This window comes from Musa acuminata, chromosome BXJ2-1, assembly GCF_036884655.1.
Source record: "Musa acuminata AAA Group cultivar baxijiao chromosome BXJ2-1, Cavendish_Baxijiao_AAA, whole genome shotgun sequence".
Lineage (NCBI taxonomy): Eukaryota > Viridiplantae > Streptophyta > Magnoliopsida > Zingiberales > Musaceae > Musa > Musa acuminata.
In genome coordinates, this window is record NC_088338.1 from 3,215,850 (window position 1) to 3,331,912 (window position 116,063).

Consider the following 116,063-nt stretch of genomic DNA (forward strand, 5'->3'; position numbering starts at 1 on the left):
AATCACTTATAACCCTCAGCAGCACCATCGTATGTCACCATCGAAAATATAACTGAGATATTTAAATTATTTTTTTATTTATTATTTTTATGCTTTCATCGATAAAATCGATGATATTAGAATAAATAGAACTATATGTTTCACTTCTATAACTATATAATTATACATGGATATTTTAATATAATTTTTTTAATTTTAAAATTATGATGCTAAAAAGATTTAAGAGGTAATTTCGTCTCTTTCTCTCTTGATCTACTCCTCTCAGAGTGTTTCCTCTCTCTCTCTCTCTCTCTCTCTCTCTCTCTCTCTCTCTCTATATATATATATATATATATATATATATATATATATAGTTACCTGAGGTCGATATGGCCCCTGTCCAGTGACATGGGTATCTGCAAGTCGTGCGACGCGGCCGCGGTGGCGGAACCGGCGACCGTCAAGCTGGTGCTGCAGGACGGGCAGCTATAGGAGTTCGCGAGGCCCGCGAAGGTGTCCCACCTGCTGCAGCAGGACCCGACGTGCTTCGTGTGCGACTCCGACGACATGGAGTTCGACGGTTTCGTGCACGCCGTAAGCGCCGACGACGAGCTGCGGCCCGGGCAGCTCTACTTCCTCCTGCCGATCTCCATGCTGCAGCGGCCGCTCAGTAAGGAGGAGGTGGCGGCGCTTGCCGTCAGAGCCAGCGCCGCCCTCCTCGTAGCCCGGCGTGGTGCCCGGGAGAGGTGCGTGCCGCCGCTGGTGTTCCACCCGGCACTGCGCACCGTGGCCGCCGCCGTTGGCGCAAGCGGTAGTTGGCGGATGATGGGAGGAGGGAAGAAAAGAGTTAATTCAAAGGGGAAGCGACAAAGGTCGGGAGCTTGCGTCCGAGTTTTGTGTGTGTGTGTGTGTATATATATATATATATATATATATATATATATATATATATATATATAAAGGTTATTTCCTAATAGCTTGAATTTGTAGGATTATTTGTCATCTAATTGAACATATTTATAAAAAAAGAAAAAAAAACTTAAGTTTAATTAATATTTGTATATAGCCCTCGTTTTTTAGTTGACTTGTATAGTACATTTGGATTCACTCGTACATTAAATTATATATTAGGTTCTTTACTAACAGCTTTAGTTTCTTGAATTATTTATTGGTCTCTTAATCAAGAATATTTATCATAAAGGAATCTGAGTTTAAATTTATACGTTTCTCTTTATTTTGTATAATTGATTAATGTCAAGCCTAATACGACATATTTTGTAACATATCTTCTCGTGGATATCATGTCATCGATGAAACATCAATCCATAGTTATATGGACTCTCTCTCTCTCTCTCGCTCTCTCTCTCTCTCTCACACAAATTAACAACTCAAGCAAAATCTACATTGCTTCATATCACAATCCAGTAATGCTCAGGAGATGAAGGCAGATAGCCTGACACCCCCATCAAAGATGAGCAAAATGCATCATTTGTAAAGGACAGGAATAGTGTGACATGGTAAGTACATTCAACAGATTCCTCCCATTTTCTCTATCCTCAATCACATTTTTACTATTGTTCAAGCTAATAATTCTCTAAAAAACCCATGCATCCTTCTTCAAGGATTCTCTTGGCCTGGGTGAAATCAAAACCTAACCTTTTGGCACACAAAATGCAGGCTTGAGGAGAGGAAAACAATGGCTAAAAGGAAATACAAACATAAAGATTAGAACTACAACTTTACAATTTCCGTTCGTATTGCGAGTAGAGATTCCCGAAGCGTCTTAGCCACCACGGTCTCGTCTCACCGTAGCCCGTGCACTGCCCCTCCCCTTCCTCCTCGCTGCTGAAAAGGGTCTGGTCGGAGCAGTCAAGGCCTGCCCCACACGCTGCGTTGTAAGACCGGCATGCAGAGTGGCACACCCGAAGCCTATTGTCTCCATCCTTGTCGTCGCAACGTTGCATTGAGATCTGAGGCAAGAAAGAAGCAAATATTAGAACAGGTGCATGTCTTTTAACACACCTATGTGGCTGTTTAGTTGAAATATATCAGAGATCGATATTAAAGAGCAAAGTATGACACTAATTGCATCAAAATTTAAACCAAAGTGTTCATTTGAAATTGTAGTTTTGGTGATCACTTCTTATTTCTCATAGAAACAGTTCATATCTAACTCAACATTCAAGTAAAATCTGTTTATGAATCCAATGTTGGTTAAAATCCTTGTACCAAAGTGCTATAGAACTAACAGAAAGAATACCCATGAGAACTTTAAAGTCGATAGACATAAATAGCATACCCAGCAGGCAAGCCGCTTTGCTGCAGCTGCACAGTAGCCATTGTCAAGGATGCCAAACAACGTCCGCCCACCTGGTACTAATCGGTTGTAGTTAGGCATTACTACAGCTGCTTCAAGCTGCTGTAGTATGCTGGGTTCACTCGGTGCACAGTGCTGTCCAAGTAAATCCTGAGCTAGCACATCACCACAAATTGAGAGGCTAGCAAGCAACGATGAGCTGTTTTGACAAGCATAACCCGCATAGTCAGAACAACGGAACTCACAAACACCATTGTCGCAGACTCCTCCATGCAAACTACACTGCTCATCGCATATAGCTGCAAAATATAAATCAATATATCAGTTCTTACACTTTCTTTGTCTAAAAGCATGAGCAACCAACGCTAATGTAATTTGCATCACAAAATGTGCAAGAAGTACAGGTTCTAAACAGAATGGGGAACAGTACCAGTAGAGCAGTCAACACCTGTCCAACCAATTTGGCATTCACAGATACCGTTTGGATGGCATATGCCATGTCTGCTACAGTTTCCTGTACATGATCCTGCAAATGAAACATAATTTATAAACATGAAAAGTATGAACAAGAGCACTGAGCACCACAACCGAGTTGTAAATATTCAAAAGCAAAGAACCAGCTAGGTGGAAGAACATGATTTTATTGCCACCACAATATTTTATAATTAAAGGATCAGCAGGTACGTTATCAGGCAGCATAATACATTTAGATTTTACTTTGTATCTGGATAGGAAGTCCAAAAGGGCATATGACTTCAATTATTCGATGGATCACTCCGATGCATGATACTGTAATATATGATTCTCGAGCCTACATTCTCCACAGGACAGTAATGCCAATGGTACGATTGGCATTCGCCAAAAAAATTTGAAGGGATGAAAAAGCAATAGCCACATATTTTGAAGTATCTTAGGAAGCCCTTTTATAGTTTGAAAATGAGAACCAACAACAGAAAGCACATAAAATGCACACAATTTTTATCAGTCATTCTGGCTCCTCCAGCTTAATTAAGAATTCGAAAATTCACTCTTTGCTTAGAGTACATGAAAAATATCCTCTGGCTGACATGGATAACAATTATCTTCAAAGAAAAGGAGGTTGGATTTTGCAATGTGGATTGTGGCTTTTACAAAGAATGTAAAAAACATGGAGAGCGTCATCATTTGGTTGACATGGACGGAGTCAAAATGCAATAAACTATGCAATAGGTGTTGTAATCTTGTAAACTCACTTTTGCTGCAGTCATTGCCATGGAAGCTAAGAAAGCAACGGCACTTCCCATCAATGCAGTCACCATTGAAGCTACAAGAGCCAGGGCACTGGCCAGTGACAGACATAGGCACACTGCTGCACAACTCCTGATATGCTGGGCAGATCAGCTCACCTGCAACATCAAGGTCAATCATATTGATGAGTCTATGAAGCTCTCATATGACATGTTTTAGCACAATGAGAAACTCACCATGGAATCCACGAAACTGAACAGGACCACCAGCTTCCGGACACACTTTCCAGATACCATCCACGGCAACCTAGATGAATTAATCAGATCTACCACAGGTCATATGTGGGCATAAATCTACAGATATCATAAGCTGTATACATTTGTGAAGAAACCCATAAATCAAAGACCATTATAGGCTATACCCTGGTGCTAATAAAATAAAACAATAATGGGAACTGTTAGAGCCAGGTGCCATAAGAAATCAACTTATGCCATCCATGGAAATAACCATAACCATGCACTCAAAGTAGGGGTGTATGCCTTGTACACGAAATAAGAGACAAAAGGCTGGTAGCCAAAGCAAACTTCAAATAGCATGTAAAGAGAATTTTAGTTTCTTCAGGGATTGACAGATGGAATGAGCTTTCTAAGGGCTAGATGTTAAATTTCCAACAGAAATCTCAGCAGGTACTGATAGAGCTAAAGATACTTAAAGGTTTCAATAAGAGCAGAAATTTTATCGCAGAAAAGAAAAGAAAATTACATTACTCCAATGAGTTAGAAGAAATGACTACTATGATTTATCTTCAAGTTAAATAATGATTTCAATTTTGTCTGCATCAGACAGGAATTTCTGCAAAATTCAGAATAGTTTTTGCCTAGAGAAGCAAAATGGTTAAACATATGCATAACCAATTTGCATCGATCGGATCCATTATATTTACTGAAAAGGCTTTCTTCCAAATATTTAAGATAACATCAAATGCCAAAATATACTATAGTAAACCTCCTACTAACAACAAAGGCTAGATTGAGGTGCCAGACATATCAAGTTTATGTAGAGTGCAATAAGCTATTTTACATTCTCATCCACATATCTGGATAGTTGCAGTGCGATATGCTATCTTACAAAAAAATGTAGAAAGATAAACAGTAAGAATATGCAAAATAAAATAGTTCTCTACCTCTAATGTGTTGTTTCTACACCTATGTTGATAACATCCATTTCCCTGGGTCATAGAACCCCTAATAAAGCCTGTGCGCACCAATGATGAAGCCATACACCTGACAAGCTTGTAGCACATTAGAAGGTGATCAAGAAATAATTCAATTTTAGTATAAGTTCATCTTAGTGCTGGTATAAAATAAATAAATAAATTTCCCATTTTGTTTGACATTTTGTCATTAAGCCTCTTTCTTGTAAGCAAAGAATGTTATCCAATTAAAACAAATGTTAAAATTGATCATCTCACCTGGAGTTAATTCCTCGGGCCTCACCCAACATTCTGTCAGGTGATCGTGCACTTTTCGTGTCCGTGCATGAACCATCAGAATAAGCAACAAAATATGTACAATAGTCTGCCAATGATGATTGCCCACCTGCATTGACAAAGTAGTTTTTAACATCTATAACAAATAAATGCATCATATTGAAAATTTTCTAATTTAAACTATAAGAGCTACCAAAGGTACAAATTCCTTTACAATGTTAAAATGAAAACTAACTTCATTCAAAGAGGGCAAATTGGACCAAACTGCACTTCACATTGGAACAAATAACAGGGTTGTCATGTTGTAACTTCATTCAAAGTTACAGATTATGCATGATGTCCTTAGGATTAGTGGATTACAAGGGAATATGTTGATGGTTCTCTATACTAAAATTTTAACAAAACAAAATTCATCCAACACAAAAATCACATTGCCACACCAGACTTTCAACAATAAACAAAAGAGGAAAAAGGAAAGGACAGAATGATTAGACTTATAAATTTGAAAAACATTAGTATCAATACAAACACCAGTTTACTAAAATTAACTAAACAGCTTAGTTCAACTACTAAGAAGAACATCAACAACAAAAACAAAGAGAATCTTAGCTTGTGACACAACATACCTTGTCCTACACTTGCCAAGCTCAAGAAAAAATAATAATTTAATGAAAAATTATTATGATATGGTCAATCATTCTGATGATGGAACAACAAGAGGGCAACCAACACATAGGGCTCACATCATTCAAATCTAGAGAGGATAATACACAACATTACACCACCACATGCAGCAATGTTCATTTTGAAATTTTGAACCCAAGAATGAGGGAATCATAGAGAGTGAGAACTTCAACATCCAAAGCTGTTTTATCACAAACTAGGCAGGCTAATAATTTCACTTGTTTTTGCTAGTGAGATTGAACCACCATCAAATAGTTTGTCTTTTTTTCTCCTTTAAATTGTTCACTATTGTCAATCACATATATGTATCGTAAACCCACTTTGTGGATCCCCAATCTGGCTTGGCTAGGTCTCGCTCACTTCATTTTCCTATAGTACCTATTCAGCTTCATCCATCACGGGACTTCTTATGACTTTGTGGATTTGAAAATTCACTCAGTTATTTGCCTCGAAATTAAAAATAAAAAACAAACCAGAAAACTAGAAAAAGAGAGAAAAATGGTTCTGGCTCAAAAATGATATGCAGAATGGGGAACCTTTTTGGTGCCCCACCCTCTTAAAGACAAACTGAGACACAATGTGAGAGGTTTAAATACAATTTACAGTACCAATATGGATAATGCCTTGAACCACCTGAAGATGTTCAAAATGCCAAATGCAGCTGATCTTGGTAAAGTTTACCAATGAATGATAATGACCCATAAGTAGATAGAACAATTTTTTTACCATTTCTGACAGGTAATCATAATTTTTTTAGTACAAGTAGCTACAGGTTTTGCAATGGTTTTCAACTACTTCTTCAATACATAATGATTAAGGCCAAGATCCAGGTCACCGTGGAACAACTTTACTACAGTAAAAAAAGATGAACAGAAAACAGGAGATTAAAATTTCAATTAAAATTTCAATTTGAAATGCTAACTAGAATTGAGGCGTGCCTTTATTAGCCTGTGGAAAATATTGAGCCCATTGTGGCAAGTCCCCATTATAACTCACAATAGGGCAGTACCCTTCTGCCTCCCTGTTGTATGTACAACCTGACAACTGAGTAGTGTTGCAACGGTATGCCCCTTTCCAGTGATTGCAAGGAGACGTAACAAATTCCGTTCCTTGATTCCAACCCCAATCAAGGTGGTCTGCCATGCTATAATTAGCCTGGTACCATCCACTATCCTCTAATAAAGCCAAAGTCATTTTCGAAACTACAGATTTTGTATCCACAGATCCTGTCATGATTTCATTCATTAGAAGTCTTTTCTCCCAGTGAGAACCTGCCATAGATAGTACATCATTTAGAGATGACCAAATGGAATTCAATGGTGTATTTGATCAGGCATATTGGTTAAATACCACTTTTTTATGCAAAAGAAAGTACCTGATGTACCACGACCTCCTCCATCTTCCAACTCTAAGCCAGTAAAATTTTCAGAATATGCCTGACAAAAAGAATAATTATCAAGATCAAATGACAGCATGATCTTAATTTCCAGAACAATTAAACTAATTTGTATGCTCCAACAACCGAATGAAGAAAGAATCTCCTTGTTCCTATATGACTGGCTCCAACTTACCCCATAGTGATATCTAGCATGCATAACAACTCGGGGTAGGACCACACGTGTGACCATACGTCCAAGCTTCTCATCCATAAGTTGCATAGTAACCTGAAAACATGGGTGGTTAATTCAAGATGATGTTTATAATCAATAGTGACTTGTTCAAAGAGCTCAGAGTAAAAAAAGAAAGTACTAAAGACAGACTGCAAACAGATACCTGGCTACGCCTTCTTTTTCTCTCATCACGGAAGTGTGCGAAGGCATGAGGATCAAAACCTAAAACATGTATGACCTACAAAGCGAATTCCCATCAATTACCGAAGCATAGTTGAGAGACCTCATTACAAAAAGAAATTGGCCAACCTCATGTATCAAAGTAGCTGAAAGCAGGGCTTCTGCCTCTGCTGTTAAATGACGAGGAGCGACATTTACATGTCCTACAATTTTTGTAAGGTAAAGGTTAACTAGAATAGACATCAAAGTCAAAAAAAAAATCACATACAAAGTTTGCCAATAATTGGCAACAATTATTATATCTAAAACACCTGCAATTGCACGACCCCATTGATCCCGCTCACATGCAACTGCCCATGCAAGAGTGTTGCCAGTTGTGGGTCTAGCGGTTACCAACAGAACAAGGTCAGCATCAGCCACTCCATCTGCATGGTATAAAGGTACTGAAGCTAAAGTACATTAGAAGAAACTGAGCCGCATCCAGAACATCTAGAGAAGGTACCTTCAACATATTCATGGGGAAGTTGCACCCCACCATCCTGCCCACACGCAGAATATCCACTTAACCGCAAGTTTCCCTTAACAGGTTCAATGGCTAAAGCCCTTCTAAACCACTCTGCTGTTTGCCCAAGTGCCTGCTCAAGAATATTTGATGAACAAAACTTGTTAAAGAGAGCTCTCATAAATACAAGTGACTAATCAAACCATCATTGTTTAAATAAGCTGATTTTGGAATCTCAGTGAGTTTCTAAAGGAGAACAACGACTAATTTTAGTTAGGTTTCAGTAGGTCTCACCAGTTTTATTGATTCATTCAGTATAAGGAAGTTTCAAATTGAAGTGAACAAAAAACATCGAAATTTGATCAATCCAGTTTTAGAAAGTGCTTCCATTCCTTAAGATTTACTCTCACCCCTTTCTCTCCAAATTTCAGCTTTTTCTTCGAATGCACTCAATCATACCTTCCTATAGCTAGAAATATCCAATTCAAACTATTAAGCTTTAAAAATAATCTCACTACAAAATTAAAGCATTTGGTAGTTTTTTTGTCATTTAAATTAGTTTTTAGTGGACTGCCTCCCAAATTTCTCTCAGAAGTTGAACTGATGTAGCGTAAACATTATAATTTTAAAACAAATTCCATTTTGTTCACATATGAAACCTGGTTGAAATATCAACAATCTAATTCAATATGGCTTGTCAATACTACCTCCATGGCAGTCACCATGGCGATGAAAGATAACAGCATCTAGAATGCATACTAAGTACATAGTAGTAAAGATTTCCCTCAAAAGAATGATAAGAAAGAAGTCGGCACTATGTCATATTGTGACTTGACTGTTTTAAGAGGATGGCCCTTGGTGTTGCTCCTTTATAACCTGATGACCAGAATTGTCATGAAAACCAATGAGGACGTATTAAGTGTAACTAGTCTAAAGTCTAAACATAAATGATATGGGTATTAATTGTTAGCATACCATGCCTCCCATAGAGTTTAATATGTTTTATATTGGCTTAGTAAATTAATCGTTAGAATGCTTCTTGAATTTTTAGATTACAACGCAACCATTATTATAACAAAATTTCATCTGAAAGCCACAAGTCATTGGGACTATCTAAATGACTATATTAAACAACACAAGGTATTAGTTTATAATAGCACCTAATATTCTCTTCTAATTTTTCTGAGGTGTTTCCAAAATCTTCTAGGATAGGACTTGAAGCATAACAGTAAAAAATGAGACTTCACAGACCAAACTGAAACTGAATGGTTGAACACATCATTTGTACTTTATTCAAAACATCACTTATAAACCAACAAGTTGGGAAATCAAAACTAGGGTAAGAAGCAACAGGCAGATTTCTACACTAGTAACTCAAACTTTGCTCGTAAAATCTTGGTAAAAGAAAGACTATATGGTAGACACATAACATGAACATAAACGATTATAATCCATGTGAAGTTAATTCCATTGCAGCTGAAGCAGCAATAGCTAAAATGATACCTTCCGAAGACGTTGCTTTTTATCCTCTCCTGAAATATCTTCCAGGGTGCACTCATACCAACAATCGGCAAAAACTGGTCGATCTCCATGAGCATTGCACACAGGTGTTCTTGGTATTGATGTTGCAGGAGGTTCACCAAGCTGAAATATGAGCATAATAGAAGACCAATTCACAGTTACAGAATGCACGACTCCGAATGCATAGAGGGAGGAAATATCTACTTGCAACAAATTACCTTCACGAGATCTCCAACATTTTGACAATCTCTATCGGAAGTGTGCCCAACAGCATCATAATTTAGAAATATCCGTATAGGCTGCTTTGCATCAATTTGCAGTGGAAAAGCTGGAGACAATTCAAGCAAAGTTCTCCCTCCACGATGATGTGGCCTTGACAAACTAGACCCATGATAAACTTGAGGAGTGACGGAGTACTCTTTTCGGCCAGGGCGCCGCCTTTGATGGAGTATCTCATCATGGATGCACGAGTGCGTGAGATAAACATTTTTCTCCCCAGATTCAGTATTTTGCCAAAGCAGAGGCTTACTGTCTTGAGGTTTGGCACAAGTTGCTCCAAAACTCACAAAGAACAATGCAATCTACAAAGCAAAAGAATAAATATAATTGTCAAAGTCTGGCATTCGGCTCAAGTTCTACTGAAGGGGCTTGGGATAAGAAAAACAAATCACCACGCATTAAGTGTGTAAAAGGAACGGTAGCAAAGAGCACAAAAATTGCCTACCTAACTTAAAATAGCGATCAGTCCGACACTAAAAGATCATTCTAAGGGCTAAAATTTCGAGGAACTCATAGTAATAGAAGAAGCCTTGTTCTACACAGGACAACAACCACCGCAAAGCTCTGAACAAAGACTCATGAACATCGAGAACCCCCATACGCAGAAAGAAAGATACCAGAATAACTGGAAAGACCAATCACCTACCCCAAAACCACAACCAGAACAGGAATAGTAAACCCTAAACCACAACCAGCCTAGATTGGTCTACCCCCTTCCCCAGATCACAAGTAGACGCCACAATCCAATGCAAACTCAAACAACCAAACCCAAATCCGTCAAAGCCAACAAGTTCCATTCGATTCTTCCCACCCACGGCAAAAAGATGTCCTCCCCACCCCAAAAAAAAATCACAAGCCAGATCGAGTGGCAAAACCGCCCTACCTCAAGCGCGACGACCGCGAGAAGAACCGACACGGGAAATGCTGCCCCCAATGACACCGCACGAGGAAGCGAGGGCTTCACCTCCATATATCGACCCGAAGGCTGCGGGAGCCGCTTCCATCAACCCACCGGGGGACCGATCATCCGCACCACCAACCAGGCCGGGCCCTGCTTCCCCGCCTTCGCTGCCAGGAGCTCGCTTTCTCCGCCCGACGACGCCTCCCTACGCCTGCACAGTCGCCGGAATCGAGAGGTCCCGTCAAGTAGCCGTCCGCAGGCGGATCAGAGCGCCATTAGAAGTCGCGACGGTCGCCGAGAGTCGATGGGGGCCGAAGTGGAGATCTGCTGGGTCTCGTAATTCCCGGAAGTCGGAAGCAACGACGGAAGAAGGATCGGCGAACTCTAAGAGAGAGAGAGTGACGACGTAGCTCTGATATTTCTAAAGACAATAATAAAAGTAAAGATAATCCACTATATAACTAAACGTTACGTAAATGCTACTATTTTCTTGATTTATAACGAAAGTGCCATTACCCGCCTCGACGTATTCCTACTATATAAAAGCTAAAACGGTTTTACCAACGAAAGCATTGAAAGAACCTTTTTGCCCTTCACAATCATAAATAAGACATATATGTCACTTCAAATTAATTAATACATCCTAACAAATAATATCTCAACTATTTATTTATTGATCGATTACATGAATCCTTTTATAAATATCAAACTCTATTAAGGTTATATTACTATTTAAATTAAAAATGTTTTAATTTTTATTATGATCCTTCTAGATATATTTTCCTAAAAGTAATACATAGCATCTTCTAACAATGGTTTACTATTCAAGGTTAAATGTTCAAAAAAAATTATTTATTAATAAATATACACCTAAAATACTACTCTAGTGACATACTTAGCTCACTTAATAAATTTATGTCTATAATATTAGTATGGTTTAAAATTTTGTTAAATAAATTTTATATTTAAAATATTGGTGGTGGTAGTATAGTATACCCATTTATAGAATTAAAAATCTTATTCATTGCTATGATGACAATGTACTAAACTCATTAAGGGTTAAAGGTACATTGACCTTTGGTAAATTTTATATACAAAAAAATTAATTTGATGGTTGATGGACAAAATTTACTTATTTAAATGTTGGAAATCCAAAATGAATCTTGAACTATTGTAAGTGAATTCATTAAAATATATATTTTATATGAGGTATCAAATTTTTAATATTTGATAAGTGAGCTTGATACATCATCATCAATCTAGTATTTTAGACATGAAATATATTGGATGAGGTATCAAATTTGATAAGTGAATCTCATCTTCGCATCTCATGTTTATAAACAAAATAATGGATCATTTCACTATTCATAATTTACAGAAGATTTATTTTTATTTTTGAATTCAAATCTCTATCTTTAAAACATTAAATATCATATTAAGGCCAAGTAATGAAAAAGATTCTCTACTCAAATCTCTTATCTATTAGAAATTAATAAGTTACTCTAAGAATAAATATATGATAAAAATACATAAACAACTACACATAAAACCTCAAAATATATATATAATTAATCTTAAATACTCATGAAACATATATAAATACCAACAACTTAATATAAAATGATAATATATAAATTTATTATGAAACTTATATGTTAGAAAAATAATAATAATTTTTATTCAATAAATAAAATCATACATTAGTCACATGCAACACATCTCGATGATATACATAATAGTCAAATAACAAAGTTATATATCACATACTCTTTCAAGATGAAGAGTTTTACTTGGATGGAAAAACTCATATTACACTTCCAATATAGATGAAGTGGTGTTCTTCACCTATCAAAATGGGAATATATTCGTCTTAATAATTTATGGAAAAATTATCTAATTGCCATTGACAATTTACTAATCTCTAAAGGGAATCATCTTATTCGTCCTCTATTATCCTCCATAGGAATATAATCAATCATAATCATTCATTTATTAATATATGCATACATTAAGTAGTATATTAAAATATTATAAAGAATAATGCTTAATATATGATCTACTAGACTATATTCATTTGTGGCTCTGCATTATAATAGATCCGGAGCTCATTTCATAAGTTTTACTTCTAATATGGACCATTCAACGTAGTAACATATAATACATGATAATAATTATATTAATATCATCAATTTAATCTATAAAAAAAAGAAAAAAATTAATAATTATTTTTAAATAACTCACCCGGATGAAATTATTAATTTTATCAAATCATAAAAATGTGAGGCATCAATCTCTTAATAGTTCTTAATCATGAATCCTAATTGAATAGTTTTACCTAGCTACATGGGTTGATTTACTCAATCAACTTAACTCAAGTTAGATATTAATTTGACACAATTAAATTATATTTTAATATTTTCAAAAGTGCTTTAAAATATTATAAAATAATAATTAATCTCAAATTTATTTTTGTTCATAAATTAACTAATTAGATTCATGATTCTAAATTTAAAACTAATTAAATCATAAAAAAATTACACATAATTTTTTGAAACATAAATATGTCTAATTAAATAAATTATAACTATTATTAAATTAACTAATCATTCTAATATCATATTTAATGATCATTATTTATTAATCATAAAATTTTAAAATTTAAATATTATTATGCATCATATAAATTATAATAATTCTAATGTCAAAAAATTAAAATATGAATTAAAAACTGATAAAATAAATCCAACCTCTCCTCAAGATCCTCTCTTCATGGAATTTTTTCCTCAATCTTCTAGTCAGGCTCAACCAGGAATAAGAGAGGAGTCCTTTACAAAGAAAAAGATTGAACTCTCCCCTTTATATTTTAAAATTGCTTTATAATAAACTCTCAAAGATAGAATTATAATATTTATTTTTTATGGTTCACATATAAAAATAGAATTTTAATTATTTACCTTCTAAAAATCAAATCACTCATTAGAAAATAAATAAATTAATAATTTAGTTAATTTATAAATTTTTAAATTTATGGACATGATTAAAAAATCAATTTTAATCATTTTCTTAGCCATACTATAGATAAAAGGGAGTTAATAATTTAAATAAAATAATACAATATTTATGTTAAGAAAAAAAATCATGATTACAACTTTCCAAAAACACTGTGCAGATATATATATATATATATATATCTGCAAATTTTGTTTTTGTGCATCTTTCAACACCTTTTCATTTTTCATCTCCATCTTGGAGGATTTGGGCATGAGAATCTACGATTTGAAGAGTGAATAAAATAGCATGAAATAAATGTAAGATTCCTTGAGTTCCAAAGCAAGATGAATTAAATGAAGAATATCTCCACTCCAGAAAACTGATGTTTAAGCAACTCAAGCACATTTTAATTTAATACTCTTTTTTCAGTTCCATGACTCTTAGATACATTTATCATCTCAGAATTCCAATGTATAGCACCCAACTTGAGAGAGAGAGAGAGAGAGAGAGAGAGAGAGAGAGAGAAGATGAATTGATTGGAAAGAGACATTTTGATATAAATATTTTAGGGGAAGAAGAACTTCTAGTTGTTTGTGTGGCACAAGAAAGGAGTGGGTGGGGTTTGGTAGTATTGCTCCAAACTCATCCCTCTTTTTTCTCTTTACATGTCTTGAAATAATCATGTATTCATTGCCTAGTAGTGTTTCCAAGGTTAGTTGGATTATAGGTCATGTTGTCGAACAAATCTAACTTAAGGTCATGTATATTTGTTTTATTTTTAAGGCATGTTTGAGAGTAAAGAAGGTGCTTTTATAGATTCCAAGAAATCCCTTATATTATAGTCTTAAAGATAAATAACCAATGGAGAAGAATATTCAATACAAGTGTGAGGTGTGTAATGAGGGGAAATATTCCTCATCTGCAGATGCATTTAACTCATGACAATGCATATTAATGAACTGAGAACATTAAAAGAATGAAATGGCCTAGCAAGATGGTCATGAATCTCCCAGATTGATGACAAGGAAGTCATTAACCAGTCCTTTCTCCAACTATGCTTAAGAAGTCCTAATTTCTTCACCTAAAAACTAAAAAAGAAAAAAAGGGGGTAACACCAGTGGTTCTTCTTTCATTTATTTCTTCACCTAAAAGTCAGCACCAAACTTATGATTTCTTCCAGTTAATTTCCTATTGCTGGAAGTTATCTAAGTAAATCAAATTTTTTGCTTGGCTATGGAGTTTGTGAGATTTAAAAGCACTTGGTTGACTTATTGAAGAATGAGGACTAACTTTCCTTGAATTTGTACTTGCAACTAAAAATGTTCAATCCAAAATTCTGGTCTAAAATAGGAGTTAGGGTCAGTTATCAGAAATGAGAAAATGACAATTGTGATGCTATTTCTTTTGGATGCAAGTCCATTGAAGACAAGTGTATCCTTTTTTGTGAAGCTGATGCAGTGCTGCAGGGGATACAAACCAAAAGGCAGCTGGAAATAGAGCTTGTGTGTAAGTGGAGAATGACAATAGAATTTTGCAGGAAATTATTCAGTGGAAGAGCTCTCCACCTGAAACATTTTGACTGCTTCTCTTGAACACACATGTGGAGAAGCTAATCAATCTGTTAACCAGGTTTCTGGGAGGAGATTGTCCCTCTCAATTTATGGATGTATTGATTTTTGATGCCTCTGACATTTAGAGTTTGTGTTTCATTAAGTAATACAAGTTTCTTTTATTTGGAAAAAATAAAATATGGAGTTCAGATTTGAGTACCTGACCTTCTTGGAGATTAAAGGCTTCACATTTATTGCATAAGCTTTTTCTACAGAACATTGCATAAGGGTTTGACTATTTCAAGCCTTTGTAATTGCAAGAAACTGTGACAGGCATTAATGTCACATCCTCATCTTCAGGGACATGAGTTTCTCTACAAAATTCTCCACATGTACACATACACAATACAGAACTCTGTGAAGGGCATTGTAAGACTGCTGTAACACCCAAGTGACCTTTTTGTCAGCAACACCAACTTTGCCAATATGGATATATCGAAAGATGTCCCACTTCAGCTCTGAGATTGACAGAGGGCAGAGCAGATGAAAAATTAGGATGGTTCCAACTCAAGAAATCAGGCCACCTGAAGAAAATTTCAAGCAGAAAGCAGAGAGAATTGACACCTTTGGATCAGTCTGGTTGGTAGTAGCAGCAGGTGTTATACTTTTTTATTTTAGCAGTTGATGATGAAGGACCACACTATGGCCAAGGACAGTCCAAAAGTCATAGCCACCATGTTCTTCCAATAGAAATAACATGATGTATTACTCATTCAAATCCAGCATGATAGGAGATCACATGGTGGTGGAGGTCAATAATCTTTGTATAATAATATTACGTTTCCAAAGCCAGCATGAAAAATGACAGGTGAAGAAAATGACATGCTTTTATGAGGAGATGAACCTCCAACCCCATGCCTGCTTCCAGTCCAAGGTGGGATTTCTTTTGTGTGTTACTGAACATCACCATCACCTTACCATTTGCTTGATTGCAAAGGAAGACTTCCTCAACTTGCTGTTTAAAATTAACCCTCTGTGATCTTGTGGCAACTCCACAACTGGGTGAATAATCCTTGTATGTTGGTGTGATGTTTCCAAAGCCATGAAATATGATGACAAGTGAAGCAAATGACATTCTTTTACGGGGAGATGTTACTGCCACCACCAACCGGCTATTTGCTTGAATGCAAAGAAAGACCTCCCTCTTGCTTCTTTCATCTCTCTGTGATCTTGTATGATGACTAAGTGAAGAAAATGACATAGTATTAGAAGGTTATAAGCCCATGCCTCCTTCCAGTCCAAGCTGCTGCTTTTATCCCTCTGTGACATCATTGGCAACTCACACAACCGGGATGGGAAAGTAAGAGTGTTGAGAAGAGTTATGGCTTGGGTTCCAACTCCACTGTGCAGACATATAATGCTTGTTTTATGAGCAGCGCAATGAGTGGGGGGTGCATTGATGAGACTGCGTGATGCTGTTTCTTCTTCGCCAAGGATCCTCTTTGACGGAATAGGGTGAAGCCAAATGGATACATGTCCTTGGCCAGCTTTTGCCCTAATAATTCGCCACTGAGGAGGAAGACGGGGGCAGGTGAGCAACGGAAGTGGGAGCTACGACAGTTCCACTCTATAGGGCACCTTTTTATTCTTTTCTATTCCAAAATAAATATTCTAATTAAAGATAATTAAAATGATTAGAGAAGTCATCCCTGTCATCGGAGTGAATCAGAAAGACCAAACTTCCCTCTACAAAAGTTTTCATCCTTGATAGTTCTTCAGTAATCTACCAAACAGTGACTAGCCTTATTCTTCCATATGTATACACATTAAATTGTATTGTAAGATCTCAGAAGAATAATGTTTTCCAATTGAATTGGACAGCAATAATTAAAAGTGAGAACAAGACAGCTGAGAGTACCAAATGTCTTGCAGCAGATGATCCCAATGGAGAAGGGTCTGTGTCCATGAAATGACTCAGAAAAGCTGTAACACTCCTATGTTGTGAAGTATTAGTAGGTTACTCCAATGAAAGGATGATAAGCTGCAAAACTTTGACAGATAATTTTGGAGAGAATACAAATCACATTTGGAAAAATAAGGTTTTAACTAAATAATTTGGACATCAAATAATAAGCTCAGAATGATAACGTGCTGCAGCAATAAATAGCACAGCAACCCAACTCTTTCATGCGAACGAAGACCGGTCACTTGTATAGAGTAATGAATAATTGTAAATTTGCTATACAGAGAATTTGTGAGGCTATGTTGAGAATAGGTTTACATAATTTGACTACTAAAACAGATTAGTTTTTAGTAGATCCCCTGAAATCCGAGAAAGCAACCATTAGTAGAACTTCAATGTGTTGTTACCTTCATATTCTCTGCTACGAACCAAAGCCAAGCAAAGTGGGTGCCAATTGTAAGAGAGGCTCCAGTGTGCTTGGAGCAAACTTCCTTGCGAAAAGGTGACAGAGAGATGAAGGTTGGTTATTGTATGAACAATTTTGGCCCCCAAGGATTTTCTTGAGAAATGCTTCTGTTACATCGACCCCGCCGAAGGTTGCTGGGTGAGCACCACCTCTTGACCAGTCTACCCATGTAATGCTTCTGTTGGCCAAAAGATTGGCTGATTCTATGAAGAGCATCGTAGGGAAGTAATGTTCATCCACATAACAATGTGGCTTGCAGAACCTTTTGAATTTTGGATAGTAAGTAGCATCTTTGACTATGCTAAGAGCCAGTTTCCTATTCACCTCAAACCACTGAGATGCCTTACGCCATTGGTCGATGTTCACTTCTGGTGCCATGTTCGGGTTATATCTTCCCCTTCCATATGGACCTGGATCATCAATCAGCCCGACAAAGCTATACCTTGATCTTATCAAGTATTGGTAGGTGATGTTGAAATTTGATAATGGAATGCACGACTCAGACAACAGCACAAACCGTTCATTCGACAGATCAAGTAATGCATTTGCAAGGAGCCGTCTTTCAGCATCACACATACTCATCTGCCCCCACTCAGACACCTATGCATTAGATGTTTAAATCAATTGAGAGTCCAATAAAACCATTTGTCTAATGAATTAGATATAAATAAAAGACAATGCAATTCCCAGTATTTTAAAAGTTCATACTGGCAACATTATCACAAATGAGTAATTAACAAAATTGCTCCCACCATGTCATTTTGAGAAGACTAACCATAACAACATTCTATAAATTGATTACCCCATGATTCCTCGAGTCAAAAGATAAATAAACCAAACTAATTTATGACAAGAAAAGCATATTCTTAATCGAATCAATCTATGATATGAAAAAATACATCATGGTTGTCCTTGCACCAGAAAATAATTCTGGAGTGTTGCTTGATCAGGTTCTGGAGGCTTGTTGACCTCAATGTTGCAGAAATCTGATGCCGCTGTAAAGTATAACATGTATTTATTGGGAAGTGTTGTAACTCCTAGGCTAGTTATCCTACAGCTGAACCAAGCACTCTTTTTGGTCCAACCTATTCTAAACACTCATAAACTGATTATCATCTTCAAGAATCAACAGTATGTATTATATCTAAATAGGTCACTCAAAAGCATGGTTTTACAATACCAGTCATTGTTCGAATCAATCCCAGGATTTCTTGTCCAGACTAATTTGATTTTAGACCATACAACACTCAACCTTACCAAAAATTAAGAGTTAAATGCATTTGCACTAAATTCATCAAGCTCCTTTCATAAAAGTCGCCTATCATGATGTGATTGTGTCACGACCCGAGCTTATAAGCTAATTGGTCCATCAACTTCGTTTAACCTAAATCACGATCAAAATGTTTAAGCTGAAGTTGATAGTAGTACACTCATCATATCCTCATAAGTCAATCTTAATTTTACCTCTTCTGATGTAGGACTAATCGAGATGTTATAATTTTTCCCACTCAAGGACTTGTCGTCCTCGTCAAGGCCCAACGTAGCTCAGATCAAATCCTAACATTGTGCATGTAAAGCGTAGCCCAGTAGTGGCTCTACGTCATGACGAGTCCTCTAACTCCATCCACAGGTAGCCGTTTCATACTCGATCTCCCCACCATACCCAAACACTAGGTCAGCTCTAATATTAAATGTCACGACTCGGGCCTGATAAGCTAACTGGCCATCAACTTCCTTTGACCCAAACCACTGGCCAAAATGCTTAAGCTGAAGTTAATAATAGTACACTCATCAGACCCTTATACGCCAATCTTAATCTTGCTCACTTTCGATGTGAGACTAATCAGGGTGTTACAATTTCTCCTACTCAAGACCAAAATTGGCTTATAGAGGTCTGATAAATATACTACTATCAACTTCAGCTTAAGCATTTTAACCAATGGTCTAATTAGCCCACTAGGCCCAAGTCGTGACAATTGGGATTTAAGCATGGTGAGAGGGTTCAAGTAAGAAAGGGCTACTTATGGATGGAGTCAGAAGACTCGTCACGGTGTGATACCACTACTGGGCTATGCCTCATATGCACCATACTAGGGTTTGATCTGGGCTATGCAGGGACTTAACAAGAACTTCAAGCTCTTAAGTGGAGAAAACTGTAACGTAACACCCTGATTAGTCCCACATCAGAAGTGGAAAAGACTAAGATTGACTTATAAAAGTTTGATGAGTATACTACTAACAACTTCAGCTTAAGTATTTTGATTAGTGGTTTAGGTCAAATGAAGTTGATGGGCTAGTTAGCCCATTAAGCTTGGGTCATGACAGATTGTCTTTAGATCTCTGTTGTATCTCACACAATATATGAATCAACTTTTGTTCTATGAGGCATTTAGATCATCAGTCGAATATGCATATTAAGCAAAATAAAAGTACATTAAAGTTCACAATGGACCAACTTGAAAACTTATCAATTGCATCAATGTACATTACAATAGTAGTTTTGAATGCACAGAACAAGACAAGCAAGCCCAAGGCACCTTGATTGCATCAAGATAAAACCAATCCATCACAGTGCACCTCATTTGGACATAAGCACCAAGCATGAAAACTAAAATAATATTGATTAAACCTACACACGAATTTGTATATTGATTCCGATGCCAAATTCTAGAATTCCCTAACCTGCGGCAAGAAATGACTGGCAGCAACATGTGCTACTGTAGTGTTGTGCGCTGCTCTGTAGCTTGGGCCAAGTCCATGCTGGACCAAGGACAGTGATTTCAATAGGCGCTTGGGCGAGATGAGGCGAGGCCCAAGCGTCTCGCTTCATTTCCAGGCGGCACGCTTCAAAGAGGCACCGCCTGGGCGCTCGCTCGAGCCCAGGCGCCAGGCGCTTTGGGCGAGCGCCCGGGTTAAACCAAGCTACCGAACAATAATAATTGTTATTGTTTTGAATTTTGAGATTTTTTGTTAATGTGATATTGTGATTTTGTAAGATTTTTTCAATTTAATATCATATTTTTATTTAAATAATTATATTTATTAATTATATTATATATTTTTATATTTTAGCGCCTCGTTTCGCTCGGGCGAGCGCCTAGCACCTCGGGCGTATTTTGGACCTTGGCATTTTTTTAACGGCTAGCGCTTTTTAAATCACGGACCAGGGATCAGCAGGCTAAGACCAAGTTGGCATGGCATGATTGCAGGGATGTCTTCGCTCAAGCATGAACTGGCCTATCCTGACATATGGCTTGGCACATGGGCTGACCCATCCTGGCCTCACACTTAGTTTCCCCATCTTGCAATATCATCTAGCCCGTTACCATCTTCTTCTACTCCAATCTTCCCCTAATCCTGACTTCCTCCCTCCTCTGCAGCCCTTCCCTGTTCCTCCTTTCGATCTCCCTTTTCTCCAGAAGGGGAGATCATGACAGGCTCAATTTATGTTCCTCCGGAAGTTATCTGTAAGAGTCCTTAGTAATTGAGAAAAGAAGTCTATCACAAGTAAGATAGAGAAGGTGTGATATACTGCATATCGAATATCTACATTAGATTCTACAATAAACAAAATTTTCACCAATTTAATATCCCAAACATTACATTTTTTCCTATCTCCTCTGATACTTTTACTTTTCCTATCTTTGTTGCCATTGAGTCCTTCAGAAAATTCGATCAACAATAGGCTACTAACATGATCCAATTAAAATTAGCAACTTACAATAGAGTATGATACCACTCTTTTGGTAGCTGATGAAGCCACATGAACAAGGCCAGACCAACTGATTGCATACACTTCGAACGAAGGACGTTGATAGCCTGTGGCTAATCCTTCTTAACGTCTATCTAAGCAGTAACCTAACATAAGTACACCCTAAAATTAGTACAACCAACCCTGGATAACTTTTTATTAATTCAAGCGAAGAAGATAGCTATAAATTTAATATTTAAATTTGACAAGTTAGGATTCTCGGTTTCCATGGGAGAAGGAAGTTAATTTTGATTTAACATTATTCTTTACAAGACACTTTCTCATTTTTTTAACTGTCAATCCATAGATGCTCTGCAAAGCAAAGAATATTGACTTGTCATATAAATGGCACAAACTAATCCCAAGTATGACAGTGTCAGAAACATCCATTCTCAGAAAATCTGCATTAGCACAGGGTTGGATAAACCACATGGACAACTCGTCCTCGAGTAACATCTAACCCAAGGCAGCCTTGTGCGCGATATCTCTGCTAAAAGCCAACTGACTGAAAGCTGAGACACTCAAGCAAACTTAAGAAATGTCCATCAGACATTTTATTTAAGCTATTCCCAAGATGCAATTTTATAGATTTGGTACGTTATCAAGGACGATCCACAATACAAAGCAGCAAAAATGTTAAAAGCTTCAGTTTTTTGAGTGGGATGATGGATAGAATACCTTACTAGGGATCTGCCTCTTGAAGAAAACGGAGTCCGAAGTGAAGTTAATCTTGTAAGACGGATGCGTATGGACGTAGATCGAGTAACGGCCTTCGTTCCCTCTGAAGAACCTCTCCCAGAGAGGGGAGAGCGGGAGAGGCCCCCTGGTCAAGAACATGAACGCGACTTTGGGAACCCACTTGAACGGGTACTTCTTCACCAGCGGCACCCAGGACGCCCGCCAGAAGAGCTCTTCGTCGCTCATCGAGTGCATCAAATCGGACGGCGGCTGGATCCATCGCTCCAGGCCGGCCGGCTTCTCGACGCAGGGCCGGAAGGCAGCGACAACAGGGGCGGCGACCTGCAGCCGCGTCAGGTACATGCCGAAGACCGAGAATCCGACGCCTAGGGCGAGGAGAGGCAGCAGGACCTTAAGCAGGAGCCGCCGGGAGGCGCGGGGCTGGGCGGCCCTCGCCTGAGCCGACTCCTTCACGTCCTCGTACGAGGAAACCCTCAACTGCATCCTCGCGAGATCAGGGTTTCACCATCTACCAAGACTACAGACGCAAGAAGTCTCCTACTTGATCAGCAACGGGAGAGGACAAGATCCAGATAGGAAATGGAAATCCCGGGAGATTTGGTAGGAGATACCAGTCTGTTTGGGCGTTGCCAGGGATGCAAGGTGCGGAGTCTTCGCGAACGGGACGGCGCGGCGGCTGAGGTTGTGAGCCCAAACGTATCAAGTGAGGGCTGATATGGGGCTGGGCCGAGATAATGTGGGCCGGGCTAAAACCACGCCACACTAATTAAGATGGGATAGGCATTAATTAATCAAATTAATGCGCATAACACACATTAAATATTAAATACTGATATAACCATAGTTTTCAATCAATGAGGGCACAACACGTGGAATCTTATACTGCACCTATAGAAGACTATAAACTTATTCGATATGTCGCATCAATAAAATATTTAAATGATATATTCTTTCGTTGAATTATCTTATAAGATTAATTATATATAAAGTAATTTTTCATATATATATTTTTTTATTTAAAATAAATTGAATTAGTATTTATAGTTTTAATGACTATGAATATGTACTAATTCGATCGTTAAAAGAATTTTGTTGGATAAATCATCGATATAATCATTCACGTAAGTCACTCGCTAAGTCAAATTATCTTTGTTTCGTTTTGTTTCGAAAAATTATTTTATCAAGTTATCAATTTTGTTGGATTTTGTTTCGTTTCGTTTCGAAAAATATATATTTTCTTCGTGCGTCGGTAAAAAAAAATATTTTTTTTTGGAGAGAGAGACTATTTTTCTATTTCAATAATGTCTAATCTTTTTTTTTTTTGGAATAAACGGCCTGGATAGGACTGAGGTCTTCTATAGGTTCAAATCCTATTAGACGTAATTTATTTATCAATACATAAATGTATAACTCCTCAGGAATTTCAATTGTGCTTATATCCATCACTATAGGAATTGGGTTCGAGCTTTTCCCGAAAAGTTAGATAGGTTGGCGGTTGACCCCTACTTAAGGACTAACATAATTTACCAAAGTAATTTTATAAGGATAAGACGTTGCCACCAAGATAAAAAAAAAAAATATATCATACAAAAGAATTACCTTTTTACTATATTCTTTGTTTACTTGGATGTATATTGTTGGATATAGTTGATGCCTTGATGCATCTATCCAAAGGCATTGTGTCCACTAGAAGGTTCCAAATGGCCTTCAATCGATTGGTCGACTTGGATGTATCCTTGACTTGTATCACTGCAAAGCCCTTACACTGACTTTGGAAATGATTGACAAATAGAACCTTTGATCAATTCAAATAAGGATTCTTTGCTCCAAAAGAAGGTTGATTGTGACTCTGACCTTTATCCCTTGAGACACCAATTGCCCTTGGAAGAGATGAACTTGATACCACCATCCTAGTGATAGTTCGAAGTCCTTCATCACCATTTCACTTCTTAGATTGATCCCCATGCCGCCACTGAACTGAATGATACTTTTAAGGAGGATGTTACTCCTTATAGTTCTTAGGTCTTTTCCCTCGAGGTGCAATGTAGAGAGCACAAATGTATGTCATTTATGCACAATGAGTTTGTTTATCGAGGGCACAATAAAAAAAAAATAAATCCATTTATATATAATATATTTTTTTGTAAAAAAAATATATGTAAGGAGCTCGATGTATCAGTTTAGGATTATTAAACTTGTAAAACATTTGATATTGATGAGGGTGATAATTACGATAAGACTTGTGTGACGCCCGCTGACGCCCAGCACCCATGTCGGACTGACAATGCGTAGCTGACACGGGTCGTAACGCCAACCGAGGCGCATTAACGATCGCTCAGGCTCGATCCCGTACGTCACGCCAACAGTGATGTCAAACGTCATCAGAAGGTACGATCCTACCCCCTGCGAGTAGGCACATCAGGTAACACTGAACTCCCCTATAAAGATCCTTGTATTTTAAACGGGAAAAGGGGGGGACTTCCACGATCATCGTCTAACTTAACCATCAGAGGGGTCAGGTCGAGCACCCCGACTCGACCTGCGTGCAGGGACGAAGGCGAAGCGCCCCTCTCCGGGCGCGTCGGCAAGGAGCCCCTTCCCGAAGGAAACGACGACCCGTCATCCGGACCCAACTTGCGTGCAGGGACGAAGGCGAAGCACCCCTCTCCGAGCGCGTCGGCAAAGAGCCCCTTCCCGAAGGAAACGACGACCCGTCATCCGGACCCGAACCGAGCCGCGTCCGCCCTGAGGCCACGGCTAAGAAGTTGTTTACACCAACAGATGTATCTCAAAATATATATCTCATTTATAACTAATATGTCTATCTAGTGCAAAGAAGCTATGAATCACCTGGCATAATCCAAAGCAATCCTTTTGTATCTGATGTATTCGTGAAAGACTAAATATTTGAAGAGCTTGATGTATCAGAAAAATTATCTTTGTTCATAATATATCCTTCGTTTATGATATGAAAATAACTAAAGTATAATTTAGTCATCGTCCAATAAAATTGAGAACAAGTAAAAAAGAAATATATAGGTGATAATGATTAAAGATAATATTTAATCTAAAGATCTAAACATTAATTTTCAAATACTTAATCCTTGATCAGTGAGTAAGTATCATACATTATTATAGCATATATAGACCAATACTATTCAATACAAATTTATTATTAGAAACCACTTTCACTGTTAACTAAGGCATGCTAACACAATAATCATCATCTTTTAGTAAATTTTTGGTGACACAATCACTTCGATCTTTTTATTTTACTTACCTGATAACTGAATTAATTAATTTGATGAGTCTAAACTATGGCTTAAAGATATTTAAACCATAGTTAAAATTAGTGGATTCATTTAATTTTATAAATTAATCCATGCTTTTCCTATATCTGATATGAGAGGGTGTTGTATTTTTATCTTTCTTTTAGGAAATAATAATTGATTAACTAATTATGTAGTTAATTTATCTTAATAATTTGATTGCCACTAATATATGATATATTGGATTGAAATATCATAAAATGGTATTCCTAATATAAGATTTCAATGGAGTCATTCAAATTTATATTTTTATTAATCCTAATGGCATTATCTTGAACAAATTAACATCAATTTAGTCATCATATAATAAATTTGATTCTTTCTTGTATCATTAATTTAAAAGTTAATTATATATTATTTTTTGTAATTAACTATTTTTAGTATCTCGATCTTTATATTTTAAAAAGTTACATTGAATATTTAATCCGTTGCTCCGATAAAATCCTTTTCTCTTGATTTTTAATCTTATAAAATTATTTTTATAATCTTATATAAGAATCTTAATATTTTATTTTTTTAATATAATTTTTAAAATATAAAGATCAAAATATTAAAAATAATTAATTATAAGAGATAATGTATAATTAGAAGAAGCCTTTGGACCGATACCTTTCATGGGCTTCCATCTAAGCCCATAAAGGACCGCCCAGCTTACTTTATTCGGCTATGTAAGCCATATCTCTAACCATCCCGCAGCATTTGCATGATGACTGAATGCGATGCGGTGGGGGTCTTCGAAACCGAACCCCGTCGGCGCTGCAAATTGACCGCTTTGTTCCCATTGGAAGCAACACCATCAACACGGACGACGACGAAGAAGAATAACCACCGCCATGTCATGGCTGGCGAGGTCTCTGGCCGACTCCCTCATCCCCGATCACCGCAGCGATAGCGGAGCCGACGAGATCGCTGCCCGGGCTGCAACGGCCGAGTCCAGACCCCTCGGATCGGATGACGGAAGCGGCGAGGAGGAGGTCGATCCGAGCCGTGGCGTCAAGGAGGACCTCTCCGAGCTCTCCAAAACCCTAGCCCGCCAATTCTGGGGCGTTGCCTCCTTCCTCGCCCCTCCTTCCCAATCCTCCGACGGCGATTCCGGCCGCCGCCACGATCCCCCGCCCCCCAGCGACAACGGCCAGGCGGAGGCCTCCGATTCCGCAGCGATGACTGGGATCCGGTACGATTTCGCGGAGATCGGTGGGAGATTCAGGTCTGGGTTCTCCAAGATTTCTGGCAATATGGGCGTCTCGGAGATATCCAAGATTGCCTCCAATTTTCTTCCGCTTCAAGCCGAAGAAGAGGACGAAGAGGAGGAGCAGGAGGAGGAAGAAGACGATGATAGCTTTAGTGGCGGCGCTATTGGCATCACGGAAGAGGTCATGGCGTTTGTCCGGAACATCTCGATGCATCCGGAGACATGGTTGGATTTCCCACTGCTATCAGATGACGAAGATTCTGATGGTAATCTGTCTTCTTCTGTTCACATTGATCTGATGTAGATATCTTCCGTTGTCTATTTGCCTAATACAAATAGGTTAGGAGGCATGGTAACTTCACTATATTGTTTGCTAAATTGATGTTAGTTGCATAATACTCATTCTCCTTTTTTTAGGTTTAATCCACGAGTAAATTGTTGGTGGAATGATGGAATGCCTGCAGTACTTCAATAATGATTACTCCTCAGAATTGATTTTTGGTCAATTTTGATACTTAATTATGATGGAATGCCTGCAGTACTTCAGTAAAGCTTCCTTGGAAGTTTATCTTCCACAGAGTTAGGTTGGCGTGACATGGTTTTTGTTGCTATGCAGCTACATAATGTTTTCGGGAACTTGTCAGCAGTGTTAGTTTTGCTAAAAGGAGCTGTGTCCCTAGTCCATAGTTCTGAAGGCCAGTGTTGCCAGTCCATGTTCTACTAAATATCACTACTTCCACTCTTATTGGAATCAGAGCAATTTATTTGCTAGATTGCCATGCTGCCTGACCTTAAGTAAAGACATGCTACATATTTGTGTAAATTTTATAAGGTGATTTATTGTCAAAATTAGGACAAAATTATCAGATTATGTGTTGGGTGGTTGATTACTAATTTTATATAATGGATATACTTTAGGAGAAACATGGCATCAGAGGAAATTGAGGGGACCTTCTCTATCTCTAATGGCAACAATTTAATTGTTGTTGTTGAATTTGTAATACAAATATAGTCACAAGGGAAAACAAAATCAGGTTCCCCTGTCATCCTTTTGAGCATTGTTTCATGGTGTTGAATGTTGTGTGCAGCTCAAAGTTGAGAAGGTACCACGTTGATTTAGATAAAATTTCATGATTAACTCTAAACCTGATGTTAATCGTTTGAATCTGTAACAAGTTCTAATTCAAGAACTCGACCGATGAGGGACTATCATAAATCCATTAGTGGTTGGTTTATAGGAAAGTGTATCTTTGTGTTTCATTGATTTGTATGAAGATTTAACCTTTTCTGTTTGCAATTTTAGTATTAAAATGAAATCCTGACAAGGGACAAGATAACTTGAGAATGCCCCAAAATAATAAATCCTTTGTTTTGTTTCTCCAAAGAACAAACCTTGAGTTTTCAGCGAGAGGCAAAGTTCAAATCTGAATCTGCCTCGAAGATGGAAGTTATCGATTTGTTGTGAAGATCATGTTGTTTTATAAAGGATTTATAAACCCAACCTGAGTTAGTCTGAAATATTGTGGTTCGTGGTGGTATTGTTTTCTGGAACAGATGGTACCTGATCATTGGTCTTGGAACATCTCGGATATGGAACACTGTTCAATTGTTGCTATTAGACTTCATAATACTATTTAAATTCTTATTTGTTCCAACAATGAGATCTTTCCTATCTTACAGATAACTGATAGATTATCACTATTTGTATATCTTACAGATATCTGATAATTTATCACTATCTTTCCTATCTTACAGATAACTGATAGATTATCACTATTTGTGTATCTTGCAGATTCATTTGTGTGCCAACTACTGTATCCATTTTATTGCTGAAACAGGGAGAAGTTTTTTTATGGTTGCTTCTCTTGATATATTTAAGCATGGATGCCTGACATATTTTAACTAGGTTCAAGAATTTTATTAATAGATTTTGTTTTCAATTTTTGTCTGTTCTTCAGAGTGCTGGATGTTTGTAGCTTATTTAAATACTTCTGTTTTCTTTTAACAACCGCTTCTTTCTTCTTTCATCTTTTAGATTTTGAAATGTCTGATGCGCAATTAGAACATGCACTGACCGTTGAACGCCTTTCGCCAAGATTGATTGCTTTAAGAATTGAACTTTGTCCAACCCACATGAGCGAAGGGTACTTTTGGAAAACCTATTTTGTGCTTTTGCATCCTAGACTCAATAAGCATGATGCCGAACTTCTCTCAACACCCCAGGTAGGTTGCTTATTCTTAACAAGATATTCTCTGGTATCTGAAATGCTTTGACTAATTTCTCTTTAGATATGACATATTGCTTGAAATTTCTTAATGAGAAAGCACCTTGACATATAAACTTCACTGGAAATGAGAAAATGGACTGTTCTGAAAGAAGTTTTAAAAGTCATTAATTTGGTGGAAAATCAATACTTACAATCATATAACATGGTGATGGCTATATAGACTTGGTTATAAATCTTAATAAAGGGTAGCACCATTATGTGCGGTTAACTGTTTTGGGTGAAGTAACAAGCTTTTAGTACTTGAGCTTCACATTCTATGCTTAAGCTGATGGACATTAGGAAATGATGGCTACAGTAATAATGCTGGTGATATTGAAAAAGACCATGTGATCAAGGGGCTTGATGAAAGCCTAGTGGACATGGCAAATAAAAAGGAAGAAGAGAAAAAGGGTAAAAAAAAGTTAATTTTTAGCTGACTCAGATAACCAGTTCAGATATGATTTGATGGTCAGCTTTAGACTTAGCCATGGTGATATCTTTGGTTTTCAGCCACCCAGTGTTATAGAACTAAGATCATTTCCGAATTTCTAACAGCCAACTCGAGCTTATTTTCTTTGTCTCTTAGAATTTTAATCTTTAATATTGATCTAATTACTTTTAGAAATGTTTTGATAAAACAAATTCACATATTCCAGAAAATCTGGATGCATTTCTTTCAATTCAAAATTGTCCTGTGTCACTTATTGACATGCTTCCAACATATCATATAAGAAGATGCTATATGCTTCTGATTAGAATATAGCATATGATAGGTTTTTCTGATAGGATGAAAGGCAAGAAAATTGATTCCAAGTGGTCTAGTATACTTTTATTTTAATTGGCATCTCAAAACATAGTATCTAGTGTTTTCAATGTCATGCATACCGTAAATTAAGATAACTGATAAGAGGAGTCTTCATTTTTTAAAATTTTGGATCTCATAAAATCTTATCTGAAACACATCTAGATCTCTGTATCTAAAGGCACATCTAAAATCTTTTTTTTCATTCTTTTAAAAAATGGCTCATTTGAAGATTATCCATATCTGCAGGTCGTGGAAGCCAGAGCCTTGTTGCTACAGAAACTGCAGAATCAGAATAAATCAGATTCACAGAGGCTAGTTGATGTCTACAGGAAGTCGGAGGAAACCTCATTTCCACCTTTAAAGCAGGTCACAGCATCGACAGATGCTTATGAAACCTCATCAACTGAGAGTCAGCAAATCATTTACACTGAGAAGTACCCAGTTCAAGTAGCACATATAGAATTCATTGACAAATCCATTGTCGAAGAAGGGCCACCAACATCACGCCTTGTGGAACTCAGCATTGTGTCTAACGCATCCATCGAAAGGTCGGATGATGATGATGATGACGACTGGCTGAAAGATGAAACAGGAGATATTGATTGTTCAGGGAGTCTCACCATTGCTATGTACAACGAGGACGTGTCTTTTAGTGATCTTGAGGAAGATGAACCTGATGCACCTAAAGCTCTGAAATGATTGTTCAGATGATCCCATAGTTTTGACGTCACATGTATGGTATTGTTTTCTTCAGATTATGAACTGCTGCTTATCGAATGGGAAACACCTTTGTGTATTATTCTTTTTCATTGGTAACTTGCTGTCTTGTATATATTGCCCACTGTTTAGATTGTTTTATTTGTAGATTCTGAATACCTCTCATCCTGTTTCGTTAGATGTGCTTTGTTATTAGAAGCAAAAGATTCTCTTGTGCCCTGTACATGCTTATGTTGTGATCAACCTGACTCAATTTCTATATGTAGTGCATCGTACAATGCAATCCTAACCTCTGGTTGTCGCTCTCCTTTCACAATTGAAGTCATCCGATATCATCAACTGAAACGTTAAAATTATTTTTATTTTTTATTTTATATTTTTATTAATAAAATCGAATAAATAAAATATAGTTAGAAATTTAAATTTCATAATTTTAAAAAAATTAATATAATTTTTTAAATCTAAAAAATCGAAATGCTAAGGAGGTCCATCAAACATACTTTGCCATTTTATTACAAGAGGTGATTGACGGTCCTTAGTGTGTCCACTATCCACAAGTTAGTAACTCACAACTTTGTAATTTCAACTGAAACTTAGATTGATTCACTCATCATGTCGAATAACGTTATCAGTCAAGCTCCACTGCGATCCTTTAAAATCTGTGCAGTGCTGATAGTTTTCATGGCTTATATTTGTGCTTAGAAAATACTTTCGTTTTTCATTACTAAATTGTCTCAAGTAAATAACAGAGAGCGAGGCGCGTTCACAGAGGTTCCGGGTGCAGCAGCTTTTGCCACGTGTGTAAGTTCATAGCCGTTAAGTAACCCCTTTCCGTTACTGGAAAGATTTGCTGTGTGTCTTCGTCTCCACCACCACAAAGCTGACAGCGGGCCGCGTGTGGTGCTCTCCGAATTAGGGCTTCTCCTTCTCCTCCACTTCATCCTCGAGGTGATCAGTTATGGCGATCCTCTCGCCCCGATCGCTCGCGTTGTCTCTGCCTCGCTTATCGCCCCGCTCCTCGCCGCCGTTGCGGAAGCCCTCCGTCTCTTTGACCGATCTCTCCGCTCCGTCCCTCCCCCGTCGCCTGCCGCTTGCGGTCCGCCGAGCTGCATCAGCGAATCCCTCTCCCTTGGCCGCCGCCGATGCGAGCACCTGGGAGGTTCTTGGCGGCGTCAGTGTCTTGGCGGCGTCCACCGGTGAGCCCGTGTTGTTTAAGGATCTGTGGGACCAAAACGAGGTGTGAGGTTGCTTCTGTTCTTTCTCTAATCTTATAGCAAATACGCAAAATTGATTGCTTGTTGCTCCTTCTAAATCGGGTAACCTGTTGTGGTTGAGCTCCTTTTTATATAAATCGGTAAGAATTAATTCCTCTTGGGGTAGTGTCAGGGTGAAGTCCGACCCTGCTTCTCGCAAAATTTGTACCTTTTTCTCGAAATCTATGTAAATTATGTTCCGAATTTTAAGCTTCATGCCATAGACACTCAGTATCTGCCAATAGAGCATCTCTAAGGGAAATAGAGCAACTAGCTTCTTGTGGGTACTAATCGTCGTATAATCTATCAAGGAGATCTGTTGTTGGATTCATTATTGGTTGGGGTCGTGATTTAGTGGATAGTATTTCTATAAAACTAAAAATCCTCTCCTGTTCTACTGTTCTCCTTAAGCATAAACTACTACACATCATATCCTGACTAATATCAAGATGAGATTAGAGGATATGCTTGTTCAGAGCTTCTTGTCTGAGCAGAATATTTAAATCATTTAAAATTCTAGAGTGGATATTGTGTTACAAGGTTTTAGCAATGAGTCTGTTTGTGACTAATGTTCTTGATTTTTAATTATGTGTATAAAACTTTCAAAGAGTTTTTCACCACAGTCTACTGAAATTTGTTAGATTTTTTTTGTTGTTGTGTCTTTTGTAAGAAATAAATATTGGTTCTAAGTTTGAGACTGTGTAAAACTTAATGTGAAGAAAAGAAAAGTCTAGGTTTCAAGTTTTGACAAGCATTTCTCTTGTGTCATCCCTGAATAATAGGAATTTTCTTTTTGTCTTATCAGGGAGTAGCTGTGGTTGCACTTTTAAGGCATTTTGGATGTATTTGCTGGTAAGAGAGAATCCTTTGAAGTCAACTAGTTGTAGGACACACAATTGGCTGATAATATATCTTCTTTCCTCTCTTCATCAATTAGTTGGGAACTTGCTTCAGTTTTGAAAGACTCAATGCCAAGATTTGATTCGGCTGGAATTAAGCTAATTGCAGTTGGTGTTGGTACTCCTGACAGAGCTCGCATTCTTGCTGAACGGGTGATGATCTTACTGGTTTTGTATTTCTTTTTTAACAAATAGAATTTAATAAAGCATGGATTCTTTACTTGCATAAATATAATTACATGAATTGTCATGAAAGTGAAATCCTAGTTGTTGATTTCAGTTTGGTTGAAGTTACATTATTACTCATTGTCTATTCTTATAAATTAGACAGGTTTTCAACTAAATCTCCAGTTCTTGTTCAACATGCTGCAATTTTACTGCCGTCTAGTGACTCTAATCTAGTCTCAGTTACAAGCCTTGTTCAGAAGTTGAGTTGTTGGAAACATTTAATAAGTTTAGCAAGGAAGTGAAGTTACTAAATTTAGTTCTTTTCCCTTTGATTGGAAAGCACTTTGGAATTGGTGAAATGGTTTTCTTGTTTTAGGGAACTTTCATCAACTGTGCAGTCAATGTTGGTAATTATTGGGAAAACTAAATAAATTATAGACATAACTTGTATGTTGGGGAAGTTGCTTATGCGGCATGAAATACTTATATGCATCATCAATTACATTCAACATTCAAGAAACATGGTGCTTTTATCTTAAGTTCCTCAAAGTTCACATCCTAGTTTGCTTTTTGATGTGTTCTGTAAAATAAATCTAATTGTTATTGTTAATAAAATTGTTATGCCATCTTTAACCACTAAATTATGCTAATTTTGTTGTTCGACAGCTGCCCTTTCCCCTGGATTGCCTATATGCGGACCCAGATAGGAAGGTAATGGACCATGTGACATGTTCCTGTTTCACTTGCAATTCGCGAGAATAAATTCTCTTGATTTTATGTTTCCAGGCTTATGAAGTCTTGGGCTTGTATTACGGTTTGGGCCGCACTTTTTTCAATCCTGCCAGTGTATGTTCCTTGTTTGTTCTACATTAGTTAAAATTGGGTATCTGTCTACTTGAGTGAAGCTGCTAATTCTTTCGTCGTTATTCAACAGGCCAAGGTGTTTTCAAGATGGGATTCTATCAAAAAGGCAGGCAAGAACTATACCATTGCAGCCACTCCGGATGATAAGGCCAGTGTCCTGCAGCAGGTTGTTCCTTTCTTCACTTACTCTATCCAGAGCTCAGATCACTTGCATCTGGACTTTCTTACAATATTTTATCTTCTTTCAGGGTGGTATGCTTGTATTCAGAGGGAAGCAGTTGTTGTATGCAAGAAAAGATGAAGGGACGGGTGATCATGCACCTTTAGATGAAATCTTTGACATATGCTGCAGAGTCCCAGTTGCATAAACTTGGACAACTATCATGCGTAATTAACTTAAATAGGTGAGTTCTATCATGAGCTCTATTTTAAACTTGTTTCAAGGTTAAGTCGGTATCTTCTCATAGATTGCTGATAATGCCTTTATGCATCTTGTTTTAAATTGCACTTTTTAAGCTGTTACCAATTCCATTGGATTATAAGTAGTTTTTTAGCCAACACATTATACATGTTCTTTAATTTCAGCTACTGTATCTGGCCATGTAAATTTGTTTGTGTTCATATGATAATTCAATACTTTCCTTTTCTAGAATATTATCAATCTACAATTTAATATATGTTGTTAAAACATTTACTTCAACATTCAACATTCCCTTTTTAACCTTCTCATCTTTGATTACCCCAAACTTGATTGATTATGTAAGGTAAAGCAGTAACCTGGTGATAAAGTTATGAGAAGATGCTAATACTGTCAAGACTTGCTCTTTTCTACCACCAACAAGTTATTACACTTTATATTATACAAGGTAGATCCGTTCATCTTTCTCCTGCAATTCTCTCTTTTGATAAAGTTAAATATTCAAGATCTTCCAACGAGGCTTAAAGTTTTGTCTTGTATGTTCCATGCAGTTGCTCAAGTTTGTGTTGCAGAGGTGGCGATCTCGGACCTGTCCTGTTCGCTATGCTCAATAAGGTAATTATTATGGCATGTATTCATCAAGTGAAAATTAATTTAATAAGATAGTATATGTGTTTTAGTTGTGTTTTCAATTTCTCATCGACACAAATACAGATAAAATCTCGTGTTTATCATCTTAACACTTGCCTACTGAATCTATCATGTAAGTCACCCTCACCAACATTCTTCTCTTGTGTGATTTGCTTTCAGAGGTCTTTTTTATATGTTTGCTTGTGCAATGGATTGATGGCATAGAACTCTATAAATGATGGAGTATTCTGACCTTTAGAATCATGATCTTAAATTTATTTAATATCTAATAAATTCATTTTTAATAGAAAATAAAGATATTAGAAGCATGAAAAGGTCATAACGTAACATGGTGTGTTCCCAACAACTCATAACATGTTGTCATAACATAAAATGCTACTTCCTCAATTATTCTTAGTTTATATTAATGTAATTATGTATAATTTGTTATATTAATTTGAAAATCATGTGTAATATTATAGACTGTCGATCTCAAATAATTAGGATTTTCGACTTTTCTTGTTGTCCTCGTCGTCGTCCTCATCCTCTAATAATATAGATTAAGATAGGCCTGATGAAGACATGACATGAAGTAATTGTGATCACATATTAGTTCGGCAATGCAGACTTACATGTGTATGATAACACAGGGACTATGCAATCTAGTTTAATCTATCAAATTAATGTGTCATTTATCTCACCCCCAAAGCCCTTCGTCCCCGGGAGCCTTTTCTCAGTTGTGTTTGGTTTGTTGATCGATCAAATTAATGTGTCATTCATCCCACCCCCAAAGCCTTTCGTCCCCTGCGACCACCGAGCCTCCTCACTGGTGTTCTACTCTTGGTCAGTTCCGTCTCTTTCTCCTGAGGCGGTGGTGGTGGTGGTGGTGGTTTCCATCGCCAGCCTTCCGAGTCTGCTCCTGTTACGTATGCAAGCATCTAAGATGGCAGTGGTAAGAGTGGACGCGACGCAAGAGCGGAGCAGCCGTAGAAAAAATGTGCCATCTGTGTGTCCTTGTTGTTATAGTGGGGCGGTCACCCACCTACGATTAGGACACTTTCCACTCCCAACTTAACACCCCCGCCAGAAGACGAAACACAAGTGACGATACCACTTGATTGTTTGTGGTATCAGAGAAGGGAGAAAAAGAGACGTTTACAGTGGTAGTTATAAGAGTTGAAAGCAGTGGAATGGCCGAATGTGTTTTGAGTTTGACATGTTAGGCTCATTTCTGAACAAGACGTGTCACTATAGTTCATCGAACTTGTCAAGATTACGTCTGCTCATCGATCAAGAATTCACCGCATCTGATGTTTATTTGGTACTAACATAACTATTATGTTTCGATGGATTTGATTTAGGATCTACGTTTCATCCTACAATTGGTGCAGAAATATTCGCTATACCAAGGAACGAACAACATCATATCTTTGCAGTGACAAGGTGTCTTCGATTTGGCCAAATCCATCACCATCTAACGTTTAGATATGGATCAGAATCCAGGTCGGAGTTGGGTCCTCGTTGGGTAAGATGATACCTTCAACAAAGATCCCCTCCTCTCTCTCCCTCGACCTCTCTCCCGCAAACGTCTCATTTTTGTCTCTTCCCACTCCATTGCTTCTTCTTGCTTTGCTCTAATGGCGCCGCCGTCGCCTCCGCTTTGGTGGGTGGGGATTCTCCTTCTTGTCGAGCTCCTCCTGCTTCCCCGGGGCCTCGCAAAGAACGACGACGAGGCGTGCCTCTCCGACCTCCGGCGGTCCCTGACGGACCCTAGCGGCAGTCTCCGGAACTGGACCCGGGCCAACTTCGCCGCCCCCTGCAACGGCTTCACCTCCTACCTCCACGGCGTCACCTGCAACAACGGGCGGATCTACAAGCTCTCCCTCGCCGGCCTCGCCCTCGGCGGCGCCATCTCCCCCTACGTCTCCAACTGCACCAACCTCCAGTCCCTCGACCTCTCCTCCAACCAGCTCGCCGGCCCCATCCCGCCGGAGCTCTCCGCCCTCCTCAACCTCGCCGTCCTCAACCTCTCCTCCAACCGCCTCAGCGGCCCCATCCCTCCGCAGCTCGCTCTCTGCGCCTACCTCAACGTCATCGACCTCCACTCCAACCTTCTCTCCGGCCCCATCCCCGACCAGCTTGGCCTCCTCGTCCGCCTCTCCACCTTCGACGTCTCCTACAACCGCCTCGAGGGCCCCATCCCTGTCCTGCTCGCCAACCGGTCGGGCATCTCGCCGGGGCTGCCGCGGTTCAACGCCAGCTCCTTCATCGGCAACCGGGACCTTTACGGGTATCCCCTGCCGCCCATAAAGGGGAGGGGTCTCTCGGTGCTCGCCATTGTCGGGATTGGTCTCGGGAGCGGGCTTCTCAGCTTGGTGCTCAGTTTCACCGCGGTTTGCATCTGGCTTCGGGTCACGGAGCAGGCAGCCATGATGGCCGCTGACGAGGGGAAGATCTCCCATCTCATGCCCGAGTACTGATTAATTCGTCTTCTTCGGGCCTCTTCCGCCATGAATTCAGCATCAAAGACCCATCTTGTAACTCTTCTCATTCTTCTAGGAGTAAAGTTTGATCCTTTTTCTCCTCTTCTTCTTTTTCTTCCCTTCTCTTTTGATTTTGCTTAACCGTTTGATAGGGAAGATGTATACCAAAGTGACCAAGAAACTAATTCACCACTGTTCTGTTCACTTCTGTTCCTTGTTTGATCCATAGATCCTCTGAATTGTTTCAAGCTTTGTGAAGCAAGACAGGATTTTTCCGACAAATAAACGTAATCTACACCTTCTTATAAGTTAATTTGTTTTGGAGTGCGTCAACAGTTCGATGGATGGAGAGGACACTCCGAATAGATCTTTTTCTGGTTCTGCTCAATCTCAATCTTGTGAGCTGGGAGGCTGCAGAGAAAATGGATCTGAGCTAATCTGTGAGGCATCAGGATTAGCCATAACAAAGCCTGAGGTCTTGTGTCCTTAGCAGCTAAGTATCCTGTCTTGGCCTCATTACATATTTATATCTCCAAAAATCCTACCTCCATTCTTTATGGTTCTCTTCTTTGTCTGTGGAGTAAAGACGCGTTTGTAATTGGATCTTTCAGGCTAAACTGCTCAAGTTGTAATATTAAACCATATGTTTGTCTGAGACAAGTTTAGCTGTAATAAATGCTGACCCACTTTAAAGGCCTAACATGAGTACCATGAACTTGGCGCAGCTGCATCTCACAAAGCCAAGCCAGACAACACTGCAACAGCTGAGCATCATGGCATGAGCTCCACCATCTCTGTGAGGTATGGAAATGAAGGGGAAAGGGGACCATGAGTGGGTGGCAGAATTGCGGTTCATGTCTCGTGATCTTCCATCTTTGTCAGAAGCAACGACTGTGCCCAAATCTGGTTCTGCAACCAGCAGCCTTTGGACTCGCACAGTTACGCATTGGGATGAGCAGAGATTTCAAACGCAAGATAATGAATGCTGTCTCTCAGATTGTTGTTCCAATATATAACGAATGTTGTTTGACCCCACTAAATATATAGGAGTAGAAGCATATATTTATATCCAATTATTACTTATGTAAATTAGGATAGAATGAGATAGAGAAATGAAGTGTGAAGTTAGAGAAAGAAGAGTCCCAGCAGATCTCTCTGTTCATCATGTCTTTGTTGTGGTGGCTGCATGCCTAAAGCAAATTTTGCTCCTCGAGTTGCAAGGGATTGGAGCGAAGAGGCCATTCCAAAAGGCTTGGGACGAGGGGAGAGAGGAAACATGAAGTGCGCATCCACATGGAAGCTCGATGGATCATAGGAGGAGAAATGATGGTTGTCTGTGGTTTCTTCTATCATTACCAGGACTGTATACTCATCATCCTCCCACAGTATCAGCACCAAATTCTTGTGGGTTCTGTTGGACTCTGCTACAGGTTTTTCGGTGGATAGAGATATTTAGACGGCGTGTATAGGAAAAATTGTTAAGTAAAAAAATTTAAATAGAAGATAATTAAAAGGTATTTACTGAATGAAAATAAAATTTAATTATTTTTAGTATTTTTTTTGAGTTTATATATTTTAAAAATTATAAAATAATAATAATAATAATAATAAATATTCTTATTATTATAAATCTCAATTATTTGGAGTTGACCACATAAATCTTTTGTCATTGAGATTTTAAAAATTATATACTTAATTAAGTTTATAATAATAATAATAATAATAATAATAATAATAATAATAATAATAATATTATTATTATTATTATTATTATTATTATTATTATTATTATTTCCCTTCTGCCCTGTTGTCATGCAAGCAACATATGTTAAATACTTGGAGAAGAGAAGAGTGCAGATGATCGCCACCTCTTGTTGTTGCAGAAGGCTTGTGCTCATCAGGATAACGTCGCGTCCGCAAGTTACACTTCGCGCCCGCCGCCAGCCGCGCCATGATCGCCGTTTCCGCCCCGTCGAGTAGAGTCCGCCAGGAGACCGCCGACCTCTTCGTCGGATTCGTATGGCCGTTTGCGGCCGCTCGTATGGTCGCCAAGGCCTTCGAGGTGCTCGATGAAATGCCCGAGAACGGCTGTGAGCCCGACGAACACTCCGTTCCCGCTAATGTTAACCACCTCACATATGTCCTCTACAGCTGGTGCAATCTGGGGAAAGCTCATGGACGCAAAATTTGTATTCTTGCCGATGAAAGGTGTCATATTTTTGCCTGATGTCGTTTTTAACACTTTGCTCGATGATTTTGCTGCTCCAAGGAAGATGGAGGATGGACATGGGCTCCTAAAAGAGATGCAGCAGAAGGGATGTGAACCTCATGCAGTTTTGTACACCGCTCTGATCCAGGCACTCTGTTCAAGGGAGAGAATGGACTAGGTTATGCAGGTGTTTCTGGAAATGAAGCATAATGTATCGCAGCTGATGCCATGACATACACGCCATTCTCATTAGTGGGTCTTGTAAGTCAGGGAAGACTCCTAGAGGGCATGAGTTCCTCGATGTAATGATGAAAGCAAGGATTGAGGCCAGACTCATGTGCTTACTTTTACATGTTAGCTGGTCACGTGATGAAGGAACAATTGGAGGAGTCGTTGGAGCTCATGAGTACGATATCCAAAGCTGGCTGTCTAATATTGGGGAGCTTCAACGGTCACTATATGGAATGAGATGGAAGGCTTAGTCTGAAACATGTTTGGATGTGCTCGATGCTTGGCTAATGACCCAGCCTGATACATTTGAAAGCTCATGAAGGGTTTGAATAAGCCGGATGACTGGCAAATTGCAGCTTAAATATTGGAGAAGATGAGGAAGATGGCATAGGAGAGGCACAGTGCTTTCAAAATGTATGAAAGGTGAAGGGTGACAGACCATAGTGAAGGCAAAAACAAAGGCCAGGACAAAGAGGAAGAGAAAGAAGGAAAAGTGCCATAGACGACAATGTTGCCTCCATCAGGGTTGGGATCCTTCTAATTAATTTGATGCTCATCCTGAAGGATCCTATACGACTTAATGTGAGACTTGTCCAAAATGTAGCAGTTTTGTGATCCCATTTTACTCATCTGACCACTTTCTTTTTCTTGCGGATTTGTGATGCTAGCTTCTCTTTTGACCCTCCACAATGATCCTTCTAGTTCCATTCCCATTGCCTCTTTCTTCGTGACAAGTTCAATACAATTCTCTACCTCATCTCTTCCACCATCACCAGAGCATGGTTCTTGTGGTCTTTCCTCAGAACAAGTACACCATGACTGAGTTCAGGTTTCTCTTCAAAAACTGTCGGTGGCTTTATTACACTTCAAGTTTGCATTGTCGTTGCCAACCATGTGTTGTGGGTCATGAGTTCTTACTTTGAATAAACAATGAGATCCTCCAATGTGAAAATACCATATCATTTTTTGGTTTTGATTTGTCCAAGTGATAGTTCAGCTTTACATCTGATTTTGGCGTATCTCATTAGATGGTTTTGGTCACTTTGATGGAAGGCATTGGTTACTTGGAAGCCGGGTTTAATGCAAAAGAGCTTCTCAAAGGAGTTCCGTTTTGCATATTATTGTTTTCCAAACCAGGTGAGCAAATGGAATAGCTACAACTAAAGGACGATATTCTCAGGTAGCATTCTTGGTGAATGAGCACTACGAGGATTATGATTTTGGTCATGCTTACATCCACAACCTCTTCATCCCTATAAATTTGTTGATCCTCCAGCATGGTTGCCCACGAGTGAGAAACTGAGCACTTCTGAAAAGTATTAGGGATGATTTCACAGGATTTTGGTAGCTTGTCATTCTTTCCCATAATACCTGCTTAGTGGAGCACTTTCTACATTGCATACTAACAGAAATTATTTATCTAATGCATATTTGTGATATTATTCTTGTCCAAAATTATGTTGGTTTAGATTATATGCAGTTTACTGCACTTAGAGACAGGTTTCTGAGACCTCAGTCAAGGACTAATTATATACCAATCAAATAGATCCTGTGTGATTTATGTGTTTGATTCTGGATAGGATAAAGAGTTTATCTTGATTTGAATCACTTAAGAAGAAAATTAAAATATTAATTTATAAAATTATTGATTAGTAATCAATCTATTTGAGTTAGAATTAGATTCAAGTCTAGTCAAATTAGATCCGATTGATTGGGTATTGCATTATGTATCACACCACTCATGAGCACAACATTGGGCTCTTAGTGAGTGATGATTTATGAATATGGTGTTTTGCTTGATTTATCTTTGAGGCAAAGACAAAAAGGGAAGGGGCAAGGTGGAAATCAGTGCTGTGATACATGTCAAACATCATGAGTGGCCTCACCATTTATGTGTCATGCTGTCACGGACAAACTTCGAAACAAGGTGTTTGATGTAATGCTTATATATGTCCGTGTCTTTTGGCATGTTCATGCCTTGTACAACATGTAGAGGGGCGGCCGAAGGCTTGATAGTCCCATTTTAGTTGGGTTGGTGGCTTCTTTAGGCTTGTAAATAAAGGTTGTGTCATGTGGACACGCTCGAGAGCTTCTCGGTCTGTAATGGACCATTTTACCCTTTGTTGTGCCACTGTTCAGAGCTTGTAAAGTCTGTTTGTAATTTGCATTGTCTATGAAGTGTTTTTCGGAGATGTTTGCTTGTGGATCCCGTTTGAGGCGTTTTCTCTAGCCAGTTCTCTCTTTTGTTGGTCCTAAGGGACGATGGGAGGCTTCGGGGAGGCTGACCTTTGCGGACGGACACGCAAGGGTGCCGCACGCCTTAGGCAAAATCAGCTAAGGTCTTGACATTTGGTATCAGAGCGGGACAAGCACTCATAGAAACACTTAGCATGCAAACGTGGGGGACCTAGCGGGGCTGCGTTGAGGGCAGTCAGCACACGCGCGACCGTTTGGGGGAAAACGGGCATGGAGATGTAGGGAAAAGGAGTCGCTCGGAGGAGCGGGCATCTAACATTGGCATTCAGAGGAATGACCAACCCTTCGCGCAAGAGGCACCACGAGAACAGGCAAGCTTGGAAGAATTTGGAGCGCACAAAGGTTGGGATGGCTGAGTTTGAGCTACGGCTCAACGTTGACAACTATACTTGATGGTGCTCTAGGCAAGCGAGGCGCTTGGCAAGAATGAGACCATGCAAGGTGGAATGAGTTGCTCAACGACCAAAAGAGTTATGCAAAGCTCACAGAGGTGAGGGGAATTACTAACTCGAAGAATTTGGTACTCATGCATGGGCTTGTATGCGGACGATGGAATGTTCGTGGCCATCCCAAGGCGACCGAAATTTGGCGCCATGGAGCATTGAAACTTTCTCTTCGGCATGTGAAGGATACGTCCGTAGGAGGCTGAAGTGTGCAATGAGTTCAGCATGTTGCTAGGCCTTGAGGGGCGCAGTGGGGGCTATATTGACGGGGAGTCGCAATCTAGCAAGTGCGTTTGCAGGAGGCAGAACAATGCACAGTTTGTCCAGCAGATCGGAGTAGTCCAAGGGGATGGTGGTCTCCGAAACGAAGAGAGATGTTGCTCCAAAGGGGACAGTTATCCAGGAGGGATAAGTCCCGGCTCTCTAGAGGGAGAATCATGTGCGACGGACTGCACATGTTGAGGAGGAGTACCTCAACAAACAACAACTCCATGAAGCTCGATGGACTGAGCAAGCGGCGAGGAGTCGTCGCATGATCTCGCTTGAGATAATGCATTGGTGGATGCATTGCGAGATCAAGTGGGGGAGCGACCCAAAGCAACTCAAATGGAGACACACTTGAAGTCGATATGGAGATCAGACTCAAGGAAGGGCTGACCCGTGGAATGGTGGACGCAAGGGCCACCATCGACTCAATGCAAACACGAGGTGCGGAGCAACTTGGGTGTTACTTGGCGAAGTACTCAAGCCGCTTGAAGGGAGCCAGCATAGAAGTTGGAACATGGAGCAGAGGCACAGTGCTTTCCCTAGACAGAGGTCAAGGACATGAACTCTTACAGATGCAGGAGTATAATCATGTTGTTCCATGGGTCCTTCATTCTGACGGAGCGGACTCATCTTGCATGGTGCCAAAGACGAAGGGAGCTTTGGGGCACATGCACCTTATCTCGGAGGAGCATTTGATGGAGGAACTAAGGCGACTCAATTTGCGGAGGCGAAGTTGGGTTCAGAAGGCCTTAGCACGGGGCAAGAGGACGCGGAGGCGGGTACTCTTGAAGAATATGCCACAGTGTTGTCATTCAAGTTGCCATGAGGGAAGCGGTGCGCAGCGGAGATTGTGCTGGTAGGGGCAGAGGCCCAGGATCCAGACAATGGTGCACAAATTACAGTGAAGTCGGGGGACTTCGGGAGCTACTAGGCGACGAACTGTCCTAGAGCGGTGCTTCATCTAGGTGTGACCCAGGAGTGGGTGGATGAAGGTCGATTGCCAAAGGAGCGAACAAAACCGAAGGTGGAAGAGATCCTGCGATGTATTGGCAGAGGCCACACATGGAGGGTTCACAATTCGAGTTTATTCCACAAGGATCAGAATGCAATGGAGATGTCACCAGGAGGCGACATGGTGCAGCGGATCGTGGTGGAACAGTTCGTGGCAATGCGACACACACGACAGAGTCCCGTAAGGGATGAGATCATATGGAGGTATGATCGGGAGCTACTGGGAGCTCCGCTTTGGTGAACAACACGACGGCAAGAAGGGCTATGGATTCAAGGAGTGAAGGCCATGGTACCGCAGAGGCGGGTCTTCCGTGCGTGCATCGAATTTTGCATCGGATGAAAACCTTGGTCATCAGCATATGGGGGCTGTGTTCCACCAAGGGAAAAGTTCGAATGCAAGTACCAGTGAGTCCCATGGGAGGGACTTGATCATGCAGAGGTATGAAACAGCTGGAGAGTTGGACTGCTCCAGAGCTCATATTCGCTTAAGGGAGCCCGACAAGTCAGAGGACAAGGTCGAGTAAACGGACGTTGCTACCAAGGAAGCTAGGGAGAACAGAATCGGTGCAGACCCTATAATGCGATGGCAGAGGCCATGCATGGGAGTTGCAGTCTGTCTTTCCATCGACCAAAGGAGAGCTGCTTGGAGAACACAGAGGTGTTGAAGCAGGGGGTCGAAAAGGGCGAGGAAGCGACGACGAGTCCAGAGGGACTTAGCTACCCAAAATCAAGCAATCAGTGAGAATGGAGGTGGACTCAGAGGAGTGTCACGAAGGCATATCTACTGATTGTGAAGAAAAGGGATGTAGATGCGAGGCGACGGATAGTAGTGCCATGGGCATGGCAGCGCCATGGTACCACAGAGGCTGGACTTCCGTGAAAGTCATTGATCCCTTGCTCTCATGGAGGGAGAGCGCTTGGTCGTGAAAGGGGCCGAGGAGGTGGAGCATGCAGAGGCAATCTCCAAGTACCGAGAGAAAGCTGAAGGGCAGAGGCCGAGGAACTTCGTTAGACCGGTGTCAACAAGTTTCTCATCAAGACAGTCGTAAGTGAAGGACTTCGGGTCATGCAAGAGTGCACGACCAAGGAACGAAGCAAGTAGTACGTGGTGTTGTACCTTTGCTACTCAGTGGAGTAGGCGGCAGGGTTGATGGAGAAGACGGTACAATCCCAGAGGCGACCTCATCTATCAGAGAATTACTCCAAGTTGGGGTGAAAACTTCCTGCATTCCAGAAGTTCAATGGCATTGAGAAGGTGAATCACAGTAGCTAACTCAACGCAAGGAGTGCAAACACTTCAAGTGCTTCAGAAGTGTGAGAAAAGAGCAGGCGAAAGCCAGTAACCAGCTCGATGCATGAAGTACAACCTCGAGGAGGCGGGCGAAGTCAAGTAACCTTTGCCTTCTCAACTCTTAAGAGAATGGGTGAAACCGAGTACCCCAGTTCTCTTATCTATCCAGCAGAGGAGCTCTGCACAAGTTCAAAGACCCTTCGAAGATAATGGAAGACAATAGTTGTCAAATCCTCACCAACGGTGATCAGTGCTACTGAGAGTAGATTGTCCGCTTCATTTCCCAACGAAATGCCAATCGAAAGCGGAAGTGATGCGAACCTACTTGGATGTGACAACTAACTGAAAGAAGAGTCAATGAGCAGATTCTGTGGAGGAAGGACCCAAAACTTCAGAAGTTTGCGAGATGATGCTCGTTAAAGCTCCAACAAGCATCCACCCAGTTCAAGCAGCATGTGAAATTTGAGAGACTGGCGCAGTAAGGATGGTCTTTTCCTTCATCTGGGAGATCCGCAGGAATCAATGAGGATCAACACAACTCAGCCAACCCCACACCAGAGTCAGTCATTGGCGAGTTGAAGCAGCATGGCGGATCAAAGGTTCGACTACTCAGAAACAGCAGCGGAGAGCAGTTGGGAGCCAGGAGGCGCATTGCAGCTGGAGCAGAAGATTGAAGACTCAGCAAAGGCGAAGAGTTGCAGTGTTCACAAAGGCTTCGACGAGGACGTCGAAGGGATAAGTGGGGGAGAATGTCACGGACAAACTTCGAAACAAGGTGTTTGATGTAATGCTTATATATGTCCGTGTCTTTTAGCATGTTCATGCCTTGTACAGCATATAGAGGGGCAGCCGAAGGCTTGATAGTCCCATTTTAGTTGGGTTGGTGGCCTCTTTAGGCTTGTAAATAAAGGTTGTGTCATGTGGACACGCTCGAGAGCTTCTCGGTCTGTAATGGACCATTTTACCCTTTGTTGTGCCACTGTTCAGAGCTTGTAAAGTCTGTTTGTAATTTGCATTGTCTATGAAGTATTTTTCGGAGATGTTTGCTTATGGATCCCGTTTGAGGCGTTTTCTCTAGCCCGTTCTCTCTTTTGTTGGTCCTAAGGGACGATGGGAGGCTTCGGGGAGGTTGACCTTTGCGGACGGACACGCAAGGGTGCCGCACGCCTTAGGCAAAATCAACTAAGGTCGTGACAATGCTGCCAGCTTGCTATGCTGTGCAAATTCTGTTATGAGTGCTTTAAGATCATGCCATGAGGGATGCTCGATGGAAGGCCTGTAAAAACAAGTGAATAGTGGGAAATAAGGGCAGTAGCACAGGTCAAAAGGAGAAAGAGATTGAGAGGAAAACAATGTTATCCTCTCAGTAAGGAACTGGCAACGTGCAAATATGTGTTGCTTTTAAAGAGATCTTATGGTTTGCTGTATATCTTTAACTTATTCAATTTATCCATGTTTATAGTTCAATTGAAGAGAGAGTTAAGGGTTTGGACTCTTGGATAGGTTCCTCTTTGGTAAAGCAAATCTGCAATGGAAGTTGCAATAACATGATATTTTCATTGGCTTTTCTCTGTGCCTTCTGATCATCTTCAATCCTGGCTACTATCTTGGATCTAGTTCACAGATGAATCTTCGCAAACTCAATTTCTTTGTGAAGGAACTCATCATTTATTTCATGAATGTATAAAACCATGATCTGTCGAGAACATGTATTGGCTTCCAAAGATTGCACCAGTGAGGGTTAGGTTCTTGTGGGCACACGAGGATGTCAATTCAGCGCACTGGCTTGTGTAGCCTGTAGTGGGCACCCATGAGTTTTCAGACTCTGAATCAAGTCAGGTATGTGACTCAAAATGCTGAATAAACCTCTATCAGACATTTCAATTGGAGTATAATTTTTTCAATACCTATCTCATTGATGGTTTGGAATTTCTGATGTCGTCTCTTTTTAGCCAATGAGTTGGATTGGGCACATCATGATATATGATATAAATCAAGATTTTTTTCTGTTCTATTAAACAAGTTAACTGGGAGGAAAAACTAAATCATGGATGCACTTTGATTTAGTTTTCAGGATTATCATTCTTTGTAATGAGAGAAACTTGCTGGATTCTCGTGTTCAGTTAAATGTAATTTGTTTGACTTTATGCAACCATGCATCTGTTTAATATGGATACTGCTTTGCAGTTGTATCCAATCAGTAGCTACATTACCTTATATCATTTGATGTCAAGCTTTCTGGCAATAAATTAGTAACAATCACTTCCATCTAAGTTGTTGTTAAGTTTGCCTCTGCTTTCAGTTCAAGTGGATGCCTTGTTCAAATTAATAGATGCCTTGATGTGTGAGATTTATTCATTATTACATGCATTTATATCCATAACCAAACAGACTGCTTCTTGATCTTCTTTCACATGATAGATTCACTTGAATTCTCTGCATATCTCTGCTGTGTGATTAAGTAATTGGTGATTAGAAAGGACCCAATTTATTGCCATGGCTTGAATCATGCTCATTTTGGTCACAAAATAATAATTCTACCATTTCCCAAGTTCTCTCTCTTATTATTACATGTGTTTCCGCAACAAATTTAACAATACAATCAATTTGTTTGTTTCATATCAAATCATGGCAGGTCACATTGGATCCATCAGAAAAATACTTGTGTTGAGAAATTTGATCCGTTATTTTGGATTTGTTGATCTTTAAACATCCAAACATCTTCTTCCTGCACCTGCCGGCAAATGTTCTTCATGTCGAACAAGTTGGAACTTGGCCAGGCCTCTGAGGTACGGTACCGCAACACAATTTTGATTGATGGCTTAAGTAATGCTTGAATTGTGTTTCAGGTTTAGTCTCAAAGTAAATTTTTCAGGAGTAGAATTAGTTTACTAATATTTATTTGGACTTTACTATTTTGAAGTATATCAAGTTAATGAGTCAATTATTTCATTGGCTGAATTATGACAAATTATATCTACTGATAGATAGATGAGACCAAGACACATCTTTGCATATAATCACTATTGGATTAGATCTCATATTACATTTGCATATTATGCTATTGGATTAGATCTCATGTACACCATAGTATGAGTTACAGACTCATCATAGTATGAGTTCACCATCGAACTAAGGCTTCACTTGTCATGTGCACCGACTTGATTCTAGACCTTGATGAGGTCTATATCCATATGTCATCTTGGTACCTTGCCAACAATATATTACTGATATCTCTGCATCATGTCGCCAGGCAGACAGAGCTAATACTTGCTTGACATATAATAATTAATGTCAACTGCCTTGTAAACAATATAGAGGAGAGAAAGAAAGAAACTAAAACCATGAGCATTAGCCTTTCTGGCTCTGAGTTAATGCAGAAAAGGACCGCAGACCAATAGGATGCCGTGTGGGGGAGCCAATGGCTACTGCTCAAGGCTGGTCACTTGGACTCACCTGGAGCTAGTCGAGGAACCAAAGGCCACAGGAAGTTGCCCGGGAAGAGCACTCTGATGGGTGATGCTTAGAAGAGTCAGACCCATCAGCTTCCGGACTTCATCACCATGATTATTGTATTGGTTATCCAGGCTATCCGCACCCACCTCCGACAACACCAGTCTCCTCAACCTCTCTGCTTGACCACGCCATGGAGCACCGGACGAACACGGCCGGCCCATGTGTCGGCGCGAGCAGAGATGGGTGCTAACTCGGGTGGGTCTCATGTGCTTCACATCATCTGTGCAGGACAAAACCACAGAGAGATCGATCGCTGCATAGATTAATATATGTATGATCGACCTCATGCACACGGTTGGCTTCGATTGTGTGTCCTTGGTGACTGACTTCGCTGTATCCTCCGGGCTTGAAAGGGAGTGGGTGAGTCAAGTGTTCATCCTTCTCTGTGCTGGGTGTTGGTCTTTCTTCCGACGCCAGGGTCCCAATAGATTCTGTCGGCAGCTTTATATTATCCACACTGATTCCGCAATTCTCCGCATGTCGCAAACGATGTGGCATTAAGTTTATGCAAAGATTTCGCTATAAATAGCTGCTACTCTTCCAGATTCGGATCATCATCGCAGCTCTCTCCCTTCTTTGCAATCTCTCTCTTGTGTTCTGTAGGTATAACTTCTCTTGATCTCTTCTTGGCATACCACGATGGAGCAGAAGCTGCTGTCGAGAAAGGCTGCATGCAACAGCCACGGGCAGGACTCGTCCTACTTCTTGGGGTGGCAGGAGTTCGAGAAGAACCCCTACGATCCAATCGCCAACACAGGAGGGATCATTCAGATGGGTCTTGCAGAAAACCAGGTTGGTTCTCCCCTCTCATAGCTTCTCCTCATTCGTCATTCCTGAAACCCTAGTGTTTGATTGATCCCTTACCGTCTTGTTCATCGTGCATGCCTGCAGCTCTCATTCGATCTCATCGAGTCATGGCTTGAAGACCACCCTGACCTCACCGGATTCAAGAAAGATGGTGGTTTGGTGTTCCGGCAGCTTGCTCTGTTCCAGGACTATCATGGCTTGCCAGCTTTCAAGAATGTAAGCCCATATTATAGCCTCAGCTAATCGATCCAGGGGAAGATTCGCATCCATTCTTGATGTCTCTACTGACCTCTGCAACACATACATTTGCAGGCATTGGCTAGATATATGGGAGAAGTCAGAGGAAACAAAGTAAGTTTCGAGCCCAGCAAGCTCGTCCTCACGGCTGGTGCCACTTCTGCCAACGAGACTCTCATGTTCTGTCTTGCCGACCCTGGAGAAGCGTTCCTTCTCCCAACTCCGTACTATCCAGGGTACTGCACTGACCTCGTCGATACCTGAGTTATGTTGTTGGGTCGCCGTGGTGACACTCCTTTGGATGCGCGTGTGACAGGTTCGACAGGGACCTCAAATGGCGAACCGGCGTGGAGATCGTTCCCATCCACTGCTCGAGCTCGAATGGCTTCCGAATCACCCGAGCGGCACTGGAGGAGGCACTCCGACGTGCGCAGAAGCGTAGACTGAGAGTGAAAGGAGTGCTGGTGACCAACCCGTCCAACCCACTGGGGACGACGCTGACCCGACAAGAACTGGACACCCTCGTCGACTTCGCCGTCGCCAATGACATCCACCTCATCAGCGACGAGATCTACTCCGGCACCACCTTCGGCTCGCCGGGGTTCGTCAGCATCGCCGAGGCCACCAAGGGCAGGGACGACGTCTCCCATCGCATTCACATCGTGTGCAGTCTCTCCAAGGATCTCGGCCTCCCTGGCTTCCGCGTCGGCGCAATCTATTCGGACAACGAGGCCGTCGTGTCCGCCGCCACCAAGATGTCGAGCTTCGGGCTGATCTCTTCGCAGACGCAGTACCTCCTGGCGGCGCTGCTATCGGACAAGGAATTCACCGAGAAGTACGTCCGCGAGAGCCAGAAGCGGCTCAAAGAACGCCACGACATGCTCGTGGAAGGGCTCCGGCGAATCGGGATCGGTTGCTTGGAGGGCAACGCAGGGTTGTTCTGCTGGGTGGACATGAGGCACCTGCTGAGGTCGAACACCTTCGAAGGGGAGATGGAGCTGTGGAAGAAGATCGTGTATCGAGTAGGACTCAACATCTCGCCGGGTTCTTCCTGCCACTGCGACGAACCAGGGTGGTTTCGCGTCTGCTTCGCCAACATGTCCGAGGACACCCTGGAGCTCGCCATGAGGCGGCTCGAGAGCTTCGTGGATTCCTGCCATCGGCGCCGCCCAAGACGGCAATTCTTGGCCAAATGGGTGCTCGGCTCAGCCTCATCGTCTGCCGATCGCAAGTCCGAGCGATAACGCCTGCTAAGCTGCCAATGACTGCATGCATGATTACTCCTACTACGATTCTTTAAATTCGTTCATCGATCATACTACATTATTTTGTTTTTCTTGATTCTTTTTTCCTTGAAGCCCTCGATCTGCTTGGGTTTTAAGGTGACCGATGTTTCATTCATTGCTACTATTCCTTTGTTTTTTAGTTCGCAATAATGTATCGTACTACTACTATTCATTGGATACGATTCGATGTAATACTCAATGGAAAGAAATAAGTACAGAAAACATAGAATGGATCATGATTTATGTCCACCTGTTTTCTTGAAATAAATATTCCTCATGAAAAGATCCATTAGATCATTTAAATCAATTTAGGTCACTTATACATCATCATGAATGATATCTTATACATCAAATCATAAGGCTATAATCCAAAATCAGCATGACAAAGTGGACTTGAATGGGATGTAAACTTAACCAGATGTTGACATTGTGAGTAAACAAAGAGCTAACTTGAACCTATGTTGAATATGACAACCATTAATTAATCTTAATGCTATAAAAAATTGCTGTGCAAGTTAGTCCGGACAATATCAACTTCTTTGTCCATGAAAAGGATGGGGAAGAAAAGGAGGCATTGATGAGATGAGGTCATCTGGTAGAATCATGTTTACCTCAGTTCTTATCTCTGCTTTTCCAAACTCATTTTGTCTGTAATGTGATGAGGAAAAAACTATTTCTTACAGTAAATAATTAGATGTGGTTTCAGGAAAAGATAAAATAAAAAATATATTTAAATTAATATAAACTTATATGTAATATTTCGATTTAGTCTTACATCCAAAATGAAAGAAAACTGGAATAAACATATATGGATCGGACAGGTCTGCTATCATCAAATATTATCTTGGATGAGCCTATTAATTAGCTCCATCTCAGTACTTGGGTAGTGAGCACTCTGTTGGCAGCTGACCATGGAATCTCTTGGGGTCTTGGCAGTAGTCATAGATGAGGTGGTACTTCCTCGCCCATTTCAGCAGCCTCCTCTGCCGCCCTGTGAGGCTCCGCAGCCTTGGCTTGTTCCACCAGTTGCTGTTGCTCCCTGCCCTGCAAAACCTGGGGTTGCCCTTCCAAACGCAGGCGTCGATCTTGTAGTCCCCCAGCGTGGCCACGAAGGGCCCCTTGGACCAATCCACCTTGTCCTCCCCTCCCCGTGTCGCCCAGCTGTCGCCGTTCCACAGGCTCGCCTTGAGAGTCATCGGCTGCCATCTTGGGAAGGCCACACCCTCGTCTGCGTGGTTCCTGTAAACCCTAACTGGCACCCAGTCCACCATCAGCCTGCACGAAAGCCAACACCACCTCAAGCTTAATCATCAGCTACCACTGCCATGCATGCATGTCGCTATGCTTTGGCTTACACGATCTGGTACAGGTTCCAGAAGATGGAGTAGGTGTGGAAGTCTTTGGTGGGATCGAACCACAGATAGATCCTCTCCTCCCGGTTACCCGACCCGTCGGCGTAGATATTTGTCTGCAGAATGTAAGGTTGCCCGGTCACGTTTCCGAGGAACTCGAAGTCGATCTCGTCCCTGTTAGGTCGATCAGAAGTGAGCTGCAAGGCCGGCAAACAGTCACAGACCAGTTCATCATGCACGCAGAAAGACACAACAGGGAGGGATAACGGACGTAGTAGGCGAGCACTGTGCCAGCCGAGTACCCAGGTATCAGCTTGATCCTCATGTCGATCTCGCCGAACAAGAACATGTTGTTGGATGCAAAGGATGATCCTGCGACAAACTCCAAGCAAATTTATGTTAGAATATGGACCCTCCGTTCGACTCGCATGGACTAATTGGTCTATCAATTTTATTTGATCTAAAATCATTGATCAAAATATTTAAACTGAAATTGATAGTAATATACTCATTAGATCCTTATAAGTTAATCTTAATCTTATTCATATTCGATGTGAGACTAATCAGAATGTTTCGTACTTTCTCCTATATAACGACAAGACAGTTGATTTCTTATGTTCGATCGGTAATACCTTTGAATAATTCCTACGATGTAGGAAGTGGGGGAGAAGGGTTGATCTTACGATGTCGGATATAAGTGACCCGATAATATATATTTTATTTTCGATCTATGATATTTTAGATTTTAATCCTTGCTAATTGTATTTTTATATGATAGTTTAATCTAATAATTTAGGATTTCTAAGGTAGTTTGAAGAAGGTGATGGCTGCGTACCCGATTCCTGGTCCAGCATGAGGGTCCTTGAATGGCCATCGGCCGAGGTGTTGACATGGCTGGGAGACCAGGTGATGTGGAAATCTGTGTTGAAGTCCCCGGTGGAGACGACGGAGGCAAGTCCAAACCTGACAATGGAGATGGATAAAAGGCTGATTAATAGAGTGGCTTTGTTGCAGACGCAATAAACCATGGTGGCGTAGGCTTCTTGTGGATTGCAGGCTGTGAGAGAAAGAAGAGGAGCTCGATCGATATATAGTTCGTAGAATATGAGAGAGAGCGAGCGAGAGAGAGAGAGAGACAGAGAGAGAGAGAGTGGTTTCGATGTGAAGTAAGAATGGCTTGAGAGAAAAGCAAAGAGGACGTCTCCCCACAAACAGTAGGCATCTGAAAGCCTATGAGCATTCTCTAATACTACTCGATCAGTCTTTTTAAGGTGCATTAATATTGATTAATAAATCTTGTGAATAGATAAAGATTAAAGAAAACGATTGAAGGACAAACATTTCTCTTTCTCGACCTGTTTGAGAGGACAACTCGGAACTTTTGTGCTACTTCAACTATAGATTCTTTTCTTCCATCGCTTGTTTGGCCAGCCATGAAACTGATATCAAGATCTTGCGCTTTATGGTATTCCATGTAAAGTGATATCAAGATCTTACGCTTTATGGTATTTCCAGCATTTTTATGCTATTTGTTAGTGATAGTGATTATGTAGGTGGTGTAGATTAGTTCGATTAGATTCCCCTTTTTATAGTGAGTTAACTAAGAAATATTCGACGATATAGGTGAAATATTTTTTGTATGATGTTTTTGAAACATTTTTAGATCATTATTTTGAATTGATATCCAAGGGTCCTAACTGTTGATCGGCACCTATCTTCTCACGATTGACGTCGTATTGTTATTGACAAAGTTAAAAATAGGATGTTGGAAATAATACTTGTGTATGTTCATATTTTTTTTGTTTTGTTCATATTTTACATATCATGTAGAGAGCTTATAGTAGGCTTGATAGTCTCATTTTAGTTAGCTTTTATAGTTATTATAAGTTATGTATAGTCATCACATAAAAGTAAAACTATTTTAAAATAGACCATCTAAGTAATCATTTTGAGAGTTTTTTAGCTTTGTAAAATGTTGTAGAGTGTCAACCAACCCAACACCTAGAAGCTACCCTTGTGGCAAATGATCGGATAGGGATTTAGGATAGTGTTTAGGGCTGATTTACTGTCTTGTTCTACATTATAATGTGGGCACTTGTGAGAATTTTTAGTTATGATAGACCACCTTGGGCCTTTCGTCGTATGACCATTCAGAGCTTGCGAAATTTATGTTTGTAATTTACATTATCTATTAAGTGTTAATTAAAATGACTAATTGTGATATCTCGAGTTAAACGCTTATTCTAATTCGCATTCTATTTTGTAGGTCTTTAAGGGACCATAAGAGTTTTTAGGGAACTTGACCCTTTGTAGACAGATATACAAGAGTATCGCACAATTTAAGTAAAATCAACTAAGTATAGTATTAGAGCAAGGTAAGACAGTTAAAAATATTTGGCATGCAAACGTATGGTACCTAGCATGATTACATTGAAGGCAGCAAGCACGCGTGAGTATAAGGGAGAAATTGACATAGAAATATAGGGAACAGAGTCACTCAAAAAAGCAAGCATCCAAGATTAGTATTTAGATAAATGGTAAACCTTTACGTAAGAAAAACCACGAGGACAAGCAAGTTAGGAAGAACGTATAGCACACAAATGTTGAGATTGATGAGTTTGAGCTATGGCTTGACAATGGTAATCAAATTTGACGATGCTCAAGACAAACGGTGTGCTTCGCAAAGGATGAGATCGTATAAGAAGGGATGGGTTGCTTGATGACTAAAAGAGTTATGCAAAGCTCACAGAGGTAAAGGGAATTACTAACTCAAATAATTTTATACTTATGCAAGGGATTATTTGTGGACTCTGTGACCATCCCAAGGTGACCAAAATTTGATGTTATAGAGCATTGAAACTTTCTATTCGGCATGAGAAGGATATGTTCATAGGAGACTGAAGTGTATAGCAAGTTTAGTATATTGCTAGGAAAGTTCAATATGTCACTAGACCTTGAGGGGCACAATAGGGGCTGTATTGGCGAAGAGTCATAGTAGTCACGATAGGGGTTGTATTGCTAGGAAAGTTAAATAATAATAAGAAGATGAATCATAGTAGTTAACTCAATGCAAGGAGTGCAAACACTTTAGGTACTTTGGAAGTGTGAATAAAAACCAGTTGAAAGTTACCGAGAGTGATTATCTACTTTATTTCTCAACAGAATATTAATAAAAAATGAAAATGATATGAACCTACTTGGAGGTGACAACTAAGTAGAAGAGGAATCAATGAGTAAATTTTATAGAGAAAAGACCTCAAAAACTTCAAAGTCAACGAGACAATATTCATTAAAGCTTCAATATGCATCTACCTAGTTTAAGCAACATGAGACATTTGAGGGACTGAGACACAACAAAAAAGGCCTTTTCCTTCATTTAAAGGAATCACAAGAACCAACAAAAATTAGCATAACTCAATCAACCCCACATTAGAGTAAGAGTCATTCGAGTTGAAGTAGCATAGTGGATTTAAGTTCGACTACTCAACAACAGCAATTGAGAGCAATTAGGAGCCAAGAGGTGCATTGCAATTAGAGTAGAAGATTAAAGATTCAGTAACGATGAGAAGATGCAGTGTCCACAAAGGCTTTGACAAAAGGTCGAAGGAATAAATAAGAGAGAATGTCACATACAAAGCTGTAAACAAGATATTCGATGTAATGCTCGTGTATATCTGTGTCTTTCAATTTTATTTATGCTTTGCACAATATGTAGAGGGCTTATCATAGGCTTGGTAACCCCATTTTAGTTGGCTTTTGTAGCTATTTCAAGCTTATAAATACAAGTTATGTGCAATCGTTGTATAGAGGCCAAATTGCCCAAAAAAATAAGTCATCCAAGCAATCATTTTAGAGGTTTTCTAACTTCATAGAGCGGTATGGAGTGTCAATCAACACAACACCCAGGAGCTACTCAGGTGGTATATGGTTAGATGAGCCTTTAGGTAGTGTTTAGGATTAGTTCACTACATTGTTCCTCGATAGTATTATATGAGCACTTGCGGAGAGTTTTGACCATAGTAGACCATCTTGGATTCTTTGTAGTACAACTGTTCAGAGTTTACAAAGTCTATATTTATAATTTATATTATCTATCGAGTGTCTGCTGAAATGATTGCTTGTGAGATCCTGAGTCAAATACTTTCTTAAATCAATCTTCTTTTTGTAGATCCTTAAGGGACCATAAAATATTTTGGAGAGATTGACCCTTTGTAAATAGACATGTAAAAATATCGTATGACTTAGGTAAAACTAAGTTCATAACAATATATCAAGAAATATTTTACATAGCTAATAATTTATTAATTATAACATGGAGATATCATCCGATGTCACCGGTGCCAACTATAAACTCTCGAATCTCTTATAGAGTCTACGTTGGATATAAAGTTTAATTTAATTCTTTTTCTAACCGGGAGACTGCCCAAGGAAAGAGATCGTAAGTCTCCTCTTGTTTCTACTGCTTGGAGAGCTGTTATTGCCATCGTTCTTTGGATGATCTGGAAAGGCAGCAATAAGGGGCTGTTTAGACACTTAAATCTACATAGATTTGTGTTGTTTCTAATTCCAATTCGATCTCTGTCCTCAACTGTTTGACATGTAAATCCGCATAGGTTTACCCTAATCAATTCAAAGACCCATAGGCATGCATTAGATGATTACCTCTAGCTTGATAAATCTGCATAGGTTTACCCTAATCAATTCAAAAACTCATAGGCATGCCATGACAGTATTTAACCACGGGAGATATTCATTCACCTCAATAATCAGATCATACATACATTAAAAATGAAGGAAGTAAAAGATGTAGCCCACACAAATCATTGTTGTGCTGCTAAGAATGTTGGCAAGTGTCACTAAACATGACTTATGCAAACCAAACTGTGATCATTCCCAAGCATTACCAATTAGCATTTACATACTGGCAAAATTTGCACCAACCTAAACCATATTATTTACGCTGCTGCATCCTGATTTCCACTCTTTGCCTTCTCTTGTTCCTGCATGATCATACCAAGCAATGTGTCAGCTGATTCTACTGAAACTGTTTTTGCCATGCCATCTGGAGTTGAGAATGTTTTAGAGCTCCTTTCTTGTTCCTCTGGTCCGTTGGTAGTCTTGGATTTCTCGGATTCGTTTGTCTGCCCATACTCAAAGCTGGATTTTTCCCATATGTTTCCTGTCTCAGTTGTAGCATTTTGGCCTTGAACTGAATGCAACCAGTTGGTAGCTCCATTCACCTCTTTCGGGTCAGCCTGAGTAAGATCACTTTTGTTGTGTGATACTGATGCAGATTTTGTGGTTGTTAAATTCATCTGATTATTCGAACTCGGTCTCAGTTCTGCTTGATCATCGATGGCACTTGCAGTTGTTAGAACAGGGTGCTGCCCGATGTGAGTACTGGGTTCCTCATCTCTCGTCGTATTTTCTTGAAACCTGTTCTCAGGTGTAGGAATTCTGACCTCTGATTCTAAAGGCCAAGTCTGATTTACATTTAGACTAGCATCTGGATTGTTTGCTTCAGAAAAATCCAGCTGTTCTGAAGCACCTGAATCAGAGCCTTCTAAATCTCGTTCAAGTGATTCACTAGCCTCATTTTTAGCCTCTTCATCCTTTTTCTTTACACTCTCCATAAGATTCTCATCCAAATTTCTGATACCAACATCTTCAGATTCGGTAACATGATCTACAGAGCTGGAGACAACATCATCTTTGAGACTTCCTTTTTCTGCCGCATGAGAAGCCACTTGGTTTTCTACTTCAGGGGTAGTGGGGACTACCTCACTGGACGCATCATCCCCTGTGAAACTCTTTTCTCGAGCCTTATGAGATGCATCTTCATACGTTTGGTTATCAACAACCCTTGGCTCTTCGATTCGACCATTTGTTTCATCTCCATTTCCAACTTGTTTGTGCTTCAATTCTTGAGTTATGTCTTCATCTCCATCTTTTGTACCACCCTCGATCTTGGTCTGAGTTACAGCATCAGAACTGCCCGTGAAAGGCAGCTCCTTCCTGTGAAAATTAGCATTGCTCTCTGGGTGTCTCATGTATGAGACCTTCGAGCCCCTCTCATCGTATCCCTTCTTCTTATCATGAGAATGCTTGATCTGGTAGAGAATCCAGGCACAAACAACGACCAGCAGGCACACTTGAAGAGCATTTTTCATGGTGAACCCTTTGGATCTCTGGTTCCTACTTGTTACCTGCCTCAACATGGTGATCCTCGTATAAAAAAGCTAGTATCTTCCTCAGGGATTAACAATTGTCAATCCAATGTAGCCTTAAACTTCTTTTGCAAAAGAACTAGTAGCTTCGATGCCTGTCCATAAAGAAGAAGACATTTCAAAGAATCTCAAGATCAATAACACCACATCTATAATAATGAAAAGGGAGGTTGAATGATTAAAGGATGAGAAAGCAGATGCTCTTGTTAGGATTTGACCCTTGCTTTTGGAAAAAAAAAAAAGAAGAAGAAAGAAAACAACTGATGATATTGCTAATATCATCTCAACATGGTTGGAGAAGGAAGGAATAATCAATATTAACCTAGACATATTCCTGCCTCAAAAAAGAAAGAAGATATGCTTTCAGGCAGGGACTGTGAAGTTTTCATAGCCAAGAAGTTGGCAAGATTATTAGTACAAGACAATGGGCTGCAAGTAGAAGAACCTGTTTCTACACCATTCACATTCCAAAATAAAATAAAATCTAAGGGCTGAGCATCAACTTATCAACAAAATTTTGAAACCTACGCAGAGAGCAAAACTGGAAACATACCTGAGGAAGCAGTGATCTCCTCCCTTTTTGCTAATGTTGAAGGAACAGTGAGAAGAGCAGGAAGAAAGAGGACAGGAGGGATTTAATGAGAACTTATCAAGTCCATAATTGGGGAAGCTACATTCAAACAAGAAACTGTGCAGGAAGCCTGTCCTATTACCCACATTACTACAGATATGATCTGAAGAAGGAAGATAGAAAAGGAATTCTCTTTTTTTTTTTTTTTGGTGGGGTGGAGTGTGGGGTGTTGGAAAAGGAAATCTAATTCAGATAAAACAATCTACATCTCATTCTAGTGCTAGCTAGCAAGAAATATGATTGAGATACGGATACCCTGCACTCTGGTTGCCAGCTCATAAGGTAGACAACCTTTTAATAGCATCATTTAAGCAGAGATAATCATAATTTATTTTCATTTTAAAAAGATATTAGGTTAAACAAATAGCCGCCACCAACTATTGACTGTGTGATTTTTAAATGAATATTCATCTATAAAACAAAAACCAATTTTTTAATAGGATTATATGATGATTCTAAATAAAATGGATTGTATCCTTAGGTTATCTTTCTAACATAATTTTCTTTAGGAAAATAGTACCTCCAGAGGATGCCAAATTAACATCAAAGAGGAGGGACAGAAAGCAAAAGGACAACCCTGTGAGTAATGAGAGGGATGCGACAGGCTACCTCTCGTTTGGGTGACGGGCGTTCAAGCTTTGGCGGAGACAGATTAGAGATGGGAGGTGGAACAACGGGAAATAAACCAAAACCAGTTGAGAAAAATTTACCGAGTCACCAGAGAAGTAGGAAGGATAATACATCAATTTCTTCCCCATCGATATCGATAGTTGTTGGCCGTCGCTTGTGCGGTTGGATCATCCCGTCCCAACGCCCATCGCTCAGTGCGGAGTTACATCGAGCACCTTACGGTCGAACACTCGAGCCATCACGCCTTCCATTCGCGACTCGGTGATCCATCTCCTCACACGACAACAACCACGTGTGAGATGGCGTTTTGAGAGCTATGGAATAGGAGAGACGCGGGTCCCACGTGGGTCCCGCCGCCTACTTCCGACGCGTAGCCGCAGCGCGAGCCTCAATTACAGGACTAAACTCCGGTACCCGATCTTCCTATACCCGCCGTCCATGGCAGCTTTATGCCCTCCATGGACGGTCGATCGTTTAGTTTGCACGCGCTGTACATCGCTTGAGGAGTACGATTATTATTGCTGTGTTCGCGGTCACCGTCACCACCGGCGGTGTCCTCTCCTCGCCTCCTCCCTCCTCTCTTGTCCCTCTCCTATCTCAAATCCCCGTGCCCCAAACTTCCCTTTTTGTGTGCCCTAAACTAGCGAGTATGGCCACTTTCCAACTCGCGAGATCCGGCTTCTCGCCGGCGCTCCGCCTCTCGCCGCCCGCCCTGCGGCGGCCCTCGGGTCTGCTTGGCCCCGTCCGCATCCGCTGCCGCCTCCCGGAGGACAATGGCGGCGAACCCGACGGTAGATGCCCGCCTTCTTGAACTCGATTCGTTATGGTTTTCTCGTTTCTTGATTCTTCGTGTGGTTCTCGTGCGGGTTAGGTTCAGGGTGGGAGGAGCCGCCGTAGTCGCTGTTCATGAAGGAGCTGAGGCGGCGGGGGATGACCCCGACGTCCCTATTGGAGGACAGCGAAAGGGGGGCGCTTGGAAGGGGCCAGAGGGAGATGGAAGCCAAGGAAGATAGCGGCAACGGCGGCGGTGGCCGCAGGGAGCGGGGGAGCAGGAACGGGGTGGCCTCGGTGGAGCTCGAGAAGGGGATGACGAGGCCGAGGGAGCGGTTCATGTCGGTGAACAGCGAGGGATTCGAGATCGGTATCCGTCGTCACCTCTTCCTCTGCTCTGCAAATTCAAATTGCATTGTCATCAAACTGTTGCTATTTGATCATTCTCTTGCAATCACCAGCTTTCACTTTGATCACTCTTTTGGATTCAGTGAGGATCGATCACAGATTACCGAGGGTGCAGTGTTGGAATCCCGAGGGACATGTAGAGAAGAAGCCTATAAATAAGCGTTATCCTTAAATTGAGCAAAATCCTTGGCCGAGTTGCTCTACAGAATTAGCAAGATGTGCAATCATGGATTCATCACTTGTATTTGAAGAAAAAAGACTACTGCACATTAAAGAGTGTTCCTGCAAGTCCATCTGATGCCATGATCACTAAAATCATTGAACAAGAAAGATTACTATGTTCTTGAGTTGCTAAGCCACTTACTCCTCTCTTGATCATTGAGAATCCTTTACTTATGGATTCAACTCTTCAACATCAGGAGAAGGGTGAATCAGTGAAAGGCAGCTAACTGTATAATTAAACATCTACAATAAGTTTTTGTATCAAAAGATGCATCGAGGTGAAGTATTTATATATACTAGCAGGAACGCTCGCTCTAGTTACTCTAGTTATGGTTGAATGACTGATGGAACACTTGAGATCTAAGGAGGTAATCTAACATGCAGAATCCTCAGGCATGTGGACAATCTTGACATCAAGTTATCAAAGACTGCTGTTATGATGACAACATACAAGCATTCATGCTCTGCTAATCCATGTCTTTCCTATCTTATCGTTATCTCTCTCTCTCTCTCTCTCTCTCTCTCTCTCTCTCTCTTATAAAGGGTTTACTTCCACGGGCAAAACTGCTCCTCACAATTGGTGGAACATTCTTTCTGGGGTTTTGGCCTTTGATCCTGGTTACTGCTGGTGTTTTCGCAGCTCTGCATACAGTAAGCTTCAACTTTCCCCTGCTCTCCACTGGTTTATGACTTAGAAGAAGGCCAAGTAAAATGGAAATTGTGTCTCTTTTTTCTCTTTTGTGGCATCATAAACAACATTTGCCACATTGCTTTACCTGCAACCAAGATTCCGAGTGAATGAGCTTTTGATAAGTGTCTTCTAACTTGTGCGTTTTATTGGCATGCTTTTCAGTGTTTTGGCCCGAGTTTTGTGCATGATGCAAGCAAGTTGGCAGCTTCACCGCCTCCATATATCGATCCGTATTCATTCCTCGAAGATGAGAGACTGCCGCACGCAGCAAACTAAGTGATCCGATGTTGAAGTCGCATGCCAAAAACGAGTTTGTCTGCTATGCCTGTAAACTTGTACTCAATATCTTGCCATGGCAATTCGTAGTATGCTGCCTATATATACCCCGAGCATATGTTGAGATAAAATCGCATTTAGCATTTCTATAGAACAATTCGGCAGCAACGGGCACAAAAAAGGATTTTTTTTTTTTTCTTGTGACAAATAAAACATGTGATTTATGTGGGCCTCTCCTACATGAACAAAATTCTTTGGCGTGAAAACATAAATTTATAAGGTCCCACCGAGATTTGAACTCGGGTTACTGGATTCAGAGTCCAATGTCCTGACCACTAGACCATGGGACCAAGATACTACTTAAAGAGTTGTTAAAATTATTTATTTCTTGAAGATAACTGTCATAACAGGCGTTTTACTAGAGAGAAGTAGCATCCGAGTTACCAGGGAAATACGTAGACAACGGGAAACAAGTAACAAAAGCCTAGGACTCATCATGTGGCTTGGTTGGGAGCCTTCTCCTTTTCCTTCACCCCGCTCCCCTGCGCCTTGTCGTATTCTTTTTTTATTTTTTTAAGACAGAAAAAAGAGAATCAAGTGACACTTTCTTTTTTGAGGATGAGAAATCTATGATTTAGTTCAGGGAAAAAACAAACATACCGGGATGAGTTATATCCGAAGGATTTCGGCCGTAGATGCCTCCAAAACCTTCCCAGTCTGAGCGCGTCGCGTACGCTTCCCCAAAGGAGTGACTCATCGCATCCCTGCCATACAATACGGCCCTCTTTACACCTCAATAACAAAGGAAACCAAAGTTATGGGACTCGTGTTTTATACGATCACCCTTGATAGGTGTTATCGGAATCAGTATGCTGCTCTTCGTCTTCGTCCATCTTCCTCTCCTTCTTCTCAGGTGTCGCGCCAGAGACGAAGCAGACTGCGCCGCCTCTACGTCCCACGGGGGTCAGGAGTGCGATTGGGCTGGGATTCAGGCGAATTACTCCCGCTACGCTGTGGCCTAAACGGAGCATGATGTCAACCTGCCCTCCCATGTCCTTTCACTTCGATCTTTCCCGTTCTCAGAACCCACCAATTTTGTTCGCTGCCGTCTTTAAATGGATCAACCGAGTGGAGGAAGGACCCTCAAAGGAGAGAACACGTGGAACTTTTTCACAAACCTCGTGCCACATGTTGGACACGAGGCTCGCCTGGTGGGGATTTGCCTTCCACGCTTCCCTGGGCTTTGTCGCGCTCTCGTCCAGTTTACAACCATAAGACCATGTGTATCGTGAACCCGGGCATCATAATTGATTTGTAATAACACATCAAAGCAATAATGGACTTCCGCGGTATGTTTGTACTTTAAACTCCACTTCTTCAACGTCTGGACTTCCCCCGTCTCGTTCTAAAAGAAGATCGTAGAGGAGACGTTCTCGTATCAATAGACCCGCCATGGCTGAAGCTCCTGCTTAGCTGGATAGTCTCGAAAGAACTAACGAGCTGCAGGTGGTCCAAGCTTAATCCTTTCCCATAAAACTCTGTTTCACAAGTTTAATTTAGTACGTTCACATAAAAAAGACGTGAAGAGATCACACAATCCTCAAAATATGTAAGCAATAAAAGAACTAATTGTCGAAAACCATTTTAATCAGAAAATTTTCTGTTCAGACCTCAATACAAAGATTAAAAAAACATACGGCCGCTGACAAACATGAAAGGATCTCGGTGGGCTCGAACCACCAACCTCTCAAGGCATTCAAAAGTACCCGATATTCACTTTCAAATGAATTGAGCGCTCTTGCCATTTTGAGCTTAAAGACCCAACAAGACAACCCGCTGCGAGCCTCACCTACGGATTTTTATCCACCGGTTGAATAGAAATTATTTTTCTATTCCGAGAAAAATAATTTCACTTTCACCCCTTCCTCCGATTCACAAAATGACTTCCGACGAACTTGCTCATAATCAAATGCAAGAAGAGAAGAATTTAAGTGCAGCTAAACAGCGATTCTTGATTTCATTCTACTTAGACACCAACTTTTTTATCATCAAAATTATAGAACACATTAAATAAAGAGTATATCTGTCGGTTACTTTGAAAACAATCTAATCATACATTTACATTCATAAGAAGTATCTTCCTACTGCTTCAAAACAAGCAGATACCATCATGAACTAATGCATAAAGAATTCACGACAAAAATAGAACTACTTTGGTCTCAAACTAAATTGGTGAAAGCCATCAGTTCATACCAGTCAAATTAAATTATATTAACAGTTAACACCAGTCGATCTCCAGTATCTTCCGGAGAAAGCCATCAAATGACTTGGTCCGGCTTAAAAAGTCAAATTAGCAGAATGGACGTTCATACAATTGTGACTCCATTTCGCCATTATAACAACATTGCACATACAAATCAGAAGACACATCAAAATAAGACCAAATAAAACAACAGCTTCATAAAAAAACGACACCAAAACTTAACTATCAATAAAGCAACTGAAAAACAATCTCATGACAACAATACCTAACCCTCAACAAAGGATATAACAATTAGTAGACATTTCAACCCAGATAAGATTAAAAAGAGTTCATGGTGGTGACCTTTTTCACCACATCAAATTGGCTATAAAAAGTGAAAGATAAACGAAGATCATGTTTGCAACAATTCAAGATCATCCACATATTCCTATTCAATGTAACATAAGTCAATGTTGAGAGTTACGTCTGTGCACAGTGGTATATAACTCCCATGGAAGTAAAATCCAAAACACCTAAAAAATTTAGATTAACCACAAAGCAAATAACGGCGTAAGAGAAAGAGCAACTGGAGAGTAAGAGCAAGGAATCAAGAAACGTCCCATGAGATCACCACCAGAAGCACACAGGGAACCTCTGATAGCCCAATGTATCCATACGGCTAGTTCCTCCGATGATTAATAACAGCTGGTCACCAAATTCCTTGGAACACGTCAAGCTCCATGGATCTGAAATAAGCTTCTTTTTCCTCATACATGCTCCGTAAATGGAAGAAATCTCCAGCTCCTGCAACACAAGAGGCCCAATACAAAAGTACATTGATGTATGGTCATGTTCTTCTGAAAACGAAGATTATTGTCTCTGCTGCAGGTCATTCAAAATCCAGATGACCTAAATCTCAAGTACCAGTGATATTGAAACTACTTCGAAAACAAGAACAGAAAAACGAAATTTCAATTCTCAAACCATAACAACCAGCAATTGGCGATTGACCCTCATCGACTATTCAGGGTTGACGATCTTATACTGAAACGAATACATGAGGATGCAACAATATGGAACCTTACATGGTCCAGTCACAATGTATGAAAGTGTAAATAAGATGCAGCACGATCTTAGTGACACTGACCATTGAAGTAGTCTCGACATATCAAATTACCATTGCATGTGTCTACAAATTTGGCTGGAAGCTAATCGCAAAAGGAGAAGGAATGTTGTAATTAAATAAATAATAGAATAACTTAATGTGCTAATCATTAAAGCAGTTGTTTTAAAGTAACTGAGTATGCTCAATCTCTCTGGAAAGAGCTGCATAATGTGTCAATGACTGTTTTAAATGCATGACAGTATCTATGGAAACCCAAAAACAAAATAGACCTCATCACTCCGAAAATGATTTCGTACCAACCCAAATAATGAAGTCTTAAGATATTTAGTGGGGCAACATAACGCTATGCGGATGCAAATATGCAGGGGCAAAAAGGAACCAATGACGCAACACCACAAAGTGGAGGAGAACCCAGGGATAAATAACAATACCCCGTGCGATCTCCCCACAAGCACACCCAAAAAAATAAAATTTTATTAAGGATAGGTGACCTGCCATGCGAGCGCACCCAACATGGCAAAGGCCCATATAACAAAGTTCAGTTCCAAATTACCTTCCCTCAATCAATACCCGCTTGTTCCCAGCCACAGGGAATATCATAATTTTACACCTTTAATACGAATTTGCAATCGGAGAACATAGTCTGACAATCATAAACCGCCCCATGGTTCGAGTTCCTCTGTACTTAAAAAGAGACGTACGATCAACAAAATCCATGGAACACGAACAGTCATCTACCGAACTCCTGATCCAAGAAACATGATCATAGGCGCCTGAGAAAGAATCTAAGGTAACCTGCAATACGATCCCAAATAGGAAAAAAAAAAGACAATCATAATAAATAGTTCGAAGGATCAGAACAATCATTAAATTGAAAGAAAACAATTTCCGACAGTGAATATTTGTAATGAAACAAGAAGATGCAAATAAACTGATGAAACTGATAATACTGAAAGAAACCATGTTGGATCTCATGATAACGAAACAAGCCAAAAGATGAATGAACTATGAAAAGGCACATGTTAGATATATATATATAAAACAAACCAAAGTTGACCGAGAAATAGCTAGGATCCGTAGATCTAGGCGACGTGATCGTCTGGTGGATGAAACTCTATCATACGTTTTCAGCCATGGAACTGTTTAACAAGCAGAAAAGAAATCATCCCCTTCCCTGCATACAAGAGTTATGACACGAAATATCAACCTCACATAGAGGATCCGCGCCTCAGATCGATGATCGATGCTTTTGTTGCAGCATACCCATCCAAGTGACAGCAATATAGGAGGAAAGAAATTCACTAACGAATCGACGAGAAACCAGGAGAATCTCAAGGAAAAGCAGATCGGATGAGAGAAATAGTATGCGGATCTGATAAAAAGAACCAAAATACAAGACAGAACAAGGGAAGACCTAATCGATACCATCAGGAACACCACGAACTCGAAGATCTGCCAGAAGAAAACAGGTAAAACCGGAACGCAGCTTCGCCATGGGAGATCAGCGCGGCCTGCAGAGATGGTGGAGAACGACAACAAACCCTAAGCCAGGTACCTTCACCATGATAAGAACAGCGCCGACTGCAGCGACGGCGTAAAACGACATCAAACCCTGAGCCACGTGGTTTCGCCATGGCAGAGCTCCGCCGATTGAAGGGTCGGCAGACACCAACCACAAACCCTGAGACGGAAGAACGCCGCTGGCGGGGGTTCGGATATATAGAGACCGCGGGCAGGAGACCAACGGCTCGATGAACGTGGTGCCATGGGAACGGACTAGATGCATCCACGCGTACTCATATTATTGGCTCTGACAGCAAGGCGGTTCTCGGCTGCGTTGCGTTCACGACAGGACCGACTTCATTGCGTGACCACACGGAACAACAACGAAAACTAACTGCACCAGCTTACATTTCACCCGAAATCATACCCGTGTGATGACGGGTGATTCAAGTAGGTCCCACTAAAGAGTCGTTCAACAGTGCCTATGCCTTCCATTGAAGTCAGTTCGCCGAAACCCGAGATTGAACGCCTTTTTAACTTGGAAGAATAAAATTACGCATGCTTGCCATCTAATTTCAACCAAATCATCAAAGCAGGGAAACGTTCGTTGGGTTTGAGTCGATTTATTTATTGCTTTGATTCGGGTTGTATGAAAGTGAAACTTTAATTGACAGATGCATCACATGAAAGAGGGATATATAATCTCGTCAAGCTTTTTTTTGTCATAAGAAGTATAACATAATTGTGCTTCGTTTGACTATATCTCTATAACATTTGCTCAATTAATTTTATCGTAAAATATCTTTCGAATAAGACGCTAATGTGTAAAAAAGATGTTCTATGAACTCTAATCACATTCCATTGTCGTCTAGTCCGGTTAGGATACCTGGCTTTCACCCAGGCGACCCGGGTTCAAATCCCGGCAATGGAACATGTTTTTATTCAATAGATAAATTATAACTGTATATATTTATTTTGAACGTTATTAATTTAATTATCTCGCTACTCATATATATTATATGTTCGAATCCAATTAATTGCAAGAAACGTGTTGGTCACATGTCAATATCCCGGCTTTTATTCATAAATGTTGCTAATTCATTTTATTTAATGAGAAAAGAATTTATGTAATTGCTTTACAATGTTATATTGTTGGCTTTTACTTTCTTCAGTGAGTTGTTCATCCAATTTGCAGATCATTATCTTGGTTTCTTAATTCACGTGCATTGCACGTGTCAAATGGCTAGTTATAATTAGTGGAGCTGCAGGACCCAAGCTACTGAGCGCACGCAGCTCTCGCTCCGGCAATCACGGGAAATTACGTCACCCGTGAGATGAAGGACGGCGACGATCTGCTCCCTTCATTTGAGGCCACCGGCGGAGTCGCCTCCGCGATCAGGGTCTCCTCCGCCGCGGACGCTGGCCTCTTCGGTAAGGGCCGCTACAAGTTCTGGGCACTTACGGCCATCCTCCTCCTCGCCTTCTGGTCCATGGTCACCGGCACCGTCACCCTCCGGTGGTCCGCCGGCGACCTCAACCGCCTCGACCGCGACCTCAACGCCCCCATCCACTCCGATCTCGACGCTCTAGTTCGTCCCTGATCTGTCCGGATCTTTGATCTCTTCCTTGAACGTTCTCCTCTTTGACCCTTGGGGTTGCTCGGCAGGAGATGGAGGAGAGGGAGAAGGTGGTGAGGCATATGTGGGACGTGTACGCCCACAACCACCGGATCCGGCTGCCGAGGTTCTGGCAGGAGGCGTTCGAGGCAGCCTACGAGGAGCTCGCCGGAGACGATCCCGCCGCCAGGGACGGCGCCATCGCCGAGATCGCTCGAATGTCGGTGCGGATGGTCGATCTGGAGGACCCTACCCGAAATACCAAGGTAGATACGGGGCAGACCTAGGGTTCCTACCTCTCACCTCTATAGTTCATTTCTCCCCTCTTTCGTGAAATTTCATTAGCAACATGTTTCAAGGACGCTAAAAAGGTTAAATTGTGGTAAATTTAAAGGAATTAGGCTAATCTTTCTCCTCCATCAGCAATAATCATCTTTCTTCTGTCGATTTTTCCTAAAGATTAACTGTCGGTGGCAAGATTAGGTTGACCTGTAGCTGAGGTCTGAAAAGTTTTCGTCTCTTTTTGCTTCTTTCTTTGATTATTGGCCATGGGGCAAAGATTGGATGTAATCCGGGTAGGAAGAACTTAATATTAGTTTTGGACTTGGTATAATATACAGTTCTAATGCTGATACAGACATGAGATGATAAGGTTTGTTGTCTTTATATTGAGGGACACCATGATCTATTAGTGCTTACTTTACTCTCATAGGTTATGTTAATTGTTGATAGGTTAGTGATGTTGCTTTGATCTGGTGGCAACTTGTAAAGGTTTAATTTTTTTTGTCGAGTCCAGTCATTTGCTCTCAATTCCTAGTTACTTTTTTCTCCATTCTTGGAGTGCAAACCAGTAGAAATTTATGAGTTTGATGGTTCTTCTACATATCCTATCATGTGATTTATTACCATTTGCCCAATGGTTGAGTGGATTATTTCTCAATTGTGAAGCAGCTGCTTGTTTGGGTTGTTTGATATGATTCCTTTTTGATAATCTTTTCCTGTATGCTTACTGGAAGACTTGCATTCTTCCAGGCTGCTGAAACAAATAGGAATCAAGGGGTTGGAGGTGCTGAGCTTTCTATGAGGTCGACATCGTTGCCGTCCGTAGAAGCTCGATGATGATCCTACTGCATGTAGCAAACAACAATCTCTAATGACAATTGTTGCTTTGTCAACAACACATGTAAGCAAACTCTCCCAATATTGTTCCTTGCTTTCCAGTAAAAGCTTAGTTTTTTCCCGTCATTTTGTCATAGTGGTTCATGCTCAAGGCAAGGTTTACAAGACATCAAAACTTTGTGCCGGTACTAACTAAGCATTATGTTTACTTTTAACTCCTTTTCGTGGTTAGTTTAGCTGCAACTGCTTTGTTCGGAAAAAAAAATTGTCGTGGTACCATTATATCAATGCTTCCATTAATATTTAAAATCCATTGGATGTGAGAGATATTGATGGAAGATGTGTGTCCGGTATCGATAATAATGTCTCAGTTCAGGACTTGTTCTCTTTATCATTAGGTTAATTTTACTGAATATATTGTCTCCGTAGTTCAACATTTTATAGAATTCTCAATTTGGTATTTCAGAACTCTTCCCATCTCAGGCATTAAGATGTCCTTTTTTATATCATATTCTTTCTTTTCTTTCCTGTTGACGACAAGATTTGTTACAATCGGTAAAGAAAACATGTATAAGATTTGTATCTCCCTGTAAATAATTATGTGTATAAATTCCGACACACATCACCTTGACCTACCATTCCATTAGCTACAAACGGCATGTAATTTAAGCGTTCCTATTTCAGTGGTACAGAGGAGCTGAGTTTGTTATTTGAACTGAGACTATATAATGCATGATGTGCCCCATTGGTGCAGGCCTACTACAATCTTCAACAGCTGCTTGCCCAAGATACAATATTGAAAAGCTTCCAGCTTCTCATCCTTTTGTCTCATCTGTTCTGCCAATGGTTTTGAAGCCATTGTTGTGATTGTTTGAAGTCATCCTCAGGTATTTCTAAAACGAAAGACTTTACTTACAGAATAATGAAATGAGATCAAACAAACCACCATTCTCTTCCATCATGCTTTTACCTCATTATTTGGAATTGTTACTCTTGATATCGTTGAGAATCACTTGAAAGAGAAGTATGTCAACTTCTCTTCAAATGCATCTCCATTAATGTGGTGGCTTTACGGATCCAAAGTTCCATCTTTCTGAGTGGTCTTGTGCTGCTTGTTCTTTTCTTCTGCTCCTCAAACTATGGAGGATGATGCTGAGACAACCTTGTCGTCGGCCTTTCCGTCTTGGGTCAATCTTTCGCTTCTCCTTCTCCTGTGGAAGACAGACATGTCGTCATTGACATGAGATAAAGAGTAAATACATGAGATAAAGAGTTAATACATGGGTAAGGGATGTCTATTTCCACATGTCGTCATTCTCATGTGGAAATAGACATCCCTTACCTATAATTGGTGTAAAATTTTCTGCTTCCTTCTTGGATAGATGGCAGAAGGAAAGGGAGGTAACTTAATTGTTATGATAAATATTGAATATTTGATGTGTCGGTGATTCAGAGCTGATGAACTCATCACAAGCTTTGGTGTTGGAGAGTAGTCAAGTTCAATTGAGTTCGTTCAAAATTATGATAGGGATATGTTCGATAAAGATTTTTTTGATATTTAAATTAATAATTAAATTCTACGGATTCGAAAGGTTGAGAATAGTATAAGAGAAAGCCTGGGTCAAGTATCGATATGGTTGAGAATAGTATTAGAGAAATGATCAAATAAAAACTGAGGTCGGGTGAGAGTATCGATATGGTGAGGTCGGGTGAGGTCGGGTGAGAGTATCGATATGGTCCTTCCGATGCTTAATTCAGTAGCCAACAAAGGTAAAGTAATTTTAATAAATAGTAATTGACCTTGGGTTTTTTTCGCTTGGTGGGTTTTTTATAGTCGGTTTAACTAGAGAGAATATTCTGGGTGGAATACCCGCTCGGTAACTGTCCCTTGTCCTTCTCGTGCTGATTGGGTTGTCATGTGCCGAGCTCTTATTAGAGCAAATATTTTTCTTACGACACATCGAGGGGGGACAAGTCAGTCATCGGTTGAAGTAATTCGGTCGAGACCTTCACTTTGAATGGTGAAGAAGGGTGGACAGCTCGGTCGTTTGGTGGTGGAGTAGCTCAGTCAATCTGTTTTGCTTCGGATAATAGAGGGTGGATAGCTCGGTCATTAGGTGGTGTAACTCAGCGGGATGGCAAAGGTTGGATAGCTCGATCATCAAGAGGTAGAGTAGCTTGTTGGGTCAACCATTGTGCCCTTGTGATCGATGGTCATGGATGGCACAAGGTCACAACTACTCGAGCAACCCAAAGTCACGAATCATAATGCCCGTAGAATCAAGGTGGGGACCCACATCAATCAGTATTGATCGAGTCAAGCATCAAGGTGACCACCGGGCACAAGATTTGCCCACCTTGGAGACAGTCATCCTGTCTCGGTCAAGCCCTCTCTGCAAGATGATGAGCATCTTGGACTGCATGTTGCCACCCACGACGGTGAAGTGGTTGTAGAGGAAGGACTCGAGGCGGTTCTAGGGGCGTTGAAGGCTGGTGCCATGGAGGAAGCCAAGTGCAAACTGGGCATGCAGGAGGCCAGTGGAGGTCGCAGCCTTGATCCTGACCAACAGCACTTTCCACAGGAGTAGGGAGTCTCGCCTCTCGAGTTGCATGTCCAGGTGCCATGTGGTTCAAAGACGGAGAAGTCGACGAAAGAGAGAGGAGAGGAGAGGAGAGGAGGCAGACTTGATGATGGGAAGCCATGAGTCGTGGGGCCACTAGGGGACCCACGTCAGGCGATGGTTCTATTGTGGGACAACCGGGGAACCTATGTTGAGCGATGGGTCTGTCGTCAATTCTCCCTCAGTCACGATGATTTCACCATGCTCGATAGGGTGTCATCTTCTTTGCCCTATCTGAAACGGGAATGCTCGAGTCCCTCGTTGGGCAATGTGTCGGTCACCGATCTAGCATGCTATCGATCTGTAGCGGGGATCCTATGAGGCCCCCATTGGGCGATAGGTCGATCATCGATCTAGCCATTGTCGATCTACAATGGGGATGCTACGAGGCCCTCTTCGTCGCCCAATCTGCCTTAGACACGCCGAGATGCCATATCGGACAGTGAAAACTTGCCGTCGTTTGCCTTGGACATGCCAAGATGCCAACGTCGGGAAAGAATTTAATCCACTCGTATCAGACATTGGTAGTCATCTATGCCCGACCCGTTGTAGTGGGGCCGAGGGACCCACATTAAGCTATATAAACTTATCTCGAGTCATGGGACCCATTATTGGGCGATGAGATCCCATCTCGTCCGAGTTGCCACTGTATCTCCTGATCTGCCCATATTGGGTGGATTACTTTGCTGGATTGTTCGGCCACAAAAACTCGTGATCTGCTCACATTGGACAGATCTGTTGGATCGATCAATCACAAAACTCCTGATCTGCTCACATCGAGTGAATTGGTTTGTTGGACCGATTTGCCCACATTGGGTAACTAATGGCTATGGGTTAGCCATTTTGCCCACATCAGGCAGCCTATTGTGGGTCGACTAATCTACTGACCTTATGTAGAATCTTATCTGAATGTTGACCTACCTACAACAAGCAAGTTGACTTCATGTTAGAGACGCTTGTGTCCGCAAAGGATGTCTCGATCATTGAGATGCATTTAGTTTGTGGAGGAGGACACATCGAATGCTCTCACCCACAAAGGATACATTGCGTATTAAAGATACGTATGTCCGTGAAAAATATTGTATTATCGGGATGCTTTTGTCTATAGAAGACACATCAAATGTTTCTTATACTTTCATTATGAAAGATGCATCAAGAATTAAAGACACTTGTCCATGAAGGACATGTTGACCTTCGGGAAACTTTTTATCTGTGGAGGATACATCACACGTCGAAGACACTTATCTCCGATACGTTGAACATTGGGATGCTTTAAGCCATTTTGGTTGTGTTATTATCAAAGGGAGCATCTCGGGCCATTTCAATTGTATTATCATTGAAAGGAGTGCTTCAAGCTGTATCGATCATGCTCTCATTATAGAGAACGCTTTAAGCTGTGTCAATCGCACTATCATCGTAGAGAGCGTTCTAGGCCATGTTAGGCATGCTATCATCATAGTGAGCACCTCGAGTTGTCTTGGTTACACTATTATCATGGAAAGTGCTTCAAACCATGTCGATTGTGCTATTGCATGGAGAGTACCTCGAGTTATGTTACCACGCTATTGTTATAGAGAGCACTTTCGGTCATGTTAATCATATCGATGTCATAGAGAGCACTTCGGGCTATGCCAGCCATGCTGTCGTTGTAGAGAGTGCTTTGAGTCATGTTGACGTTGTAGAGAACACCTTGGGCCATGTCAGTTATACTATTATCATAGAGAGCACTTCAGTCTGTGTTGACTATGTTGATGTTGTAGAGGGTACTTTGGGTTATGTTAGTCGTGTTGTCATCATATAGAGCATTATAAGTTATGTCGATCGTGTTGTCATCATAGAGAGCACTTTGGGTCATGTTGATCACATTATCATCGTAGAGAGTGCTTCGGGCCATGTCAGACACGTTGTCATCGTAGAGTGCATTTTAGATCGTGACGACCATATTGTCATCGTAGAGAGCATTTTAGGCCATGTTAGTAATAGTGTCATGGTAGAGAGCATTTAAGGCCACAGGTTGCACTGTTCTTATAAAGAATGTTTTGAGCCATGTCAATCACATTATCACGAGTAGAGTCGAGAGACCCACATTAGGCGATGGGATCCCGTCTGATCCAAGTTGCCATTGTATCTCTCGATTTGCCCAACCAACCAACTACTAGATCTCCTAATAGGCCCACATCAGGTAGGTAATCTACCCACATCGAGTGGATTACTTTGATAGATTGATCAGTCATAAATAATCATGATCTACCCACATCAGATAGATTTGCTAGATGGATTAGTCACGAAACTCCTGATCTACCTATATTCAGTGAATTAGTTTGTTGGGTCAATCTACCCATTTCGAGTAGCCTAGCTCTGGATTGGTCAATTTGCTCACATCAGGCAGCCTACTATGGGTTGACTGATCTACCCACCTCGGGCAAAATCTTATCCGAATGTTGTCCTACCTATATCGGGCAAGTTGGCTCATGTTAGAGATGCTTGTCTTTGTAAAGGATGTGTCGATCGTTGGTATGCTTTTAGTTTGTAGAGGACGCATTGGATACTCTCACCCACAGAGGACACATCATATATTAAAGATGCCTATGTCCTGAAAGATGCATTACCAATGGGATGTCTTTTGTCTATGGAGGACATATCAGACATTTCATATGCTTTCATTCGCAAAGGATGCATCGAGCATTAAAGACATATGTCAACGAAAAACACATCGATCGTCAGGATGCTTTTTATCTATGGAGGATACATCGCATGTCAAAGACATTTATATCCACGAATAATGCATCGAACGTTGGGATGCTTTGGGTCACTTTACCTGTGTTATCGTTGAAGGGAGCACCTCAGGCCATTTCAACCACATTATCATTAAAAGGAGTGTTTTGGGTCGTATTGATCGTGATGTTGTCATAGCTTTGAGTCATGTTGGTTGTACTATCATCGTGGAGAGTGCTTTTGGGTCATGTCAGTCATGCTATCATCATAATGAGCACCTCGGGTCATAGTGATCATGCTATTATCATGGAAAGCACTTTAAACTATGTTAGTCATGCTATTACATGGAGAGCACTTTGGGCTATGTTGTCGTGCTGCCACTATAGAGAGTGCTTTGAGTCATGGTTATCATGTTGACATCGTAGACCGTCTTGGGTCATGTCGGTTGTATTGTTATTATAAAGAGCACTTCAAGCTATGTTAATTGTATTGATGTCATGGATAGTACTTCAGGTCATGTCAATCATATTGTCATCATAGAGAACATCACGGGTCATGTCGATCGTGTTGTCATCGTGGAGAGAACTTTGAGTCGTGTCGGCCATGTTATCATCGTAGAGAGCGTTTTGGGTCATGTCGACTGCACTATTCTCATGGGGAGCACTTCGAGCCATGTCAATCATACTATCATTGTAGAGAACACTTTGGGTCATTTCAATTGTGCGATTTTATAGAGTGCATCAGGTCGTGTCGACCATGCTATGAGTCAAGGGCAATGATATTCTTACAACATGGGCCCTCCCAAAATGATAATGTGAATATCAATGATGCTTGGATCAGGCTCACTCGATTCGAACTCGAGTGCACAAAAAGTTCGATATGACCAAGGGAAAGGCTTAGATGCTTACTCAGGGGCTGATATGAACTTAGACGCACATTCTGCGATCGACATGCACGAAGATCAAGGTCGAGTATAATCCTCGACATGATCTCTTCGACACTCAGGTCATTAACCGAAAAAGGTAAAATAATTTTAGTAAACAATAACTCATCTTGATTTCTATGATCTGATAAATTTTTATTGTTAATTTAACGTAGAATATTTACTTAACAATTATCCTATTATCCTCATAATGATTGGGCTGCCATGTGTCGGGCTCTGAATATTTTTCCAATCAGGTAAATAACGATTAAAAAAAAAAACCACATCATCACCCGGTTTTCAATGAAAAAGGCCGGCCTTCTTCCATCCTCCACATGCGAACAGTCTAGAAATGAAAGAGGAAAAGAAGGTCAAGAAAGCAATCAAGAGAGCGATGCATCGGATCCGACTCTTCTGCGAAAAGCAAACGAGCCATGGACGCACGCTGAAGCAGTGAATCGAGTCCATAAACAAAAGCAAGGAATGGTGGACATGTCGCACGCACCATCTCGTGATCTTTCCGGTCCACATTTGCATTTACGGTGATCATGTGGTGCTTCGATAGCAGCAGCAGCCCGCCCTTCGCACCATTATGGTGATCGTGTGTGTGGTGGTGCTTCGATAGCAACATCAAGCCTTTGCGCTCATGGTGGAAGGCTTCAGCCTATTCCGTGCTGCTGCTGTTGTGAGCATTTCGAAGTCTGCCTCCCATCATGTAACATGTTGGATTCTCATCCTCTTCCCAATCGGTAGTTTGACTCTACCTGTAATTTGAAAGATCATGTTACAAGATGGTGGAAAACAAGTGATAATATCAAATTTTAACATCAATTTGATTCAAACTCATTGCATTTTTCTTGAGTCATCAGCAAGAGAGGGATCATTTACGAAGACGAAAAATATCTGCAGCTCATGTCCCACTGTCCCTTTTCTAGCTTTGGTTTGTTTGAGCACAAAAGATGTTCATATCTCGATAAAACCTTCCCATATCAAGCTAATATATATCCATAGACATTTAAAACTCTAAATGTTTGTTTAGTAAGTTATGAATAGAAACATACCTAAAATGACCATTTTATATAACATAATTTTTATACAATGTTTGATGAAAAAATATTCTCTTTAAATAATCTACCGATGCCCAATAAGCATTGAACAAAACATGTCTCACAAACTTTTTTGTCATTTCCGAAGTTGACATAACATGCCCAATAAGCGTTAAACGAATTTTGTATATCAAGTACCGATTGATAAAAAATGATAACCGTATCAACAAGAAAGAAAGCTCGATCCCAGTTTTTTATATGTTGTTGGTGGATTGAATAAGCCAAGAAACCAATTAACACCAAGGCCAAGACACGATCTACATGTTGGAAAGAGATCGCTAAAGCAAAGGCACAGTTGGAAAATCATAAGAGACAATCTCACATAACAGAAGAAGAATTCATCGACCAATGCCTATGTTAACAAGGTGATCAGTGTCAAGGATGATAAGCATGTCATACGACAAAGCCTGATGAGATGAGATTCTAATACTTCCGCTTACGTATCTTAAAGATCGCTGACCTGATAACATCATCATCCGTCTTGAGCCTCGACTCGAGAAGAGCCATGGATTCAGGTTTGGTGAAATAGGTCAAGAGAAGGTATATGCCATCCAAGTATGTGTTGCTCTCCCCTGCCTTGTTCTTTTTCTTTATGCTGTATGCAAGTGGGATCACTCCTCGGTTAAACACTTCCACATACAACCCACCACCTGCGACGAGCAACTGCAGCATGTACCATGATAGAAATTAGCTTAATAACAAAGATCACGTGATGCTAATAGAAAAATCACATGGTTTCGTCATGTTATCATAACTTAGGCAAGCATGCAATGAAGATGACAATCATTTAATAAAAAAAATCCAATTTCAACAGAGACAACCTGAACTTCTCTTAAAACAGGGTTTTATTGAACTCCTCCCTCGAACGTATTTGCAGTTATGTCTAACCAAATAGTCACAGATCAACACATACCAAGACCAGCAATACAAAACAAGTGAGATGGGCGACATGAGTGCAGAATCAACCACAAAATGTTTTCTTGAATAATAAAGGACTGATAAGATACGTGCAGATGACGCAGAGTGGTTGAGACTCCTGGTTTGTTCTTGTTATAAATAGGACCAAGTAGCAAGAAGATGAAATGATGATAATTAGAACCAAGTAACATTAGAAAAGCTTTATACCTCCGGTCAGCACATAAAAGAAATAAAATCAGTTATAAATATGATCAGCTGGTAGGATTAGTGATCTTGTTTACAGTCAAGGATGAAAAATAGGCAGCAGGTGTACCCATAGGCGAAGCAATTGATCTTGTTTAGCATGTCAACCATAACAAAATTCTGAATTGGAAGGATTCCATTATATTGTTTCACTGTTTTGGACTGTTCCAGAAAACTATTATTTTACCATGGAACACTTTCGAAAACAAGAAACTCACTTTTATACATGAGCTTAAATGTGAGAAAAAACAGTGTGTGGTGAAATGTAGTCTGTGTAGCTTCCACCACCTTCCAGAAAGGCTTTGTAATGCTGGCAAATGAATAATAATATTTTCATTTCGTAGGTCTTTTCTCAAGGTTTATTTATACAAGCAAAACAATGTGTATCTGAGGAATATATACGGAAAGTTATCTTGAAAAGAAAAGGACAAAGCAGGTCCTACAGTGAAAGGAAAAACACCTTTTTGGAAACTAAATCTATTGTCTGTTGCTTCTCCTTCCCGAAATATTTTACTGAACAAACAAGTAATTAGGATCCATAACATAAAGACATGACAGAGACGAAATATACCAGAGAAATGTGCCTTTCTATTACTTGAGCTTAAAAAGAACAAGAAAAACCCCAAAGAATAGTTAAGCATGCTTTTTTGTCTATCTTAGCATAAACACCATGTTCACACCTAGGCAAATTTTTTGTAACAATGAACTCGAGGATTCTCAATGTGCTCCAAATGTAGATTTCAAAGGATGGCAGCTAAAATGACAATTTACATGAAAGGGAATGCATTTTATTCAACAACTTATTTTCTCTGATTCTGCAATTGGATATTGGGAGGATCTTTAAAAATGAGTATGCCAAGATGATTAGTTCCTGTGTTTTACCTTATTAAGATCATAGATCGATTTCACACTAAAGTGAAATGTGATGGTCTAGCAAAGGGCACTTTCCTAGAGACACTTATGGCTAAAATGATTATCCTTAATATGTGACAGCACAACCTTTTGTTATAGGACAATAACATGAAGAGTTAAAAGTGATAATGTTTTCTTGATTCCTTAGAACTATCAATGGTTATGAAGGCCAAGAAGAAGGATCTGGAAAAGTATAATCATACGGGTAGTGAAGTTACCAACATGTTGGATATGTTTTACATAAGACCACACACTGGATTGTGAACTGATGTGCACCAAGAAAGCCTATGCTTCCAACAGTCAAATCCACCTTTCATGTGCATGATATCGTATTATATAGCATTTATACATAACACCATCCAGAGCTAACCTATCTGCTCAGTGCAAAATAGATCGACAGGATCTTTCCACGTGCTCACTTTAGCTTTCATGTGATCAGTTATGCACACAATTATTTAATTTTCTAAAGGTAGATAAGAAGACAGATGCTTTAGCAGGGCTCAGCTGAGCTTAATTCTCAAGGGATGTCAACATTTTGTATCTTGTTTAACATATAGCACAAAGCATTTGATAAGTGGTCATTCTCTATTACAACTACAAGGGTTTTTAATACCATTCCGTACCGCCCGATACGCCAGTTGATCGGCACACGGACCGCCCGCTACCGGGCAGTATCAGCCTGGCTGCGGTGAGGCGAGACGAGGAAGAAGAGGGCGTTCGAAGAAGAGGGAGAAGTGTTGAGAAAGAGTATCGCGAAGTCACCGATGCATCGTCATCAGCGTCTCGATGAACCTGAGCCTGTCGAACCTCGACGCGAACTCGTCTTCCACGCCCTTTCTCGATCCCGATCTAACGTCGAGGAAGCGGGAGAGCTAAAGTTGGACAACGGGGCCGATGTCCCTAAACAAGTCTCTGATCTACTGCTCAGTGACTGAGTAGGGCATCCAGCTCACCACCACCTTGTTGGGATCATACAACTCGCCGCCGCCCGGCACCACCTCCTCGTCCACCTGTTCTTCGGCATCTCGCTACAATGGGTTTTCTTCTCGTCCTTGTTCAGTGTCCTCCACGGGCGCGACCACTAGCTGCCCCCACTTATCCTTCTTCTTCTTCTTCTTCTTCTTGTGTCTTCGCTTCTTCGCTGCAGCGCCCACTGCCATCGTTCCCTCGACACCGCAGCTCTTCGCTCCCTCTTCTACAACTATTGATAGGGTTTGGCCCAATATATAAAGGCTAGCGCAAAGCACACAAATGTGGCCTTAATGGAAATTTTATATTGCTGCAGTTTTTATATTTAATATAGCTTGGTACTAAAATTAATTTTTATAATTTTTTTAAGCGTACCGCTCTGACACGGACTTAGCTGGTTTTGCCTAAGTCGTGCGGCACCCTTGCGTGTCCGTCCGCAAAGATCAACCTCCCCGAAGACTCTCATTGTCCCTTAGGACTAACAAAAGAGAGAACGGGCAAGAGAGAACGCCTCAATCGGGATCCACAAGCAAACATCTCCGAAAAACACTTCATAGACAATGCAAATTACAAACAGACTTTACAAGCTCTGAACAGTGGCACAACAAAGGGTAAAATGGTCCATTACAGACCGAAAAGCTCTCTCACGTGTCCACATGACACAACCTTTATTTACAAGCCTAAAGAGGCCATCAACCCAACTAAAATGGGACTTATAAGCCTTCGGCTGCCCCTCTACACGCTGTACAAGGCATGAACATGCCAACAGACACAGACAGATATAAGCATTACATCAAACATCCTGTTTCAAAGTTTGTCCGTGACATTCTCCCCCACTTATCCCTTCGACGTCCTCGTCGAAGCCTTTGTGAACACTGCAACTCTTCGCCTTTGCTGAGTCTTCAATCTTCCGCTCCAGCTGCAATGCGCCTCCTGGCTCCCAGCTGCTCTCCGCTGCTGTTTTTGAGTAGTCGAACCTTTGATCCGCCATGCTGCTTCAACTCGCCAATGACTCTGACTCTGGTGTGGGGTTGGCTGAGTTGTGTTGATCCACGTTGATTCCTGCGGATCCACCAAATGAAGGAAAAGACCATCCTTACTGCGCCAGTTTCTCAAAATTTCCACATGCTGCTTGAACTGGGTGGATGCTTGTTGGAGCTTTAACGAGCATCGCCTCGCAAACTTCTGAAGTTTTGGGTCCTTCCTCCACAAAATCTGCTCATTGACTCTTCTTTCAGTTAGTTGTCGCATCCAAGTAGGTTCGCATCACTTCCGCTTTCGATTGGCATTTCGTTGGGAAATGACGCGGACAATCTACTCTCAGTAGCACTGATCACCGTTGGTGAGGATTTGACAACTATCGTCTTCCATTATCTTCAAAGGGTCTTTGAACTTGTGCAGAGCTCCTCTGCTGGATAGATAAGAGAACTGGGGTACTCGGTTTCGCCCATTCTCTTAAGAGTTGAGAAGACAAAGGTTACTTGACTTCGCCCGCCTCCTCGAGGTTGTACTTCATGCATCGAGCTGGTTACTGGCCTTCGCCTGCTCTTTGCTCACACTTCTGAAGCACTTGAAGTGTTTGCACTCCTTGCATTGAGTTAGTTACTGTGATTCACCTTCTCAAAGCCATTGAACTTCTGGAATGCAGGAAGTTTCCATCCCAACTTAGAGTAATTCTCTGATAGATGAGGTCGCCTCTGGGATTGTACCGTCTTCTCCATCAACCCTGCCGCCTACTCCACTGAGTAGCGAAGGTACAGCACCGCGTACTGCCTGCTTCGTTCCTTGGTCGTGCACTCTTGCATGACCCGAAGTCCTTCACTTATGGCTATCTTGATGAGAAACTTGTTGACACCGGTCTTACGAAGTTTCTTGGCCTCTGCCCTTCAGCCTTGTCTCGGTACTTGGAGATTGCCTCTGCATGCTCCACCTCCTCGGCCCCTTTCACGACCAAACGCTCTCCCTCGTGAGAGCAAGGGATCAATGACTTTCACGGAAGTCCCGCCTCTGCGGTACCATGGCGCTGCCATGCCCATGGCCCTACTATCCGTCTCTTCGCATCTGCATCCCTTTTCTTCACGATCAGTAGATATGTTTCCGCGGCACTCCTCTGAGTCCACCTCCATTCTAACTGATGCTTGATTTTGGGTAGCTAAGTCCCTCTGGACTCGTCGTCGCTTCCTCGCCCCTTTCGACCCCCTGCTTCAACACCTCTGTGTTCTCCAAGCAGTCTGTTTGGTCGATGGAAAGACAGACTGCAACTCCCATGCATGGCCTCTGCCATCGCGTTGTAGGGTTTGCACCAATTCTGTTCTCCTTAGCTTCCTTGGTAGCAACGTTCGCTTACTCGACCTTGTCCTCTGACTTGTCGGGCTCCCTTAAGCGAATATGAGCTCTAGAGCAGTCCAACTCTCCAGCTGCTTCGATCATACCTCTGCATGATCAAGTCCCTCCCATGGAACTCACTGGTACTTGCATTCGAACTTTTCCCTTGGTGGAACCCAGCCCCCATATGCTGATGACCAAGGTTATCATCCGATGCAAAATTCGGTGCACGCCCGGAAGACCCGCCTCCGCGGTACCATGGCCTTCACTCCTTGAATCCATAGCCCTTCTTGCCGTCGTGTTGTTCACCAAAGCGGAGCTCCCAATAGCTCCCGATCATACCTCCATATGATCTCATCCCTCACGGGACTGTCGTGTGTATTGCATTGCCACGAACTGTTCCACCACGATCCGCTGCACCATGTCGCCTCCTGGTGACATCTCCATTGCATTCTGATCCTTGTGGAATAAACTCGAATTGTGAACCCTCCATGTGTGTGGCCTCTGCCAATACATCGCAGGGACTCCTCCACCTTTGATTTTGTTCGCTCCTTTGGCAATCGACCTTCATCCACCCACTCTTGGGTCACACCTAGATGAAGCACCGCTCTAGGACAGTCCGTCGCCTAGTAGCTCTCGAAGTCCACCGACTTCACTGTAATTTGTGCACCATTGTCTGGATCCTGGGCCTCTGCCCCTACCAGCACAATCTCCGCTGCGCACCGCTTCCTTCATAGCAACTCGAATAGCAACACTGTGGCATATTCTTCAAGAGTGCCCGCCTCTGCGTCCTCTTGCCCCGTGCTAAGGCCTTCTGTACCCAACTTAGCCTCCGCAAATTGAGTCGCCTTAGTTCCTCCTTCAAATGCTTCTCCGAGATAACGTGCATGTGCCCCGAAGCTCCCTTCGTCTTTGGCACCATGCATGATGAGTCCGCTCCGTCAGAATGAAGGACCCATGGAACAACATGATCCTACTATTGCCTCTGCAAGAGTTCATGTCCTTGACCTCTGTCTAAGATAAGCACTGTGCCTCTGCTCCACGTTCCAACTTCTATGCTGGCTCCCTTCATGCGGCTTGGGAACTTCGCCAAGTTACACTCAAGTTGCTCCGCTCCTCGCTTCTGCATTGAGCTGATGGTGGCCCTCGTGCCCACCATTCCACGGGTCAGCCCTCCCTTGAGTCCGATCTCCACATCAACTCCAAGTGCGCCTTCATTTGTGTTGCTCCCCCACTTGATCTCGCAATGCATCCACCAATGCATTCTCTCAAGCGAGATCATGCGACGACTCCTCGCCGCTTGCTCAGTCCATCGAGCTTCGTGGAGTTGTTGTTTATTGAGGTACTCCTCCTCAACATGTGAAGTCCGTCTCACATGATTCTCCCTCTGGAGAGCTGAGACTTATCCCTCCTGGATAACTGTCCCATTGGAGCAACATCCCCTTGGACTACTCCGATCTGCTGAGCAAACTGTGCATTGTTCTGCCTCTTGCAAACGCACTTGCTAGATTGCGACTCCCCGTCAATACAGCCCCCGCTGCACCCCTCAAGGCCTAGCAACATGCTGAACTCATTGCGCACTTCAGCCTCCTACGGACGTATCCTTCACATGCCGAAGAGAAAGTTTCAATGCTCCATGGCGCCGAGTCTCGGTCGCCTTGGGATGGCCACGAACATTCCATCGTCCGCATACAAGCCCATGCATGAGTACCAAATTCTTCGAGTTAGCAATTCCCCTCACCTCTGTGAGCTTTGCATAACTCTTTTGGTCGTTGAGCAACTCATTCTACCTTGCATGGTCTCATTCTTGCCAAGCGTCTCGCTTGCCTAGAGCACCATCAAGTATAGTTGTCAACGTTGAGCCGTAGCTCAAACTCAGCCATCCCAACCTTTGTGTGCTCCAAATTCTTCCAAGCTTGTCTGTTCTCGTGGTGCCTCTTGCGCGAAGGGTTGGCCATTCCTCTGAATGCCAATCTCAGATGCCCGCTCCTATGAGCGACTCTTTTCCCTACATCTCCATGCCCGTTTTCCCTCAAACGGTCGCGCGTGTGCTGACTGCCCTCAACGCAGCCCCGCTAGGTCCCCCACGTTTGCATGTTAAGTGTTTCTATGAGTGCTTGTCCCGCTCTGATACCATATGACACGGACTTAGCTGGTTTTGCCTAAGTCGTGCGGCACCCTTGCGTGTCCGTCCGCAAAGATCAGCCTCCCCGAAGACTCCCATTGTCCCTTAGGACCAACAAAAGAGAGAACGGGCAAGAGAGAACGCCTCAATCGGGATCCACAAGCAAACATCTCCGAAAAACACTTCATAGACAATGCAAATTACAAACAGACTTTACAAGCTCTGAACAGTGGCACAACAAAGGGTAAAATGGTCCATTACAGATCGAAAAGCTCTCTCACGTGTCCACATGACACAACCTTTATTTACAAGCCTAAAGAGGCCATCAACCCAACTAAAATGGGACTTATAAGCCTTCGGCTGCCCCTCTACACGCTGTACAAGGCATGAACATGCCAACAGACACGGACAGATATAAGCATTACATCAAACATCCTGTTTCAAAGTTTGTCCGTGACAGCTCGGTATGCCGTATCATATCATACCGAGCAAAGCTTGGTACACTAGTACACCGGTGCTGTACCATACAGTATGGTACAGTATGGTACAACTACAATTTCCATCAAAAGCATATTCTCCTTATGCTTTCTGCATTTAGTCTCTGTTCATAACTTTAGTTGCCTCCCTGCAAATTCAATCCACTCTATGAACAATTAGAATCAACCAAAAATTATGGTTGAATAGTATTTGTTAAAGACCTCAAACCTTGGTCCTCTATCTAGCTTTTCAAAAATTGCCAACATAGCTATACTACCACACCAACAACTTTTTCCATGGAAACACTTTTTCCTCGTGCTTTATGCACTTATTCACTGTTCATTACTTTTTCATTAGTCTAATGTACTTCCTGCAAATGCAATCCATTATACGAACAATTAAAATCAACCAAAACTTACTGTTAAATGATATCTTCCTAAAAAGCAAAACTCAAATGTTGGCACATCTAGCGAGCTTGTCGAAGATTGTCAATCTAAAACATTGAAATTTCTTCGTTCGAGTTCTGGTGTTAACATAAATTAGCATTTTACTCTATTCCACTTTATCAACGGCAAATGATGACAGAATACAAATCAAAAGGAAATGGTATCAATTAATAAAGAATAATTAGCATTTCCACGAATTCGAGAACGAAAAGGAAAAAAAGGGAAGAAAAGAATGATCACCTCTTCGTATCGTTGAATAAGGGCAAGGCGTTCGTCCTCGGTCATGTCGGGGCGCAGCACGGCCATGGTCTCATACCGGCGAAGACCCGGAGGGCATTGCGGCTCCTCCTTGTCCCCAAGAGGAGCAGCGGCGGAGAACGCCGAGGGGCCACCACCCTCCTCATCCCCTCCTCCCTCGAAAAAAGAACCCAAGAAATCCAGCGTCAGCGCTCGAATCGAGAGCGTCCGCCGGGAGATCCGGGCCCTGGGAGATGGCTGGAAGGATCGGCATGCGGAGATCGCAAAGGAGGAGAGGAACCCTAGAGAAGGAAGAGGAAGACGGAGTTTAGCCGGCGATGGAGAGAGCGCGAGAGACGAGGCTAAAGAAGCCATGGGAGTGGAAGAAGCGGAGCGGACGAGAGAGAGGAGGGAGTCGCTTAACACCGAAGTCTTTGATGGGCCTAAACGTTCTCTAAAATGCTGATCCGGCCCAAATGTGGATTGGGTTTCACTCTCCTGAACCGGATTATGGATCCAAATTAGTGTTGGGTCATTAAGACTGGATTCAAGTGTTTAACGTTAGTGATTAAAGGACAAACTCTTTTTCTTTCTTTTTCTTCATTATCATACAACTAAATAGCATTTGATAAAGATGAGATAAGCTTCGAAGACTATAGAATTATGTCATGTTTTGAATAGGTTATATGACATTATTGCGATACTAAGATGATAAAGGAAATATTTATCTCAATCATGATCTAACACGTGGTGGCTCAATCACCATGAGAAAAGGGACAGTGATTAGTTATTGAGCCATGTAGACATCAATCCAACATAAAATATCTCGTATCATAGAATATTTTTTCGATTTAAATCCATTGGGTTAGTTAATGTTTATATGAAACCCTTACTTTTATATTATGATTTATATTTATACTCTATTAACATTATGATTTATATACCTAAAAAATTTATATTGAGATCCATATAGTTTTGAAAATAAAATAAATGATCTCATTTGTCCTAACATCATTAAATAAAAAATATAATATTTTTTTATCCATCACTTTCGTGTTGATTCTCACGTTGTGTTTTTCATCAATATAACAGATAATAGTAGAACAAATGAGATTATTTATTTCACTTTGAGAACTATACGAATCCTAATTTAATTTTCTTAAGTATAGAAATCACAACGATTTAAATATATAAAGTAATATATAATTAGTCCAAACTTTCTATTTTGAAACTAACTAAAGCGTCAAAAAGATTATATCGAAAACCTCACCTAACCTCGGTTTTCATGGATTGATCACCGAAGAGCATCCTAACGATCGAGCATTTGGGACTCTCTTTGACCCCATCAGATTATTTTACGTCCGTAAATATGAACTTAGAGGGACTGATCTTGTCGTGATTGACATCCACCATATCACCACAGCAGCAAAAGTCGACCACAGTGGCGGCGACTTGGACTTCCATGTCTGTCAACTTTTTCTTCCACCTCTTGTATTTTTGCCGAAGGATTGAATCTCGTTAACACAACGAAATAATTAGCTCGTCTCTCTGGAGATAGACAGCGGTGCATCTCCTTTTCTGATTCACGCTTTGTTCCCCGCAATGGAACAGCTTCGTGACTCATACAACTAAAGCCATCAAAGGCGAGGGAGGACTAATTCTACACTCACTCCATTTTTCGTGTGTGAATTGATCCACATCTGCAATCAATAATTTCACGTCACCTTCCTTCATTCTTCCAGCCTCGTGTCTTCTTTAACTTGCTTGCCATCTTCCATCCTTTTGTTTTATCTGAAGCATTCCGGATGACAAGGATGTTTCCTATGCTCTTCTTCCTTCTTCTTCTTCTTCTTCTCCTCCTCGTCACCCAGGAAGCAATCAACGCATAACATATAAGAAGAAACATGATCAGCTGGTTTCCACCATCACGACGTTGAACCTGAAAAGATCACGACCTCAAATGCTCTCTCGTGAATCACGTTTGTTCTTCCTTTTGAAACGTGTGTAACCTTGGGGAACTCTGCAAGCTTCATGGATGGTGTGTATCTTATCTCTCCTTTTATCTTGCAAGCTTTTGCCTTGGTTTGGATTCGGTTCATTCTGTCAGTAACAAGATAATGATCAACATACTACATACTAGAAGACCTTACTTAATAGCAGAAGCTGTGCTCGGTCTCTTACTCCTCTTGTTGACGCTTTCAACTTGTGTTAATCTTCTCAACAACGTTGCACACATGGCATGGCATGGCGCTCAAAGTCAATGCCAAGTCTAAAAAGTAAGAGATGCTAATATCCTGTGGTTGAAAAACTTGAAAGACATCTTCCAAGTGAATAATTATTTTCTGACTTGTCATTTTCCTTGAGATCTCTTAGATTGTGGTTTGACAAATGTTTCCTCTTACTTACTATATTCCATCATTTATCTGATTTTTTATGTTTTATTTTTTCATTATCTTTTCTCTAGCAAATCTTGCTAGATTTTCTTTCATTAATAATCTTTATTTGCCATATTTTCAAAACCCTCAATCTATATATGTCAACTAGTTTGATAAAGATTTAATTAAATCTCATCTTTATTAGACCAGCTCATGAGGTAGGAAGCTTTTTTCTTTGAATTATAGAAGATAGGTTAATTGAAAGGAGTTGCTTCATAAAACCCTATTTCAACTCCTGATTTGTTTTCGATCGATTACGACCATTCTGCAGTATTGCATGTTGCATTTGACTTGCACCTAAAATATTCTGACAACAATTTAAGTCTTAAATGACTGCTTACCAATCTGAATGCATCTAAAACGTCTCTGATTCTTTTTCTGTCCAATAAAAACACAATATATAGAATAGGTCAACTCAAGAATCTTTTAAGGTATTGACTCCTGATGGAAAGAAACATTATGTGGTTTCCTACGTGCCACCATGCGACACACCACATATGTCGCGTTAAACTCATGTTTCCGGTCAACTCAGCGTTGCATTGACATTGAAGCATTCCAAACATCAAGCGACGGCACGGATCACGATGCAAATCTCCGCCTTGATTGATTTCACTCTTTCTGCCAAGAAATTTAATATTGGAGCACGAAAATTATTTATAGGATTGATTAAGAATATATTTATATATATATATATCCCCCGATCCTATTTGGATGCTGGTACCCATGTTCATAATCACAAAATAATTAGATCATGGAATGCATCGATTGAAATAGAATAGATTCCAGTATCCTTCCATCAACATTACTCTGCCTAACTGGTAAGTATAACGTGAAGAATTAATGCCTGTTTTGAAACTTGCCGATGATTCATTGTTGCCTAACTGATATATATATATATATATATATATATATATATATATATATATATATATATATATATATATATATATATATATATATATATATATATATATATATATATCAATGCCGACGGAACGGAGACGGAGAGGTGATGAGTACGTGACTTGCCATCCACTCCAACGCCGCCTACGGTCAACCGGGATGACGCTTGCGTTACGCCTGTCGTCACGTGGCCCCCTAACCCTCTCACGTGTCTCTGATGACTGCGATAGATTGGACGGTCCAGATACAGCCTCGCCTCGGCGGGCTGTGGCTCTACGAGGTGGGAGCACGGATTTCACGTGAAAGAAGGCAAAGCATCTCGTGATTCGTGCCGCCGATGATTCCGCCGTCCGATCTCTAGTACAAAAAAACAACGCAGAATTAGTGGGAGGCCAGTGGTGCGTTGTACCCATTCGGTGCACCATCTGTGGCCACGGGTCCCACCAGACGACCCGTGATACTTGCGGGTGCCGGACGGGTAGGACGACGGCCTCAGACGAATAACTTGTTTCACGTGGTCAAGGGAGAGGAAAAGATGAACACGACATCGCTTTCAGCGTACAAAACAGTGCAGAGTGATCGGTTCCACGTATGCGTAGATGGATGTGTGTTCAGAGACGGATGTGTTGACGCCAACATCTGTTGAAGAAGGACGAGTCCTTGGCTTACCTCACCCGGCAAAATTGGCATGTGATTCCAAGTTGAGCTGGCTTATTAGATCGGCTCCATTAGAGTGCACCAAACCAACACATGTCGTCTAGTCTTCCTGCCCACCTTGATGTCGACCGCAGGTCCTTCTGTTTAGTTTCTACCCCCACCACGTTACTCATCTGTCGGTCCACGCTCCACTGGACCCAACTCTTTCCTTGTAACGATCATTCTCTAGCCGGTGAGTTGGCTTCGGCTCGGCGCGGCTCGGCTTCGGTGATCCACGTTTATATAACCTCTGGGGGACAAACTTGCATCACGAATCGCAAGGTAACGGGCTTGACCACGTGTACTTTAACGAGTCCGCCCCCTGGGGGGTCCCTGTATTCGCCTTCCGAAGAGGGTAGGGCTCGTTTCCCCATCACATCTACCTCTTTCCTCTCTCCCCATCTTCGTCGTGACTCCACTTGCAGGCTCCCCTCTTTTGCTTTCGGTGATTGGAATCGGAGAGTTGCGGGATGAATCCCTTGTTGGTAGTTGTGTTCGCACGATCTCAATTGCGGTGTTGAGGACGCAGCCTGGATGAGGAATGGTGCATGAGATCTTGCGAGATTTCTGAATCCGTGGGAGTGGGCGCGAGTTGAGTTGCAGGGGATTGGCACGGGGATGGGCTCGTTTTGGTCCGACGAGGACCGGCAGGTGGCGGTGGCTGTGCTTGGCCACCAGGCCTTCGACTACCTCAACGCTCTGCATACGTCCTTGTCCGATGGCCACCTCACCGCCGTTGGGGGCGGGGACGCCGACCTCCAGACGAAGCTCCAGGACCTCGTCGAGGGCACTTCCTCATCCTGCTCTTCCGTCTCCGCCTGGGCCTACGCCATCTTCTGGCAGATCTCCCGGTCCGGGTCCGGTGACCTTGTCCTCGGCTGGGGCGATGGCCACTGCCGCGAACTCAGTGACGGAGAGGAGGAGGGCGGCATCCAGCGCCTCCCCCTCGACGGCGCCAACCAGAAGATGCGGAAGCGGGTGCTCGAGAAGCTCCACACGTTCGCCGGCGGCTCCGCCGACGAGAACTATGCGCTCCGGCTCGACCGCATCACCGACGCGGAGATGTACTTCCTGGCGTCCATGTACTTCTCGTTCCCCAAAGGGGAGGATGCCCCGGGGAAGGCGCTTGCGTCGGGAAAGCACATATGGATCTCGGAGGCGGGGCTGAACTCGCCGGTGTGCTCCAGTTACTGCGTCCGGACGTTTCTTGCGAGGTCGGCGGGGTTCCGGACGATCCTCTTCGTGCCGTTCGACACCGGAGTGCTTGAACTGGGTTCGATGGATCCGGTGCCGGAGAGCTTCGAAGCGCTGCACACGATTAGGTCGGTGTTCGGTCAAGGCCGTAATAAGGCGGCGGCGGCGCTGGCGGCCGGGGAGAAGATTGGTGAGAACCACGGCGCTGTTTCGGCTTCCCGTTTCGGGGTCGGCGGCCACGTCGCGGAGTATCCAAAGATCTTTGGGAGGGACTTGCGCCTTGGGCACGCTCAGCTCAACGAGAGGGCCAGGGCTTTGATCGTGAAGCCGGAACAGAGGCCATCGGAGTTGATCACGAAGCATGGAGATCACCATCAAAATATCCCGCCCACCAATGGTGCGACGGTGCTCCAATGGAATCAGAGTCGCATCGCGACCTCTCACCAGCAGAAGGTTGGCAATGGCGCACCACCACATGGTCGGCATATTAGCGGGGTTGTCGGTCAAGACCTCCTCCGGAAGAACCAATCCCAGCCTCAGAAGCCGCCGCCGCCTGCGCCGCAACCGCGTCGCCAGCAACCGATGCCGCATCCGCTGCCACAGTCGGGGCAAATCGATTTCAGCACAGGGGAGGCTAATTCTGCTTCTGTTGGCGTCTCGGTCGGTCGTTTGGGAGCGGTGGACACGGAGCTCTCGGATGTCGAAGCCCCATGCAAAGAGGATAAACCAGGCACGATGGAGGAGCGGAAGCCAAGGAAGAGGGGCCGGAAGCCCGCAAACGGACGGGAAGAGCCTCTCAACCATGTGGAAGCCGAGCGCCAGAGGAGGGAGAAGCTCAACCAGAGGTTCTACGCCCTACGCTCGGTGGTGCCCAATATCTCCAAGATGGACAAGGCCTCCCTGCTCGGCGATGCCATATCCTACATCACCGAGCTCCAGAACAAGCTCAAGGAGATGGAGGCGGAGAGGGAGATGTGGGGCGACCCGTCATTCATGGACCGCAAGCGCCGGGCTTACATGCATCCTGAGATCGATGTCGAGGCAGCACAGGACGAGGTTATCGTTCGCATGAGCTGCCCGCTCGACGTGCACCCCGTCTCCAAAGTCATCCAAGCTCTCAAGGACCTGCAGATCGATGTGGTGGACTCGAAGGTTGCTGCAAACAGCGACAGTGTCCTGCACACGTTTGTAGTGAAATCGCCGGGCGCAGAGCAGCCCACCAAGGAGAAGCTAATTGCCGCTCTTACGCAGGAGTTGAACGCCACATAACCGCCGACAGCCACAGTGGAAGACGTTGCAGCAATGGAACATTGTGGATGTTTATACTTGTACCAGTATTCAACAAAGCTATAATCTGTAAGCGCACTCACCATATTTGCCAAGAGTTGCATAAGCTAGTAATCAAGCATAGCCATCTTTAACTTGCATTCATCGATCTCTTCTTTTCCTCCCCCAGTCATAGTCAGTCAGATCACATCTTCGATTGCTTGACTCCTTATGTTCTCTAGCCGCCGCTTGCAGCAGTTCTAAAGAGGAGTTGAACTTGGTATCCTCCATGACCTTTCTATGTCTGCGGAAGAACAGCTCTGAAGTAAAATTTTATTGACCTATATGGATACACTCCTCTACTTGTTGTGGCCTCGGTCTTCTTCTTGGCTGTTGCAAATCGAGCTTTTTAGGATTTTAAAATCTCTATCCAAGTTCATTTAATTTTCGAATTACACTGAATTATTTTCTGATGCCTGCAGCAGCCTTCTTGGAGTAGGTGTTTGATTTACTGCAAGACAGATGGAATAGAGCTTCACACTTTTGGTTGAAACTTTGTTCCATCATCTATCTATGCAAAACCCTGATGTCAAATTGGCATTCTATTCCTGTGACTTTATATTTTATGCCAAGGGATCTAGCTGCAATGCTGATGGAAAAGGAGTGCCCAAGTATCTTATCAAGAAAAAGCAGTGGATAATATAGGCCTGTTAAATTTCTGCATGGTGTCCATGGTTGTGGCCTTCTTTTCAGAGGTAACTTCTGGTGCTAGATGATGATTCTTGAGAAAGAGAATATATTCACTTGGTATTGGTGGATATGTTGGTGACACTCGACCACTTTAGAACAATTAAAAAAAGGTAACACAAACTTTTGTTTCAGGTTCAGAATCATTAAAAAGGAAAACACCTGGCTAATCTTTGACGATGCAGGTTTTCTGAGCTGAATATGATGCTACCATCTCATTAGAAGGCTGGTTATTGATTCCATTTGAGAACAAAATTTCCTCTGTTCTGGATATTTATATTTTATGTTTTCTACTGAAGCCTTATGCACTAATTCCTTGTTTTTTTTTGCTTCACAATGGATTTTTTCATGTGATTCAGAACTTTGATGCTGTTTTTAGTGGATAGCTTTTGGTGGCTGATCCTTATCTATGTTGTTAAAAAGCAGCTGCCCATGTTTTTCTTGTGTCACAGCATCACTTGCTTTTTGTTGAGGTTTTGTTTGTTGTGAATTGGGTTTGGCTGTGATCATGACATTGGACCAATGCTTGCACTGCTCGAAGTCATATGTGGCTTCCTTTTGATGTCAGATTAAGTTGAGGATTTGCACCAATGACACTTCAGATGCAAAAATATCTTTTAGTCATCATGAACTTGTGGAATTCATTCAATATGCATTGTTTTTTCTGGATTCCATTTCAATTGATATGTTTGGCATGTGACAATAGAACAGGACAGACAAGCTTCTTGGTGGCCCACTGTGTTTTCATCATGTTGACTGTGTGGATGAGCCTGGGCCTCCCAGCCTAGCTTCTAATACAACATAAGAAGCACATGGTTCCTGTTTCTTTGCCATTCCAGGAGTGCTGCTGTTTCAGGGCAACAAGAAGCTGTGGGTATGAGATCATTTACTTGGCTCATCTTTTCTTTCACATGCAAATAGAAATAATAATCTTTTGTGGTCTCCAAACATATATGTGAGCTAACATAGAACTGATGGGATAGCAGAACTTTGGCATAATTGGGTACTCGATTTGCAAGAAAGAGAAACCCTTTAACATGAAAGAAGGATTAAGCGGGTACTCCCAGTTTGGTGGTATAGCTGTATATTTGGGTCACTTTTTATAGATCAAGTATCTGAATTCTCATTGTGACATGTTGTGTTTTCATTGTCCTTTTCCCTTTCTCAGATTGAGTTTGCTGCATCTGTGTGGTCCTTCAAAATCATAAAAGTATCTTCTAATGCTTTGATAGGTTTGCGGTTGATCGATGACCCACGTTTCCTGTATTGAAACGACAAGAACAGACACTACGCTTGATCTTATCCCCAAGGCTTTATGACATCATCAGCATCTCTGAATCGGACAGTACAGACCTCTGTGGTGAATGTAAACAAGCAGAAAGGTAGGTATTATTAAGCATGGAACGAATCAGAAGAATTAAATGGAGATGATGAATATTAGATGAACATATGAATTATCCTTTCATGATTTTTGTACTTGATTTTCTCAATTTTAGTTTCTCATGTATGTATACTTATAACACATTGAAATTTTAATCAACATTAACAGTGTTGAAAATTATTACTACTCTTCCTACTTATCTCTTTTCATTTGATTTGAATTTAATGAATGAGAAATAATATGCTTTGTTAAATTAAAAGGAATATTTGAGGCTACTAAATATTTATTTTTTTTCACTCACTGTAACCATGATAAAATATTTTAATAAATATATAGGATGATTTTTCTATTAAAAATATTCATATTTTAGGTATTTCTCAAAATATATTTTTTATTTTTTCTCAAACAATACTTTTTAATTTAAAAATACTCAAAATACCCCTCAAAAGTATTTTTTGGTCAACTTTTTATCATTGTGAATGATGTCATATTGTATCTTTTAGATTGTCATTGCTTATAGACTATTACAATGTAATGTTTTTAGTCTCATCGTTAGTTCAGTTGAGATTAGAAGTCATTTATAATATTTTTAAATAGATTTTATAGTGTTTTTACTGTGGTAGTCAAAACATTATAACAGACTAAAATAAATATATTTCGGTATTTTTTAAAATTAAATATATTATTTTAAAAAATAAAATAAGAGATACTGATTAACAAATATCCAGAATATAATTTTTTAAACAAAAAATCGCCCATATATATATATATATATATATATATTCTATGAAGAATTAGGAAAGCAAAAGGCAACTGTCAAAGCCTTCAATCGTGGGCCAATTAATACATGGAAATAAATCAGATTGGACCGGATCGGATCGGTCAAAATTGGCAGCAGATCCTTTGACCGGAAGCCTTATTCAGCAAAATCAACCATATAGTATACATAAGCAACTAATAACCATGATTCTAGTACTTGTTGCATTAACTTATATCTATTCCTGTTACAACAATCTCATATAAAATTAATCACTCTTCTTGGAAAATACTTAAATATTTAAGATTATATTTATATATATTTTTGGATGTAATTGATATAGTTGAAAGTCCAGTATTGGTTTCTTTCTACAAGCTATGAAAACTCTACCATAGCAAGTTATTGAATGCATACTATAAATATCTAATGCTACATTTGTTGATCACAAGATGAAATCATTTATTATTATAGTTACAGTTCAGTGGTAAACCAATCTATTCCTATGACTATTACTCATATGGTAAAATTATTTATTACTGTAGAATAAAACAGTCTTTTACTTTGATTATTTTTATATAAAAAATATTTACCATGTGATTTTTTTTTTTTTGAATGCTTACGTCACAGAGTCTAATGTTTCCTCCGTAAAGAAAACAAGCGGAAGATTCAATGAGCATCTTCCACAAGCGGCAACAATCGAACCTTCCGCCCCATCGACGTTGTGGAGCCCACCATTAATTGGTCACCACCCGCCCATCGGACCTCGTTGACCCGGAATCCACTGCCCCAATAGTCGTCGCCCGTACCTTCCTCAACTCTTCGACGAGCCCGCCAAACACGATGGGGAAGAACGCGTCACTTCCACTCCCAATCTTGCAATGGATTTGTATCCGTCGGATCCTGATCCGACGGCTTATTCGCGTCGCGTAGATAAGAACACGGTTGGTCTCTTCATTCCCAGGAATACCCCGTCCAACAACAAGAAGACGCGCCTCCCCTTTTGTGCGTCGAGGGACAGTTACGTCACACCGAATAGAAATCGGAGGAAGATTTGCTCGTCCGGTATTATCTTCCCCTATCGGGCACGCGACGGGTGAGGTCGTCAGAGCGAGGGAGGTTGCATCCGATCGCCCCTCCACGTTGCGACAGATCGATTAGGTTTTCGATCCGTATCGGCCTGCCGGATAATCCTCGATCTCTGCGCCAAATCGAATTCGGCGGGTGGAGGATGCACGCCAAGTCGAAGATCTCGGAGCTGCTCCCCAGGAGCTTCAAGCCGGTGAAATGGTGAGCTCCGCATGTGGATCCTTGGTTGAAGCGCTATTGTTGTTTGGTTTCTCTGATCTTGGATATTCGGCTGACGATGGGGATTGATCGGTTTCGTTTTGTTATGGTTTGGATCGGGCGGCAGCAAGACGTCGCTGAAGCTCGCGGTGTCTCGGATGAAGCTGCTCAAGAACAAGAGGGAGGCCTCGGTGAGGCAGATGCGGCGGGATTTGGCTCAGCTCCTCGAGAGCGGCCAGGAACAAACCGCTCGGATTCGGGTTCGATTTTGTTTACTTTTTGCCTAATTTACGCTGGTATAGAAACAAAATAGCAGATATATTAATATTTGAGAAAAACAATCAAGAGCCTTGATCGAATTGTATGTATTTTGTTGTTACTTTTTTAAAGCATATATCACGATGACGACGACAACAACAAAACCGTAAATTCTAAATCATTTTTCATTGTAAGATTGACTTCTAAAGGCGAGAATAAAATTTTAAGTTCTTTTGATTTAATTTAATGTTTTCTGTCATGCTGGATAAATGACATATCATTATAATTGACAACGAATGGAGTCACCAAATTGGTTCTAGTAGTTTAACTAAAGAAAAGAAATAGGTTAATTAGCCCAAATGTCTGAAATGCTTAACGAAGCCCCTTCAAATCAATTTGATCTGAATGAGTAATCAGCTCATTTTCTTATATTGTGCAAAAAGAAAAACCTGTCTCAAATACTTCTATGTGGTTTGCTTTGAAATTCGGTGCTTGATCAAATACCAATCATATCCAAATCCATCTTGTATTGAAGCCAGCCTTTGTTATCTTCAGAAGTGTCCAGTTTTTCACACTGGATGTCAACCTTGCATATTATGCTTGTATTACATTCTTATCTTTGGTTTATTTGTGAGTGTGCTGTTCTGAGTGCCAAGTTATTTAAGCAGCTGTTTGATTAACTGGTTTAGTATGAATTTACTGTCTTTGAACATGTAGTCTCCATGGTCATATAGTAACTGGTAAAATATTAGCATGCTTTAAACATAGAGATAGATACATCAAATCATCATCTTATGTTCTGTATCTGAACTGGTTACTGTTTTGATACCTGTCTATTGGACAGTAGTAAATGGTAATATGCTAATTAACTGGACTTTTGTATCTCACATGTAGCAGGTTCTAATAACTATGCTATGCTTGTCTATTATTATATGTATAAATGGTGCTTAGCAAAGCGTAAACTGGTAACTCTTAGATCAGTGTTCATGAGTTCTAAATTGAATGTCGTTGATGCTGATACCAGTAATATCACTCATTGATATTGGAATATTGAGCTACATTTAAGTTCTCTGATAAAAACTCAATAGTTTTGCCATAATTTCTACATTTGAACATTTGTTTAATGTTTTGCTTGCAGGTAGAACATGTTATCAGGGAAGAGAAAACTATGTCAGCATATGATCTCATTCAGATATACTGTGAACTTATCGAATCACGTTTGCCTATAATTGAGTCACAAAAGTATGTAACTTAGCATCTACATCGCTTTGCTTTTCATTCTATACATTCTTAATTCGTGTCTCTCCTCACCAACCTCTTAACTTATCTTCTTTTGTTCTTTCCACGCCCTTTTTAGCCCCTCCAGAGAAGGAAAAAAACTACATGTTTGTGTTTATATCTATCTCTTCATGTAGATGTTTGATTGTCATATAAGATTAAATAATTCATTGGACATATTTTTCTTGTTATTAAATAAATTAAAAGGCAGTGTTGTGTTTTTTTTATAAATGAAAGGCCTTAGGAAAAGTTTCTCCTCCTAATTGCATGATCACCTACTACACAAAAATGTAACGAGCTTTGTGATAACCAGCATCTGCTTCCTACTGTTGCCATTATTTCCTGTGTACTTTCAGTGGCTACGTACATGTTGATCTTGATTTTCCCTTCTTTTCTTCCTGCTTCCCACCTGAAACTTTCTGGTTGGAACAAAGGCTGCTTTCATCTTGGAGACTTGTTCTGTTTTTCTTTGTTTTTTAAGGATTTGACCTTGCAAAACAGATGGACTATATTGGACACTGAATACATCTCTAGATCACATAATCATTAACTATTGTTATCTCATTCTTCTTAAGAAAACACTTTTGTTATGTTGAACCATACTTTTATCTTTTTTGGAATGATTGTGGCAAAGACGGAAAGGTTAAGTGTCAATGTTTTTACCAACCAAGCTAGCTGACATCTTTTAGATACTAACAAGATTATGAAATATTTGGCATTCCAACCCTAGCTGGTCTTTTCCAATATGAGTATGCCAGGATAATATGACTGATTTGAGATCTTTTTAAAAGTGATGTTCCAGCGAAATTCTGCTGCCTCAACTTATAAGTTCCTGTTGTAAATTGCTTAACCATTGATCGTTAACTGAGCAGAATTTTGATCAACAGGCATGTAATCAATGTCTCAAACATCATATTAATGACATGAAATTACAGTTTTTGGTTCCAAAATGAAATCTGAATGGATATAATCCATCGTGGTACGATAAATATTAGTGCCTTTGCCACTTTTTCAGGGAGTCCAATTCTCTGTTATTTTCTTTTATCAGTTATATGGGTGCAGATATTGTCCTTCACTTTTCACTTAAGATGATGTGATCAGGATTTTTTAATGTAATTTTTGTTTTGTCCATGAGATCATTCCTAGCATTGTTCAAATGTTGCAAGACTCTCTTCTTGTAGGAACTGCCCCATAGATCTGAAGGAAGCAATATCTAGTGTGATATTTGCATCCCCAAGATGTGCAGACATTCCAGAACTTATGGATATTCGCAAACAATTTCAAGCAAAGTACGGTAAAGATTTCGTTACTGCTGCTATTGAAGTTCGACCAGAATGTGGAGTTAGCCGCATGGTGAGTTCCTGTAGTGTCTGTCCTCTGCCGATATGGAATAGCATAATGAAATGAACTTTCCTTGTTTGTTATTGCTTCCTTTTCTTTGTGACCCATGTGACTTGCTTCTTACTGTCGCCTTTTAATCTCCTATGGTTTAGATGGTTGAGAAATTGTCAGCAAAAGCTCCTGATGTTCAGTTTAAAATCAAAGTCTTGAATGAAGTTGCTAAAGAACATGATGTCAAATGGGATTCAAAAGCATTTGAAGAGCAAGTCCAGAAGCCTAAAGATGACCTTCTGGTAATCAGATGACATCAAATATTATTGTGTGGCTATAAGCCCCAGGATGCAGTTATGTCTAAAGCTTATTGAATTTGGATTTGAGCAGGATGGCCCATCCTCTTTCATTGCCGCTGAGAAGATGACAATCAAATCCTCTGATGTCAAGCCATTATCCGTTAATAGTTGGGACAATGAATCAACCATCAAGGTGTCTCACAGTAGAAAGGCGAGCGAACCAAAAGGTGGTGTTATATGTTAACTAGTGTAAAAATTGGATAGCACTTTGTACGATGAACTTTCTTATTATACGAATTTTATTAATTATCTTATCATGTTCTGTTTCCCTTTTGATCTAATAAACAGAGACTATGCCTGATCTGCAAGAGGTCAAATCAGCATATGTGAAGGGGGAGAGTGCTTCGGTGCATCGCTCAAATTGGAAAATGGAATTTAAGGATGCAACTTCTGCTGCTGAGGCAGCTGCTGAATCTGCTGAAAGGGCTAGCATGGCAGCTAGAGCTGCTGCTGAACTAGCAAGTCGCGGGAGTATTTCTCGACAACCTTCTAGTGGATCATATAAGTCATCTGCACATGTCATCAAAAGTGAAGGGCCTGGGTCAGGAAAAAGTTCATATCTAGGGAGTAATTACATTGTAGGCGGATCAGTAACCGAGGAGGATGATAAAAGTCAAAGGATTCAGGTTGTGAAACCAAAGGTGCAAACTCCGCAGAAAGATGGCATGCTACGAACCAGCACATTTACTGAAGATAAAACCTTAAACAGTAATCATATAGCTGGAGATGATTTAGTGTCAAAAAAGTCTCAATTTAGTGGTTCATCATTCAGAGATGTGGTGTCAGAAATTGATAGTCGAGAATCTAATGCCAAGTCATATGATAATTCTGAGAAAAGCTTCTCTGATCCAGAATCTGAATCTAAGAATTTAAAGAATGATGAAAATGAGAATTATGATCCAAGACACAACATATTAGCTTCTTCTGTTTATTCTAGTAACTTTGATGATTATACAACTACGGATGACCACGAGAATAACACCAGAGGTGATATTTCTGATGTAGTTTATGACAACTATGATTATGATACTGATGATCACTCCTTCCTTAAGAGGCACAGTGAAGAAAATATGTTGGATTCATTTTTTCAACATCCAAGAGAAGAATCTTCTAGTTTCTCGTTGAACATGGACTCTTTTAGCAATAAGGAACACACTAGTGGATCTCTAAATAATGAAAGCAGATCACAGCTGCATTCTTGGAGAGAATCTGATAGAACCGATTATTCAGAATCAACCAGAAAGGCTAACCTCCAGTCAGATTCCGATGACTATCTACCTCCAAAGTTTGACTCCCCAAAATATGACTCTGAAGGTCCTGGTTCTGAGAGTGAAGATGAGTTAGAGAAATCGAAGCATGTGACAGATATGAGACCAAACAGTTTTCTGCACACTGACACCAGCTCCGGGAAAGGCTCAATAACATCACAGCCTGGTAATAGAACATATCTCATGGATGATACCGTGGAAGTTGATGAAGGTAACGGGAGTTCTCCACCAGCTGTCCTTCCTAGTGCCGAGAAATTTGAAGTGGAACCCAGCCCTAATGAGGAAAGTTGGAGATCTGGCCTTAGTGTGCATAAAAACCAGCAAACACAAAGAGATAGTAGATCTCCTAACTATAATCATATAGGAACAGAAGAAGAGCTGGATGAAAGATACGGAAGTGGGGTCTTGAACTTTGGAAGATTAACTGGTGGATTGAGAAATAAAGGTTACACTCGTACACCCTATTTAAGAAACACCAGTACTGATGCTTCGCCCAGGTTGAAAACAAATTCAGATGATATTTCTCTCACGAATGAGGAAGAAATTTCTTTTGGTACGTCCAGGTTCTCAAGTATTGAAGTTACAAATGAAGAAAAACCTAGTAAAGATGTACATGCAAATGCTTTCAGGCCTAAGATGAGAGCTTCAAAAGCTAATATGGACACAGATCTTGAAGATGGAGGACAAGTTGCAAATTATGATGTTGGGCATAAAGGATCAATGTCTGGAGGTTCATTAACCTCTTTGAACAGAACAATAGATGATACATCTGAAGATTTTGAAGATCCAGTTCATGAGTCATATGGCCGACTACAACAAAGGAAAGAGTACAGGGAATCGATCTTAAGATCCTCATACGTAAACCCAAGTGTAGATAGCAAGGAAGAGCAAATTTCTACTGCTGGGAATAGACAGCGGAGAGACAGTAGCATTTCAACTCCTAAAAGCCAGAAGTTGAATATTGTCACTTCCGTGGAGAAGTCAACTGTAAACCACCCAAACAAGACACTGCAGAGCTCTGAAGTTCTGGATCAGGGACTCGATAATCAGAAATCACGTGTCAAAGCATACACTGAGACAAGCTCCAGAATGCCAATCAATTACTCTAGCATAGATGACAATGAGGCAGAGGAACTAGCACCACGAACCACTTATGTGCGAGGAGGCAGTAATGATGTTAAGCTTTCTCGAAGAACAAGGCCTACATCACCAGTTGTTAAAGAAGATAAAGTTCCTAGAACCTCTGACCAGTCTGCTACGAGCATGGTAAAGGAATCCAAGTCTTCTCGGCTAAGTTCTGCAACTGAATCTTTTTCTGGCACAACAAAGCACACCAGAGATTTGGATCACAGAGAGAATTCCAAGCCTCGGCTACCGCACTCATCGGCTGAAGAAACTTCTCAAAACACTTACTGGCCGAATCATCTACAGGTAAGAGAAATCCAAACGTATCACAAGATGAGCGGAGACAGTCTTCTGTTAAAGAAAACAATGAGAAACCTACGTCATCAAGCTCAAGCGAGAAGCCAACTTCACGGGAAAGTTCTTTCAAGAATGCTTCTCATGTTCATCCGAAACTTCCTGATTATGATTCTATAGCTGCTCATTTTCAGTCGCTTCGAGCCAACGTACGCCAAAAGTAGTTAAAACTGTTCTTTTTTGTTCCTCTTTTTGATTGCACATACATATAGTGTTGTGAAAAATAAGTAGGCAGTTCATGCTACTGGTGATATGGTGCAGTGGTTTATTGACTACAAGTTTATTTGATTGTTTTCTATATCTGTCGTTTATTAAGATTCTGTAAGTTACCAAACAAAAGTGATGTAATTAATATATGAGAGGGATAGGACTGGGTTCGATGTTCTATGACGCGGCACCTCTTCATTGTTTGGTTGCAGTATGAAACTTCCATAGTCTCTGGAATGGACCTGTCATTTTCTTTCAAGGATGCTGTCCGTACCTTCCATACATGTCATATTCATGCATCTTTTACTTGGTAATTCAAGCGGTCCTTTTCGTACCACTATTTTACCGTGCACTAATCTCACCCTTATTATTCTATAGGCAGAACAAGCATACACCACCATATAACTGTTGGTATCTGAAGCATGCATGTCTGCTCCTACTTTCCATTTGTTCTTCTCTTCGTCAAATAGGGAAAGATGAGATTAGTAAATGTTTGAAGGTAACTAACTATATGGTTAATCTATAATTAGTCCGATCTCGAGTATACGGCTCCCCTAAATGCATCCTTCCCATTCGTTGAATCTTGGCATCACTGGCTCTTCATCGAGATAGTAGTCGTGCATTCACCATTGCAACTCCATCTTTGCTTCTTCTCTATCAATCGACCTCTTCCTCTCTGTCGCTACGATCGTTCGTTGCCCTCGCTTCCCCTCTGCTCTCCATCTGCTAGCCCTATGTCATCCTCCTCATCCCTCCTGTCCCCCAACTTCGCTCACTTTTCCATTGTCTCCCTTGCTGTCATGTCCCTTAGCATCACTCTAATAGTAGGAGAGCCTGTAGCAAGGCTGCTCCTATTGTGATGGTGGAGAAGCGACTATCAATTCGATGGAGAGCCGGTGGTGTCGAGATCCGACAACATGGCTCCATTGATGGACGGACAAGGGGAGGGCGACGAACGAGGGCACAATCGACAGTTGAGGGCAAAGGTGATAGGACCTCACGGCGGAGATGGCGATCGATAGGGTAGAGATCAAAGGTACATCGTCTTTTAGAAAATACAGAGTATTATGGGGAAAAACAAAAAAAGTAAAAGAGATGCTCGAGGGAAGAAGTGAAAACTGTTTTCGTTTCGCCGTTTTGGTTTCTGTTCGCAGTCATCTGAATACGAATTTATTCGATCTTCGTGTTTGTTTCCATCCATTAAAAATAAACTCATCTGTTTGGTTGTTTTTAGTTTTTCCTTTATTTACCCCGCAATCTATGATCGTTTTGTTTAGTATGGTTTTGAATCGTGTGCAAAGGATATGGATACAGATTGCGCTTCACATAATATATTTTTTTCCGTTCATCATTTTGATACCCATACTTTTGTAGTTAGCTATCTTTTACCATTTCGATACTCATATTTTAAAAAGTTATATTTATATTCTTCTAATTATGAAAATAAAATATCTTAGTCTATTTATCCTAATGATGTCGATTTTTTTAACGGAAACATGGAAACAAAAGTCAAAAAGATAATTTTAACGTTCCGGTTGATGATGACGGTGTCGGTGATGGCGAACGATAGTGTCGCTGGAGGCTAAAGGTGACTATTGTGGATGAAAGAACAATAGCGAGAGATGTGAGGATCAGTTTACATCTATGTCGACACCGACGTAGTTGTTGAATGGCTTTTTCATCGCTCTGTATCTGCGTCGGCGTCAACGCTAATGCAAAATGATTCTCACCTCTCATCGTTACTTTTCTCATCCATAACAATCACTCGTGATCCCCAATGTCGTTCATCATCATCGACTGAAAAATTAAAATTATATTTATTTTCATATTTTTGTTAATAAAATGGACAACATAGGGATATCAATATAATATTTTAGTTGTTGTTCAATCCGATTATATCCAAACATTTCTTAGTTATGCAAAATATTTTAATGTATGATGATGCATCATTGATTTCAAATATAGTGTTGCAGCTTCTTCCTCGCATGTTTCAACATCCCATTTTGGCCTAGTTTTATTCTTTTAGGGGCAACTCAGTGCTTTCCAACGAAGAAGAGAGAGCCTGCCACAATTGCACCATGAGACACTCGGAGGCGGCTGGCTGTTGTCTTCCTGTGATTCGCTTCTTCTCGGGCTACCACCTCTCAACTCTCGCCAACATTTTTTTTGTGCTGGAGGCGCCTCAGTAGCCTGCCCTTCTTCTCGAGGCTCTCTCTACAGCATGAACAAAGATCACCGAAACCAATTAAACATGCCACCACAAGGCGACTCCACAGTCCAATTCACGATCTTACATGAAACAAATGAACAGAATGCAAAGACGAGACTTTGTAGTAAAAGTCTGCCAATTTGAATCAAGAAAGAGACAGCAGATTGATTCCTGAGGATTTTAGGGGCTGCAATGGTTACACTATGAGCAAAAGAGTTGCATCAAAACATCCTTGTATGAGCTTCAGAAAAAGAGACCTACTTGCATTGACTTGCCACTAGTAAGTACAAAACAATGTTTACAGAAGATTACCAGTAATATTTAGTTCCACACTATCAGCTTAACCGAGGAAAGAGCAAGAGTATGGCTTTTATTTTTACATTCGGAAACGAAATCTTGTACTCATATAAATACCCTTCTGGTCAGCGGCAAATATGGGGAGAGAGCTATAGGGCACCTGTTTCATTTTCATATTTACATTACTAGAAGAGAGGTAAGACGCTTGGACTGCCGAAGGGAAGGTTACTTCAGAAGCCCATGGACAGAGCCATGAATAGTCAGGAGCATCTGTTCCTACAAACACAATCATCAGTCATGTTGCAGCCTCTCTTCTTGTATTGACTGGAAAATCCTCGCCACTGACTCGATAGCTGACCTCGCATTATGAGGCACAACCTTGATGGCTTGAGCTTGACTATCCCTACCGCTTGACCGCGATGGACAGACAAGGTTCTCTTTCTTCGGAGCCATGGGGAAGAAGGGTAATACATCTGATGCCTCTGTTTGTGCCTTTTCACAAGGACTGCTTGCTGAACTTGCTTGTAGCTCCGTGTCTTTTGATGCTTGAAACTTCAGAAAACAGCCACTGATTGCTTCACTCCTTGAATGAGACATGTTGCATGAGATCATGGAGTGTTGATCAATGTGTCCATTAGGTCGAGAACAAGCCAAATTGGTAACCTGTTCGACTGCAGAGGTCGATACAATTGGATTCATGGATGGAATGCCATATGCTGGGAAGTAATTGGTTGCAACTGCCGAAGCACCAGCAAGAACACCCGTATCCGGCAGCCTATGAGATGCTGGAACTCCATAAGCAGTATTCATGAAATTTCCTGCCAGAGATGGTACACCGAGAGGCATACATCCTCCATAAACAGGGGCCAGGAAACCACTACTCGGTGCGCAAGACCCTGTATAAGGCTTGTAAATGAGTCCCTCTGAGGGCGACATAACCGGAACTAACCACTGATTTGCCGGTGGATGTAAACACCAAGGACTTGGATTGTTGTCTGGGGGAGTGGAATGTGATGGGGGAACTGCCGAGCAAGGCCCACTTTCTAAAACCTGACGATGGGAACCTCCATCAATTCTTTCCCCACAAGTAGGGGGAGGTGCTCTAGCAATGTTCTCCGTCTGTAGCTCTTTTTTCTGATCTGATTTCTGGCATTTAGCATCTTTCTGTTTAACTGCATCTTGTTGAGAATTCATATTACAATCAAGCAGTGGAACCTTTGAGGGTGCTTTCACCGGAGACTTGCTCAAGTATGGGTTGCCTTCAAGAAGCAGATGAGGTGATGCAGCTATCGACTTTTGAACCTATTTCAGACATACAATAAAAATGGTTAATCTCATAATAACTAAAGTTGACATGACATTTGATGCACATGCTGAATTCTTTATTCTACAACTGATTTTAAAACCATCTAACCTTTATTAGTCTATGCAGTTCAAACACTTGTATCGCAAAGACCCTCTGTTGACTGCAAGATCAAGAAAGGTACTATCAGATGATCAGAATGAAGCATACAAATGCAGCAAATAAACCACCATCCATGATTAGAGAATAACAATATTGCTGCTGCCACCGGCGAGAGCTTTTACAAGTATTTGTGTGATAAGATCGTATGATAAAGCAACAGGAATGCACACTATGATAAAGCATGCACGTAACACTCACAAAGATCATATCTAAGTGCTTCAGTCAAGTAAGAACTTCTAACTTTGATCGGGCTGTTGCACAATTCGTGAACTAGTGATATCTCTTCTACTGATATATAAAGAAAAAACCTATAGAAAATGTATCTGTGTCTGCAGAGTCATCCTCAAATAGTACTAGAACATTTCCAGCTTGTCCCACTTCATCTTAACTTTTATGGAAACCACAATAAGTTGCTTCTAATTTTATAAATTACACATAGGCTCGACTGCAGAACTTAGCAGTGTTTTTCAACCTTTAACTTCTCAATCTTAACTGTGATTCAGATTTCAGCTTGAGCTATTTGGTAGATCATGATTTGCCATCAATATTATAATAATAAATATGACAAATGAACTATCAAGAAATATAAATCAGCAAGCAGTGCAACAAGAGAAGTTTTTAAATTATTAAGCAACAAATAGTTGAACAGAAAAACAATAAAAGAGTATTGTATGTACTTCATGAAAGCTCTTCTGGCTTTCCAGAAATGCTTTGGACCAATTACACCAACAACATCATCTGGAGATATCTCCAAGCCAGATATAGAGTCATCTATTGAGGCCTCAGAAGCTTCATCTTTTCTTTCGGCAATGTGTTCTCCCAATGACCCATTTTCCTTTACATTGTTTTCCAAATTACCATTGTCTACCATATTTGTAGTTCTCTGTCTTTTCTGTGAACCATCCCCATTTTCAACAACATCAACCTTGTTCATTGTCCTGGGTCCGATTAGATCACCATTCTGAGAAGATTCTTGGCATGAACTCACACCTCCACAGCGTGATTTCTCAGTAACATCTCTAGCTCCATTTGAAACTTTGGCCACAATTGGTCGTTCTTCAACTCTAGCGGAAGGAGGAGACTTTTCCCTGTGTTCTGCAATTACTAAGCTTTCTTCAGGTTGTCTCTCCTTCTCAGATCCACCAAATTTTCGTGATTGCATATTAGAAACATCTGTTTGTTCAAAGTGCTTGAAATAAGAAGTTGAGTATCGAATTGAAGAATTAAGTGTAGCATTGGGACTTTTCTGTTGACTCTTGGTGTTAAAGGAAGTTAGCTTCACTGACCCCATCACAGATGTATCCTTGTTGGAGCACAGAGCAGGTTCTGATTTGTCAAATGTAGGAACCCTAAAATCATCCACATCATCCATCTTCTTCTCATGAGAAGATTTAGATTTTGGATGTCGTAGCAAACTACAATGAGCAGCTGATCTCAGCAAATTCAAATTTCTAGAATTCACATGCTTTAATGATCTCTCCTCCAACCTTGAGTTGGGATCTATTCCATCAGATAACTGACAATCAACTTTCTCTGGTGAATAAGCAGGTGTGTTGCGAGGCATAAAAAATGGAGAAAGAACATTTCTCTCTTGGCCGCATCCCTACAGCAAGATTACAATCATTAGCAATAACTAATGTACTGCAAACTAATAAAGAAACTGATCTTTCCTAATGTAAACAAGATGCGTTTATTTCATAGAGCTTCGGATCACCAAAACCTTCTCAAAACTCATATTGTGGATAACCCACAAACATCTCATACTTGGAATAATTTGTCTCCAAAAGAGTTGATAAAAAATGCAAGTGTCATGGACCCTAAAATGATTGGAGATATGGGTATAAAGTATAAACATTATATGAAGAGTGACAGGTTAGAACTTTGTTTGTTGGAAGAACTCCAAGTCAACCATGTTTTATTTGCAAAATATAAACTGATCTTTTCACATCCAATGATCGGCAGGTGTCATTTTTTTATCAAGAATTTGATATCCTGAACATATCATTCCAATTCTCCAATTCCAGACTTGACGCAGCACATTAAATTTCCTATATGTTTAAAGCATCAATATATATGCCCTTGGGCTCCAGAGTGACACAAAAGAAAGAGGGACAGTGCAATAGTTCTGAAAGAATGGAGAATAGGAAAGGGCATGAAAGAGGATATTTGATGTGCTAGTATTTGTAGCAAGGCTTTCAATGGGATACAAAAGCTGCAGGTTATCTCTAACAGCGCATAAGAATTAGATCATGGACACCCTTTGCATTTCTGCTTCTTAGACATTCACCAGTTTGCCAATACATTTTTTTATCTTTGTCTTTTTATTCTATAGAAGAATATCCAATGGGGGATTTCTGTATCGGAAAACTGCTCTTGTTTCTTTCAAAATTATGTCAGGCATGTCATACTAACCAGTGTCATCTAACCGTTTCTCATGTCCTCATAGTTTTATCCTTTAGTTACCTTTTCGCCAGTTGCTGAATCCTGAACTTCCAATGCAAACTCTTTGCTATGAATGGCATAACCCATGATTTTTTGATATAAAAAGTTATCAAAACAACTTAAAGATACCAACCAAACTTTCAAATGATAGATTTAATAAGAAAACTGTGTTATTTTTCATCTGTGAAACTGGCTCTCGCTCTTAAATTGGCTTACATTCAGTTAGTCCATCTTAAACATAATTTGTTAGACTTCCAGATTATCAAGTCCATATAACAATATAAAGTGAAATTCAAGATAATTCATAAACAACAATAGCCAGATGTTGCTTGGTCATGAGGTCTTTAATCTAGCGACTTATTTCATCCTTTGGATGAAGGATTAAATCATTAAATATCCCACAAATAATTTGAATAAGCTACTTTTCACATTATCCTAACTAGCTACATAAGCCTTTTGAGATAACATCACTAGAGAGTCCAAAAATCATATTATTCATTTTATTTCTCACACTTATTCTACCTCTTCCAACAACTGAATCTAATGTCTAGCATTACACATCGATAGTTATCATAGATAACATCACTCATTATACTCTCGACTGTACACGCCTACTTTTTCACCAGTAGAATCATTTTTAACTCTTATCTTTGCATATTAACACTGGGCATCAATTTTTATATCCATATCTGAGTTGCATCAACTTCTGGATTTACAAGTCCCGCATAATCCTTAAAGGTAAATTTCTGTACTTACATCCTACAAGCGATGCAATCCTTATCCTTTCAGGTCACAAGATCAATTTTGTAAAAGATATAATTCCACAAGAAAAGGAAAGCTTCAGAACTAAGCAAAAGTTGCAACATCAATAAATGTCTTTGGCAAAAGGGACAACAGGTTAAATTTATCAGCCCTTTATTTAACAAGTTTGTTTATCCTTACAGACTGTTTAACTAATTGAAGAACTGTGGTTTGTAAGATTTTTCCTCTCGAGAGATAGATGCATAGATATTCGTCAACCTCTAGAGCTACGCAGTAAAGTAAGAAACTGCACTCTGGGGTGTATTCTACAGCAGTAAGCTTCACGAAAGAGAACGAAAAAACAGGTTCTCTTGTAGGTTTTCTCCCCTGGCATTCTCTGAAAACCCATGAGAAATAGCTAGACAACAAAATTAAATTGTTCTGGATAATGAACCAACCTGGCTCAAAGGATTAGAAGGGACCAACAAGCAGGCATTCTGATGAGGCAACGGTAGAGCAGAAGATGACCGGTTTAACCTCTGAGAAGGAACGCTGTGCTGCTCATACAGGGCCATCTTGTTCCTGGGAGGTGCTCTCGGACCACCTTTATCAGCATCATTTACATGGAGCCTGGGAAACATTGGCCCCATGATCTTACCCTCCTCCTTTCCCCCTTTCATAGCTTCGACTTTACCACAAGACCGAACCTAGAAAAACCCCAATGGGTGGAAGAAGGTCAAGGAAACACGAGACAACATCCATATCCGCCTCCTCAACCCACTTCTCCTAATCTTTATATCGATATCGAACCCTCCTCTTTCCAGTAAAAGAAGATCCCATCTTTTTACCCAAATCACAGAACAAAACGGAAGCTGGAACTTTACAGCTGTTCTCAAATGTAAAGATCCAACCTTAAAGCACAAAATTCTTCGAGGACGAAATCTAGCAGGGAAAACCCGATCTTTCTGCAAGAAAGAGCGGCCAGCCACAAGCAATGATCTCGCACCAGAGCCCCCGTCAAGGACCGGGAAGAGGAAAGATCCAATCTTAGCTGAAGAAATCACGAACCATGCGACGTCGGGAGGCGAAGAGAGGAGCGACGCGGAGAGGGAAGAAGGGGGAAGGGTAGTGGATCGGAAGAAAAAGCGGCCACTGACGAGAGGAGGTCCGAGAGAAAGGAGATAGTTTCGCGAGACAAACGCAGTGGTTGGCTTTGGGATCCTTATCTCGAAACGGAGGAGCGAATCCAAAACAAACAAGTATCGAAACAAGCGCAGAAGGAACGTGGGGCCCGGCCGATGCGTACGGTCTCGTGCTAGGGTTTGTCGATGGGGAAAAGTAGATGTGTCGGACAAGCTTTGTTGCCTTAAAAAAGGATTACCTGAGATGGGATCCTCTCCTACTTTGGTATGGATCGAGCGCTGGTCCGACGCACCTCCATCATCACCGTCCATCTGTAACGAGGCTTCCTCCACTTGGCTCACGCCTCGTGGATGGACGACCGAGATGCGATAGCAAAAATGGATGGACGACCGATGAGGGTCTCATGTGAGGATAGCACGCCAACCAATGAGAACAAAAGAAATATCTGAGTCCGACGGTACAGTCGCGTGGCTGATACGCACAATCTTAATGCAATACACGTACGTAATGGATGAAATTTCGAGAAAATGTTAGAACTGAGCTCTCTTTCCAACTTGTGTATGTTTAGCAGGTCTTTTTCCTCCTCCGATGCTTGTTCTCGAGCAATGGAAAGAGAAACAGTTGCAAAACATGGCATGATCATACAAGGTTTTGTTTCCATCAAAGAGTCAGGAACAATGCCAGAGGTTGTGAACTATGAAACCTTAAGCTTCAGTTGTAGCTTTCGAATCTGCCCATTCTGATAGCCAATCCACATAAACGCACACCAAAGAGCTTGCTGGTTAAATAGAAACTTGTCTCGGAGAAGAAGAATCAATCCCACATTTAAGATCAGGTAGTAAGAGCAGTTAAACAGGATGCATAGGGGATCTCAAAAGTCAATGCTTGGATGCACAAGTCCAGTAGCAGCAGCTGTGGGTTATTAGGATGCACAAGAGGATCTACGAGTGGAGTTTGCAGCTTTCCTACCGCACGGACAAACGAGAAGAAAAGAGTCAGTGTTTAAGATCTTTGCACGGACATCACAGAAGGCACTTTTGATCTGAGACCGCCGGAAGGCACTTTTGTATGACATCATAATCAGTACACAGTTCAGCGAAGAGAATAGTAGAGAAAGGTAATTGGAGCAGAGCGATTGCGTAGACTGGCAACCTCTGTCTCTCTGTCTCCAACGTGCTCACCTATTGTGCAGGTGGTCTTCGCAAAGGTACTCCGGCTTAACCAAGACAGCATCGTGCTCTGCGACACTGCAGGTCCAAAGAGAAGGAGTGAGATTGGCAGGGGAGGAGAGCTGAACTACTTGTCACTTCGATACATACCATCGGAAGCAGTACCTGTAAAATTCGCGCTTCAGGTCAATCGGATGACAGAGAACAGATCGACCTCTTACAACTTTGTGATCGAGAAGTCAGACTTCAGGGTGTCAGATTAAATGTGACCGTGAAGCTCTTATATGTGCAGTTGACAGGAACTAGTTCACAGGTATCTGAAGGGTGAAAGCCAAAGTGTTGCACTGCTGCTATCTATTCCTTAGAGGTAAAAAGGCTATGGATACACAAGAGGTTTAATCTATAGCTGAAACTATTGGTGGGGAAAGCTAATAGCCAATAGTTTCTTATGGTTGGGTGTTGTGGATTTGGGAAAGTTATCTCTGAATGAGAAAAGGGAATGACTCGTGCCCCATGCTCGCAGGGATGAGTCGTGCCTCATCTCTCATCTTTGCATTCTAAAAGCTTGGTTCAGAGCTAGTGGAAAGGGGTGGATGGCACTGTTGGTTGCATGGCCATGCCTTTCACCGAGGGTTTCCAAGGCCCTGACCTGAGACTTGAGGAACTTAAGATAGTTGGCGGCCTCATCGAGCATGGTTGCAGTGTCCATTTTGCTCCCGCCGGGGACCAGCCTTTGCAGCACCCTCAGCCTCTCACTGATCCTTTCCCTCCTGCGCCTTGCTGCCACCGTCTGTGGGTCACTTGATATCTTCACATTCTTTCTCTTTGGCTTCTCGGCTGCCGCCGCCTCCTCCATTCCCAGAGTCAGCGGCCTCAGCGCTGCAGCCCTGTAGATCATCTCCTTCGCCTCTGCTATAGTCTCGATGGCCACAGAGCTTGAATGCTTCTCCGATCTCGGGTTCTTCCGAAGACCTTCTTCCTCGGGCGAAGAATTCGGCTTTCTCTTGGCAGTGGGAAGAAGTGGATCAGGGGAGACTCGGGAGGCCATCTCATCTCTGTTCCACTTAAGGTCATCGAACGAGCCATGGTTCTCGGACTCCCCGGAAGAAACATTACCGGTGCAGCTCAAGTTGCAGAAGTTTTCGCTGTCAGGAAAGATGGCAGAGATAACATCTTCGTCGTGACTGATATTGCTGATGACAGGTAGGTCATCGGATAATCCAAAATCCTGAGTTAGACTGCAGCACCGGTCGACGATCTCCGGCCTGCTGATAGCTCGAAAAGAAGCAGCAGCCGCTTCACAAGGAGCACCCGACCTCATCACCGCTTGGCGATCCAAGAGAGCACCGAGCGTCTCCTCCATGTCACCGGTCCCTCGGAGCTGAACGCTTGGGCTAAGGAAACAAGCCTCAAGGTCGAGCTTCCGGGAGAGGTCGGAGTCTAGACTCTCCATTTCGCTGCTGCGCAACAAGTCTAAGAATCAGAAAGCAGCGTTCTTCCGATGAAGCAGTCAGCTCAATGATCCGAAGCAACAAACAAGCCGGAGAACCTGATGATGATGATGATCTTAGCTTCCTGTTGCAGCAGCTTCGGCTTCTCACTGGGTGTCACAAGCGCGGAGAACTAAGCCAATGAATGCACGCCATTGGAGTTCCGGTCCAGTCCGGTAACAGCCATGGCCGTCGTCATCGTTCGCAGCCGAAGCTTGGCCGACTATATAAGCTAGCGGACAAGGCATTCAATTCCTGTAACCTCCCAATAATGCACAGCAGTAACTTGGCAGAAGTAAGAGGAGAGAGAGAGACGAAGGTCGCATGAGCATGCTGTTCGCTCCACCTATAGAGCACAACTCTTTGAGGAGGTAGAAGAAGGTGAATTCACTCACTCTAGTTTTACGTCGATCATGTAAATCCAACCTCGTCGACTCGTAGTCTCATCGACAAATTAAATCCTCCCCCTCCCCAACACTTTGACAGTGACTTAATGAAGGTATGATTCATCAAATCAATGCCAACTGTCCATATTGAAGAGAGATCAAAACCTTCGATGTCGTTACAATGTCAAAATCGTGCGTATTTTCTTTTGGAATTACTCGTACGACATCAGAATAAGATGATGATTTTTCTACTGTCGTAATGCGATTGGGAAATAGGATTATTGTTTTGAATAATGATAAAGAGTCGTGTAAGCCGCCTCTTTGATTGCAGTGACAGTCCCACGGCACGGTGGTGGTACCGTGGACCACCGTACGGCGTGGGCCCGGCGACCGGATCCGATCATCAGATGCGATCCCTGGACCCACCGATGATGTTCTTACACATTCTTCGACTGTACCACTGACGGACGACCGGCATCACCGATTTGATCTTCATTTTATGGTTCGAGATAAATGTGATGTGTTTTTTTTAATATATATATATATATAATTTTCTTAAGTTATATCTGAATACTATTTTAATCTGATTAAAAATTGGTTGATATAATAAATAAAAATATTTTTTTTTTTACAGAAAAAAGGTATCCTTAGTACTTCAAAGATGGAATGGAATGGTCCATTCATACAGAAAAAGCCAGTGGTCCCCATCCAACATGTTGTTTATCTCTATTCCTCGATAAAATTAACCGATCAATAGATACTTTTATTTCCCTCTTTGTAAATAATTTCCATGAAGATGCTATCTTTTTTTTTAATTTTTTTTCTAAAGATGCTCTTAGTTTTCAATTTTTTAAATTAAAATTTTTTTTTCTTCTAAAATCGCTTTCCTTTCGAGATAGGTATTGTCGATCATCGTAACGTGACCATCTCTATCCCGTCATCCCGTCATGCTAGCTTCTATCATTTTTCTTCTAATTTTCATAGCTTATTTTCGTACGTACTTTTATTACCATCGAATAGGATATGTTTAAGAATAAGAGATTTAAGATTTTCCTACGTGCTACCGATATCGAAAACCTATTGGAGGGTGTCACGAAAAAGATGGCCTTATGACTATGACGATGCTAATATATTTAAAAAAAAAAAGATTTTTTTAGAAAAATACCCTAATATATATACGTTCGTACTTAAAAAAAACATTGGAACACATTAAAAATATCTCTCGGAATATTGACGGTTGGGAAATAGCCTATTGAGTTTTAGACGTTCTAATGTAGTATGCATAAAACATCCATCCCACATAATTTCGTTGAACTAAAAAATTAATATAGAAAAGATATATAAAATACGTAAAGTATCTCTCTAAGTGTGGGGCAAAAGATCACGATCGCGTCAACGTCACGGCAGACACACGTGGGCTGGACATGCCTTGCGACGACGTGAAGGCCTCCTATTGGCACACATCCCACGACACACGTGGGAAGCGGGCCCCGCAACATCTCCATCCTTCCCGTGGGTTTTCCTTCACGGGTGTGCGTACGAATTTGGTTTAGGTCGATTTTTCCTTTTATATTTTGGATTTTTCTTCGATCACTTTTTCCTTTTTCTTTTGCCTACGGAACACAAAATACTCTTACCCTCAAATATATACATATATATATATATAATAATAATAATAATGAGATTCCTGACGTAGTTTTTCCAATGTTCTAATCAGTTTTAGAATAGAAAAAAAAAAAGTTTCGAATAAATAATAATTTACTGTAATATAGTGAACTTTTTTTTTTTTGATGTTGTATATTAGATTGATACGCAAATGGATTTGATGGAGACTCATTTTCTCCTTGTTGACCGTGAAGCCTACATCTCATCAATGGTGTCACGTTGCGGTCGCCGTCGCCGCGGCCGTTCGGTCCCTTTCCTCTCTGCGTCACGGCGGTGGCCAATCGACCGCCCAGCCACTCGTTCATGCACCACTCTGTCCTCTCTTTTTATCTCCCCATCCATCGAAACCTTCGCCACAGAGATCGACAGGGAGAAGATGGCAGCACCGTCAACGAGAATTAATTCCTGCCGTACGTGCTCCACACGAACGGGCGGCGGAAGCAAGAACAAGGGCATGCGTCTCATGCTGGAGGCACACCGGAATTCAGATTCACGATGCAAAGTGCAGAACCGAGATCGATGTTGGCCATCCCCGATCGTGCCACCCGGTGATTCAATCCCTGTTCCAGTTCGTCCTTGCAGTAGAAAGGCTTGTCAAACACTTCCACGCACGACAGTATCTCCTCGTCAAGAACACAGGTTTGATTGAGCAGCTTTATCATCCGGAGAACGTTCGTAGCACCCAAAAATAAGA

At 41.2% G+C, this 116,063-nt stretch overlaps 15 protein-coding genes, 1 long non-coding RNA gene, 2 other non-coding genes and 1 pseudogene across 33 annotated transcripts; 10 read left to right on the plus strand and 9 right to left on the minus strand.

Moving 5' to 3' along the window:
• The first annotated feature begins 546 nt into the window (after positions 1–546).
• Positions 547–1,708, plus strand: LOC103989419 (uncharacterized). Its single transcript, XM_065091418.1, has 2 exons — positions 547–851; positions 1,657–1,708. Exons 1-2 carry the CDS (start codon positions 547–549, stop codon positions 1,706–1,708), a joined length of 357 nt encoding a protein of 118 aa, XP_064947490.1.
• Positions 1,368–11,116, minus strand: LOC135598452 (uncharacterized). 2 transcript variants are annotated; one of them, XM_065092256.1, is made up of 17 exons: positions 10,672–11,116; positions 9,728–10,090; positions 9,492–9,632; positions 7,989–8,121; positions 7,798–7,911; positions 7,616–7,689; positions 7,470–7,544; positions 7,268–7,360; positions 7,072–7,132; positions 6,635–6,967; positions 4,995–5,121; positions 4,707–4,806; positions 3,760–3,829; positions 3,529–3,681; positions 2,727–2,822; positions 2,279–2,595; positions 1,368–1,949 (listed from the first exon to the last, which is right to left on the minus strand). In XM_065092256.1, exons 1-17 carry the CDS (start codon positions 10,756–10,758, stop codon positions 1,719–1,721), a joined length of 2,568 nt encoding a protein of 855 aa, XP_064948328.1. In that variant the 5' UTR covers positions 10,759–11,116; the 3' UTR covers positions 1,368–1,718. The 2 variants fall into 2 exon arrangements, with proteins under 2 accessions (XP_064948328.1, XP_064948327.1); XM_065092255.1 differs by having other exon boundaries at positions 1,490–1,949; positions 7,798–7,929; positions 10,672–10,896.
• Positions 11,117–17,413: 6,297 nt separating this feature from the next.
• Positions 17,414–22,798, minus strand: LOC103986022 (glycosyltransferase BC10). Of its 2 annotated transcripts, XM_009403898.3 has the most exons (3): positions 22,721–22,798; positions 22,089–22,626; positions 17,414–18,259 (listed from the first exon to the last, which is right to left on the minus strand). In XM_009403898.3, exons 2-3 carry the CDS (start codon positions 22,590–22,592, stop codon positions 17,615–17,617), a joined length of 1,149 nt encoding a protein of 382 aa, XP_009402173.1. In that variant the 5' UTR covers positions 22,593–22,626; positions 22,721–22,798; the 3' UTR covers positions 17,414–17,614. The 2 variants fall into 2 exon arrangements, with proteins under 2 accessions (XP_009402173.1, XP_009402165.1); XM_009403890.3 differs by having other exon boundaries at positions 22,089–22,768.
• A 3,338-nt stretch (positions 22,799–26,136) lies between these two features.
• LOC103986013 (uncharacterized) lies at positions 26,137–30,534 on the plus strand. Its single transcript, XM_009403877.3, has 3 exons — positions 26,137–26,896; positions 28,666–28,853; positions 29,949–30,534. The coding sequence occupies exons 1-3, from the start codon at positions 26,272–26,274 to the stop codon at positions 30,399–30,401; spliced, it is 1,266 nt and encodes a 421-aa protein (XP_009402152.1). The 5' UTR covers positions 26,137–26,271; the 3' UTR covers positions 30,402–30,534.
• Positions 30,535–31,253: 719 nt separating this feature from the next.
• On the plus strand, positions 31,254–34,798 carry LOC103985961 (thioredoxin-like protein AAED1, chloroplastic). Of its 2 annotated transcripts, none has more exons than XM_065092259.1 (9): positions 31,254–31,656; positions 32,478–32,524; positions 32,610–32,724; positions 33,406–33,450; positions 33,526–33,585; positions 33,674–33,769; positions 33,852–34,007; positions 34,368–34,469; positions 34,573–34,798. In XM_065092259.1, the coding sequence occupies exons 1-7, from the start codon at positions 31,378–31,380 to the stop codon at positions 33,969–33,971; spliced, it is 762 nt and encodes a 253-aa protein (XP_064948331.1). In that variant the 5' UTR covers positions 31,254–31,377; the 3' UTR covers positions 33,972–34,007; positions 34,368–34,469; positions 34,573–34,798. The 2 variants fall into 2 exon arrangements, with proteins under 2 accessions (XP_064948331.1, XP_064948332.1); XM_065092260.1 differs by having other exon boundaries at positions 34,377–34,469.
• Positions 34,393–37,338, plus strand: LOC135586477 (receptor-like protein 44). 2 transcript variants are annotated; one of them, XM_065092257.1, is made up of 3 exons: positions 34,393–34,469; positions 34,573–34,636; positions 36,043–37,338. In XM_065092257.1, exon 3 carries the CDS (start codon positions 36,289–36,291, stop codon positions 37,129–37,131), a length of 843 nt encoding a protein of 280 aa, XP_064948329.1. In that variant the 5' UTR covers positions 34,393–34,469; positions 34,573–34,636; positions 36,043–36,288; the 3' UTR covers positions 37,132–37,338. The 2 variants fall into 2 exon arrangements, with proteins under 2 accessions (XP_064948329.1, XP_064948330.1); XM_065092258.1 differs by having other exon boundaries at positions 34,396–34,469; positions 36,013–37,338.
• Positions 37,339–48,940: 11,602 nt separating this feature from the next.
• On the plus strand, positions 48,941–50,727 carry LOC135598012 (1-aminocyclopropane-1-carboxylate synthase 1-like). Its single transcript, XM_065091538.1, has 4 exons — positions 48,941–49,150; positions 49,250–49,381; positions 49,478–49,638; positions 49,719–50,727. Exons 1-4 carry the CDS (start codon positions 48,998–49,000, stop codon positions 50,644–50,646), a joined length of 1,374 nt encoding a protein of 457 aa, XP_064947610.1. The 5' UTR covers positions 48,941–48,997; the 3' UTR covers positions 50,647–50,727.
• A 714-nt stretch (positions 50,728–51,441) lies between these two features.
• On the minus strand, positions 51,442–53,114 carry LOC135598013 (probable xyloglucan endotransglucosylase/hydrolase protein 10). Its single transcript, XM_065091539.1, has 4 exons — positions 52,876–53,114; positions 52,312–52,412; positions 52,044–52,237; positions 51,442–51,963 (listed from the first exon to the last, which is right to left on the minus strand). The coding sequence occupies exons 1-4, from the start codon at positions 53,066–53,068 to the stop codon at positions 51,561–51,563; spliced, it is 891 nt and encodes a 296-aa protein (XP_064947611.1). The 5' UTR covers positions 53,069–53,114; the 3' UTR covers positions 51,442–51,560.
• A 3,656-nt stretch (positions 53,115–56,770) lies between these two features.
• LOC135583569 (uncharacterized) lies at positions 56,771–59,789 on the minus strand. 2 transcript variants are annotated; one of them, XM_065092262.1, is made up of 2 exons: positions 59,609–59,789; positions 56,771–58,362 (listed from the first exon to the last, which is right to left on the minus strand). In XM_065092262.1, exon 2 carries the CDS (start codon positions 58,256–58,258, stop codon positions 56,996–56,998), a length of 1,263 nt encoding a protein of 420 aa, XP_064948334.1. In that variant the 5' UTR covers positions 58,259–58,362; positions 59,609–59,789; the 3' UTR covers positions 56,771–56,995. The 2 variants fall into 2 exon arrangements, with proteins under 2 accessions (XP_064948334.1, XP_064948333.1); XM_065092261.1 differs by lacking the exon at positions 59,609–59,789 and adding an exon at positions 58,821–58,983.
• Positions 59,790–59,945: 156 nt separating this feature from the next.
• LOC135598454 (uncharacterized) lies at positions 59,946–61,999 on the plus strand. 2 transcript variants are annotated; one of them, XR_010481562.1, is made up of 4 exons: positions 59,946–60,319; positions 60,400–60,669; positions 60,791–61,580; positions 61,783–61,999. It is a non-coding gene; the product is annotated as an uncharacterized LOC135598454 (long non-coding RNA). The 2 variants fall into 2 exon arrangements; XR_010481561.1 differs by having other exon boundaries at positions 60,400–61,580.
• Positions 62,000–62,174: 175 nt separating this feature from the next.
• On the minus strand, positions 62,175–62,246 carry TRNAQ-CUG (transfer RNA glutamine (anticodon CUG)). Its single transcript has one exon. It is a non-coding gene; the product is annotated as a tRNA-Gln (tRNA).
• Positions 62,247–62,256: 10 nt separating this feature from the next.
• LOC103985898 (uncharacterized) lies at positions 62,257–66,947 on the minus strand. 7 transcript variants are annotated; one of them, XM_065092268.1, is made up of 5 exons: positions 66,679–66,947; positions 65,818–66,059; positions 62,740–64,942; positions 62,557–62,660; positions 62,257–62,455 (listed from the first exon to the last, which is right to left on the minus strand). In XM_065092268.1, exons 3-5 carry the CDS (start codon positions 62,946–62,948, stop codon positions 62,391–62,393), a joined length of 378 nt encoding a protein of 125 aa, XP_064948340.1. In that variant the 5' UTR covers positions 62,949–64,942; positions 65,818–66,059; positions 66,679–66,947; the 3' UTR covers positions 62,257–62,390. The 7 variants fall into 7 exon arrangements, with proteins under 7 accessions (XP_064948340.1, XP_064948342.1, XP_064948339.1 ...); XM_065092270.1 differs by lacking the exon at positions 65,818–66,059 and having other exon boundaries at positions 66,690–66,947; XM_065092267.1 differs by having other exon boundaries at positions 62,740–66,009; positions 66,690–66,947.
• A 677-nt stretch (positions 66,948–67,624) lies between these two features.
• TRNAE-UUC (transfer RNA glutamic acid (anticodon UUC)) lies at positions 67,625–67,698 on the plus strand. The gene has a single exon. It is a non-coding gene; the product is annotated as a tRNA-Glu (tRNA).
• Positions 67,699–68,030: 332 nt separating this feature from the next.
• Positions 68,031–70,460, plus strand: LOC135598455 (uncharacterized). Of its 2 annotated transcripts, XR_010481563.1 has the most exons (4): positions 68,031–68,356; positions 68,434–68,649; positions 69,416–69,566; positions 70,257–70,460. XR_010481563.1 is itself a non-coding variant. In XM_065092272.1 (3 exons), the coding sequence occupies exons 1-3, from the start codon at positions 68,102–68,104 to the stop codon at positions 69,500–69,502; spliced, it is 558 nt and encodes a 185-aa protein (XP_064948344.1). In that variant the 5' UTR covers positions 68,031–68,101; the 3' UTR covers positions 69,503–69,623. The 2 variants fall into 2 exon arrangements, 1 of the variants encoding a protein (XP_064948344.1); XM_065092272.1 differs by lacking the exon at positions 70,257–70,460 and having other exon boundaries at positions 69,416–69,623.
• Positions 70,461–76,121: 5,661 nt separating this feature from the next.
• On the minus strand, positions 76,122–85,919 carry LOC103985866 (small ribosomal subunit protein bS6c). 2 transcript variants are annotated; one of them, XM_009403736.3, is made up of 3 exons: positions 85,522–85,919; positions 77,327–77,529; positions 76,122–76,524 (listed from the first exon to the last, which is right to left on the minus strand). In XM_009403736.3, the coding sequence occupies exons 1-3, from the start codon at positions 85,891–85,893 to the stop codon at positions 76,521–76,523; spliced, it is 579 nt and encodes a 192-aa protein (XP_009402011.2). In that variant the 5' UTR covers positions 85,894–85,919; the 3' UTR covers positions 76,122–76,520. The 2 variants fall into 2 exon arrangements, with proteins under 2 accessions (XP_009402011.2, XP_009402005.2); XM_009403730.3 differs by lacking the exon at positions 76,122–76,524 and having other exon boundaries at positions 77,146–77,529.
• A 3,488-nt stretch (positions 85,920–89,407) lies between these two features.
• LOC135598457 (transcription factor MTB2-like) lies at positions 89,408–92,356 on the plus strand. Its single transcript, XM_065092273.1, has 2 exons — positions 89,408–92,102; positions 92,203–92,356. The coding sequence occupies exon 1, from the start codon at positions 90,171–90,173 to the stop codon at positions 92,013–92,015; it is 1,845 nt and encodes a 614-aa protein (XP_064948345.1). The 5' UTR covers positions 89,408–90,170; the 3' UTR covers positions 92,016–92,102; positions 92,203–92,356.
• LOC135598456 (uncharacterized) lies at positions 92,013–102,542 on the plus strand (annotated as a pseudogene).
• Positions 102,543–104,813: 2,271 nt separating this feature from the next.
• LOC135598458 (protein HEADING DATE 3B-like) lies at positions 104,814–110,809 on the minus strand. The gene is made up of 4 exons (XM_065092274.1): positions 109,975–110,809; positions 107,011–107,936; positions 106,283–106,334; positions 104,814–106,170 (listed from the first exon to the last, which is right to left on the minus strand). The coding sequence occupies exons 1-4, from the start codon at positions 110,194–110,196 to the stop codon at positions 105,160–105,162; spliced, it is 2,211 nt and encodes a 736-aa protein (XP_064948346.1). The 5' UTR covers positions 110,197–110,809; the 3' UTR covers positions 104,814–105,159.
• Positions 110,810–111,642: 833 nt separating this feature from the next.
• On the minus strand, positions 111,643–113,770 carry LOC135598459 (transcription factor HEC3-like). Of its 2 annotated transcripts, none has more exons than XM_065092276.1 (3): positions 113,378–113,770; positions 111,994–113,285; positions 111,643–111,906 (listed from the first exon to the last, which is right to left on the minus strand). In XM_065092276.1, the coding sequence occupies exon 2, from the start codon at positions 113,279–113,281 to the stop codon at positions 112,373–112,375; it is 909 nt and encodes a 302-aa protein (XP_064948348.1). In that variant the 5' UTR covers positions 113,282–113,285; positions 113,378–113,770; the 3' UTR covers positions 111,643–111,906; positions 111,994–112,372. The 2 variants fall into 2 exon arrangements, with proteins under 2 accessions (XP_064948348.1, XP_064948347.1); XM_065092275.1 differs by having other exon boundaries at positions 111,994–113,288; positions 113,378–113,769.
• Positions 113,771–116,063: the final 2,293 nt, after the last annotated feature.

Coding starts and splice junctions, on each gene's coding strand:
- LOC103989419 (XM_065091418.1), top strand. CDS start 547: ATGGAGTTCGACGGTTTCGTGCACGCCGTAAGCGCCGACGACGAGCTG. Junction 852..1,656: donor TCAAAGGGGAAGCGACAAAG/GTCGGGAGCTTG, acceptor CACAAAATGCAG/GCTTGAGGAGAGGAAAACAA.
- LOC135598452 (XM_065092255.1), bottom strand. CDS start 10,758: ATGGAGGTGAAGCCCTCGCTTCCTCGTGCGGTGTCATTGGGGGCAGCA. Junction 9,633..9,727: donor ATGTTGGAGATCTCGTGAAG/GTAATTTGTTGC, acceptor CTCATATTTCAG/CTTGGTGAACCTCCTGCAAC. Junction 3,830..4,706: donor GTAGAAACAACACATTAGAG/GTAGAGAACTAT, acceptor TAATTCATCTAG/GTTGCCGTGGATGGTATCTG.
- LOC103986022 (XM_009403898.3), bottom strand. CDS start 22,592: ATGCAGTTGAGGGTTTCCTCGTACGAGGACGTGAAGGAGTCGGCTCAG. Junction 18,260..22,088: donor AGAGGCAGATCCCTAGTAAG/GTATTCTATCCA, acceptor TCTAATGCATAG/GTGTCTGAGTGGGGGCAGAT.
- LOC103986013 (XM_009403877.3), top strand. CDS start 26,272: ATGTCATGGCTGGCGAGGTCTCTGGCCGACTCCCTCATCCCCGATCAC. Junction 26,897..28,665: donor AGATGACGAAGATTCTGATG/GTAATCTGTCTT, acceptor TTCATCTTTTAG/ATTTTGAAATGTCTGATGCG. Junction 28,854..29,948: donor AACTTCTCTCAACACCCCAG/GTAGGTTGCTTA, acceptor CCATATCTGCAG/GTCGTGGAAGCCAGAGCCTT.
- LOC103985961 (XM_065092259.1), top strand. CDS start 31,378: ATGGCGATCCTCTCGCCCCGATCGCTCGCGTTGTCTCTGCCTCGCTTA. Junction 32,525..32,609: donor CATTTTGGATGTATTTGCTG/GTAAGAGAGAAT, acceptor TTCATCAATTAG/TTGGGAACTTGCTTCAGTTT. Junction 32,725..33,405: donor CTCGCATTCTTGCTGAACGG/GTGATGATCTTA, acceptor GTTGTTCGACAG/CTGCCCTTTCCCCTGGATTG.
- LOC135586477 (XM_065092257.1), top strand. CDS start 36,289: ATGGCGCCGCCGTCGCCTCCGCTTTGGTGGGTGGGGATTCTCCTTCTT.
- LOC135598012 (XM_065091538.1), top strand. CDS start 48,998: ATGGAGCAGAAGCTGCTGTCGAGAAAGGCTGCATGCAACAGCCACGGG. Junction 49,151..49,249: donor TGGGTCTTGCAGAAAACCAG/GTTGGTTCTCCC, acceptor GCATGCCTGCAG/CTCTCATTCGATCTCATCGA. Junction 49,639..49,718: donor CCAACTCCGTACTATCCAGG/GTACTGCACTGA, acceptor CGCGTGTGACAG/GTTCGACAGGGACCTCAAAT.
- LOC135598013 (XM_065091539.1), bottom strand. CDS start 53,068: ATGGTTTATTGCGTCTGCAACAAAGCCACTCTATTAATCAGCCTTTTA. Junction 52,413..52,875: donor CATGCTGGACCAGGAATCGG/GTACGCAGCCAT, acceptor AGTTTGTCGCAG/GATCATCCTTTGCATCCAAC. Junction 52,238..52,311: donor GCACAGTGCTCGCCTACTAC/GTCCGTTATCCC, acceptor CCGGCCTTGCAG/CTCACTTCTGATCGACCTAA.
- LOC135583569 (XM_065092262.1), bottom strand. CDS start 58,258: ATGTTGAGGCAGGTAACAAGTAGGAACCAGAGATCCAAAGGGTTCACC.
- LOC103985898 (XM_065092270.1), bottom strand. CDS start 62,948: ATGGGAGGGCAGGTTGACATCATGCTCCGTTTAGGCCACAGCGTAGCG. Junction 62,661..62,739: donor TCCGATAACACCTATCAAGG/GTGATCGTATAA, acceptor ATTGTATGGCAG/GGATGCGATGAGTCACTCCT. Junction 62,456..62,556: donor TTCGGATATAACTCATCCCG/GTATGTTTGTTT, acceptor AAATAAAAAAAG/AATACGACAAGGCGCAGGGG.
- LOC135598455 (XM_065092272.1), top strand. CDS start 68,102: ATGAAGGACGGCGACGATCTGCTCCCTTCATTTGAGGCCACCGGCGGA. Junction 68,357..68,433: donor ACTCCGATCTCGACGCTCTA/GTTCGTCCCTGA, acceptor GTTGCTCGGCAG/GAGATGGAGGAGAGGGAGAA. Junction 68,650..69,415: donor ACCCTACCCGAAATACCAAG/GTAGATACGGGG, acceptor GCATTCTTCCAG/GCTGCTGAAACAAATAGGAA.
- LOC103985866 (XM_009403730.3), bottom strand. CDS start 85,893: ATGGCTTCTTTAGCCTCGTCTCTCGCGCTCTCTCCATCGCCGGCTAAA. Junction 77,530..85,521: donor TTATTCAACGATACGAAGAG/GTGATCATTCTT, acceptor TACATGCTGCAG/TTGCTCGTCGCAGGTGGTGG.
- LOC135598457 (XM_065092273.1), top strand. CDS start 90,171: ATGGGCTCGTTTTGGTCCGACGAGGACCGGCAGGTGGCGGTGGCTGTG.
- LOC135598458 (XM_065092274.1), bottom strand. CDS start 110,196: ATGAAAGGGGGAAAGGAGGAGGGTAAGATCATGGGGCCAATGTTTCCC. Junction 107,937..109,974: donor CTTCTAATCCTTTGAGCCAG/GTTGGTTCATTA, acceptor ATCTTGCTGTAG/GGATGCGGCCAAGAGAGAAA. Junction 106,171..106,282: donor AACTGCATAGACTAATAAAG/GTTAGATGGTTT, acceptor TGTCTGAAATAG/GTTCAAAAGTCGATAGCTGC.
- LOC135598459 (XM_065092276.1), bottom strand. CDS start 113,281: ATGGAGAGTCTAGACTCCGACCTCTCCCGGAAGCTCGACCTTGAGGCT.